At 43.0% G+C, this 144179-nt stretch overlaps 4 protein-coding genes, 3 long non-coding RNA genes and 2 pseudogenes across 17 annotated transcripts; 3 read left to right on the forward strand and 6 right to left on the reverse strand.

The window, feature by feature from the left end:
* Positions 1 to 1255: 1255 nt before the first annotated feature.
* On the reverse strand, positions 1256 to 1629 carry LOC103638059 (uncharacterized). The gene is made up of 2 exons (XR_558527.4): positions 1468 to 1629; positions 1256 to 1353 (listed from the first exon to the last, which is right to left on the reverse strand). It is a non-coding gene; the product is annotated as an uncharacterized lncRNA (long non-coding RNA).
* Positions 1630 to 4424: 2795 nt separating this feature from the next.
* On the reverse strand, positions 4425 to 5090 carry LOC103638060 (uncharacterized). Its single transcript, XR_558530.2, has 3 exons — positions 4943 to 5090; positions 4627 to 4695; positions 4425 to 4493 (listed from the first exon to the last, which is right to left on the reverse strand). It is a non-coding gene; the product is annotated as an uncharacterized lncRNA (long non-coding RNA).
* An 18298-nt stretch (positions 5091 to 23388) lies between these two features.
* Positions 23389 to 23796, forward strand: LOC103638061 (uncharacterized). Its single transcript, XR_558532.3, has 3 exons — positions 23389 to 23458; positions 23540 to 23611; positions 23718 to 23796. It is a non-coding gene; the product is annotated as an uncharacterized lncRNA (long non-coding RNA).
* Positions 23797 to 23927: 131 nt separating this feature from the next.
* LOC112340376 (squamosa binding protein pseudogene) lies at positions 23928 to 25018 on the reverse strand (annotated as a pseudogene). Its single transcript, NR_155519.1, has 6 exons — positions 24911 to 25018; positions 24704 to 24821; positions 24455 to 24590; positions 24228 to 24372; positions 24066 to 24137; positions 23928 to 23966 (listed from the first exon to the last, which is right to left on the reverse strand). The product of NR_155519.1 is annotated as a squamosa binding protein pseudogene (transcript).
* An 880-nt stretch (positions 25019 to 25898) lies between these two features.
* Positions 25899 to 37297, reverse strand: LOC103639784 (uncharacterized; annotated as a pseudogene). Its single transcript, NR_155518.1, has 5 exons — positions 37199 to 37297; positions 37036 to 37125; positions 36858 to 36914; positions 36758 to 36788; positions 25899 to 26013 (listed from the first exon to the last, which is right to left on the reverse strand). The product of NR_155518.1 is annotated as an uncharacterized protein (transcript).
* A 17291-nt stretch (positions 37298 to 54588) lies between these two features.
* Positions 54589 to 55366, reverse strand: LOC103638062 (probable tRNA N6-adenosine threonylcarbamoyltransferase). Its single transcript, XM_020544182.1, has 2 exons — positions 55214 to 55366; positions 54589 to 55121 (listed from the first exon to the last, which is right to left on the reverse strand). The coding sequence occupies exons 1-2, from the start codon at positions 55316 to 55318 to the stop codon at positions 54720 to 54722; spliced, it is 507 nt and encodes a 168-aa protein (XP_020399771.1). The 5' UTR covers positions 55319 to 55366; the 3' UTR covers positions 54589 to 54719.
* A 214-nt stretch (positions 55367 to 55580) lies between these two features.
* LOC109942479 (pentatricopeptide repeat-containing protein At1g62670, mitochondrial-like) lies at positions 55581 to 57052 on the reverse strand. Its single transcript, XM_020544536.2, has 3 exons — positions 56846 to 57052; positions 56229 to 56764; positions 55581 to 55618 (listed from the first exon to the last, which is right to left on the reverse strand). Exons 1-3 carry the CDS (start codon positions 57049 to 57051, stop codon positions 55581 to 55583), a joined length of 780 nt encoding a protein of 259 aa, XP_020400125.1. The 5' UTR covers position 57052.
* A 15108-nt stretch (positions 57053 to 72160) lies between these two features.
* LOC103639786 (aspartic proteinase oryzasin-1) lies at positions 72161 to 86172 on the forward strand (the record flags this gene model as incomplete). The annotated part of the gene is made up of 9 exons (XM_008662496.3): positions 72161 to 72307; positions 72392 to 72431; positions 84189 to 84253; positions 84777 to 84890; positions 84994 to 85058; positions 85200 to 85359; positions 85441 to 85560; positions 85678 to 85766; positions 85855 to 86172. Coding segments are annotated over 9 exons (885 nt in total), but the record flags the coding sequence as incomplete, so codon positions are not given.
* Positions 86173 to 95921: 9749 nt separating this feature from the next.
* Positions 95922 to 102871, forward strand: LOC100192103 (Protein-tyrosine sulfotransferase). Of its 9 annotated transcripts, none has more exons than XM_020543456.3 (12): positions 95922 to 96405; positions 96601 to 96775; positions 96854 to 96925; positions 97569 to 97857; positions 98441 to 98581; positions 99850 to 99954; positions 100217 to 100364; positions 101266 to 101318; positions 101418 to 101486; positions 101621 to 101740; positions 102064 to 102240; positions 102552 to 102871. In XM_020543456.3, the coding sequence occupies exons 1-12, from the start codon at positions 96345 to 96347 to the stop codon at positions 102693 to 102695; spliced, it is 1554 nt and encodes a 517-aa protein (XP_020399045.1). In that variant the 5' UTR covers positions 95922 to 96344; the 3' UTR covers positions 102696 to 102871. The 9 variants fall into 9 exon arrangements, with proteins under 9 accessions (XP_020399045.1, XP_020399047.1, XP_008658040.1 ...); XM_020543458.3 differs by having other exon boundaries at positions 102323 to 102735; XM_008659818.3 differs by having other exon boundaries at positions 102076 to 102240; positions 102323 to 102723.
* The last annotated feature ends 41308 nt before the right edge of the window (positions 102872 to 144179 follow it).

Below are 144179 nucleotides of genomic sequence, written 5' to 3' on the forward strand. Positions count from 1 at the left end.
GGTAAATGCTGAGTTTTTTTACAGTAATTTGGGCCCCAAAAATCTAGCAAAATTTCAGTGAAGGCCTTTGTTTAAATGTCTGAATTTCTGGGAAGCCTGTAGCCCTTTGGTCACATCCAATACATTTTTTACCAAACTATAGTCAACAAATCGATAATTAGAAGAAAAAAACTTAAACAAAGTTCCAGCTAGACAATCATTTAACAAGGTCAGTTGAAGGCACAAACCAAAAATATCCCAGGTCCATATAGAAAAAGGGTCAAAACCATTTAGCTTTCTTATAAAACCATTTGCAGCAATCCAAGTATGGAACATTGTGAATAACTCAAGCCATTCAATTGAAAATGCAAGCCACGAAACAAATATATGCAGAAAAGGCCATTTGAGTGGTAGGTCATGCTAAATTTTATATTACTTGAATACCAGTAAGCTACATACTAAACAGAAAAGTGCCTCCGTTCTCGAATATTTGTCGTCCGCTAGTTTATTTTTGAACTAAAACGTGACAAATAAAAAAGGGAGTAATATAAAAAGATAATACCAGTGTAAACTATGTAGCATAAGCAAACTATATGAGTAAATTGAAACTGAAACTATAAAAAGGTAATGCTACGGTAACAAGTATGGCATCTGTGGACAACTGAACATCCCTGTCATATCTTGCCTAGACCCAGTACAGTACTGCACACTTGATATGTTGCCGCAGTAGACAATCTATTTTCCCATATGCAATGTTATTAAAAGTTAGAACATCAAAAAAATTGTCCTAATGTTCATAATAAAAAAGACAGCAGGCAGGTAAGTTCAGAAAAGCAAGGCAAGGGGAAAATGCAGGACAAATAGTGCACAGAAGCTAGTTGAGACAACCTAATGTTCATAAGAATTATCTAATAAAATAGGATAAAAAGTCGAGATACAAATATTCTGGGAAAATAGATTGTTTTTTGAGAAGAGAGAAAAATCATGCCTTAAACAGCGTGCAATCAATTCTGACTAAGTTTTTTCTAGAATAGCGAAAATAAACCTGCCAAAGTTTTAGCTTACATGTGGTCATCCTCAAGCTTTCCTACATTGTCACAATTTTCACACTTGGACAATAAATGGTTTATTAAAGGATTTTTTTATAAAACGTAAAGAACAAGTACTACAATTATTAGCATCAAAGTAAAGTTACGGTTTTTAAAAATGGAGAAGAATAAAAAAGTAGAAATCTGAAAATACAGTGCTGCAGATACAACCATCAACCGTCTCTGCAAGATCAGAGACAACCATCAACCGTCTCTGCAAGATGGCTGCCATGAAGAGGAAGATAGAACACATCCCAAACATGACAGTGATAGGGAATGCATTCACCTGCAAAGACCATGTCCACAAGCAAACCGTTACTTGTGTGCTGATATTTCTATATAATTCTTGCCAGCACAACTAAAGAGAACATAGTAGTTGGGAGAGGGAATGGCTCCTTACGATGTAAAGCACCACACAAACAAATAAGTTGAGTGGTATGCGGAAGAAGTTCATGATTGTGCTTCTCGCTTCCTCAGGAATGTACTGAGATCTCATCTTCATGATTGACGGCCAGAATATGCCAACACATGCCTCAAAGGTGCAGAAACCAAGAAGCTGAAGAGAACCTCCAATTGATATGTTGCTTCCTTTCACAGAAGACGTTGGCACTAAGATCTGTTTGGACATTATAACAGCAAATAGACATTAGCAATGTTTCAATGGCAGGGACTACTATGTTCTCTTTAGTTGTGCTGAAAATACAGTGCTGTAGATACAGTGCGGCATCAAAGTAAGGATTAGCCTCTGATACTTCACTTTGCTGCAGATACAGTGGAAGGCATAAAAACTATCTACGCCATCCTTCCCTTGTTCCTTCCCCACGACAACCGCCCAGATCTTCCAATAGCCTTCACTGATTGATTGGCGTGCGACCAGAATCTAAGGTGGATCCCATCGGAGAAAGATCCGGTGCGGTGCGTGTAGAAACACCAAGATGGAAGGGTGGGAGGGAGGTCGCCGGAGTCGAACGATTCCTTGGCCCCTGTCCGGCCTATGCATGCAAAGGCAGGCGAAGACCCTGAAGACGGCGGTGGACAGGCGCGACCTGCACAAAGTTGACCAACACGAGCCAGTAGCGCCTGATGGCTCCCTCGGTCAGCGATGATCCGGATCTGGCGGCGGATGGGGGTGGGGGCGCTGCGGATCGGGCGGTCGGGCGACATCGGTGGCATGGCGTGCGACTGAATGAAGGGCGCAGATGGAGGGGGTTGCGGGCTCGGCGACGAGGATGGCGGGGCGCGGTCCCTCGGGGGCGAGGATTGCGGGCTCGGCGGCGAGGATGGCGGGCGCGAGCGTCGATGGATGACTGGTCGGGGGAGACGTGAATCATGGAGGGGAGCGCGGGATCCGCGAGGATGGAAGGTGCGCGAGGATGGAAGGTGAGTGTTGGCGGAGCGCGGCTGCGGGATGCGGGCCTGCGCGGGCGATGGAAGGAGGGCGGCTGCGGGATGCGGGGCTGCCGGCGGACGTGAGCGGGACGGCAGAACGTGCACCGCTGTGGACGCCTACAATACTCACATAATTAGTAGTAGAGATACAAACATTCAAACCAAATGAACAGGCGAATCTTGTGCAAAAATCAATGGTGAATTCCTTATAAAAGGAGCACGAACTTAGACATGAATTACTACCAACAACCAACAAGTTTCATGGTTAAAAACTTGGCATTGCACGTTGATGTTACTATTAAATAAAATCCTCAAACTTAGGCATGAAAAAGTACCATTTAATCAAGTGGATCAAGATTAATAAACCCAAAGAGAAAGGGGGTTTAGGGGTCAAAGATTTGAGAAGAATGAATATTAGTCTCCTTTGCAAGTGGTGATGGAAAATGGGAAGGGAATTTGGCAGGAAACTGTACACAATTAAAGAAGCGAGTTGTTTCTCATCTTAAGCAGAATAATAAAAAAAACTCTCCTGTGTGGAATGATCTACTGAACATTAGGCATATATATCTAAAAGGCAGAGCTACTGCAGTAGGTATTAGGTAATGGCAGAGCTACCAGTTTTTGGAAGAATAAGTGCCACCTATCAGATCATGGAGAGAGAACATGTGGCTTTATTTTTTGTCTAAGAAAATAATAAACGTATTTGGCTAAGGCATTACTATAGGTGGCACTTATATTATAGAGTAGCAGCTTAAGAGAGAAGGTTCATGAGCATAAAACTAAGGTTTATAGAGTAGAAGCACAACAGAGAAGATTCATGAGCACAAAACTAAGGTATCTAGAACTTACTGTCAAGAGAGTTTTTAGCTATATCCCTCCTTACTTCAGTCTCGACAAGGTCACACCAGTAACTTCATTCAATCCTAAATGAACTATCAAGAACACAAACTCTGTTAGTAGACATATTGTATCGCTACACCTCATATCCTAACAAAAAAGTAAAGAACTAAATAAAGGAGCATTGCAGAAATATGTTATAGAACCATATCAAGGAGCATGACAGAATTAACCAAACCTTTTTTTCTTTTTTCCTTTTCACAGCAAAATTGGTTGGTTGAAAGAAAAGGTAACATTTAATCAAGTGGATCAAGATTACTAAACCCAAAGAGAAAGGGGGTTTATGGGTCAAAGATTTGAGAAGAATGAATATTAGTCTCCTTTGCAAGTGGTGATGGAAAATGGGAAGGGAATTTGATAGGAAACTGTACACAATTAAAGAAGCGAGTTGTTTCTCATCTTAAGCAGAATAATAAAAAAAGCTCTCCTGTGTGGAATGATCTACTGAAGATAGGCATATATATCTAAAAGGCAGAGCTACCAGTTTTTGGAAGAATAAGTGCCACCTATCAGATCATGGAGAGAGAACATGTGGCTTTATTTTTTGTCTAACAAAATTCCCATGGAACTGTGATATCTGAATGTTGGCAGAATCGTTAGCTCTTTTAATTGTTGAGATCAGAGTTCAGAATATTTGAAAACCTCACAAGCTTTGTAGCTACATCACCATCAACTTGTGTGGAAATAGCAGAATATACTCATGATCGAAGAAGTAGATAAGCATGATGACATACTCATGATCGACGTAGCTGCATCACCATCACCTTGTGTCATGTCCATGCTCTGGCCTTTTATCTTAACGAACCATAAAAGATGGTTCGTTACACTTGTTATCATCCTCTAGATGTTCGACTTCAACATATTTATCAAACGATGAATAAATGTCATGACAACCTTTGACGTGAAATGAAACTAAAACCAAACCGATTTTGAGGCGGCGAGGAAGCACTGTGGCTCTGGCATCGGTGAGCGCTCTGCCACAGATTTTGGAGAAGGCTCTGAAGCCGTCGCGCCGATGGAGAAAGGTGTGGGTGGTTGAGGCGGCGAGGAACCCCTGTAGCTCTGGTGTTGGCGAGCGCTCGGCCACAAATTTTGGAGATGGTGAGAGGCAATGGAGTCGATCTGGGCGACGTCGATAAACTGCAGCATGGTCACTATTTATCTTCATTATTGCGCCCTCAACCAAGAGAAGTGGAGGTTGTGGAGCGTGCCAGAGGAATAGCAGTGCCAGAGGATAACTATGCATCAGGGCCCATGTTGAAATATTCCATACCTCAGATCGATGAATTGGCAAGGAGCAACGATCACAAGAAGAATTGTTGCAGCGACAGTTTCAGTTTACCTACAAATGAAAGATTTTAGTAAGTAATAAACAACTGAAAAAGAACAAAAGTATGCAATCGAGATTTTGTCAAAGAGCCCAACTAAGTTTCTGAAGATTAATGAGATGGTCATGACACTCATCTAAACCAATTGACTCAAACTGATTCTGCTCATCACCCAACTAAGAATATAATCAATGAGCCCACACCACAATTAATAACAGTACGAAAGAACATAGAGAAATAAGAAAAAAATAGACAGCTTACTAAATAGCTTCGATCTCGCTGTGCAAGATTATTGGATGATATCCAACAGCTCCTAATTAGAGACACCAGATATCTAAATCCACAACAAAAAACTAATGTAGCAGCATCGGGAGATCAGATGAAGATGTACACTCATCAGGATATCAGATGAAAGAGAACACACCATTAATGAATTGAAGGTAAAGGTGGTTATGCTTAAAGATTATCCCAGTTTATGCTGTTTAAAAATATGCAGGCATGGCACAAAAGTGTAACTAAATCATTTGTTGCAGAAGAAATTATTAGATGCAGTTACTATGGCACACTATTAGACAATAAAAAGAAGCAACATAATTGAAACATGACTATATAAGTACTGAGATTTGCTCAAACAAAATTGTGATTTTGTCAAAGAGCTCAACTAAGTTTCTCAAGGTAACTGAGATGGTCTAAATCGGATAATTTCTTAGGCTACTAAATCATTTTTGTGAACCTGAAGTGAACGAAGCAAGTTAAAATAGAATCGGTCAGCACAGCAGATCACATAGCTTCCAAGGTCAAACTCGATCAGCTAATTCAAAACTATTGATAAGCAGCTATAAGCCAACACAAACGTTTTGTGCACTGACCCTACTTGAGATGCAAATCTTGAATCAACACACGGAAAGCTACACACATGAGGGAGGGAGGGAAAGGAAAGGACACTTCACCTCGTGGTCGCAGTTGACGAACTGAAAGGGAAATGTGCCCTTGGGCCATTTCTAAGTATTTTGGTGATTGAGTGTCAACACAAGTGCTTAAATGTGAATCAATGCCCATGGATGAACAAAGTGCAAATCTTCAACAAAGGTATGTTTCTAAGCCTTAGTACATTGGTTTTGTGTACTAATATATTTGTCTAAGTGTTAGAAACAGAAAGAAGAAGAGAAGAGAAGACTTGGCTGTGTACAGCCAAGGGGCTGTTTCGGTCTGGGGCACCGGACTGTCCGGTGGTGCACCGGACAGTGTCGGGTGCGCCAGGCTGCCTTGGCCGAAGAGGCCGCTCTCGGGAATCGGCTGACGGCGTACGGCTAAAATTCACCGGACTGTCCGGTGTGCACCGGACTGTCCGGTGAGCCAATGGTCGGCCAGGGCCAACGGTCGGCCGCGCGATCAGCGCGGGACACGTGGCCGGGCCAACGGTCGGAAGGGGGCACCGGACATGTCCGGTGCGCCAACGGCTCCCGCATCTGCAACGGTCGGCTTCGCCAAATAAGGAAAGGAATCGGGCACCGGACACTGTCCGGTGTGCACCGGACTGTCCGGTGCGCCCGACGACAGAAGGCAAAGATGGCCTTCCAGATTTGTTCTCAACGGTTCCTAGCTGCCTTGGGGCTATAAAAGGGACCCCTTGGCGCATGGAGGAGGACACTAAGCAACTCTTGAGCATTCTTGATCATCCACACTCAGTCTTTGCGCATCCGTTTGTGATTCTAAGTGATTCGAGCTCTGTTCTTGTGAGAAACTGTGAGATAGTCTTTGAGCTCGAATCTTGGCCGTGTGTGTGCGCGTTTCGCTGTGGATTTGTGTGTGTTGCTTCCCTCCCTTACTCCGTGCTTCTTTGTGAATCTTAAGTGTAAGGGCGAGAGACTCCAATTTGTGGAGATTCCTCGCAAGTGGGATAAAGATAAGCAAGGCAAAATACTGTGGTATTCAAGTGGGTCTTTGGACCGCTTGAGAGGGGTTGATTGCAACCCTCGTCCGTTGGGACGCCACAACGTGGAGTAGGCAAGTTTTGTACTTGGCCGAACCACGGGATAAATCACCGTGTCTCCTCTGTGTTGAATTCTCTGTGATTGTTGTATTGTGCAAGATCTTCTCTTTAGCCACTTGGCAATTATTGTGCTAACCTCTAACAAGTTTTTGTGGCTATAAGTTAAGTTTTTACAGGATCACCTATTCACCCCCCCCTCTAGGTGCTCTCAATTGGTATCGGAGCCGTTCTCTTCACAAAGGGACTTACCGCCCGAAGAGATGGATCCTAAGGGGAAGGGAATAGTGATCAACGACAAGGAAAAGGAGTTCTTCGTCAACGACCCAAAAGATGACAAATCCAACGACTCCGGCTCGGGGCATAAACGGAAGGAAGGGAAGAAGAAGAAGACAAGGCGCATCAAGGAGATCATCTACTACGACGATAGTGATGAGTCTACTTCTTCCCAAAAGGATGATGACAACGACTACAAAAAGACGGTCAATTCGAACTTTTCATTTGATTATTCTCGTATTCAACATAGTTCGAATTCGCATTTACTTTCCATTCCTCTTGGCAAACCTCCACACTTCGATGGGGAGGACTACGGATTTTGGAGTCACAAAATGCGTAGTCACTTATTCTCTCTCCATCCAAGCATATGGGAGATTGTGGAGAATGGAATGAAGTTTGATAGCTCGGATAGCCCTATGCTTATAAATGAACAAATTCATAGAAATGCACAAGCTACTACTGTTCTCTTAGCATCTTTGTGCAGGGAAGAGTACAATAAGGTGAGCGGCTTGGACAATGCCAAGCAGATATGGGACACCCTCAAGATCTCTCACGAGGGGAACGACATCACCATGCTCACCAAAATGGAGTTGGTGGAGGGCGAGCTTGGACGATTCGCCATGATAAGGGGAGAGGAGCCAACTCAAACCTACAACCGGCTCAAGACCCTTATCAACAAAATAAGGAGCTACGGAAGCACGCGTTGGACGGATCACGACGTCGTCCGCCTAATGCTCAGGTCCTTTACCGTTCTTGATCCTCATCTCGTGAACAATATTCGTGAGAATCCCAGGTACACGATGATGACGCCCGAGGAAGTTCTTGGAAAATTCGTGAGCGGGCGGATGATGATCAAGGAGGCAAGATACGTCGACTACGCGTTGAACGGTCCACTCCACGAGCCTCAACCCATTGCTCTAAAGGCAACGAGGAGCAAGGAGTCGCTACCTAGCAAGGTGGCGCAAGTTGAGGCGGCCGGGCTCAATGATGAAGAGATGGCTCTCATCATCAAGAGATTCAAGACGGCGCTAAAAGGTCGAAAGGGACAGCCAAGCAAGGCCAAGACCAAGGGAAAGCGATCATGCTTCAAATGCGGTAAGCTTGGTCATTTTATTGCTAACTATCCCGAAAATGATAGTGACCAGGAGCAAGGGAAAAATGGGAAGAGAGAGAACAAGAAGGTTTACAAGAAGGCCAAAGGCGAAGCACACCTTGAAAAGGAGTGGGATTCAGATTGCTCTTCGTCCGACTCCGACGACGAAGGACTCGCCGCCACTGCCTTCAACAAATCGGCTCTCTTCCCCAACGAGCATCACACTTGCCTCATGGCAAGGGAAAAGAAGGTAATCACTCGTAATGCTAATACTTATGATTCTTCTAGTGATGATGAATCTAGTGAGGATGAAATTGATTACTCTAGTTTATTCAAGGGATTGGATAGAACTAAGATAGCTAAGATTAATGAGTTGATCGATGCCTTAAATGAAAAGGATAGAATCTTAGAGAAACAAGAAGACCTTTTATATGAAGAACATGATAAATTTGTTAGTGCACAAAATTCACTTGCTCTAGAAGTTAAAAGAAATGGAATACTTTCTTGTGAACTTTCTACTTGTAATGAAACCATTTCTTCTTTAAAAGGTGAAATTAACGATTTAACTGCTAAACTAGAAGTAGCAAGTAACTCGTATGTTGAAAATATTACAATTTGCACTAGGTGTAAGGATTTTGATGTTAATGCTTGTAGTGAACACTTAGTTTCAATTTCAAAACTAAATGATGAAGTGGCTAGTCTTAATGCTCAACTTAAGACTAGCAAGAGTGAAGTTGATAAAATAAAATTTGCAAGGGATGCCTACACAGTGGGTAGACACCCCTCAATTAAGGATGGTCTTGGCTTCAAGAGAGAAGCCAAGAACTTAACAAGCCATAAGGCTCCCATCTTTGTCAAGGAGAAAGGGAAGGCCCCTATGGCTAGTAGTGCTAAAAGGAACCATGCTTTCTTGTACTATGATAGGAGACATGCTAGAAATGCTTATAATGATTTTGATTCACATGCTTATGATTCTTATGCTATGACTGCTTCTAGTTCTCATGTTGTGCATATGCCTAGGAGAAATTTTGCTCATGTTCCTAGAAAAGTTGTGAACAAACCTTCTACCATTTATTATGCTTGCAATGCTCCCTTTGCTATTTGTAGAAAGGGTAAGAAGATAATTGCTAGGAAATTAGGGACAAAATGCAAGGGTGACAAAACTTGCATTTGGGTCCCTAAGGAAATTTGCACTAACCTTGTAGGACCCAACAAGAGTTGGGTACCTAAGTCCCAAGCCTAAATTTGCCTTGCAGGTTTATGCATCCGGGGGATCAAGCTGGATTATCGACAGCGGATGCACAAACCATATGACGGGGGAGAAGAAGATGTTCACTTCCTACGTCAAGAATAAGGATTCCCAGGATTCAATTATATTCGGTGATGGGAATCAAGGCAAGGTAAAAGGGTTAGGTAAAATTGCAATTTCTGATGAGCATTCTATATCTAATGTATTTTTAGTAGAGAGTCTTGGATATAATTTGCTATCTGTTAGTCAATTATGTCATATGGGGTATAACTGTCTATTTACAAATGTAGATGTGTCTGTCTTTAGAAGAAGTGATGGTTCACTAGCTTTTAAGGGTGTATTAGACGGCAAACTTTATTTAGTTGATTTTGCAAAAGAAGAGGCCGGTCTAGATGCATGCTTAGTAGCTAAGACTAGCATGGGCTGGCTATGGCATCGCCGCTTAGCACATGTGGGGATGAAGAACCTTCACAAGCTTCTAAAGGGAGAACACGTGATAGGTTTGACTAACGTGCATTTCGAAAAAGATAGACCTTGTGCAGCTTGTCAAGCAGGTAAACAAGTGGGAGGAGCGCATCACGGCAAGAACGTGATGACCACTTCAAGACCCCTGGAGCTGCTGCATATGGACCTCTTCGGACCTGTCGCCTATCTGAGCATAGGAGGGAGTAAGTATGGTTTAGTTATTGTTGATGACTTTTCCCGTTTCACTTGGGTATTCTTTTTGCAGGATAAGTCTGAAACCCAAGGGACCCTCAAGCGCTTCCTCAGGAGAGCTCAAAATGAATTTGAGCTCAAGGTGAAGAAGATAAGGAGCGACAACGGGTCCGAATTCAAGAACCTTCAAGTGGAGGAATTTCTTGAGGAGGAAGGGATCAAGCACGAGTTCTCCGCTCCCTACACACCACAGCAAAATGGTGTGGTAGAGAGGAAGAACAGAACGCTAATCGATATGGCGAGGACAATGCTTGGAGAATTCAAGACCCCCGAGTGTTTCTGGTCGGAAGCCGTGAACACGGCTTGCCACGCCATCAACAGGGTCTACCTTCATCGCCTCCTCAAGAAGACTTCGTATGAGCTACTAACCGGTAACAAACCAAATGTATCTTACTTTCGTGTATTTGGGAGCAAGTGCTACATTCTAGTAAAGAAAGGTAGAAATTCTAAGTTTGCTCCCAAAGCTGTAGAAGGGTTTTTGTTAGGTTATGACTCAAATACAAAGGCGTATAGAGTCTTCAACAAATCATCGGGTTTGGTTGAAGTCTCTAGCGACGTTGTGTTTGATGAGACTAATGGCTCTCCAAGAGAGCAAGTTGTTGATTGTGATGATGTAGATGAAGAAGATGTTCCAGCGGCCGCTATACGAACCATGGCAATTGGAGAAGTGCGGCCACAGGAAAAAGATGAACAACCTTCTTCCTCAACTATGGTGCATCCCCCGACCGAAGATGACGAACAGGTACCTCAAGTGGAGGCGCTTGATCAAGGGGGAACACAAGATGATCAAGTGATGGAGGAAGAAGCGCAACCGGCACCTCCAACCCAAGTTCGAGCGATGATTCAAAGGGATCATCCCGTAGACCAAATTCTGGGTGACATTAGCAAGGGAGTAACTACTCGATCTCGATTAGCTAATTTTTGTGAGCATTACTCCTTTGTCTCTTCTATTGAGCCTTTCAGGGTAGAGGAGGCCTTGCTAGATCCGGACTGGGTGTTGGCCATGCAGGAGGAGCTTAACAACTTCAAGCGCAATGAAGTTTGGACACTGGTGCCTCGTCCGAAGCAAAATGTTGTGGGAACCAAGTGGGTGTTCCGCAACAAACAGGACGAGCACGGGGTGGTGACAAGGAACAAGGCTCGACTTGTGGCAAAAGGTTATGCCCAAGTCGCAGGTTTGGACTTTGAGGAGACTTTCGCTCCTGTGGCTAGGCTAGAGTCCATTCGTATCTTGCTAGCATATGCCGCTCACCATTCTTTCAGGTTGTACCAAATGGATGTGAAGAGCGCTTTCCTCAACGGGCCAATCAAGGAGGAGGTGTACGTGGAGCAACCCCCTGGCTTCAAGGATGAACGGTACCCCGACCATGTGTGTAAGCTCTCTAAGGCGCTCTATGGACTTAAGCAAGCCCCAAGAGCATGGTATGAATGCCTTAGAAACTTTTTAATTGCTAATGCTTTCAAGGTTGGGAAAGCCGATCCAACTCTTTTCACTAAGACATGTGATGGTGATTTGTTTGTGTGCCAAATTTATGTCGATGACATAATATTTGGTTCTACTAACCAAAAGTCTTGTGAAGAGTTTAGCAGGGTGATGACGCAGAAATTCGAGATGTCGATGATGGGCGAGTTGAACTACTTCCTTGGGTTCCAAGTGAAGCAACTCAAGGACGGCACCTTCATCTCCCAAACGAAGTACACGCAAGATCTGCTAAAGCGGTTTGGGATGAAGGACGCCAAGCCCGCAAAGACTCCGATGGGGACCGACGGACACACCGACCTCAACAAAGGAGGTAAGTCCGTTGATCAAAAAGCATACCGGTCAATGATAGGTTCTTTGCTTTACTTATGTGCTAGTAGACCGGATATTATGCTTAGCGTATGCATGTGTGCTAGATTTCAATCCGATCCTAAGGAGTGTCACTTAGTGGCGGTGAAGCGAATTCTTAGATATTTGGTTGCTACGCCTTGCTTCGGGCTCTGGTATCCAAAGGGGTCTACCTTTGACTTAGTTGGATATTCAGACTCCGACTATGCTGGATGTAAGGTCGATAGGAAGAGTACATCGGGGACGTGCCAATTCTTAGGAAGGTCCCTGGTGTCATGGAATTCTAAGAAACAAACTTCCGTTGCCCTATCCACCGCTGAGGCCGAGTACGTTGCCGCAGGTCAGTGTTGCGCGCAACTACTTTGGATGAGGCAAACCCTCCGGGACTTTGGCTACAATCTGAGCAAAGTCCCACTCCTATGTGACAATGAGAGTGCTATCCGCATGGCGGAGAATCCTGTTGAACACAGCCGCACAAAGCACATAGACATCCGGCATCACTTTTTGAGAGACCACCAGCAAAAGGGAGATATCGAAGTGTTTCATGTTAGCACCGAGAACCAGCTAGCCGATATCTTCACTAAGCCTCTAGATGAGAAGACCTTTTGCAGGTTGCGTAGTGAGCTAAATGTCTTAGATTCGCGGAACCTGGATTGAATTGTAGCATACATGTACTTATGCTTTTGATCATGTTCCTTTTTGCATTTTATTGCTTATTATGGTGCTCAAGTTGTACAAACACTCCCTGGACCTTACAAGTCCGTTGCAAAGTGATGCACATGTTTAGGTGGAGATTTTTTACAACTTGACCCTTTGAGACTAACCATGTGCTTGAGTTTGATGATTTAGTCTCGAAGGAGGATTGAAAGGGAAAAGGTGGACTTGGACCATGAAAGACTTCCACTGCACTCCGATGAGAGGGTAACGTATTCCAAGTTCATCTCATGCAATCTTATTGCCTTTGTATTCTTGTTGAAGATCTTGGTGAGGCAATGGGGTTAGAAGGCCAAGATTGATCCCGTTTTGGTGCTTGATGCCAAAGGGGGAGAAAATAAAGGCCATAGTGATAAATGGATCAGCTACCACTTGAGAAATTTTTGAAAATAGTAGAATAGAGTTTTTGTTTTGTCAAAAGCTTTTATTGTCTCTTATTGTCTCTATTGTCAAAAGTTGGCTTCTTGTGGGGAGAAGTGGGAAATAGGGGGAGTTTTTGAAATCTTTGATCAATCTCTTTTGGAATGACTCTTTTTATGCCTCAACATGTGTGTTTGACATAGAAATATAGATTTGAGTTTGATTTGCAAAAACAAACCAAGTGGTGGCAAAGGATGATCCATATATGCCAAAATTGAATCAAAACCAATTTGAGCTTTTATTTGAAGTGATTTTGCACTTGTTCTATCTGCTTTATGTTGTGTTGGCATAAATCACCAAAAAGGAGGAGATTGAAAGGGAAATGTGCCCTTGGGCCATTTCTAAGTATTTTGGTGATTGAGTGTCAACACAAGTGCTTAAATGTGAATCAATGCCCATGGATGAACAAAGTGCAAATCTTCAACAAAGGTATGTTTCTAAGCCTTAGTACATTGGTTTTGTGTACTAATATATTTGTCTAAGTGTTAGAAACAGAAAGAAGAAGAGAAGAGAAGACTTGGCTGTGTACAGCCAAGGGGCTGTTTCGGTCTGGGGCACCGGACTGTCCGGTGGTGCACCGGACAGTGTCCGGTGCGCCAGGCTGCCTCGGCCGAAGAGGCCGCTCTCGGGAATCGGCTGACGGCGTACGGCTAAAATTCACCGGACTGTCCGGTGTGCACCGGACTGTCCGGTGAGCCAATGGTCGGCCAGGGCCAACGGTCGGCCGCGCGATCAGCGCGGGACACGTGGCCGGGCCAACGGTCGGAAGGGGGCACCGGACTGTCCGGTGTGCACCGGACATGTCCGGTGCGCCAACGGCTCCCGCATCTGCAACGGTCGGCTTCGCCAAATAAGGAAAGGAATCGGGCACCGGACACTGTCCGGTGTGCACCGGACTGTCCGGTGCGCCCGACGACAGAAGGCAAAGATGGCCTTCCAGATTTGTTCTCAACGGTTCCTAGCTGCCTTGGGGCTATAAAAGGGACCCCTTGGCGCATGGAGGAGGACACTAAGCAACTCTTGAGCATTCTTGATCATCCACACTCAGTCTTTGCGCATCCGTTTGTGATTCTAAGTGATTCGAGCTCTGTTCTTGTGAGAAACTGTGAGATAGTCTTTGAGCTCGAATCTTGGCCGTGTGTGTGCGCGTTTCGCTGTGGATTTGTGTGTGTTGCTTCCCTCCCTTACTCCGTGCTTCTTTGTGAATCTTAAGTGTAAGGGCGAGAGACTCCAATTTGTGGAGATTCCTCGCAAGTGGGATAAAGATAAGCAAGGCAAAATACTGTGGTATTCAAGTGGGTCTTTGGACCGCTTGAGAGGGGTTGATTGCAACCCTCGTCCGTTGGGACGCCACAACGTGGAGTAGGCAAGTTTTGTACTTGGCCGAACCACGGGATAAATCACCGTGTCTCCTCTGTGTTGAATTCTCTGTGATTGTTGTATTGTGCAAGATCTTCTCTTTAGCCACTTGGCAATTATTGTGCTAACCTCTAACAAGTTTTTGTGGCTATAAGTTAAGTTTTTACAGGATCACCTATTCACCCCCCCTCTAGGTGCTCTCACGAACTCCTGCTCCGAAAGCACCTCCAACTTGCCAGTTGTGAGGTAGTGCGCACCCTCCAGCACTCCCAACGCGCTGAACGACCAGCAGGATCCACACAAACCCTAAACAGCAGCCCTAGAAAAGAATTTCAGGAGGAAAGAGCAAATAAATCGATGTGAAAGGAACGACTCCGATCTTTGGATCCATGGTCACCAGATTTGGCAGAAAACGACCTAGTTCTTGATGGCCCGACGACGATGTGGTCCCTCCAGTCAAAGTCGTCTGGGAGGCCATCAGTGGGGAGCACGGGCGCTTCATGCGCCAACTCCGCGAGCTCTCTGAGAAGCGCGCGCTAGAACTTACGAATGCCAAGGTAGGGTGTGGGATCTGGGCGCCGAGGGAGGGGGACGGGGCTGGGCCCCAATGCAGGATTGAACTCCACCTCCCGCTACCGAGACAAACACGAGCACGGACCACATCGTGTTGGCCACAGCGAGGGGATCTGGCGGCGCCACCGACGCAACACGGTGGAGCACGGACCGAGCCATCCCTGCGCATGCATTGAGACGCGAAGGGGGCGTTACCACTGGCTGGACGGGGAAGAAGAGAGGAGCCAGGGGGCGCCACAACCGCCGGCTGGACAGGGAAGAAGAACGTGGATCCAGGGCCTGTGCAGGCGTCAGTTTCTTCTCCCAAGGACTGCTGCGACGACGGCAACTTCTCCGATACCGGCGATGATGCGTGCTACAGTGACACAAGACTCATGCGGAGGGTGGGGCAAGATCTCGAGGAGGAAGAGGGCGAGAGAGAGGAGTGGGGACTGGGGAGCGAGTGGAGAGAATGGAGGCGAGAGAGAGGTGTGGGGAGCGAGTGGAGAGAATGGAGACCGAGGCAGATGCCTAGGAAGGGGCGGTCCCTTTGGATGTACTCACGGAGTGCGTCGGCCATGCCCGTCCTGTTGAGGACGTCCATGGCGGAGCCGAAGGCGCCGACACCGGGAAAAACGAGCCGTTCCGCGAAGACGATGTCCTCCGGGCTCTGCACGTCGCGGATGTCGAAGCCGAGGTAGCGAATTGCGTAGTGGAGCTGACCGAGCGGTTGGGCGCGACGTCGTGCGGAAGAAGACTGCTGCGGTCGCTGGAGTATGGGCCGCCCCAAACGTATGGGCCGCACCAAAAATTCAGCCCAGAACGCCGGTACTGCTGTGGTGTTGTGTCTTGCAAAAAAATAGTACCATACTGGCTAGTAAAGGAGACATAGAGCGGCTTATAAGCGTTGGCTCGGACCCAACAATAAGAACTCTGATGTTGTGTGTTTAGTGGCTGAACTGTCTAGATTCAACTCGTGAGTACATGTAATTTTTTGCTGGCCCTGGGGGGGCGCATGTAGATGGCAGAACGGCAGAACATGTCAGAGGCAGAACACGTCAGAGGCAGACTACTATTGCTTACTTAATAAGTAGTAGAGATTATATGTGATATTGAATGCTCATAAAAATATCATAAATAATCTGAAGGGCAAAAGAGACTACTCCAGTTAGATCCTTTATTGATTTTTTGGGTACCAAAATATTTTATTTTTAATATATGGGAGTTGCTCCATGTTCAATCCCAAATTCACATTTATTTTATTTCCACTTTTCCTCTATTATATAAAGCACTTTTTTACGGTTGCACAGTTCCGACGTATCGTGCTCTTCCTTATTTAAATAGTAAAAAACTGAAATTGTACATAAATAAAGATTTAGACCATATTTATTGAATCTAAATCTACATTCACATCTAACTAACCAACATAACACACATATTCCTATTTTATACTATATACTCAAACATATATATATATATATATATCTACTACTTATTAAGTAAGCAATAGTAGTCTGCCTCTGACGCGTTCTGCCGTTCTGCCGTCGTTAGTCCCGCGCAACAAAATAAACAGTACATGCACAGGTTTATACACCACGTTCTGTTCCATCTCTCTCAATAAGCAACATAGAATCCACAGCTGCCCTTATAAGCCATGTTTCTTCACTCTCAATGCCCGATGTGGCACTAATAAAATAAATGGCACGCGCCTGTGGCATTTTTTCGTGCGGCCCAATGCATTTTGTGGATCTGAGGCCCATTCATTTGCAGCCGGCGTCCAGCCCACAGAGGGAGCGTGCGCGTGACCTAGCTTCCTCCACCACGGCCGCCGGCGGCTCCAGCACGCGCGCCTCCTCGACGGGAATCCTCAGCCACGGCCGCCGGCGGCTCCAGCACGCGCGTCTCCTCCGCGGCCGCGACAATGGCGTCCAGCGCACCCTCGAACTCCTCCTTCCCAATGGCGGCCTCCAGCGCAGTGGCGTCCTCCAATTCCTCCCCAACGGCTGCCTTCACCCAACCGGTCCGCGGACTCATGCGCGTTCCAACCGTCCCCAACCCCACGACCCTCCGGTCAGCGGACTCTCCATCTACCCACGACCTCCACTCTCGCATGCTCCCTCTGCACGACCTCTACTTTACCTGTGTCATGCGCAGATGCCAGATGAATATAAACCTTGAGCATGCGCGAACGCTAGAGTCCGAGGAGTTCCCTGGAGAGCGAGGATAATCTACTCAGTTCCCATCTCGCTCTGTCCTCTATGTTCCCCTGAAACCGTGAACGACCCCGAAGGGAGAAGAAGACTGCGCGCGTGCGGGAGAAATTGGAGAACGAGGACGACTGAAATCACAGAGGTAATATTGATATTTTGGATCTTAGACCCCTGAATACATGCACTTATGAACTATTCTGTAGTTGTTTGCTATAATTCAGACATAGTGATGATTTCGGTGTTTCCATCTTAATATAATTCTATGTTAGCCTAAAGTAGATATTGTACTGTACCGTGTGTAGCTGTGCTGCTTAAGGTATTGGCCATGTCTATTTCATTGTAGAAAAACACATGCTATCTATTTGATGTTTGTATCCGCGCACCCTCGAACTCCTCCTTCCCAATGGCGGCCTCCAGCGCAGTGGCGTCCTCCAATTCCTCCCCAACGGCTGCCTTCACCCAACCGGTCCACGGACTCATGCGCGTTCCAACCGTCCCCAACCCCACGACCCTCCGGTCAGCGGACTCTCCCTCTACCCACGACCTCCACTCTCGCATGCTCCCTCTGCACGACATCTACTTTACCTGTGTCATGCGCAGATGCCAGATGAATATAAACCTTGAGCATGCGCGAACGCTAGAGTCCGAGGAGTTCCCTGGAGAGCAAGGATAATCTACTCAGTTCCCATCTCGCTCTGTCCTCTATGTTCCCCTGAAACCGTGAACGACCCCGAAGGGAGAAGAAGACTGCGCGCGTGCGGGAGAAATTGGAGAACGAGGACGACTGAAATCACAGAGGTAATATTGATATTTTGGATCTTAGACCCCTGAATACATGCACTTATGAACTATTCTGTAGTTGTTTGCTATAATTCAGACATAGTGATGATTTCGGTGTTTCCATCTTAATATAATTCTATGTTAGCCTAAAGTAGATATTGTACTGTACCGTGTGTAGCTGTGCTGCTTAAGGTATTGGCCATGTCTATTTCATTGTAGAAAAACACATGCTATCTATTTGATGTTTGTAGCTGTCTTCAGTTCATCACAGACATTGACGTAAAAGCAACCTCTAAAATATAGACTTGTTGTCTAAGGAATCATATCTTAGGAGATCCAAGTTTAGCACGTTTGGTGGAAGCAGTCAGGGAACAGTCCACCTGTGGGTTTTGATCCCTGATGCCCGAAATCAGGGAGTGTAAAAGGTCCACGGCCCCTTTCTAAAAACAGAGATTATTTGCTAATTTATGGCTGTTATATACTTAGTTGTGCTGCTGCAGATAAAGTAGTAACTGAATAATGTTTTGATAATGCTCTTCCTGTGATGTCTGCTTCTGCAATCAGTTTGTTCCTCGAGTCATTTCCATGCTGTTTTATTGCCTGTTTGTTACTATCTTCACCGGGTCATGATTATCTAGATAGCTTATGCATGGTAATTCAAGTTTTCATACAACATATGACTTACTTTTCCTTATAACAGCATATGGTTTACTTGAATGTGTTTTATGGATTCTCGTACAGATTGTCTTTTACATTAGTTCTGTCTATCATTTGTCAATAAAAAGTGAAACGGATGAACGAATTGCTAACAATACCTTCCGAAATAATGTCGATAAGTATCTGCTTCATCATCATAGATGTTTATGTACTATGCTATTTTTAAAGGATGTGAATTCTGGTTCTAATTTCCTATCATCTACCATATTGTACTCAGTGCTATGAGCATATTTTAACTGGTAACTTGATTGACAATCTAGTACTCATGATATCAAATAGCATAATGCAATGAGTAGATTAACCCCTTTTCCCCCAAAAATTACACTGCATACGTGTTTACCAAAATTCTTGCTTCTTAGCTGCTTCCAATAACTTTGGGAAACAAAGAAAGTTAAAAGTATTAAACTTAACCATTTGATAGAATGACTTGATTTGATTCTGCGTGTTCTCTGTAATAATTTTATGAGACAACAGAAAGATTCACTATTCATAGTGTGAAAGTGAAACACCTAACCTGTAATGCTTGTACCAGTGACCTGTACTATACAAGGCACAAACCTGGCTGATGATGCCAATTTGTTCAGAAGAACAAACACTACCAGGAACAAAGCTATTAGTAATATTTCTGCTGAACCTTTCTTGTGTTCCATTTACATTCGAGCAAATGAAAAGAACAATCCCTATCAATGTTTATCAATGTGATGTTTGATGGTAGAAACACAGTTACATTTTAAAGTTGGTGCCATTTGACTGATTATTACTCTAAAGTTATGTAGATAGTGTTATAATAATGGTTACTTTTGCATTCATATTTCAAAGTACTTTACTATTATCATGATTTTATTGTTGTGAACAACATGGTATTTTTTTTTAAAGTTAGCTTTGGAGAACTGCATTAAACCAAGCAAGCTTAAATCATGAAACCTATGCTTGTAGTTTAAACTCCAAACATTAAAGCGCTATTCATAACATTAGAGTACATCATAGCTGTTTTTTTGAATTTCCTGCCTTCTAATCGTTGCTAGCTGCTGCATGGTTGCTAAATATTAATGTTTTCTCTATTACTTTGAACAGACGTTTGAATTTGATTTGTGTTGCTGAGTGGTGCTTGCTGGACACTACTGGATTTTTAGGTAACCACTGAAACATCAGCGCCTTCTTTCTCTAATATTATCAATGTGATGTTTGATGGTAGAAACACAGTTACATTTTAAAGTTGGTGCCATTTGACTGATTATTACTCTAAAGTTATGTAGATAGTGTTATAATAATGGTTACTTTTGCATTCATATTTCAAAGTACTTTACTATTATCATGATTTTATTGTTGTGAACAACATGGTATTTTTTTTAAAGTTAGCTTTGGAGAACTGCATTAAGCCAAGCAAGCTTAAATCATGAAACCTATGCTTGTAGTTTAAACTCCAAACATTAAAGCGCTATTCATAACATTAGAGTACATCATAGCTGTTTTTTTTTGAATTTCCTGCCTTCTAATCGTTGCTAGCTGCTGCATGGTTGCTAAATATTAATGTTTTCTCTATTACTTTGAACAGACGTTTGAATTTGATTTGTGTTGCTGAGTGGTGCTTGCTGGACATTACTGGATTTTTAGGTAACCACTGAAACATCAGCGCCTTCTTTCTCTAATAAAACTCTAATGTTCACCATATATTGCATTTTGACTTACTAGGGTATCCTAGAATTGGTTATAGATGCTTGATTCAATAGGGACAACCATAGGTTCAAATGTTCAAAAACAAAAAAAAACTTGAAAAGAAGACCACCTAGAGAACAAATTTGCAGCTGAAACTACTTATAGCCCGTTTTACTTCAGTTGCACAATAATTCACTGTAACTGTTAAGATTATCTTGATTAACTTCCTTGTGCGGTGCTTGATCGTAGCTTTAGTAATTAAAATGTTGTTCTTTTTTATTTTGTTTATATCTGGCTGCACGAGCTGCACTTTGCTTCTGAACGATCCTGTTTGCCTGCAAAGGACACTATACAATTTTCTGCCCCGTTGAAAAAGGTATGTTTCCCCTCTACTCGTTTAATCTGCAATGGTTGTATGATCCATTGTGTAATTGTCTGCCTTGGAGTAACATACACACAGGTTATAGCTTGTTAACATAAATCTGAACTTTTTTTAATACGGAACTGTTTTCTTGTCCCATTCCCTCTCTTTAAATTACTTATGTACAAATGTCATTGCCACAAATGTGATTCCCTCTCTCTAAAGCCAGCTAATCAGAACTATTGTTAATAATATCCATTAATAGAATTCATACATCTTATGGTTAGGACACTTAAACAACATATATTGTTCTAGCACTAATATTCTACAATCAGTGATAATTAAATTCTGCAATACATAACCCTTTGTATTTGTTAGCTGCTAAATTCTGAGTTCTCTAAATTGTAATTTGACATAATCAGTAAATGGTTGATAATTAAGGACATTAAATAAAATACCAGACTTGTGTGTATTTGGGGTATTCTTTGGGCTGTATAAAGTTTATAGCATGCTTCCGGTATATAGAGGTTGATGCTAATTCTTAGATAAATAAATGATAGTTGGGAGGCTTAGCTGGTAGCATGCTTTTTGTATGTTGTACTTGCACCCGCCCACAATTCTTTCTCTCAACCTCTTCTCTTCATGCTTCTTTTTTGGATCTACCATTTAGCGCAATCGAACACCCTTAAGGGAAAGTATTGTTGCTTATATCTCTGTTTTCTAAACTTCTTTAGTGCTTTCCTTTTAGTTTGCGTCCTGCTTGTTCAACCACACAAGATGAGTAAACTATGTGCCAACTCATGTTCAGGAAACTAATCTCCATCAACAACTTCCTATCCATCAACAACTTCGTATCCATCAACAACTTCCTTTTACAATGTCACTATCAAACATTGTAATGTGCAAATCATTGCGTGTTACATGACTCCTAGGCATTTAGAAGAATGTGCGAATCAACGAGTACGCCCAACACAAAGAGGTTCAGCTTATTGTTCAGTCACTGGCCATCTTCTATTTGACAACAATTTCTGGAGTATGAGAGGGCCTGTTTATTTATTAGTCAGCTGAGGATTTCGATCTAGGCATTTTGGAGGCAGAAAACATAGGCCAAATAAAAACTAGGATGTGAATTCAAATAACCTGTCCTTGTAAAGTCCTGATGAATATTGATGAAAATGTCTGTGAATTGTTGAACAATTGCAACTTGAACAGTTAAACTGTAAATATGAGACAATAAGATCAGCACCTTAACAGTATAATCACTGGAAGCTGTAATGGCACTGCAAAAAGGAGGAAGGAAAAAGTAATCCTTTAATGCTTTTCAGGATTCAGGGTATAAAACTGACTGGAACATGAACGAATGCATGAATACTGAAATTCTGAACCTAATCCAAAAGAAATAAGAAGAGATTGAAAAATGCAGCCTTCAGTGTGTTGGAGAAACCGACATAATTCATGATGGGTGCATTATATAATTTCTGGTGCTGTATGTTGCATGGGAGGACTTTTTGTACAATACACTTGTACCTGTCCCCAATTTTCTCTTTCTCACCCGCTTCGTTTTGTACAATACAATATTCTGATAGCGAGGACTAGACAAGACTCCAAGTTACATGTTTGTTGCTAAATTCTGAGACCTATAAATTGACAGAGTGATTTTGTTTGTTGCTAAATTCTGATACCTCTAAATTCAGTCATATTAATACAACGATATATTGTACATATTATTTTTAGCATTTTAATAGACAAGAGACTATATGTCATTTAGTCCTTTTAATGTTTTTTTTGTATCTTTGCAATAATGCCATGATAGATCCTATAAGAACAATGGCATTAGGTAGACGTACTCAAAATAGGACGGTGGCAGGCCTGTCTCCCTTTCCTCCGTAAGTTTATATAAGTTTATTTACTTTTTACATCTATATGTATGAAGAACTTAAACTAAAGTTCGTGTTTTATGTAGTTTCGTGCTATTTGACGATATTCAAGATGTCAATAACTTACCACAAGTAAAAAGTGTCTTTGCGAGGGTAGTTGTTAAGTTCCCTAGGCGTCGTAATAGTCAACACTACATCCTACAGGACATCACTGTGAGTCACGTCAACAAGCATTGAAATAGAGCCAATATATTCATGTTATTATAATTAAATTCTTTGACTCATACAACCTGTATTCCCAAATATCTAGGGCTCCAAAATCGAAGCAATATCTAACGACATTAATGTCCAACGGTTCGATGCCTTACTCACACAAGGATGCACATATACATTGTATAGAGTGGCATTCTGTCTAAACCGGGAGGAACTTCAATTTCGCAATATTGGTCATGGGCTAGAGTTGGGATTGATAACACATACTATTGTGGATCCATTCACGAAGCCAATCCAATTTCCTCCATTTCCAAAGTATCTTATGCCATTTCATGAGGTTTACCAACAACCGCATAAGACATTCATAGGTAATAACCCTTCTTTCCATATAGTTTATATATATATATATATCACTAACGCTTGAAGTCTAAATGATTCAAAGGTAACTAATCATATGTGAATTGTTCAGATGTTATTGGCATAGTTCTTCATTTGGAACCATTAAAGCATATCGGTGGAAGACCGTATAGAGAAGTTGTACTAATGGATTCTAGGTGGCACTAATTTTCATATATACATTCTTTTTGAACAACATTATGCATTTGTTAGGTCTTATTCAGACGATTAAGGTTTTTAATAGGTGGGATCTAATCATCGTGGGGGTATGGACTGACCTCTTGCAAAGAAATGCTTTACGATGGTCGTTAGCTAGAGTTGACAAGAACATAATTATTGGAACTTTGCTGCGTTGTAACCATAATCACAGTAATGTCTTCTGTGCCTAACATCTTTCAATATAATTTAATTCTTACTCATATTAATAATTATATACTATTATAACAATAGGGTGCTTGGAAACCTCGGACCACAGCACTATTCATTTCAACCCGGATCATCACACTATATACCGCTTGAAGAGTGAGTGGTTCTTATAATATATTTATAGATTATAGATATATATACAATTCGAATGACAATAATTTAAAAATAATCATGTTCTTACAAATCATGTTCTAAATTGCAGCAATTCGTCGTTCGTTGATTGACAATCCAAGGAGTCGTTTCATCGACAAATTTCTAGAGAACAGACGACAACATTTGGCGACTGTAACATCGGATTGAGACATGTGTTCTAGCTTGTTATAGTAGAATACTTTGTTAGTCATGTATCAGATGAAACTTATTAATAATGATTTGTGTTCTGTTTTTATTGGTCATATGTTCGATCTCAATGTTAACCGCTTTGTATAGAACTATGTGACCTCTCTATTATCTAATAAAAAAGTTCATCATCATTAGTTTGTTTGTCAGTGTTCTTATTAGTAACTACTTCCTTTACAAATTAAGATGGTTTTGGAAAGTAAGAACACACCTCTTCAAAAAAACATAGTGTACATAGTCCACCGATAACAGGGAATCTGTTACCCCTGAACCTGTTTTCTACCTGTAAATATCAAAAGTGACAGTGTTGATCATCTTACCAATGCAAACAACAAGTTTTCGTAAAAGCACATCATTTGAAATTTTTACAAACCTCAACAAAGCAGCGCCCAATAATAAGATCTGGTTTTCTTGGCAAGTCAAATGTCTCAACACCTGAATCATCATATATGGTACCTGGATATGCTGAGCACAAAACTTCTTTGGATATGTACTTCCCTATGCTTGTACAGTGGATCCTGCAATGTCCAAAGTTCAAAAATAATCATTAAGATGGTGAAATTATTGTCGTTCCAACAAGCGTTACGACTCAAAACTTACTGTGTGCCAGGAATAGATAGATTGTGGCCTTTAAGAATGAGGGAGGTCTTCTGCCCACCAACAACAGCAATTGGTGACACAAGGGTCAATTCAGGGGTATTCCATGTTCTCCACAATTTTGATAAACGGGTCATTCCTGAAATAAGATAGCAACTTTGACATCAACCAAAATGTATCAAATATGAAGCTCTGCAATGAGATGGGGCACAAAACGTTTATATGGTGCGCAATTGACTAATTTGCACATACCTGCTTTATATGATACCAACTGGGAGTTGGTTCGAACTAAAAACCTTCCTTTTCTCCAGAAATCCAAATCAGAACTTTGAAATAATGAGTTTACTCTCTGGAGGAGATTTTCTTCAAGCTGCATTTACATCACAGAAATTTCAACATTCGATATAGCAACTATAGTTGAATAATAATATCATAATCTCCAATTGGGGCTAGACTTACCTCATCCCATGCAATACCCGGCATTAATAGGTACATGGATAGTACAAGGCAACCGGGGCAAATGTAACCCTCCATTTCAGTAGGGCTGTGTTTGAGCCAATTTACTATCTGCACAAGATAAGATAGGAGAACAATTTAAATTACAGTCATGGAAAGCAGGGCAAAATAGGGCTGCAATTTGTCTTAGCAAATCCATGGTTGATGGCACAGTTTGCTTGTCGATTCCGTTGGTTGTGCTGAGGTGTCAGCACTCAGCACGAGGGTTGCACAACACCTGTTTGCGCAGCCGGGATCTGCGAGCGGACTCTCTATTGGACTGTTTCCGCTTCTGCTTCTTGAGCTCCCTTTCATCCTGAACAATTTGCACGTGATACAAACACAGTCTGTGGTGAGTAGGATGTATTTTCCTGCATTGGTGTGCATACAAAAGCACTTACATAAAATGTTTTGGTACATACAATTTTAAAGTTAGGACCGTACCCATTTGTCTCCTCGAGCTGAACCAGCTGGCGCTTTGCCGTGCGCTGCGGGGACAGCCGCAGAACCCGGAGCTGCCCAGTAGTCCACTCCGATATTCAGGTTAGCTGCCGTGGAGCTAGGAACTCCTCCGACCATTGCACCCGGTTGCATTGGAAGCATCGCCATGGTTTGGTTTACCACTCCTTGCGATGCTGAATAAGACATGCTGTTCTGAGAATCGCCTGCACATTGACAGGATATAGCCATCATCTTATTAAAACAGGCATGTGATTCTACTGGTATTTATCATTTGGAGAGAAAACAAACAGAGAAAGGTCCTCAGATACCCACCATCTTCCTTCCCATCATTGTCCTTCGAGTGTGAGTCCTGCAACAGAAAACACAATGTTAAGGAGTCTGAAAGAAGTGGTGCGACGCTAAATAGATTTGAGCACTGCAGATCAATCGCACGTTTTGAGAATTGTCGTCACTTCCTTCACTCTCACTGCAGGTAGAAAAGTACGAGGTGATTAGGTTGTGGATGAATTACAGAAAATCTGTAACTTGCACACCAAGAAATAAAAACCTGTGCGAGGTAATCCCGTTGGCGGATGGAGCAGACGTTCTGCCAGGCTCGCTTTTCCCTGAAATTGTTACTAGAAGTATAATTTAACTAGGTATATGCCCGTGCGTTGCTACGGAACCAATATAATAAAATACAATTATATGCAAAAGCACTAAAGACCTGCTTGGTTGGGTTTATTTTGATCCATAACCGTTCCCACCACAACCCAACATTGTAGGTACCAGATTTAGAAAAAGGGTGTCCCGTTCCATGGAATTGTTCTCTTCAAAACCACGTTGCAAGAATTGAGTTTTTTCCATGTTCACTCCCATAGCAGCAAACATAATAGCAAAGTTATCATCTTCACCACCCTGCAGGTAATAAAATCAGAACTAATGATTAAGCCTTTTTTAGACATGTAAAGCATATATTAATACATAATCCTTCATATCAATGTTGACCTCACATGAAATAAAAAATAAGTACATGTACATGTGTACCAAAAGAAACTGTAGCTTACTTGGTCACTTGTTGGGGACTTGTTCTCAAATGCTATGAGTTAAGAACAAGGCAACACAGAAAATGTTAAACATTAAGGTCCTTCGTCCTTTGAAGCATTATTTCCCTTAGGATATAACGATCTCCGGACGAAGGTCATGAAGGACTAACCTTCATCATTACAGCATACATTAGTAAAAGACGAAGCATATGAAACATAAAAGATAGCATAAATAATCATATAACATTATTCGTTTAACTTTATTAACTCATCATAGAGAAATAGAGACAATATTGAATTATAAATGTACCTTCGGCTTGGAAGGAGATGAAAATACAAGTGTGACGCAAAAGCAAATGCCAAGTCAACGTGAACAGTACGGGGGTACTGTTCACCTATTTATAGGCACAGGACGCAGCCTGTGAGGAATTACAAGTATGCCCCTTATAAAAACTTACAATATTGACTCAGACCTTTATGGACTAAAAGGTCATTCTATCTTTAAGTCGGTTCGCAATGCCGAAGCTTTACGAAGAGGGACCTTCGGCTATTTTATACAAACAGCTTCATCCGAGGATCGCTTCTCTCTATAAGACCTTCGGCGACGAAGCATGGTCCCAACAGTAGCCCCTTTCGCGGTGCTAGATTGTTTTTCGTAACGAGCTTGATCCGTGAAAAAAAAAGTTTCTTAAGCTTCGGAGCGCCGAAGGTCTCAAAAAACACCTTCCCTGAGCTCGTTGTCGAGAAACGATTCAATTTCCCTGCGCGTGGCGGCCCCACCGTGCAGAATTACTGTTCAGTCTTTGCGGCCCACCGTACAGCGAGTGCGAGCGGGTGTCCGCCTGGTGTAAAACTTCTGCCGCTTCGCCTTCTTACCTGCGGCACTATATAAACAGACGAGTAGGTGTGAAGTTACCACAGCATTTACTGCTATTTGCACTGTTTTGGTGCCAAAATTTGTAACCATCGCCGAAGCTTGTTTGTCAGAATTGAACGAAGCTCCATCTTGAAACCTGCTTCGGAGAAAAAAGTATTAAAGTTTCACAAGTTCTTAGCTAAATGGCAAGAGTCCGTTCTACCGCTAGGGTTGAACGCGAGGGGGAGGAAACTGAAGCTTCGGAGACCGTCCCTATCTCCGAAGCCATGCAACGGTCCGGGCTAGTGATTTCGGAAAAGATTCCTATTGATGATGCAGAACAAGCAATCGCTGAAGCAGAAGGAGAAGAAGCAGAGGAAACAGACTCCGAAGATGATTATCACCTTGCCACACCAAGCAAACCCAGCCATTTGGACTTCGGAAAATCTACTGTTTCGAAGGCTGATTTGTCCAAGATGGTAAAGTCAGGCTATTTTACTGAAAATCAAAAGAAGCTACTACGCTTCGGAGGAGAAGAGACTACCCCAAAGCCGGAGAAAGATGAAATTGTTATTTTTAAAAGCTTCTTAAAGGCTGGGTTGAGATTCCCCCTTCATGGGATTATTGCAGAGATATTGAAGAATTTTGGAATCTACTTTCACCAGCTAACCCCTAACGCTATCGTTAGGCTTAGTGTTTACATTTGGGCACTCCGAAGCCAGGCGATGGAACCATTTGCTGACAGCTTCTGCCGAGTTCACGAACTGCACTATCAGACAAAGGCTAGAAAGGATGGTTTACATGAGAACTTTGGTTGTTATAATTTTGCTTATCGGAAAACTATGAAGTATCCTGTGATCAGCTACCGAAGCAAATGGGCAGCTGGGTGGAAATCGGAATGGTTCTATGTTAAGGTTGATGATGATAAAGAAAAACTTGTGCAAAGCCCACTGGAACTGACCTTCGGAGAAACCCGCCCCCAGTGCCACATGTTGCCAGAGGGTCCAACTCAAAAAGCAATGTATGAATTCAAAATAATTGCAGAAAATATCAGTACAAGAGACCTGGTCCAGGAATTCTTGGCTTTCAAAGTTTTCCCTAGTGTAAAAGAGTGGGAAATGCCGAAGCTGGAGGGGGAAAAGAAAAAGGGTGAACTTGTACGCTTGCCTTACTACTTCAAATTTAAGAAATTCTTTAAAACTCCTTGCCAAGAGTGGCTAGATACGATTGAAGTGATGTGCAACGAAATACTTGGTAATTATTCCAAGAAAGAAGATCAATTGATGACTGCAGCCTTCGGCAGCCGTCCAAAACGAAGGCTGAATCGAGTATTGGACGCCCTGGGCTTCGAATACCCAGACTACGAAGATCTGAACAAAGGTGCCAGGGGCCAAAAAAGGAAAAGGGCAACTGAAGCCTTAGATGAAGGTGAAAAAGAACCAATAAAGAAGAAAATTCAAAAGAAAAAGAAAACTTCTTCTCCAAAGCAACAAATATCCGAAGCAGAAGAAACTCCCGCATCGCCTTCTGCTGCTGTTGTTGAGGAAATTCTGAAGGTAATGACTGAATCCTTACCTGCGAAGCTAAGTCCACTGGATCCTCAACTGACAAAGTTTTTTCAGAAGGACAAGGAGCCCGAGAAATCAAGGAAAACAATCAAAGCAAAGAAACAAAGAATCATTACCGTGACAGAGGTAATTGACAAAACGCCGCCAAGAGCTTCGGCCCAAAAAACACGAGCGGCTGCAGAGGGAGCAGATATTGAAATTGCACCTTCGGAGGCCGCAGCCGCCGAAGTTACTTCAGCTGAAGATTTTAATTTAGAGAGCACAATTGAACATATTGACCAAATGCTACTAGACATGGCTGCAGAAGAAGCTGCTACTGCTGCCGGAGAAACTGTGACCGTAGCGTCAAAGAAAGGAAAAGAAATTGCTGACGAAGCTTCAAAAAACGAAACCTTCGCGTTCCAAAACTTAGTTGGAGAACATCTAACAAAAGCTGAAATAGAAGAGCTTAAAGAGTATGCCCAATCCTGCGGATACAAACCTGGGGCACTCCTCTTCGGAGGTGTTGATGATGAGAAATTAGAGTGTATTCGGGACCAAACAGGGGCCAGAGTTATTAGTACTCTGTCCAAGAGTATTGGATTTCCGAAGCTAGAAGCAGATATCAGCCACTACCGACGACAGCATGTCGTTGGTAGTTTGTTTTACTCCAACTTCAAGGTAAATGACTTGTCCCCTAACTTTTATTGCTTCTAATAAAAACATGTCTGACGAAGGTTGTGTTTGTGTAGAGTATGCTATTGAGCAAAGCCTTGCAAATGCAGCAAGATCTTGAAGATAAAAAGCATGAAGTTATAATTGGAAATTTGGAAAACAAAATAAAGGAGCAATCAGATGCTTTTGAGAAAAAGAACTTTGAACTCCAGGCAACCGAAGGTTTACTGGCGGAAGCTGAAGCAAAAATATCAGAACTGAACACGAAGCTTCTCCGCCAGTCTGAGCAGTTCGAACAAGAAAAACAAGATCTCAATGCAAAACTTGAAGCCGAAGCTCAGCAAAATTCGGATTTGAGAAAACTACTGACAAATCTTCAAGAAAAATGCCTAGAATTTAGCAACAAGTGCATTCAGCGACTAAGAAAGATTTTTCATTCAGTTGGAGCTAGTAGCGAAAAGTTTACCCCCTCAGCTGAAGACCTACCAAAAACCTTCGAACACATTGAGGGGGAAATTGACGAGCTCGACGAAGTCATAGCTGGGCATGGTGACTTCTGTGCCTGGGTGGCTTCTCGAGGGACCGCTGCAGCCTTCATGAAAGCTGGCTGTGATCATGGGAAAATTGTCAATAGGCCAAATTTTACTTTGTCACCATCAATCCTGGATGACATCCCTGATCTCGCCCGAAGCATCTCGAATCGATTTGTAAAGATGATATGGACAAAAGGTGGTCGAGAGAAAGCTGGAGACGAAGCTCGTAGCCACCTTGATCCAGTAAGAAATCATACCTTGTGCTTACCTTTTCCTATGAACTTGATTCTGACTTCCAATGACCCTATTCATGTAGGATGACGAAGCCGAAGCTGATGATCAAAAATAACGTCGAAACCGAAGCTCCTTGGTGGTTTAGATAGTAGACTGCAGACAGTACTTGAAAAACTTTTGAGAACTTTTGTAAATGTAAACAAAACTTCCATGTATACTATCCATACCTTGTAATATATCCTTAACCTTTTGACTGATGTATGAGAAATGCTTTGATGTGGACGAAATCTCCTTTTTTGAGCCGAAGGCGAAAAAAACACCTTCCCTTCTTTTCGTACGCAACGAAGCATAGAAAACAACATTTTCCTTTTTGCCGAAGCTCTCCTTCATAAAAACAACAGTTTCCCTTCTTTTTTGTGTACGAAGCTCTTTTTTCCCTTTCTTTTTCCTTTTCTTGCCGAAGCAACCATTTTATGTGATGAAGATGATTATCCTACATATGCTTAGATGAATGTTTATGAATGCAAATGCTATGATGTAATGTGTTGTGCAAATGAATGGCCAAACACGTATCCGAAGCCATATTCATAGCCATTATTTTCTTAAAAACATTCACACCTCAGCTCTGCATTCCCTTAGGAACGACTTTGGAGCTTCTTCGCCTTTACTTTTGGCGGAATCAGCGTTGACTTTTCGCTGTAAGCTCTGCATTCCCTTAGGAACGTCTTTGGAGCTTCTTCGCCTTTTACTTAGGCGGTATAAGCTCTGCATTCCCTTAGGAACGTCTTTGGAGCTTCTTCGCCTTTTACTTAGGCGGTATAAGCTCTGCATTCCCTTAGGAACGTCTTTGGAGCTTCTTCGCCTTTTACTTTTCGGCACTCGATGGTGCGCTCTCAGCTTTTACATTTACATTCTTTGGGGGATTTTGCTCTTATAAGACTAAAAAAGGAAATTACATATGCTGGCCCCATTAAAAACCTTTCTCCCCCTTTGGAAAGGAAAAGGGTGCCATGAAAGGAAAAATAAAAATGTGAAAAATTACATCGAATTATACATAATATCGCCGAAGCTCATCCGCATTCCAAGATCTAGGAATGTCGTTGCCGTCCATGTCTTTCAATCTGTATGAACCGGGCCTTGACGAAGATGCTACTAAGAAAGGCCCGTCCCATTTCAGCTGCAATTTGCCCACTGTTTCCGGGTTGGCCACCCTCCGAAGCACTAAGTGCCCTGGCTCAATATTTTTTAGCCGAACCTTTCTATCCCGCCATTTGACTGTTTCAGCTTGATATTTATTAATATTCTCCACGGCTTGCAGTCTGATCCCTTCTAAAGCATCTTTTTCTATAGAATAAGCAGCTTCGGAATCTGATTCTGCCGAAGCTACTATCCTTATTGATCCGGCTTTAGCTTCTTCTGGAGTTATTGCTTCGTCACCGAATAACAACTTGAATGGAGTGAAGCCTGTAGATCTTGATGTTGTCGTGTTGTGGCTCCACACCACTTTGGTTAGCTGATCTGGCCATTTTCCTCTAGGTTGATTGAAGATTAGCTTCATTATTCCTGTCATTATAATGCCGTTGGCTCTTTCAACGAGTCCATTTGACTCCGGGTGCCTGACTGATGCGAAATGGATCTTCGTACCAATTTGGTCACAGAAATCCCTGAAAGCTTCGGAGTCAAACTGTGTTCCATTGTCCACAGTGATAGCCTTTGGCACCCCAAAACGACAAACAATATTCTGCCAGAAAAATTTTTGGATGGTAGCCGAAGTTATTGTGGCTAAAGGCTTCGCCTCAATCCATTTAGAAAAATATTCCACAGCTACCACAACATATCTCAGGTTCCCTTGGGCTGGTGGTAACGGACCTAACAAGTCAAGGCCCCACCTTTGCAATGGCCAAGTGGGTTGTATGAGCTGTGTCAAGGACGAAGGTTGTTTTTGATCTCTTGCACATTTCTGACAACCTTCGCACTTTTGAACCAATTCTGCTGCATCCGAAGCTGCCTTCGGCCAATAAAACCCTTGACGGAAAATTTTTCCGAGTAACGGCCTAGATCCAATGTGAGATCCACACAGGCATGCATGTATTTCTTTCATTAACTCTATACCTTCGGTTCTAGATAAGCATTTAAGCAGCGGAGCACAAACTCCATGTTTATACAACTCCCCTTCTATCATGACATATGGGCGAGCTCTTGCTTCTATCCTCTTGTTATAAGCTTCGTCATCTGAAAGAAACTTACCCTGGAGGTAAGAGATAATCTCGGTTCTCCAATCTTCGCTAAAAACAGGAGATATATTAAGAACTGCTCTTTCAAGAAGTTCCACCGAAGGTGCTTTTATTGTTTCGAAAAATACATCCGAAGGTAAAGGCAGCCCCTGTGCTGCTGACTTAGCTAGCAAATCAGCATGCTCATTTTGTCCTCTAGGGATATTTTTGACAGAAAACCCTTCGAAGGAAGCTTCAACTCTTCGAACCATATCCAGATATTTTTCAAGCTTCGGATCCTTAACCTTGCAACTTTTGTCAATATGACCCGAAACAACCTGGGAATCAGTTTTAAGTATGGCTCTTCTGATTCCCATTGCTTTTAACTTTCGAAGACCTAGAATCAATGCTTCGTACTCAGCAATGTTGTTTGTGCAATTAAAATCAAGCTTTGCTGCATAACAAGTTTTGACTTTGGAAGGTGAAACCAACACAGCAGCCGCTCCTGCTCCGAAGGTTCCCCAAGATCCATCACAAAACACTGTCCAGGCTTCGTTGTCTTTATTTGTTTCCTCCTCCTGAGCCCCTGGCGTCCAATCAGCAATAAAGTCTGCCAGTGCCTGTGACTGAATCGAAGATCTATGAACATATTCAATACAAAATTCATTGAGCTCAGCAGCCCATTTTCCAATCCTTCCAGTAGCTTCTCGGTTCCTCATAATATCCTTCAGAGGTTGCGAAGAAGGAACAATTATGTTGTAAGCTTGGAAATAGTGCCGAAGCTTCCTGGAGGCCATCAAGACAGCATACAGTATCTTCTCCAGCTCTGTATAATTTTTCTTTGACAAACTAAGAACTTCGGATACAAAATATATTGGGGCCTGCCTCTTGACTTGACCATCAAGCTTCTCCTGGACAAGCGCTGCACTTACCGCTGAGTGCGAAGCTGCCACATATAATAACAAAGGAGCCCCTGGCATTGGTGGGGTCAATGTTGTTAGATCTATTAAATACTGTTTTAATTCTTCAAAAGCCTTCTGTTGGATTGATCCCCATTGAAAGACTTCGGCTGACTTCAGCACTTCGAAGAATGGTAAATTTCTCTCTGCTGATCTGGATATGAATCTATTGAGAGATGCCAATCTTCCTGTCAATCTTTGAGCTCCCTTCTTCGTAGTTGGTGGCTCCATCCGAAGTATAGCTTCAATTTTACTTGGATTAGCTTCAATCCCCTTTGTTGAAACCAAGCATCCAAGAAATTTCCCCTTCTTCACTCCGAAGACACATTTTTCTGGATTTAACTTTAAGCCAGCTTGCCTGAAACTGGCGAAGGTCTCCTGCAGATCAGCAATATGATTCTCCTGCTTCGTGCTTTTGACAATGATGTCATCAACATAAGTTAATACATTTCTGCCTATTTGGGATTGAAGAACCTTCGCAGTCATTCGGCTGAAACTTCCTCCAGCGTTTTTGAGCCCCTCAGGCATCCGAAGATAGCAATATGTGCCACTTGGAGTGATGAAGCTAGTCTTCGGCTCATCTTCCTTCTTCATCCAAATTTGGTGATAGCCTGAATAGCAGTCTAATAGACTCATGAGCTCTGACGAAGCTGCTGCATCAACTAAAGAGTCTATCCTTGGTAACGGGAATTCATCCTTCGGACAAGCCTTGTTAAGATCTGTGAAATCGATGCACATTCGCCACTTGCCATTGGCCTTTTTTACCATAACAGTGTTAGCCAGCCATTCTGGGTACTTTACTTCTCTGATAACTCCTGCACTGAGGAGTCTTTTGACTTTGTTGCGAGCACCTTCGGCCTTATCATCTGACATTTTCCGAAGCCTTTGCTTTCTGGGTCTGAAAGATGGATCGACATTGAGCGAGTGCTCAATGACATCCCTATTAACTCCGCATAGATCATTGGCTGACCATGCAAAAACATCTTTGTTATTGAACAAAAACCTTATCAAGGTTTTTTCCTGCTCTTCGGATAGTTGAGAGCCTAACAGTACCTTCTGCTCTGCTATGTCCTCACATAAGAGCATGGGCTTCGGCTGATCTGCTGAAGCTGCTTTCTCCCTTCTGAATTTGTACTGTTCACAAGCTTCGGCTCCATCTATATTATGGATTGCTTTGGAGTCAGTCCAGTTACCTTCGGCCCTTCTTGCGGCTTCCTGACTTCCATGGATAGCAATGGGTCCCTGATCCGAAGGTATCTTCATGCAAAGATAAGCAGGATGAAGGATTGCTTCGAAGGCATTAAGAGTACCACGACCAATAATTGCATTGTAAGGATATTCTATGTCAACAATGTCAAACACAACTTGCTCAGTTCTAGTGTTGTTGATGAATCCGAAGGTCACTGACATGGTGATCTTGCCCAGTGCTACAATCTGTCTTCCTCCGAAGCCACAGAGAGGATGTGTAGCATCATAAATCTTATCTTCTAGCTCTTGCATTTGTCTGAAGGCTTTAGCAAATATGATGTCAGCTGCACTGCCTGTGTCAACCAAGACATTGTGGACCAGAAATCCTTTGATAACACAAGAGATAACCATGGCATCGTTGTGTGGGTAATCTTTGAGCTGAAGGTCCTCTTGGGAGAAGGTAATAGGAATGTGAGACCATCTTGTCTTGATGAAGGGTCCTTGCACCCCAACATGCTGTACCCTTCTCTGTGCTTCCTTCTTCTGTTTCTTGTTAGCTGGCTCTGAGGACGAACCACCTGTGATTGGTAGTACCAGCTTCGGGTCCGAAGCAGCTCCAGCTTGGTCGTTGAACGAAGCCATCAGCTCAAAAAGTGGAAGTGAGTTCACCGGAGGTGGGCGCCAATGTTGGGGACTTGTTCTCAAATGCTATGAGTTAAGAACAAGGCAACACAGAAAATGTTAAACATTAAGGTCCTTCGTCCTTTGAAGCATTATTTCCCTTAGGATATAACGATCTCCGGACGAAGGTCATGAAGGACTAACCTTCATCATTACAGCATACATTAGTAAAAGACGAAGCATATGAAACATAAAAGATAGCATAAATAATCATATAACATTATTCGTTTAACTTTATTAACTCATCATAGAGAAATAGAGACAATATTGAATTATAAATGTACCTTCGGCTTGGAAGGAGATGAAAATACAAGTGTGACGCAAAAGCAAATGCCAAGTCAACGTGAACAGTACGGGGGTACTGTTCACCTATTTATAGGCACAGGACGCAGCCTGTGAGGAATTACAAGTATGCCCCTTATAAAAACTTACAATATTGACTCAGACCTTTATGGACTAAAAGGTCATTCTATCTTTAAGTCGGTTCGCAATGCCGAAGCTTTACGAAGAGGGACCTTCGGCTATTTTATACAAACAGCTTCATCCGAGGATCGCTTCTCTCTATAAGACCTTCGGCGACGAAGCATGGTCCCAACATCACTGGCGATTGACAGAGCACATGTTAGCACAAATTTGAAGTGCCATGGCTGAGACATGAGACTTTGATCAGACAACAGGTTCAGTTCTTATAACTCACTTCTGCCAGCATTCGAATATGATCCTTGCTACCAGAGGATCAACTTCCTTGGGAATATCAAGCCGTCTATCCTGGAAACCAACTGCCCCCACAACCTGCATTGGATTCATCCCACTCCATGGCATTCTAAGCATTGCCAGCTCCCATAATATGACACCAAAGCTGTAAACGTCGCACCTGCACAAAATTCAGGTAGTGGCAGCATCAAGATATGTTCTATAATATGACATCACTTACAAACATGCACTTCACAATGAGTAGTGTAGAGCAGCATGCCAGGGACGGAAATTACTTATCAGCGATCCAAGTAGGCTTCAGGAATATTAGGGAATAAAACACATGCAAACTATGTGTTAGTTTTACATGTGTTCTTGGCATGAATACATGCTGAATCATTCTAAACGCTACATGAAAAAATATGTAAAATTGCCATTTTCTGTCAAATTGTTTACTGCCATAGGTTATCTCTGTTTTCAGTGGAACTACAGAGTCTGACACTAAAGTTCAACACTAACCAAGTGCTAAGATGGGCATGTCATCAGATTGGATATAATAGTAATGAGTAGAAGAAGCTTCTAGCTTCAATTGAGCATCTGCGTGCTGAAAGCTTATAATTTCAATTGGTTGGCACATTTAATTGGCCAGGCTCGCTTTTCCCTGAAATTGTTACCAGAAGTATAATTTAATTTCCTTGCTCCAACTGACTTTGATAATGAGCTGTTCACCTTGAAAAAGACGCACCATTCATTTCCGGAGCGCTTGGCGCAGCTCCCTGAAAGGTATATTTCAGGATTACATGAAACGGTGATGGCCAAAAGGGAATAGCACAGTTAGTACTTACATGAGTTTCAGCATGCCCATTTGTTGGCATAGGATAATGGCCAAATGGATGCATGGCCTGCCAGTAATTTACTCACTATGCAAAAAAAATGTCAACCAAACAAGGATAAAAGGGTGTGTGTGTGTGTGTACATTAGCTAGCATGTAGGTCAAATTTGTTAGGCATACAAAGTGCATACAGGAGGTGTAGAGGGGTGGGCATATACTGTTCCAGGTGGATACATCACATAAGGTGGTGGCGGCGGTGTCCCGTAAGGTGGCACTATGGGCTGCAATCAAAGGACAACAACATAATTCACATAAATAAATATGAAGGATTATTGGTCCAACTCAATATATTACCTTGTCTGTATGTCGACTTCGGAGTAGTGGCCTTTGGGGATGGACAACATGGATGATTGCATGACAAGGAAGTGAGATGACCTTGCCCTTGTTCACCATTGCCAACCTCGCCCTCACATTGTCGATCTAACCAACCGATCTGCTATCATGAAGACAATAGTTTGAAGATGGATTGAAAACTTGACTTTAATCTACATCGGCGTCGGCCGAAACCGCAGCATGAATCCGTGCTACAGGAACATGTCTCTGGCCCAGCAAGCACACACTCCATACGAACCGATCATATCACAAAAACAGACTCCTAGCACTGTATAGGCAGTAGCAAAGGTCTACTACTACACATTGTTCAAGGGTAGCAGGTGGGTTTGGGAGAGATGTAGTAGATGTGTTTCCTGTCCAGAATTGCAATAATCTAAGTATGAATATGACTAATCTTTTTCTACACAGGTCTGTTGGTAGAATAAAAGACGTAGATGGATCCGTTCAACAATAACGATGTTCAACCTCCATTAAGAGAATTGTCTAGCAACACCCTTGAAGGTATATCTACTAATAAAATTCAATATTTGATCTCTCACCAAGGTTTTAAAAAGGAAAATATTAAATGGTTTAGGAGGACATGTTGATGCAAGGCAACGTAAGCGGGAAAGAGAAAGAGGACGATATGCAGCGATGAGTGATGAAAAAAAGAATGAACTGAAGAAGCGTCGTGAGTCACGCAAAAACGAAAACATTGAGTACTCAAAGGGTATGTTACCTATTTCCATGAATCATTCATCAATAAGGGTAACACATATGTGTTGTCGGGTTACTTTAATGATGCAAATGTTAACTAAAATGATGTTCATATTATTGTGTAGATGAATGTCCAGAGGTACCTGTCAGTGACGGAAGCATAATTGATTTAACTAAATCGTGTGATAACACTCAAGGTGAATATGTTTGTTTAACATGTATTGACAATGGAGATTATTGATGGGTAATATATGATGGTTCAGGAGGTCGAACTGATGCGAGACAATGTAAGAGAGAAAGAGAAAGAGCACGATATGCGGCGATGAGTGTTGAAAAAAAAAACGAATTGAAGAACCGTCGTTAGTCACGCAAAAAAGAGAACGTTGTTCACCATGAGTATTCAAAAGGTAAATTAAGGCTGCTTGTGCGTCACTCATCTTTAAAATAATGCTTTTCTTATGTGTTATCGGGTTACTTTGTTTAGATGATTGTCCAGATGTGGCTATAGGCGACGGAAGCATCATTGATTGTACTATACCGTGTGGTATCACTCTAGGTAATTACATTTCTTTGTTATGTTAATTAACAACAACGATTAATAATGGAAAAGGATATAACTGGTTAGGTGGATGTGATGATGCGATACAACGTAAGAGGGAAAGAGAAAGAGCACGATATGCCACGATGAGTGATGAAAAGAAAAATGAATTGAAGAGGCGTCGTCAGTCAAGCAAAAATGAAAATGTTGTGCACCATGAGCGTTCAAAAGGTATGTTAACTATGCTCGTGTGTCACTCATCTTTAAAGTAATGCTTTTCTTATGTGCTCTTGGGTTAGTTTGTAGATTGCAGCATACCTGCACACAAAGAGAATAATAATCATCAAAGCATTGACACTCTAGGTTATTATGTTTCTGTGTTATGTTATTGAAAGACAAAAATTATAACAAATGTGCCCCAATAGTGAGTTGAGCTCTCATCATTCAACCTATAATATATACACCTAAGAGCTTTGTTACTTTCAACTTTAAGGCGCATCAGCTCAGACGGGTCATCAACATGATTCCAATCCAAGTTCAGAAGTTTTAGATGCAAGGGAACGTAAGAGAATTCGAGAACAGATTTGATTTGCAACTCTAACAAGGGAACAAAGGGCATTGCGTAATACTACACCATGTCAAAAGAGTGCAAGGGAAAACTATAGTAGAAGACAACAAGCAATGCTAGCTCAAGACTCGATCGCAATTGAGAATCCGAAGTTTACGCCGGAGCTTGTGTGGAGTTCAGCAGATTCTCAACCTCCTACTGTGTCTCTATCTAGCTCCAAGGACATGGTTATCTCTGAGTTGAGTGCAACACCTTTTGTTTATGCTTCATTGCAGACTAAGGATGTTGACATGGACAAAATGACACAGTCTCCTAGAAGACAACGGCATGAGCATCATGTGTCGTCTCGCGAAAGACAGAGCCTGATATCTCGTCAAAACCAGAAATTTCAATCTGCCATTAGAAGAAACTTTGCTACTGCAACTAGGGATCACGACATGGAAGGCGGTGAGCACAATGAAATTGATCACGCGATTGCTTCAGAGATCGAAAACAACAGTAATTACTAATTCGTCCTTAATTGATATGATACTTAACTTATAGTGGCCAATTGATTTAACACAACTTTCCGTCAATAGAAAGTACAAGCCCATGTCCAGTCACTGCTCCACATAGTGACATAATGACTGAAGGAGCAGACGTTGGGATGCAACGACAGATAACCCCGAATGTCACCACCAATGGTAATTACAAGCTCCTTCCACAATTAGTTCCCTAATTATTCTTAGTGGTTAAAACCATGTGAATCAATAGATGCCGATGAAGGTGTGCTCTTTGTAGAGAATCATGACGAGGATGTACTTTTTGAAGATGATGACGAAGAAGATGGATACCTATTCGCTGGGCAAGGTACTTACATAATGTTTGTAATAGTATATATATAGGATATAGGATTTGAAAGTTTCTAAAGTTATTCGTCTTACCCGTTGTTCCTCGAAAACAAATTTAGATGGTGAATCTATTGAGGATATCGAGATTGATGAAACCCAAGATGCCTTTACTGTCAACCCTGACGTACCTGACTTGTACGACAAGGTGTATAGTAACATACCTGAAGAAACACATTTGCTGAGCACTGTTGCTGACTGCGATTACTGCAAAGCGAAGAAGTTTCAGTATGAACCACCTGGATTTTGTTGTCGTAATGGACAGATTGATCTAGCCCCGTTCGAGACACCACCCCAACTTAGGAGGCTGTGGGAGTGTTCAGATGCTGATGCGAGGCACTTCCGTGATAACATTCGATTTTTTAACGGCCATTTCTCATTCACTTCTCTGTATTGTTGCCTTGATAGTATGACTACAAACATGGATTGTGGTATCTACACGTTCCGTGCACATGGCATGATGTACCACAACGTAAGGTCGTTCGGCAGGGAAGTTGGGGCGGAACATAAACACCTTGAACTCTACTTCTACGATGATGATCCCAGCCTCGAGCATAGATATCGTAAATGTCGTCAAGAGCAATTTGAGAAAGACAAGGCAGTTATTAAACAGTTGGTTGAAATACTTAAGGGAAACCCATACTCTGAGCACCTTAGGAGTATGGGGAACGTTGATAACATTGAAGACTACCATATCGCCTTGAACCTTGACCAAACGCTGAACCAGAAGTTATATAATGTACCCATCACTTCGGAGGTCGCTGCAGTTTGGATTGAGGGGAGTGAACGTCGAGGTCAATTCAGTAATAGTGTTACGCTGCATGGGAAGGATAGGTCAAGCCACGGCATCCGTTCATATCATGGATGCTATGATGCACTATCATATCCATTGTTCTTCCCTAAAGGTGAACTTGGATGGCATGCCAATATTCCTAAGTCCAATGTTTCCATGGACGAAGTAGACGCGTACCGCGATCAACATAGGAGAAGTGATGCAAACAATGATGATACAGGTTAGTTATTTCTTTGTGATTCTTATATAATCCTTTGTTAAATATGTTTTTAGCAACACTAATTAATAAACCTTGCGGTTGCAGAACGACCTAGCCATCTATGCGTGTCTGTACGTGACTATTACTGCTACAGATTCCAAATTCGTCCAAGTATATTCAATCCAATACTTCATGGGAAGCGGCTTTTCCAACAGTTCGCGGTTGACACCTACATCAAGATTGAGAGCTCTCGTTTGGATTTCATACGTAAAAACCAAGACAGATTAAGGGCAGATCTATACAAGGGTTTGGTAGATAGCTTGCATGAAGGCGAGAACAGAGCAGACAAAATTGGAAAGCGAACCGTGATGTCTACATCATTTATCGGTGGTCCTCGTGACATGAGACGTCGGTATATGGATGCTATGGCCCTTGTGCGGAAGTTTGGGAAGCCAGACATATTCCTCACTATGACGTGCAACCCCAATTGGGATGAAATAACCAGAGAGCTTCTCCCTATGCAGTCACCACAGGATCGTCCGGACCTTGTTGTTCGCATATTCCGTGCAAAACTAGAGGAACTGAAGAAGAGATTGACTAAGCATCATATTCTTGGAAAAATCCGAGCTTATGTCTATGTTGTGGAGTTCCAGAAGCGAGGTTTGCCTCATGTCCATTTCCTACTCATCATGCAGAGAAAGTACAAGCTAACTTGTCCTGATCAGTATGATCACCTTATCTCCGCTGAGATCCCTGACAAGAAGAAGTACCCTGAACTATACAAGATGGTTATCAAGCATATGATGCATGGACCGTGCGGGTTGCTAAATCCTAAATGCCCATGCACTAAGGGTCGTGCTTCATGCAAAAACCATTATCCTAGAGCTTTTAGCAATGCAACGTCTCAAGGAAAGGATTCATATCCTATTTATAGGCGTCGTGATGATGGGCGTAAGGAAACAGTTCGAGGTTGTGAATTGGACAACAGATGGGTCGTCCCTTACAACCCTTACCTCCTCCGGCTCTTCAACTGTCACATCAATGTTGAGGCATGCGGGAGCATCAAGGCTGTCAAATACTTGTTCAAATACATATACAAAGGCCACGATCGTGCGTCTGTGGCTGTGACAGACGCAAACAAGGCTGATGGTGACGTTGATGAGATCAAGCAGTATAGAGATGCTAGGTGGGTGACCCCTCCAGAAGCCCTTTGGAGGATATTCAACTTTGATCTAAGTCAAAACTCTCCTCCAGTGATGCAACTGCAGCTCCATCTTGAAAACATGCATATGGTGTCATTTCACGAGCGTGCTAAAGTAAATCATGTTGTCCAACGTCCAGGTGCCGATAGGTCAATGCTTACGGCATATTTTGAGGCAAATAGGCTACACGAGGAGGCTCGGGGCATCCTTTACCGTGATTTTCCTGAGTGGTACACTTTGCAGCAAGGCAAAGTGTGGCAAAGGAGGAAACGAAACACGGGTGGACAGGTTGGTAGAATAGTCTCTGCTCATCCAGCTGAGGGGGAGCGCTTTTATCTTCGACTTCTCTTAAACCATGTGACGGGTGCTACCTCCTATGCGGATCTAAGGACAGTAGATGGTGACACACTACCATCTTTTCGTGAGGCAGCACAAAGGAGGGGACTGCTTGAAGCAGACGACACAATAGATGAGTGTCTCAACGAAGCCGCTATTTACCAAATGCCGTCAGCACTACGAAGGTTGTTTGCAACAATACTGGTATACTGCGAGCCGAACGATGTGGCAGAATTATGGCAGAGACACCTTGACTCAATGTCAGAGGACTATCACCGTAGTACTCAAAGCAAAACCCATGTGCAACAGATGGTCTTGATTGACATTAGAAACATTTTGCAGTCAATGGGTAAAGACATAAAGACATTCCCTCTCCCTGCTATCATCGACAAATATGACGATTCACATGGTACTGATAGAGAGATTTACGAGGAGGAAAGTATCGAGCCGACAGCAGAAGACGTTGCTATGAAAGAAACCCTAAATGAGGAGCAGAGGTTTGCCTATGATAAGATCCTATCTGTAGTTGACACCAATAACGGTGGAGTGTTCTTTGTGGATGGGCCTGGTGGGACTGGAAAGACCTATCTGTATAAGGCATTGCTTGCGGCACTACGCAGTCAGGACAAGATTGCAGTTGCAACAGCTACATCTGGTGTTGCGGCTTCCATATTGCCTGGGGGGAGGACTGCCCATTCACGCTTCAAGATACCACTTACTATTGATGATGGTGCTGTATGTAGCTTCACGAAACAAAGCGGGACAACAAAGTTGCTACAAAAAGCATCGCTCATTATCTGGGACGAGGCATCAATGACTAAGAGACAAGCAATTGAGGCGCTAGACAATAGCATGCGTGATATAATGGGACGGCCTAGGCTACCCTTTGGTGGGAGGACTGTTGTGTTCGGGGGTGATTTCAGACAAGTACTCCCTGTTGTACGCAAGGGGTCAAGGGCTCAGATAGTTGCTGCCTCTCTACGGAGTTCTTACCTCTGGGAATCCATGTGCCACCTAAAGCTTGTTCAAAACATGAGGGCACAGAGCGACCCATGGTTTGCAGAATATTTGTTGCGCGTCGGTGGTGGAACTGAGGAAGCGAACAATGATGGTGATGTTCGTCTTCCAGATGAGGTATGTGTGCCATATACTGGTAATGACCGCGACCTTGATAGACTGATAGATGACATTTACCCCAATCTAAATGAAAACATGTCTAACACAAGCTACATCACTTCAAGAGCAATATTGTCTACACGGAATGACTGGGTGGATATGATAAATATGAGGATGATCGATCGTTTCCAAGGGGAGCAGATGATGTACCATAGTTTTGACACCACGGTGGATGATCCTAATAACTATTACCCATCGGAGTTTCTAAACACGCTGACTCCTAATGGACTACCCCCGCACGTTCTGAAGCTCAAAGTTGGATGCCCAATCATGTTGCTTAGGAATATAGACCCTGCTAATGGACTTTGCAATGGCACGAGGTTGGTGGTTCGTGGTTTCCAAAAAAACAGTATTGATGCTGAAATTGTCCTTGGCCAACATGCAGGAATGCGAATTTTCTTGCCTCGTATACCCCTGTGCCCCTCTGATGATGAGATGTTCCCTTTCCAGTTTAAAAGGAAGCAGTTTCCGATAAGACTAAGTTTTGCCATGACAGTTAACAAGGCCCAGGGCCAGACGATTCCTAATGTTGGTGTGTACTTGCCGGAACCAGTGTTCTCTCATGGTCAACTTTATGTTGCTCTATCAAGGGCCACCACTCGATCAAAAGTGAAGATACTTGCCATTCCAGTCCACGATGAGAAGAAGAAGAAGAAGGGGGTTGAAAGGAACTCAGCGATAAATGGCGCAACATACACAAAGAATATCGTTTATAAGGAGGTCCTTACGCCGTAACTGACATTGATGAATGAATGGCAATTAACAACTTGTAATGCACTTAATTATTTTGGTTTTTAGGTGAAGATGTATTTTTGCCTTTTATTTCTCTATTTTGGCTCCTTTTTAGCTTCCTATTGTTTAGTGGTCATTTGGTTGATACAACAAAGAAAGCAGATGAGCATTGAATATATGTTATTGAATACACACATTTGAATTTGAAAATGCACATTTGAATTTGAAATGATCTGACAAGCAAGTTGTGATTTCCATCTATCTTAATGATCACCTAAATAACATATTATAAAACTCAGACTGAATTACATCTTCCTTTTCTCCCCAGTTTCCAGGTGTAACCTTGAGCTATTGTTACGGTCGGGAACATTTATAGGCGCTCGTAACAGGGGTAGTTGGGGACCTTCGGCATCCGAAGGTCCTCAAAAACAGGATTTAACAGTATTTCTGGAAGTATAATGTGTGAGCAGGTACCTTCGAACTCAAGTCGTTATCACGCCAGGAGAAGACCAGGATAATACGAAGGTCTTGATACAATGCCGAAGATGTCAGCAGGAAAGCTTCGGCGTGGTTGCAGAAAACGAAACCGACTTAAAGATGAAAAGGCTATTCAGACCTCGATAGATTACCATAGAATTATTATCAAATGTAAAGGGCATGAATGTAATTTTATATGGGCTATGTCCCGTGCCTATAAATAGGTGAACAGTACTCCCGTACTGTTCACGCTGACTTGGCATTCGCTTTTTGCGTCACGCTCGTACCTTCATTCTGATTAAAGGTACACTTGTAATTCAACGATATTTCTGTTTATACCTAATGATAATATATAATTGTCCATGTTGTCTCTTATATTCTTTATATTTCATTTCTTGTCATTATCTAATGAATCTAAGAAGGTACGTTCTTCATAACCTTCGTCCGTAAACCATTATATCCTAAGGGAAATAATGCTTCGGAGGACGAAGGACCTTAACGATTAACATTTTCTATGTTGCCTTGTTCTTAATTCATAGCATTTGAGAACAAGTCCCCAACATTGGCGCCCACCTCCGGTGAACTCACTTCCACTCTGAGTTTTTTGAACACCTTCGGCGATCATAAACCTTGGTTATGGCGCCGAAGAAGATTTCAGCGACTGGGGCTGCAGCTCTGCAACCTCTGGACCACAATCAGGAGACAGTCTCCTTGCGGGAGGCCCGAAGCCAGAAAAGGAAGGCTGTCAGTCCAACACCACCAGACGACGAGATAGATCAAGAGATCAGAGATATGGAGATGCTTCATCAACAAGTACAGAGGAAGAAGGAAAAGATGGCCAGGCTAGCTGAACTGCAGAGGCAGATAGACGAAGCCTCTGAAGAAGTTCGTCATCTTGTCCAGGATGAGCAGCACCGAAGGCCTCAACATCAAGATCTTCATCAGGAGGGTTTCCCTAACGAAGATGACTGGTATGACAATTTCCATCATGGGAATTTTGTTTTTGATGACGCTTCTCCTCTGTCCGCCGAGTTGCAGGCTACACCGTGGCCTCCGTCTTACAAGCCGCCTCAGCTTCCTATATTCGATGGTCACTCAGACCCGAAGCAGTTTTTGATGAGCTACGAAGCAACAGTATCTTCGTATGGTGGCAATGCTTCAGTCATGGCCAAATCTTTCGTTATGGCTGTCAGGAGTGTGGCTCAAACCTGGTATTCCTCCCTTCGACCAGGAACGATCACTTCATGGCAGAAGCTGAAGGACTTGTTGTTAACTAGCTTCCAAGGATTTCAAACGAAGCCGGTCACTGCTCAGGCTCTGTTCCAGTGCACCCAAGATCACGAAGAATACCTTCAGGCATATGTCCGAAGGTTCTTGCGTTTGAGGGCACAGGCACCAACGGTGCCCAATGAAATTGTCATTGAGGCCATGATCAAGGGGCTTCGGCCAGGACCGTCAGCTCAGTACTTCGCTCGGAAGCCTCCTCAAACTTTGGAGAAGCTGCTCCAGAAGATGGATGAGTACATTCGGGCCGATAATGATTTTCGCCAAAGAAGGGAGGAGGCTTTCAGGTTTTCTGAAATGACCAGGGGCTTCGGAGGGAGGTTCTACCCGAGACACGTCAGGTCAATTCATAACTCTACACAAAATGATGACAGAGGAAGCCAACAGCAAAGGCCACAATGTTCCTCACAGGCTTCGGGGCAACAGCAAAGCTCCTTCCGACCACCAGCTCCAAGAGGCAGAGGCGCCAGGGGCTTTGGAGGAAGATTTGGCGATCAACCAAGAAGAATCTTTTGCTTATTCTGCGGTGAGAACAAAGGCCATACTACCAGGATGTGCCATGTCACTATTCAGAAACAAAAGGAAATAGCTGAGGCAGCAGCGCAACAAGCTCAGCCGAAGCAGGTCATGCATACAGCTTCGTATCATTCGCCCTACATTCCAGAATATGTGGGCAATCATCCTGCAGTTTCTGTTGCTTCGGCGAGTCAGCCTCAAGCTTCCTGGCAACAGCCTCCGCCTCCACCTCCGTTGCAACAAGGCCAGCAGCCAGAAGGGAGCCAGTATGCTCCACACCAGAGGGACTTCAGAGAGCAATCCGAAGCTCGTACAGTCAATAGCACTGTGCCAGAATCAAAGCACATCTATTGACGAATATCCTACCTTAATAGCAATCTTTTTCATTCAGTTTTATTTTATGTAATAAAGGACATTGTTTAGGTTTCATGTAATTAGTTTCGTTGATTCCTACAAGGAAAATATACTTTCTTCACAGGCATATATTGGTTAAAATATCGAAAATTCCAAAGACGACCTTCGAACTATCGAAAATTCTTCGAAGCAACAAAAAGTCGTTCTAAGGAACGCAGAGTAAGTTTACCGAAGTCACAAAAAAGTCGTTCCAAAGGGAGCGCAGTGTAAGTTTTCTGCTCCAAAGTCGTTCCAAAGGGAATGCAGAGCATACAGCGAAAAGTCAACGCTGATACCGCCTAAGTAAAAGGCGAAGCGCGAAAAGTCAACGCGAATACCGCTGAAAGTAAAAGGCGAAGAAGCTCCTAAGGGAGGCTTACAGCGAAAAATAAACGCTGATTCCGCTGAAGTAAAAGGCGAAGAAGCTCCTAAGGGAGGCTTATAAAAGATTGTGTTTTATTGCAGGGATGCGTGTATATCTTTGGAGTAAACATCATCTCACATAACATAACATCATCGCATCATTTCGCATAGCATAAGCATCATACATCATCTTGCACATGGCACAAGAGGTGGACACATTATCAATCTACGGAAGAATGTTTTGAAAACAAAAAGAGAGACAGAAATCAGTCACCAAAAGATACATCATTGATCTTCGGAAGGGTAGCTTCGGAAAATATTTTTACGAAGCCTGGATATTATTCATCAGAACATTGGATATTGTTGTGACAATGAAAAATTCTTCTTCACGAAGCATGAAAAGAAGGGAAGGTGTTTTTTCGTCAAAGACTCAAAAGCGGTACGTGTAAAGTTTCATGCATCGTAAAGAATTGACTAACAAAAATAGGTATATTACATTTGTGGTTACCAAATGTTAGTATATTATATTTCCGAAGTTTTTGTTTTACAAGAATACTTAATCTTCTCTCAAAACGACTTCGGCAGCCTCGTTCAGGAGCCGATTGACGACTTCGTCCATAATATCTTCAGCCATCTTTTTAATTTCGTCGTCTCCTTTCGGCTGAGGGCCCGAAGACGCTTTAGCAGGATCTGAAGTAACAGAGGATACGGATACATTGCTATTACAAATTGCAAACAAACCTTAAAATCTAAGATTACAACACGATAAAAGCTATTAGTTAATACCTAATTGACCTTCGGCCTCTGCGTTCTTCTCAGCGGCCTCAGCTACTTCTCTAGCATCGTGAATGCCCTTTTCACTTCTTCGAATAATTTCTCCGGCCATTTCTCGGCCACCATTATCCCAGATATCAGTAAAAAATTTTCCACCAACTATACTAGCTTCAGCCGAAGGATCTTTTGCATCTTCAAAGGGCAAAGCAGCTTCGGATTGAGCTAAAATCTTTACATGTTCGCAGCCCTTCTTCTCTAAGATGGTGGCAATCCCTCTGGCGCCAGAGAAGGCACATATATCTCCTCGGCTATTTAAAATTTCTTCGAAGGCTTCAGCTTCGTGGTCAATCCATTCGATGACACCTTCGGGATTGCCCCTCGAAAAGTTTTCCTCACTTGAGAATGCGCCGACCTTGGCGAAGCTAGCCTTTAACTTCTTAACACATTCTATAGATTTGTTGTAACATCGCTTTTTGGACGAACGAAGCTCTTCAACAGTTATTTCTAGGTGATCGGCCCATTGGTCGCTGAGTTCTCGCTTTGTTTCTTCAAGTATGCGTTCTTCTTTGGCTCTCGCCAGTTGTTTCCGAAGGTCTTCAATTTCGCGCTTCTGAGCTTCTGCTTGACTTTTAAAAGCAGCTTCGTCCTCCTTTATTTTATTTATCAACGAGTACAACATTTTATCTTTTTCGAGACCTTCGTTCCTCAGTTCAATAACTTCGGAACGAAGGTTGCTCAGGGCTATAGAACACCCTTCGTCTTCAACATCCTTCTGTGCCCTAAGGGCATTGCTAAGTATCAAGCCCTGCAAAGAAAAATATGTGTGCGTCAATAGGTTTAAACAAACGAAAAATTTTGGAGTCAACAAAAGATACAAGGATTTCATTTGTCGCACCTTTAAGCTATTGTAAGCTAGGCTGTCGGCCAGATCGTTCTTCGACAGCACCGAGAGCCCGTCTTCTAAAGTTGGGAATCCGAAGCTCCTGCTAATCTCCCGGTAGACAGAAATTTCCTTGCTGTCGGGAAGACAATACAAGAAGTCTTCTTCTCCACTGCCATTGAATATTAACGCCCCTTTTGGATATTTCAGTTTTTGGGCATAGTGCTGGGCCTCTTGCTCTTCTTTTTCTGATAGTTTTTTCCCCGAAGCATGACGAACAATATAATCACGAACTTTGGAGGATGCTTCGGGGGCAATGACACTGGTTTCTTCAACTAAAGTTGGCTTTGTTAATTTTTCTGCCTCACTTTCCAAGGATTTTATCTTTACAGGCTCTGGGGGCCCAGCTTCGGCTTCGGTCTCTTGCCCTGGAACTTTAGAACCAGAAATTTCAGTTGTTTCAGGACTAACAGCAGCCCTTTGCGGAGGTGTGCTTGAAGATTTGATCGTTTCCAGTACATCTAGCACATTTGCCATTCTCTTTCTTTTTGGAGTCACTGCTGGCACTTTTGGATTTTTTGCTGTCTCAATGTTTGCCGCATGACTCAAAACTTCTGATGTTTTGGATCCCTCAGTTGCTGTTTTTACCTCTTCCATTTTTTCTGAGAACGGCGCTTTGGCTTTCTCCTTCGTTTCTGATAACAAAATTTTTGATTGCTCTAATTCTATCTTTGTTGGCACTTCGGCCGTTTCTGTGACTTCTGGCAGCAAGGTTGGCTCGATTGGTTCTTTAGCTTCGGTGGCCGAAGAGGTTTCTCCGGTAAACTCAGGCACCGAAGCTGGTTCAATATACCGCGGCCGATGTGTAAGGACCTTTAACTTCTTTCTTTTCGGTTCTGGCTCCCTAGGAGCAGTTGCAGCTTCTTCTTTTGCAGAGATTGTGTTTTTCCTCTTCTGCCTTCGAATGGGATAGCAATAGTCAGGGTAGACAAACCGGATTGCATCAAATACCCGATTCAGCCTCTTCTTTTTTCGGCCTCCGAAGGCTGCTGACATTGCAGTGTCTTCGGCCTTCGAATAAGCCCCAAGCAGTTCATCACTTAAATTTTCAATACTTTTTAACCAGTCATCATCTGGTTCAACGAATTTATCTCCAAATTTAAAAGTGTACTTCAACCTGATAAGTCCACCTTCGTCGGCCTCTTTTACTGTTTCTTGTGGCATTTCCCATTTCTCCGCAAGTGGCCATACCCTGAAGGCAATATGCTCTTGTACTAAGTCTCTCGTTCCAATGAAAGAGCAGACTGCGCCGAAGGCCCTCTGGCATTCTTCGGCAGCTTCATTCATTTCAACCTTCGGCCTCCGAAGGCCGAAGCTTTGCCAAATAGGGCGCATGATTATACCTTTGATATCTTCTCGTACTGTCAGATCATTTTTAACATAAAACCATTCTGTCATCCAATCTCCGGGCCATCTCTTCCGAAAGGTTGGCACTGGACAGCTTGACCCGGACCGGGAAACGAAGCTGTAGCAGCCAAAATTATTGTGATACTGTTCTTTGCCCCAAGGTTTTGTTTCGTATGATAATTCGTGTATGTTGCAGAAGCTTTTTGCATCAGGCTGCAAGCCTTGGCTTCTCACGGCCCACATGAAGATATTTAGCTTTATGATTGCTTCGGGGGTAAGTTGGTGAAGATAGACTTCGAAGATTTTCAGCACCTCCACGACGAAGCTGCTCAAAGGAAATCGTAGTCCAGCTTTCAAAAAGCTTCGGAACACCACGACTTCATTTTCTTCAGGGTGTGGGCACGTTTTTTCCCCTTCGTCGGCCCTCACAATGGATAAATCCCGGAAATACCTTCCTCTCATGTTGGCAAGATGGTTCTCTTTGATAGTTGATTTACCATAAACTGAATGGCTTGGTCGCCAGGGACGATCTTCGGAGTCCTCACCACCACTGTCCACATCATAGCTGTCACTATCACCAGTATCTTCAGACAAACCTTCCAGAATCTCCTTGGTGATTTTTTCTGTATTGGTCTTTGACATCGCTATAAGAAATCCCAAGTTTTTCTCTTCGTCCAGGCTCAGCTTCATCTCAGCAGCAGTCTTCTTATCTTCAGACATCTTCGGAGACACTAAAAACTATTTTCAAAGCCGAAGCTTCAAAACTAAAGGCTTAACAAATCTTAGTGCACAAGAGCTAAAAATTGAGTGAACAGGAGCAATTGGCCAGAGAGCGTGTCAAATGAGTTTGCGGTATGACTGTATTTATACGCCAAGAGCGTTGAAAATTGAAAGACCCTGCTTGTCAGTGAATGTTGCTATTCTAGCAAAGGGAAGGTGTTTTTTTCGGACCTTCGGCGTAAAGCCTTCGTCCATGTCGCAATCTAAATTTTTTATTTCAAACAAATTAATATTGCGAGGGGCTACTGTTGGGGACCTTCGGCATCCGAAGGTCCTCAAAAACAGGATTTAACAGTATTTCTGGAAGTATAATGTGTGAGCAGGTACCTTCGAACTCAAGTCGTTATCACGCCAGGAGAAGACCAGGATAATACGAAGGTCTTGATACAATGCCGAAGATGTCAGCAGGAAAGCTTCGGCGTGGTTGCAGAAAACGAAACCGACTTAAAGATGAAAAGGCTATTCAGACCTCGATAGATTACCATAGAATTATTATCAAATGTAAAGGGCATGAATGTAATTTTATATGGGCTGTGTCCCGTGCCTATAAATAGGTGAACAGTACTCCCGTACTGTTCACGCTGACTTGGCATTCGCTTTTTGCGTCACGCTCGTACCTTCATTCTGATTAAAGGTACACTTGTAATTCAACGATATTTCTGTTTATACCTAATGATAATATATAATTGTCCATGTTGTCTCTTATATTCTTTATATTTCATTTCTTGTCATTATCTAATGAATCTAAGAAGGTACGTTCTTCATAACCTTCGTCCGTAAACCATTATATCCTAAGGGAAATAATGCTTCGGAGGACGAAGGACCTTAACGATTAACATTTTCTATGTTGCCTTGTTCTTAATTCATAGCATTTGAGAACAAGTCCCCAACAGGGGTTAATTAGGCAAAAGGAGGGGTATTTGGGATCAATCAGGAAGGTTTGGTTCAGCAATAAACAAGCAATTACAGTCAATCCCATTTTCACCTCCTTTCTAATCATGCTGCTGCTAGCAGGATCAAAACCTTTTTCTGTAAGCATATGTGTAGCCTTTGAGGATCTGCTGTTGAGCATAGCCTCATATGTCATGAACATTAAGAACTCAAGAAACATGCATCTTCCTATGTCCTCGTTGTTAGCCTGGGGGTCATCCTCCATTTCCCTTCGTGCCCAGTCAATTATATTTCTTGTAGCACCATCAAAAACAAAAGCATCTTCTCTGAGCTTCTCAGCCCACATGAGGGCTCTATTCCCAAATCCTTGCTTGCAGAAATGAGAAAGGAAAACGTTGAGTGTGATAGTGTTTGGCTTAAAAGCCATTTTAATAAGCCTGCCAGTAAGTATCATAGCTCGATCAAGAACATTACTGCAAATGCCATCCATTAATGTGTTGTACGTAACAGAATTTGTTTGAATATGTCTGGGAAGGCGAGCACATGTGCAGTGTGAAGAGCCATTTCAATGTTTGGAAGGCAAACTCATGTTCTCGAGTCCACTGAAACACTAAGCCCTGTTTGGCAACTCAGTTTTTTCATAGTTCCAAAAAATACCACGGTATTTACGAATACTGTAGTTTTTCAGTCAAAAGGTGTTTGATAGCTCATCTAAAAACTTTGTAACTTAAACCATAATATTGCTAATACTATAATATTTTTAGAGTATATAAAATCTGGGTCTGCATCCAAGTTTTACATTGTGCGCGCGAAGTCGCTGGCCCTGCCCAGCTACGGTGATGCTGCCTGCTGATGTGTGTGCCAGGCCAAATCCACCACCGCTGCTTCACCACGCCCGTAGCATGACCCACTTTCTTTCCAAATCAGATCTGCATCTTCTACCAGAATGTCACAAAATATTGACGGCCCGTTACCAGTCGCATGTCTGTCTTACATGAATGACACCCGATCCGTAGACAACGTACAACACACCTACGAACAAGATCTACTATCCTTGCCGAATCAGATTTGCATCAAGAAGCGTATCCAGTGTCCATGATCTGCGTAGCGTCACGAAAGGTAATAAGACCATAACAAAACCATTGTCCACATTCCAAGGACATTCGCTTCTGGATAATGCAATCTATACACGTTAGTTGGGGGTGGGGTTTATAAGACAACATATCTTGTGCATCAACCTGTGCACCCAGACATTTAGAGACATTCAATTCGCATCCAACACATAAGCGTAGTAGTTTTTTCTTGCAAAACAAAACACCCACATAATAATCCAATGTATATATTTTACAGAAAACCACCACCTCAGCTGATGTCCATTGGATGTGAATCGAAATAACTTCCCACGTTCCCAAGAATCAAATGTCGATCCAAAAGAGGCTGCTTTAGAACCTTAACAGATTATCATAACAAGAGTAACTTAAGAGTTAAGCTAGCTTTGCAGAAATGTGTCTATTAGTTTACAACAATAATAAGTTCACTCGATGAAGTAACTAACTAGAATGTTAAGGTGATTGGTGAGGTTTGATACATGTCAGCTATCTTCAAGTATGTCAGGCATACGACATATTCATTTTACCTGCTGCAGTTCATACAACAACACAACTATTCTGAGCCCCTGCCATGTGCCTGGAGAAGGCTTTTCCCAAACAGAGCAAAGATATCACATTTAGATGTGGAACTATAGATGATATTGTTTGACACTGTTTGTAGAGTGGAGTTTGAGATAGGGGATGGGATAGGAGATCAGTTGGTAATAGCCTTAGGAGTGGTTCTAGGCTTTACCATACAAGCATTTACTCTTTACTGTCTGACAGAAAAGAAACAACCTCATCAGATTGCGACTGCTCAGAAGTAAAACACATGAGGATATGCAGTGAAGCATAAAAAATATATAATGGTTCCTTCTGTTTCGTATTGTCCAAAAAAAGATGCATAGTTTTGCATCTAACAGCATGGTTTGTACACTAGGTAAAACTCATGCACTAGAAAACTTCATTTGTAGAGCATATTCATCATGTAGAAAAATCAAACGCACGAAAAGTGGGATCACACCCACCATCGTATCATCCACAACTCCACATGAATTGCCAAGTACTCCTTCCATTTCAAATTATGACACGTTTTTGGGTTTTCTAGATACATCGCCTTAACTATATATATCCAGACATAGTGTACACCTAAGTACATAGGTTCCTGTTTGGAACCCCTAGAGATATTAGTTAGCTAGCTAACAAATTGTTAGCTGGGTTGAGTCAGCTAATGAACTAATTGTTAGCTGTGAGTTAGCTAACAAATAATTGGGATATTAGTTGTGGGTGTTTGAAACCTATACAACTAATTTTAGCAGTATTAGCTCTAGAGGTTCCAAACAGGGCCATAGCAAACACTATGCATCTAGAAAAGCAAAATGTCTTAGAGTTTGGAATAGAGGGAGAGTAATTGGTAGCGATTGTCTCCAGCAATCCAAATTGCATTAGCTATCATGCAAAAACATTAGCAGCAAGACAAAATTGTAAAGGCCAATTATACCTCAGTAATCTATAACGATTGGTGTCGCCATGGAGGCTTCATCTATAGAAACTTCAGCAATTGCATCTGAATGGGTGTTATTTAGCACCGGCATCTCCTTCTCTCTCCAAATTGCATGAACTTCATCAGTTTGGAATCTTTGTGTAAATGTCGACTCCTCAAGGGGAGTGGTCATGCCATGTGCATACGCCAGTAAACCAGTATATGCAATCATTGCCCCATTGTCTATACAATAGCGGTCATCAGTTGCAAACAGCCTACCCCCTCTTTCTGAGCACATAATCTTCATCATCTCCTGTAAACGTTCGTTGCAACCGACGCCACCAACAATAAGAATGTCCTTTGAATCACAGTGTGCCATGGCACGTTCAGTAATTTCGACAAGCATGGCAAAGATAGTTTCCTGAGAAATTAGGACTGTCATCAGTGTCACTGTCAAGAAAGCATAACCAATTATTATCCACAAGGGGGAAAAGTTTAAGAGCATGCAAGTACCTGCAATGAGTAGCATAGGTCCGCAGGTGTGCACTCATTATTTTTAAGCTTTTCAATCGCCGCAGCTTCAATAAAGCTCAATATGCCACTAAATGACACATCCATACCCTTCACAACATAAGGGACATCAATGAATTGTTCTCCCTTCTTTGCAAGCTGGACAAGGAAAATAAATATGGTAAATTAAGAAACCAAACTCAAGGATGAGAAAAGAATGTGCCATATTGTACAAAAACATAAATCTGTTCAAGCTTCAAAGTGAAAATGTCTTCAAAGATAAAACAAAAATGAAAGAAAAATGCTAATGGTGACAGCTAATACAATGATGAAGGTAGAATGGTAGATAACAATACCATGTGGAACTACTTCAGAAGTAGTCTCTTGAAAGATTCACACAGACATAATCTATAGTGTCAACAATGTTAATAATAGTATCGAAGTTCAATCTTAACATAGGCCAATCAAATGGGGACTTCCTGGGATTATCCTATAAGCTCAAGCCCTATGTATCCAGGGATAAAATGTGAAGGCTTCCAGGGCTCAAAAGCTTATTGTCCATCCATCTACACGACCACTCAAATAATTTAGCACATACAGCCAACCAAACACCATTCAACACATGCAGCCCTACTTCAGACAGTCAGCTAAATTTAGTCTCAATTTATTCGAATAAAGGTTTGAGAAAAAGGAACATATATAGAATGAAGCTAATTATGACCCCATACTGGTCAAAGTGCTTAAACGACCAAACAACCCATTGGATACATTTGACATGGCCGTGATACAATAAATGTTCATCAGCTGTATGTAAAAAGATAAGTTCTGTTGGCTGATTGTATGAGTTGGCAAAATAAGAGTAAGATAGTGTTTAGCTACCTACATGTGTTAGTTTAAAAGAAAACAAGGAAACATAAGTGATTGCATAGACTGAATAAATCTATGGTGAACTTCATTATGCAAGCAATGCCACTCTGCCTCATATTCTGCTCTAACTTAAAGGCTTCAGTCATATTGCCTGCCTTACAAAGTGTAGATATGATGGAGTTGTAAGTAATATTGTTTGGTACAATTCCTCTGCTCGTCATCTCAGCAAATTCCTGATAAGCCTCATTCACGTAATCTAATCGGCTTAGGTCATTAATATATGCTGAGAAGGCAATAAAATCAGTCTGCAAACCAATTTTGCTCATATCATCCCAGCATTTCAGTGCGCCAACTGCATTACCGTCTCTGAAGTATGCATCCAAGCTGATAGTAAATGATGTACTTAGACAATATCCTTTGCTAACCATGTGCTCTAAAAGAAGCTGTGCCTCATCAAGTCTTACTTGATTGCAGAGTCCCATTATCAAGTAATTAAAAGTAGACGAGGATGGTGCCAGTCCTAACTTGTTCATAATTCTATACAGTTCAGAAGCTTCTTCGTGGAGTCCCTCCTTACTATAAGCAGCGATCAATGCATTAAATCCAGTAACACGCAATGGAACACCCTGCTCAATAGCACCAAGCAGAAGCTCCCAGGCATCATCCAATCGATGATCCCAACAAAGCCTACAGACCAACATATCCAACCCATCAGCCGACATATGTGAACTAAACATGTCATGGTCATGGACTAACTGGGCAGCATACCCGAACTTGTGAGCTCTAGCAGCAATAATGTTGAAGGTGCAGGAGTCTGGCACTAATCCCCTCGCTTGCATCTCCCTATAGGTTGCACTGGCCTGATCCATCTGTCCACTCTTTGCATATCCATCAATCAAAACATTGAACGTGATTGTATTTACTTGGATCCCCACCTGGGCCATTTGATCGAACAACCTCCTTGCTTCTGGCATCCTCCCCTCATAGCATTTTTATAAGGAGCAATGTTGTATCTTTGCAATAATGCCATGATATACATCCTATAAGATCAATGGCATCGGGTATACTTAATCAAAATAGGATGGTGGCAGGCCTGTGTCCCTTTCCTCCGTAAGTTTATACAAGTTCACTTGTCACATCTATATGAATGAAGAACTTAAGCTAAAGTTCGTTTTTATTTAGTTTCGTGCTATTTGACGATGTACTTTATATACTTAAAATACTTTTGTCAATAAAATTATGTTTGACACTTTTAATCTGATGGGTAGTTGGTACAGACCAAATCACAATGGATATAGTGGTGGAGAAAGGAAATGTCGATGTTGGCAATTGTTGGGCCCATGCTTCGTTGCGCCGAAGGTCTTGCGTGAAGAAGCAGCTTCGGCTGAAATCGTCCCCAGGAAATGGCCGAAGGTTCCTTTTTATAGAGCTTCGGCGTTGCAAACCGACATAAAGATAGAATGACCTTTTTATCCATAGAGGTCTAAGATAATGTTGTAAACTTTTGTAAAGGGCATAATTGTAATTCGTCACAGGCTGCGTCCTGTGTCTATAAATAGATGAACAGTACCCTCGTACTGTTCACGCTGACTTGGCATTTGCTTTTGCGTCACGCTTGTACTTTTACCTTCTCTCAGGACCGAAGGTACATTTGTAATTTGAAATCATTTCTATTTTTCCATGTTAATAAAATAGAAATGATTCTATGATGATGCTTATATTATATTTCATGCTTTATATGAGTCCTTCGTCATTACTTGTTATGTTTACGAAGGTATGTCTTTTATGACCTTCGTCCGAAACTCATTATTTCCCGAAGGGACATAATGCTTCGAAGGACGAAGGACTTTAACACTTAACACTTTTTATGTTGCCTTGTTCTTAACTCTTAGCATTTGAGAACAAGTCCCCAACATTGGCGCCCACCTCCGGTGAACTCACTTCCACTTTTCTGAGCTGATGGCTTCGTTCAACAATCAAGCTGGAGTTGCTTCGGACCCGAAGCTGGTGCTCCCGATCACAGGTGGCTCGTCCTCAGAGCCAGCTAACAAGAAGCAGAAGAAGGAAGCGCAGAGAAGAGTACAGCATGTTGGGGTGCAAGGACCCTTCATCAAATCAAGATGGTCTCACATTCCTATTACCTTCTCTCAAGAGGACCTTCAGCTCAAAGATTACCCACACAACGATGCCATGGTTATCTCTTGTGTTATCAAAGGATTTCTGGTTCACAATGTCTTGGTCGATACAGGCAGTGCAGCTGACATCATATTTGCTAAAGCCTTCAGACAAATGCAAGAGCCAGAAGATAAGATTCATGATGCTACACATCCTCTTTGTGGCTTCGGAGGAAGACAGATTGTAGCACTGGGCAAGATCACCATGTCAGTAACCTTCGGATTCATCAACAACACTAGAACTGAGCAAGTTGTGTTTGACATTGTTGACATGGAATATCCTTACAATGCAATTATTGGTCGTGGTACTCTTAATGCCTTCGAAGCAATCCTTCATCCTGCTTATCTTTGCATGAAGATACCTTCGGAACAGGGACCCATTGCTATCCATGGAAGTCAGGAAGCCGCAAGAAGGGCCGAAGGTAACTGGACTGACTCCAAAGCAATTCATAATATAGATGGAGCCGAAGCTTGTGAACAGTACAAATTCAGAAGGGAGAAGGCAGCTTCAGCAGATCAGCCGAAGCCCATGCTATTGTGTGAGGACATAGCAGAGCAGAAGGTGCTGTTGGGCTCGCAATTATCTGAAGACCAGGAGAAAACCTTGATAAGGTTTTTATTCAACAACAAAGATGTTTTTGCATGGTCGGCTAATGATCTCTGTGGAGTAAATCGGGATGTTATTGAACATTCGCTCAATGTTGACCCATCCTTCAGACCCCGAAAGCAGAGGCTTCGGAAAATGTCTGATGACAAGGCCGAAGGGGCTCGCAATGAAGTAAAAAGACTCCTCAGTGCAGGAGTTATCAGAGAAGTGAAGTATCCAGAGTGGCTAGCTAACACTGTTATGGTGAAGAAGGCCAATGGCAAGTGGAGAATGTGTATCGATTTCACAGATCTCAACAAGGCTTGTCCGAAGGACGAATTCCCGTTGCCAAGGATAGACTCTCTAGTCGATGCAGCAGCTTCTTCAGAGCTCATGAGTCTCTTGGACTGTTACTCAGGATATCATCAAATCTGGATGAAAAAGGAAGATGAGCCGAAAACTAGCTTCATAACTCCAAGTGGCACGTATTGCTATCTTCGGATGCCTGAGGGGCTCAAAAACGCTGGAGGAAGTTTCAGCAGAATGACTGCGAAGGTTCTTCAGTCTCAAATAGGCAGAAATGTGTTGACCTATGTTGATGACATTATCGTCAAAAGCACGAAGCAGGAAAATCATATTGTTGATCTGCAGGAGACCTTCGCCAGCTTCAGACAAGCTGGTTTGAAGCTGAATCCAGAGAAATGTGTCTTCGGAGTAAAGAAGGGTAAATTTCTTGGATGCTTGGTTTCAACAAAGGGAATCGAAGCTAATCCAAATAAAATCGAAGCTATACTTCGAATGGAGCCACCAACTACAAGAAAAGGGGCCCAAAGATTGACAGGAAGGCTGGCATCTCTCAACAGATTTATATCCAGATCAGCAGAAAGAAACTTACCATTTTTCGAGGTGCTGAAGTCAGCCGAAGTCTTTCAATGGGGCCCAAGTCAACAAAAAGCCTTCGAAGAGTTGAAGCAATACTTGATAGATCTCACAACATTAACTCCGCCAACGCCAGGGGCTCCTCTGTTGTTATATGTGGCAGCTTCGCACTCAGCAGTAAGTGCGGCGCTTGTCCAGGAGAAGCTTTATGGCCAGCTCAAGAAGCAAGTTCCAGTGTATTTTGTATCTGAGGTCCTTAGTGTCTCAAAGAAAAATTATACAGAGCTGGAGAAGGTATTATATGCCGTTTTAATGGCATCCAGGAAGCTTCGGCATTATTTTCAGGCATACAATATCATTGTTCCTTCTTCGCAGCCGTTGAAGGATATAATGAGAAATAGAGAAGCTACTGGACGGATTGGGAAATGGGCTGCAGAGCTCAACGAATTTTACATTGATTATGTGCATAGATCTTCGATCCAGTCTCAAGCATTGGTAGATTTCATTGCCGACTGGACGCCAGGGGCTCAGGATGAAGAAGCAAATAAAGATGCCGAAGTGTGGACAGTGTTTTGTGATGGCTCTTGGGGAATCTTCGGAGCAGGTGCAGCTGCTGTGTTGGTTTCACCATCCAAGGTCAAAACTTGTTATGCAGCAAGACTTGATTTCAGCTGCACGAACAATATTGCTGAGTACGAAGCCCTGCTTCTGGGCCTTCGGAAATTAAAGGCAATGGGAATCAGAAGGGCAATTCTTAAAACTGATTCCCAGGTGGTTTCGGGTCATGTTGACAAAAGTTGCAAGGCTAAAGATCCGAAGCTTGAAAAATATCTAGATACGGTCCGAAGGATCGAAGCATCCTTCGAAGGATTCTCTGTCAAGAATATTCCTCGAGGACAAAATGAGCATGCTGATTTGCTAGCTAAGTCTGCGGCACAGGGGCTGCCGTTACCTTCGGATGTGTTCTTCGAAACAATAAAGGCACCTTCAGTGGAGCTCCTTGAAAGAGCAGTCCTCAACATATCTCCTGTTTACAGCGAAGATTGGAGAACTGAAATAATCTCTTACCTTCAGGGTAAGTTCCTTTCAGATGACGAAGCTTACAATAAAAGAATAGAGGCAAGAGCTCGTCCGTATGTCATGATAGAAGGGGAATTATACAAACATGGAGTTTGCGCTCCGCTGCTCAAGTGCTTATCTAGAGCCGAAGGTATAGAGTTGATGAAAGAGATACATGCAGGCCTGTGTGGATCCCACATCGGATCCAGGCCATTACTTGGGAAAGTCCTCCGCCAAGGGTTTTATTGGCCGAAGGCAGCTTCGGATGCGGCGGAGTTAGTGCAAAAGTGCGAAGGTTGTCAGAAATGTGCAAGAGATCAAAAACAACCTTCGTCTTTGACACAGCTGATACAACCCATCTGGCCATTGCAAAGGTGGGGCCTTGACTTGTTGGGTCCATTACCACCGGCTCAAGGGAATCTAAAATATGTTATAGTGGCTGTGGAGTATTTTTCCAAGTGGATTGAGGCGAAGCCATTGGCCACAATAACTTCGGCCACTGTCCAAAAGTTTTTCTGGCAGAACATTGTCTGTCGCTTCGGAGTACCGAAGGCCATCACTGTAGACAATGGAACGCAGTTTGACTCCGAAGCTTTCAGAAACTTTTGTGATCAAATTGGAACGAAGATCCATTTTGCATCAGTCAGGCATCCGGAGTCGAATGGGCTTGTTGAAAGGGCCAACGGCATTATAATGACAGGAATAATGAAGCTAATCTTCAATCAACCCAGGGGAAAGTGGCCAGACCAGTTAACCAAAGTGGTGTGGAGCCACAATACAACAGCATCAAGATCTACAGGCTTTACCCCATTCAAGTTATTATTCGGAGACGAAGCAATAACCCCGGAAGAAGCCAAAGCTGGATCAATAAGAGTAGTAGCTTCGGCAGAATCAGGTCCCGAAGATGCTTGCCTTGTGGAAAAGGATGCTTTAGAAGGGATCAGGCTTCAGGCCGTGGAGAATATCAATAAATATCAGGCTGAAACAGTTAAATGGCGAGATAGAAAAGTCCGGTTAAAAAATATTGAGCCGGGACACTTGGTGCTTCGGAGAGTGGCTAACCCAGATACAGTGGGTAAGCTACAGTTGAAATGGGAAGGACCATTCTTAGTAGTATCTTCGTCAAGGCCTGGATCGTACAGATTAAAGGACATGGATGGCAACGAAATTCCAAGGTCTTGGAATGCGGATGAGCTTCGGCGATACTATGTATAACATGATGTAATTTTTTATGTTTTTTCTTTTCTTTTTCATGGCACCCTTTTCCTTTCCGAAGGGGGAGAAAGGTTTTTAATGGGGCCATCATGTGTAATTTCCTTTTTTAGTCTTATAAGAGCAAAATCCCCCAAAAAATGTAAATGTAACAGCTGAGAACGCACCATCGAGTGCAGAAACTGAAAAAGAAAAAAGAGAAGAAGCTCCAAAGACGTTCCTAAGGGAATGCAGAGCTTATACCGCCTAAGTAAAAGGCGAAGAAACTCCAAAGACGTTCCTAAGGGAATGCAGAGTTTATACCGTCTAAGTAAAAGACGAAGAAGCTCCAAAGACGTTCCTAAGGGAATGCAGAGCTTATACCGCCTAAGTAAAAGGCGAAGAAACTCCAAAGACGTTCCTAAGGGAATGCAGAGTTTATACCGTCTAAGTAAAAGACGAGGAAGCTCCAAAGTCGTTCCTAAGGGAATGCAGAGCTGATGTGTGGTTGATTCCAAGGAAATAATGGTTGAGTGTGGCTTCGGTTATATGCTTTGGACATTCATTCGCACATTACATCATAGCATTTGCATTCATAAGCATTCATTCATAGCATTTGTGTTCCTAAGTGGTTGCTTCGGCAAAAGGAAGAAGTGGTCTTTTATGTTTCGTCATGTACAAAAAAGAAAAAGCTTCGGCAAGAGGAAGAAGCGGTCTTTTATGTTTCGTCATGTACAAAAAAGAAAAGCTTTGGCAAAAAGAAGAAATGGTCTTTTATGCTTCGTTGTGTCCGAAAAGAAGGGAAGGTGTTTTTTCGCCTTCGGCTCAAAATACTGATTTCGTCCACATCAAAGCGTCTCAATAAAAGGGTAAGAATATATTACAAGGTATGAACAAAGTTCCTTGAGAATAGATTAATTGTATTTACAAAAAGTTGTTACAAATTCTCCTGAGTTTTTTCTAGTCTACTCCTATTAATCTTCGTCAGGTTTCTGCTTCGGCGGCATATCCTTTAAGTATCACCTTCAGCTTCGTCATCCTACATGAATCAAGGTATCCCGAGTAAAAATCAAGTGTGAAGGAGAAGGTAAGTACAAAGTATGATTTCTTACTGGTTCAAGATGACTTCGAGCTTCGTCCCCAGCCTTCTCTCGCCCGCCTTTTGTCCATATCATTTTTATGAATCTATTTGAGATGCTCCGGGCGAGGTCAGGAATGTCGTCGAGAATTGATGGAGACAGGGCGAAGTTGGGCCTGTTGACAATCTTTCCATGCTCGCAGCCAGCCTTCAGGAATGCTGCAGCAGTACCCCGAGAAGCTACCCAGGCACAGAAGTCACCGTGCCCAGCTATAACTTCGTCAAGTTCTTCAATTTCAGCTTCGATATAATCGAAGGCTTTTGGTAAATCTTCATCCGAAGGGGTAAATTTCCCGCTGCTGGCTCCAACTGAGTAAAAGATCTTCTTTAGTTGTTGGATACAATTGTTGCTAAAATTCAAACATTTATCCTGAAGGCTTGTTAATGATTTCTTCAAATTTGAGTTGGCTTGGACTTCGGCTTCAAGTTTCGAATCAAGTTTTAGCTTCTCTTGTTCAAATTGTTTTGATTGGCAGAGAAGCTTCGAATTCAATTCTGCTACTTTGGCTTCAGTCTCTGCCAGCAAGCCTTCGGTTGATTGAAGTTCGAAGTCTTTCTTTTCAATAATAGCTGATTGTTCTTTTATCTTGCTCTCTAAATTTTCAATTATAGCTTCGTGCTTCTTATCTTCTAGATCTTGCTGCATCCTCAAAGCTTTGCTTAGAAGCATGCTCTGCAAATAAACAACCTTCGTTAAAGAATATTGCCATTATTAAAAAACAATAGAAGTTAGAGAGAAGGATGTTTACCTTGAAATTTGAATAAAATAAGCTGCCGACGATATGTTGTCGTCGGTAGCGGCTGATGTTTGTCTCTAGTTTCGGAAAACTGATACTCTTTGATAGAGTACCGATGACCTTAGCCCCAGCTGAGTCCCGGATGCAGCCCAGTTTTTCATCATCAATGCCTCCAAATAGAAGAGCTCCTGGCTTGTATCCGCAAGATTTGGCGTATTCCTTAAGCTCTTCTTTTTCGGCCTTCGACAGTTTTTGCCCGACTAAATTTTGAAATGAGTAGGCTTCGTCGTCCGAAGTGTCTTCGGCTATTTCTTTCCCTTTCCCAGGCACTGTGGCCATGGTTTCTTCAGCAGTGGTGGCAGCTTCTTCTGCAGCCATGTCTGTTAAAATTTTGTTGATGTCTTCAATAGTAGATTCTAAGTTTACATCTTCGGCTGTAGCGGCTTCGGTAGCCGCGACCTCCGAAGGTGCGACTTCGACATTTTCTGTGCCCTCAACAGCTGGTGTTTTCTGAATTGACGCCCTCGGTGGCGTCTTGTCAATAACTTCTGTTACGGCAATAATTCTTTGCCTTTTCGCTTTGGCTATCTTCGTTTTTTCCGGCTCCGCCACCTTTTGAAAAAGCTTCGTCAGTCGAGGCCCTAATGGACTTAGCTTCGTGGGCATGGGTTCAGTCATTACCTTTAGAATTTCCTCCACGTCGCTAGTAGAAGGTGGTGTGGGGGTCCCCTCTTCTTCGGATAGTTTTCGCTTTGGAGTTGATATTTTTCTCTTGACAATTTTCTTCTTTTTTGGTGGTTGTTCTTCATCCTTGTTTAAAGCTTCGGCCGCTCTTTTTCTTCTCTGGCCCTCAGCACCCTTGTTCAGCTGCGCATAATCAGGATATTCGAAACCCAGTGCATCAAGCACTCGGTTCAGCCTTCGCTTCGGACGGGTGCCGAAGGCTGCTGTCATCAGTTGATCTTCTTTTTTCGAATAATTTCCAAGAATTTCATTACACATCACCTCAACTGTATCCAGCCACTCTTGGCAGGGCTTCTTAAAATATTTCTTGAATTTGAAGTGGTAAGGAAGCCGGACAAGATCCCCTTCCTTCTTCTCCCCCTTTAACTTTGGCATTTCCCATTTTTTTCAGAGTAGGGAAAACTTTGAATGCTAAGAATTCTTGAACCAGATCCCTGGTACCAATATGCTCTGCAATGATTCTGAATTCATCCATTGCCCGTTGAGTTTGACCCTCTGGTGTCATGTTGCAGTGGGGTCGGGTTTCTCCGAAAGTTAGCTCGAGTGGACTTTGCACAAGCTTCTCCTTGTCCTCATCAACCTTGACATAGAACCATTCTGATTTCCAGCCTGCCGGCCATTTGCTTCGGTAGCTAATTACAGGAAACTTTGCGGTTTTCCGGTAGGCAAAATTGTAGCAACCGAAGTTTTCATGAAGCCCATCTTTTCTGGCCTTTGTTTGATAATGCAATTCATGAACTCGACAGAAACTGTCAGCAAAAGGCTCCACTGCTTGGCTTCGGAGGGCCCAAATATAAACGCTAAGCCTAACGATAGCGTTAGGAGTTAACTGATGAAGGTAGATGCCAAACCTCTTCAATATCTCCGCAACAATCTCGTGAACAGGGAATCTTAGCCCAGCCTTTAAAAAGCTTTTGAAGATGACAACCTCGTCCTTCTCTGGCTTCGGGGTGGTCTCTTCTCCCCCGAAGCGAAGTAGCTTCTTCTGATCTTCACTGAAAAAACCTGCTTTCACCATCTTGGCGAGATCAACCTTTGACACAGTCGATTTTCCGAAGTCTAGGTGGCTGGGTTTGCTGGGCATGGCAATACGGTAGTCATCTTCGGAGTCGGTTTCTTCAATGTTCCCTTCTCCTTCGGCAGCTGTCGGGTTTGCTTCGGCAGCAGGCATTTCTTCCGCAGTCACCAGTCCGGAGCGCTGCATCGCTTCGGAGATGGGCACAGTCTCCGAAGCTTCAGTTTCGTCCCCCTCACGCTCAACCCTAGCTGTAGAGCGAACTCTGGCCATTTAATTATGAACTTGTGAAACTTTAATACTTTTTTCTCCGAAGCAGGCTTCAAGATGGAGCTTCGTTCAAACCTGACAAACAAGCTTCGGTGATGGTTAAAAATTTTGGCAGCAAAACAGTGCAAATAGCAGTAAATGCTGTGGTAACTTCACACCTACTCGTCTGTTTATATAGTGCTGCAGGTAAGAAGGCGAAGCGGCAGGGTTTTTACACCAGGTGGGCAGTAACTTGTACTCGCTGCGCAGTGGACCGCAAAGACCAAACAGTGACTCTGCAAGGTGGGACCGACACGATCTCGGGAAATGGATCGTTTCTCGGCAACGAGCTCAGGGAAGGTGTTTTTTGGACCTTCGGCTTCCCGAAGCTTGAGAGGATTTTTTCACGGTTCAAGCTCGTTACGAAAAACGATCTAGCGCCGCGAAAGGGGCTACTGTTGGGCCCATGCTTTGTTGCGCCGAAGGTCTTGCGTGAAGAAGCAGCTTCGGCTGAAATCGTCCCCAGGAAATGGCCGAAGGTTCCTTTTTATAGAGCTTCGGCGTTGCAAACCGACATAAAGATAGAATGACCTTTTTATCCATAGAGGTCTAAGATAATGTTGTAAACTTTTGTAAAGGGCATAATTGTAATTCGTCACAGGCTGCGTCCTGTGTCTATAAATAGATGAACAGTACCCCCGTACTGTTCACGCTGACTTGGCATTTGCTTTTGCGTCACGCTTGTACTTTTACCTTCTCTCAGGACCGAAGGTACATTTGTAATTTGAAATCATTTCTATTTTTCCATGTTAATAAAATAGAAATGATTCTATGATGATGCTTATATTATATTTCATGCTTTATATGAGTCCTTCGTCATTACTTGTTATGTTTACGAAGGTATGTCTTTTATGACCTTCGTCCGAAACTCATTATTTCCCGAAGGGACATAATGCTTCGAAGGACGAAGGACTTTAACACTTAACACTTTTTATGTTGCCTTGTTCTTAACTCTTAGCATTTGAGAACAAGTCCCCAACAGCAATACTGATGAACTATCGTATGAGGTTGTGGCTAGAAGTGGTTGTTCAGCACAATTGTCAACTAATGACACTGATGAACATGAATTGGGTAAGTGCTATTATCAATTACAAAAAACTAAGGTCTGCATAATAAATATTTGTTTGACACTTAATTCTTCTCTTGTGCGCCATATATATAGAGAGCGAGGATAGTAAGGTCAGTGTTGGTAATGCTGCAAAACAATCACACGATGTTGTGGGAGTAGGCATTGACTGTATTTTCAATCATGTAAAAGTGTCAACTGAAGCCGATCTTGGGCCACAACCGGGTAGGCTCTCTTATCTACACTCCTAAATGTAAATATTGTCTTATGAGTACTCCTAAAAATGCTTTTGTCAAGAGACTTATGTTTCATTCACTCCTCATACAGATGTGATACACCTGACATCTTTGGATGTTCCAAATGAATCAAGTCAAATAAGTTCTGATGCGGATATGGTAAAGCAGAACAAACAAGATGCTTTGGACACACTTATTAGAATATCACAACATAAGAAACCAAAGAAATTGAATGTAGCTCGAGTTGTCTCTGAAGGTAATTTTTTTGTTCTTGCCTTATTGCATCTTATTGGTTTTCGCATATATCATTTGCTTATTAAGTATAATATTTTTCATTGTATATATTATAAGTGCACCCCAGAAGATGTTCAGCTTATTGAATACATTAAAACATTACCGGGGAAACAAGTTGTGGTGAACATCGACAGCGCATGGTTAAATAGAAATGATATGGAATGTCTTTTTCATGGTGACATGCAATTGTCTGACAAAGTAAGTACATTTGTATGTCCATATTATATACAGTAATAAAGTATATATATTTATAATTATCATATTATACAGTATGGTATACATATTAAAAGCTAGCATGTATATTTGATCTGTTAATTGTATTCTTTTGGTGTACAGGCCCTCAATGCATATATACACTGTATTAGGGGTGAAGAGCATTTACTTCATAGAGAAGGTGGAAAGGTCTTCTTGGAGAACACATTCATTTCCAGTCTGCTTAAGCGTGATGGCGACCCTAAGGTGCTCTTAAATTGTAAGGAAGACACAATTGAACAAAGGGTGGACAACTATTTACAGTCTGACATGGTTGACCTAAAACTCATCTCATTTTTAATATATGTAATATGTAATATATTGGTGCACAATACTTACAAATTAATGTTAATGTATGTTCTATAAAGGTGTTCCTTCCAATGAATATAGAAGATTTTCACTGGTACCTGGCAGTTCTGAATGCAAAAAAAAGTGAGGTACATGTACTCGATTCTATGGGACAACAAATAACGGATCGCCGAGACCTTTATACTACAGTGAGTAATCATTTCTTTTATATTATGATTATTTCATCATTACATTATTTGTTATCTATAAATCTTGATATGTTTTATATATACACATAGTTAAAAGGTCTAGAAAGACAGATTAAACTTGCAGCAAAACATAAAGAGCTTTACCAAGGCAAGTGGTCGAACCTTGATGTTGCATCATGGCCAGTTATAGAGAAGATCACAACACAAATGCAAACCGATGGGTAAAATTCATGTGACCACAACTCTACAAAATTGGTTTTATTTATTTTCATATATACATAGAAACTCACCTGATCTGTTAAATTTCATATTAGGGTATCTTGCGGGCTATGGATGATAAACTATATGGAATACTGGACAGGATCCTCCCTATCTGATAACGTAACTCAGGTAGAGGACGTATATTTATTTATAGGAACAATGTTTCTTTTGTTTTAATTTATATTTATATACTTGCAGGATGATATAACAATGTTTAGGTTTAAGCTACCTGCAATATTATGGGACTCGAGATTAAACACAAAGAAAGGACATCAAAATCTTGACCACAATATGGATGAAGATGGAGAGAGTTCAAGTGATGTTCAAATAATCGATACTCCATGTGAGTTATCTAAATCGTCAAATACATCACATCAGATTGAACCATATATATCTCCATATGTTCTGCCTGCTAAAGTAACATCAACAAACACGCAAGAACTGATGTTTGTATTATGCACATATATCATGGGGATAGACAACGACAAATATTTAAAGTAAGTTAATTCTCATTTAATATAGTATATGCATGGTAAATATTCAACACATATGTTCTTGATTTAACTATAAAAACAATTGTTCATTTAATAGGAAACATTGGATTCAGAGCACTAAACCTTATCCAATTTCTTTAAGTCTTCAAAAACTTAAAGATATATTGGATGTAAATAAGCCGATGGATACCGATTGTTTTAACATGGTTGTTCGGATGATCGCATGCAATGATGTCTTGTTCTTGTTGGAAGACAAATTCCACTACATGGATCTACAGTTTTGTGTAAGTTCAAGTAATTAGTCTTTATTCATATAAGTGTGTTCATTATATTATTATTTTACTAACAAAAAGTAGTCCATAACTAAATTTGGTCGAGACCCTCGCCTTCGTGCAAAGCCAGATATCAACATGTTGGCAAAATTATTAGAATGTTGGCCTGACATGGAGTACGATGTTTCAGATTGCAAACAAGTAAGCTATACTCTTCATCATTTTTTTAATCTTGTCTTTTCTCTTACTTGAACTATTTTTTTAACTTGCAGATTCTATTGCCCTTTTCTTTCATGGGTCACTTCACCTTATATGTACTTAACATGGACACTAGAAGCATCTATATAATGGACTCAATGCCTATACCATCATGGTTTAAGGGTGATCATCCTAGCATGCATTATATCCATAATATACATTATATTGCCAACAATATGAATGCTGCCATGGAATTGGCCAATCCTACATGGAAAGACGATATTTATATGTGGCGTCGTTTAGTACCAACATGGGTTCCAAGAATATTAAACTGGTAATTTTTTTAACCCGAACAACTTATTAATTTTGTCTACATATATGTAACAACGTATTATTTTTATTTGTAGGGATTTATCTGGCTTTCTTGTTATCAACTTTATGCACGATTGGAATGGTATAAGGTTACCCTGCATTTGCACTGTGAGTACCCTATTTGTTCTAATACTTTGTCAATATTGTTCTTCTATAATTGATTATTAATCGAGTTCAATGATATGTAATAATGAATGTGCAGAATGGGAATGACCTGAGGACCAAATTCTTAGTAGAATTATTGAAGTACAAGGACAATGAATCCAAAGACAACATTCCAGAAGAAATACAAGAAATTATTAGGCACATTAGATAGATATGATTTTATTTGTAATGGTACTCAACTTATTATCCTAATTAATTTTATTGCATTTTAGGTTCGTAGTATCGTTAGGAACATGTGCCAACATATATTTTAGTTATATGTTGCAAATATGAAGGCAGTTCAGATTTCTGTACTTTCAACGATGCATTGGTGTTTTAGAAGATTCAGCTTATCCTACTATAGTACTGTGCTTAAAAGACTCCTATGGGTTTCCATCTTTTTATTGGAAACGAAGTACCATACTATTGTACTGTACAGTGACTTACAGGTATGGAGGGATAGGGCTCATAGCACCTTCTAGCTTCGTGAGTCAAATTTGAAGACTGGTGAAATCATTGTAAGCCTTTTGAAATAACATACCATGTGTTTTTATTCTTTAAAGCTTTCATGTGATAATGTTTCCTCCAAGTTATTGCAATCATTATCAATTCTCATCTTGGTGTTGAACATTAATAGTATCTTTATCATCTGTGTTTTTCTCAGCACTGTAGTCTGTCACCACTGCCAGCATATGAGCCTGCATTTGATTGGGAGAATGAGAGGTCTTTGATATTTGGCCAAAGGGTGCCAGAAAGTATACCAGCAATAAGCAACAGGTTGCTTCAGCCCATAGACTAAACCAATGCATCCATCATTTCTCTCTCCCCACCCCTTCTTCTGGTGATCAATGCTTATTAATTAATCCTGTTTTGAATTGTTTTGTACTGATTACAGTGGCTTGAAGATAACTGTCAAGGTACTGTCTTTGTCATTCCAAGCTGGATTAGTTGGTGAGCAAAACTAGAATATTTTGTGATTGCTTCTTAACTTCTTTACTGTGCTAAAAAACTACCATTTTGCACTTAGGCAAACATGCTATGCATAAAACATGTATGTAAAATTGTAAATCATGAGTAGCAAGTCAAAGTTTTTGATTCGCATCTTAATAACTATGATTTGGTTCACAACACTCTATTAGCTAAACTACTATACTCATGAGATATACCATGTATGTGCTGTCATTATGTTCCTCAGTAATGATGATGTGAACGTTGGCCAGTGACCCATACCACCTTGTTTCTTCTGGAACAGAACTGTCAGTGTTTGTTCAATGTCCTGTGCTAATGGTTCTACGTTTGTAGAGTGTTTGCGTGAAAATGATTGCTGCCGGTGCCGAACATACTGCTGCAGTAACTGAAGACGGTGACCTCTACGGATGGGGTTGGGGTCGATATGGAAACTTAGGTCTTGGTGACCGTAATGACGGTTTGCTTCCTGAAAAAGTATCTTCTGTGGAGGTAAATTATCTAATTTGGCCCGGCCTGTCTTTTTTTCCAGTTTAGAATCAACAGATCCAAGTATTTGAATGTCTACTAACACCTACATCACTTGATACTGCATGAGAATCGGTCACATATTACAAAAACTGAATGAGCTCTTTATTCCTCACTTGGTTTCTGAGCAACAGTCAGGTGTACTCATAAGAGAACCATCAGCTGTGTTTAGTTCTGTAGGCGTGGTGCTTGAGCCGCCAAACATGCTCGTGTTCCTTTCTTTCCAGATCATCCACCTGACAAGCAAAAGCAGGGAGTCAAAATCACGCTGGATGTTGTCGTCTTGAAACATCCCTCAGTTGAAAACAGTATCAGGGGTAAGTTCTTTTTCCCCTGATAGAAACCATCAAATGCATAAAATTCTTTCAGTTGATTAGCGATTTGGTTTACCAACACATGATTACTGGTCTTCCAGTAACTGGTAGGTAGGTATGCAGCTCCTGTGCTGTGAAGTTGTTGAGAAGACTGACGCAGTGGTCTATCGTTGAAAGGTAAACAGCAGCGCACCTTCCTGTAACTGGTAGATAGGTATTCAGGTGTGGTCGTTTTTCTAAGGTAAGCAATTTTATAAGTTATTACTATCTGGCAGTTCATGATTACTGGTCTTTCTTTTTTCACTGCCTTGGGTTTTCTGATCTAAGGAGGAAGGCAAGATCATGAATACTACTCAATGCTTCAGCGACCCTGTTTTCTCTTTCTGGTTTAACCGACATGCTGATGAAGGAGAAGGTGGTGAAATTGTATTTGGTGGAATGGATTCTAGCCACTACAAGGGTGATCACACGTTTGTCCCAGTCACTCGGAAGGGATACTGGCAGGTTGGTTTTTGTTTCTTGTATTCTCTAATAACTTTGTTTTTCGAATGTATATATCGGTTTAAAGTGTACAATTTGTTGATGCAGTTCAACATGGGTGATGTACTGGTTGATGGAAAGTCCACTGGTACTGTGTAACACCCGGTTTTAAAGGGACAAAACCGGGTGCATCTCATACATGCGCCAAGAAGACAACATATATAATAACAGAGTGTATAGAGATAAATGTCATAAATCATCAGAGTATTTATTACATAGCGGAAGACTTATTACAAAATAAGAGATAAATATAAAACGAACTAAGGATCGTCGGCGCCAATGTCGACTGGGAAACGCCACCTAGATCAGATCGAACTCCTCAGTGTTAGGCGGCTCCTCCTGAACCACCTGATCATCTCCTGTGGGGGGGGTGTGAGACAGCAAGGGTGAGCTCACACATGATCATCGCTCAACAAGTTGTGGGGAATAATGTGACACGAACTCACCAAAGGTGGGAGCTCATGTGAAGTGTAAGGCTGATCAATGATAGGGGTTAAAGCTGAGCATTGCTTTTAAGTAGTTGGTCAAAATTTTATTAGCAGTTACTAAGTGTAAGTAAATACCAAACCATAAGTAAAGTAATAGAACAAAATTAATAACAAACCCATGCAATGCAAATGACAAAATTGAATTTAAGTTCCATAATTTAAACATCAGAGAGTCCTGAGCTGCTCATGACCGCGAGCACGGCTAGTATACCAGTTTTACACTCTGCAGAGGTTGTACCCTTTACCCACAAGTCATGCTACCCATCTGCCAAGGGGTCATGAATCCCATACACCTCTACCTAGGAAGCGCGGCAGGGCAACACTACGAGGCCTTTACAAAGTTCCACTAGCTTCCGAAAACCCGCTACAGTTTATGGGAAGATCCAGTACAGGGTTCCTGGCTGACCGCCATCGCAGCAAAATCAACCAGGGACCTCCCCGCACTGACCTCTCCCCTACTGCCCTTGCCCCTTTCGGGTAAGGTAGTCTTCCACTAGCTTTCCTAGTTAATCAGCCAAGGGCGTCCCATTAAACCCTTGTGGTGGCACGTGGTTCTCAAGTTAAGCTCTATGTTCCAATTAACATTAATGATAACAACATGAACATAAACAGAATAACAACAAGAATTGGAACATAGAGGTGATAAATGATTATCCCAAAACCATATAAAGCAATAGCCAACTACCCAAGTGATTCAGGGGTAAACAAGGTAATGAGATAAACAATCTAGGGTGACCTATTGGGTCCCATCAAAATTAACCTATGCATGGATAAGTGATATTAAAGAACATTATTGGGTAAAAAGTGGTCAATGGCACAACTTGCCTGGCACTTGAGAATCCAGGTACCAACTTGCTTTTCAGATGACACACGTCCTCGCGCTAGTCGTAGCAATACAAGCAAACATGATATAGATAAAATTAACATCACACCAAACATAAGAACATACTGCATAATAATGATATACTCGGTGCTACGAGACTAACGCAACTCGAACGGATCAAATCGGAGTTAAAACGGAGGAGTTATGATTTTCTGAAGATTCTTATGTGTTTTGTACAAGATTAAATGGGATATAAATTCTAATGTGACTTTCATATCAAAACAGTGGTATTAGATGATATACAATAATATTACAAAATTATAGGAATTGGAACGAATTAATTTGGGCTTAATATGAATTTTCTATGAATTACCCAAGTTTTATAATTATTTTTATACTCAAAATCAATTTCTAAATCTATTTTCTGTTTTCATTTAATTCCTGGACTGGGCCTCATTTATCGAAAAGCGCAGGGGCTAGCTCGCAAGTTTTCCCGAGACTCAGAATAACCCCAAGGTGGACGGCGGGTTGATTTCAGTAAAGTAGAGGGGCTCTTTAGCAATATGAACTAGCGAAAGGGTACGGGTGATTCTAGACCGTTGGATCCCAGTCTACGGTCTGGATTTAAAATACCCCGGCACGCTCTCACCCGTCGAAGCACAGATCTACGGTCACGGTTCCATTGAACGAAGGGGTAAACTACCATTTATCTAGACCGCCCACCAACAGATCAACGGCCAGTGGCCCTTCTTCCTTCTCCCCCAAACTCCGATCGACGGCACGCTAGCACCCGGCGGCGCGCATGGCCAGCCGAAGGGTAGGATAGCATTCGAGTGCTCCAAATTCAAAATTGACAGGCGCTACACCGATCTGTGGTTGCGACGAACTAATGAGGGACCAAACTTACCGGATTTGGTGGTGGAGAGACCCCAGCTACGGCGAGATGCAGTCCACGGTGTTCCTGGAACTCCGGTAAGCGATTCCCCGCGCTCTGGTCAAGGATTCGCCGAGGCGAGCCCGAATTCACCACCGCCATGGTCCGATGATGCTCCCGGTCCAACACCCGAGGTTTGAGAGGTTGCCTAGCGTGACTCCCGCGGCGGCTTGCCTTTTTTTTCCGCCCGCACTGGTGAGCGCGGCCAGAAGCTCCAGGGGTGCCCACGAAGCTTGATTCGGCGATGAAGACGCGCGTCTGGGTCCACCGCTCCTGCCCACCCTCACGAATCCGCCCAACAGCCGACCGTAGTCGCGGAGGAAGCCTGACGGCGGCGGTCCTCACACGGCGGCCCGATGTTCTCGAACGGCACCAGGCGGAAGACGAGAGTAAAAGGGGGAAAGGGTAGCGGCTAGGTTTCCTTTATAACAGCCTAGGCGAGGCAGGCGAGGTGGTTGAGGGTCCGGTCCACGGGTGCGCGGCAATGGCGGCATGGCCGCGGCTTTGGCGGAGGTGAGGGACGACCCGGACACAGCAGAGGGGAAAGAGACTGACGCGCGGGGCCCACCCGTCGGCGCCATACCGCGCGAGCACCAGCTGGGCCACCCGAGTGCAATGGCTAAGTGGGCCAAAAATTGGTTCTGCGGCCCAAAGCAAGCTTCTTTTCCTTTTCTTTTATCTCTTCTTTTCTTTTTACTCCTATTTGAATTTTCCCCTTTTTATTTGAGTCTCCAAATTTGAATTTGCATATGAGTTTCACCCTTGAGTCAAATGTACACATTCAAATCCTAGTATAGAAATAATATTTTTTTTATGTATATTTTTTTATACTTATTTTTTTATCCTCATAATATTTTCTTTCTCTTTCCTTAATTTCTAGGGTTTCCTTTGGAACTTAAATTCTAATTTGAGCATTACATTATTTTTGTACTATCACACAAAATGCACACAAAATAAAATCCAGCCTGAATGCCTGATGCACGGTTTAGTGGCATGTCTTTTATTAATTATTTGTTTTTGAATATGGTGTTCACATGTGATGATGTCTAAAGGTCAAACTCACATAAGAAGAAAATGTTTCTCTATTTATATTATTCCTAACAAATTACAAATTGGGTATTACAAATCCCACCCCCCTTAAAAATAATCTCGTCCTCGAGATTTAAGATGAACTAGAGAAAAGGTGGGGAAAATCTATACGAAGCTCTTCTTCTCTTTCCCAAGTTGCTTCATCTTCACTGTGGTGACTCCATTGGACTTTGCACATCTTTATCACCTTATTTCTCGTAACCCGAGTCAATGTATCCAAAATCTTGATCGGGTACTCCGTGTAAGTCAAATCACCTTGAACACTGAGCTCTTCCATTGGTAACTGTTCCTCAGGGACACGGAGACACTTCTTAAGTTGTGACACGTGGAACACATTATGCACATCCGATAGAGTAGCAGGTAACTCGAGTTGGTATGCCATCTCCCCAACTCTTCTAAAGATCAAGAATGGTCCAATATAGCGAGGGGACAATTTGCCCTTAACTTTAAATCTCCTCATTCCACGCGGTGGTGACACCTTGAGGTACACATAATCTCCTTCTTCAAATTCCAGTGGCCTTCTTCTATTATCAGCATAACTCTTTTGCCTGGTTTGAGCCACCCTCAAATTCTCTCGAATTATACGGACTTGTTCTTCTGCTTCTTGAATCAATTCAGGCCCAAAGAACTGTCTCTCTCCAGTCTGATCCCAATATAAAGGAGTCCTGCACTTTCTCCCATATAAAGCTTCAAAAGGTGACATCTTCAGACTGGCTTGATAGCTATTGTTATATGAGAATTCAGCATAAGGTAGACTTTTATCCCAACTTCCTCCATGCTGAAGGGCACATGCTCTCAACATATCTTCCAATACTTGATTAGTCCTTTCAGTCTGTCCATCAGTCTGAGGGTGATAAGCTGTACTGAAATTCAACTTTGTACTCATGTTCTCATGAAAGCTTCTCCAAAATCTTGAGGTAAACTGCGAACCTCGATCAGATACGATCTTCTTTGGTACTCCATGTAAACACACAATCCGAGCCATATATAACTCTGCTAGCTGAGAACCTTTATATGTAGTCTTCACAGGAATGAAGTGAGCCACTTTAGTCAATCTATCCACAATTACCCATATTGCTTCATATCCTTTCTGGGTGCGAGGCAATCCAGTAATGAAATCCATACCAATCTCTTCCCATTTCCACTCGGGTATCTTAAGTGGGTGCAATAGTCCAGCTGGCCTCTGGTGTTCAGCCTTAACTCTTTGACATACATCACACATAGCCACATGTGCAGCCACATCTCTTTTCAATCCATACCACCAATACTTTCGCTTCAAATCCTGGTACATCTTGGTACTACCAGGATGAATAGAATAATCCGAGTCATGGGCCTCTTTCAATATAGTCTCTCGAAGGCTTTTAATATCAGGAACACACATTCTGTCCTTGAACCATACGGTGCCTTGCTCATCTTCCGTGAACTCCGGAACTCGACCTTCAGTAATCAGATCCTTAATCTCTTTTATTTTAGCATCACCAATTTGTCCTTTGCGGATCTCTTGCTCCAAAGTAGGTTCCACATCAATAGTAACTCCTTCAGTATGAGCAACTATCCCCAGGTTAAGTCTCCTGAAATCCTCAACAATCTCATTGGGTAGCTGGGCAACAATAGCTGAATGAACATGCTCCTTGCGACTCAAGGCATCTGCAACCAAATTAGCCTTGCCCGGGTGATAGTGAATCTCCAAATCATAATCCTTTATAAGCTCCAACCAACGACGTTGCCTAAGGTTGAGATCCTTCTGAGTGAATATATACTTCAAACTCTTATGATCCGTATATACTTGGCACTTAGTCCCCATAATGTAATGTCTCCAAATCTTAAGAGCATGCACAACGGCTGCCAGTTCTAAGTCATGAGTGGGGTAGTTCAACTCTTGTTTCCGCAATTGATGAGAAGCATAGGCAATCACATGTCCTTCTTGCATGAGCACACATCCTAAGCCTTGGCCACATGCGTCGCAATAGATGTCAAATCCTTTCTGTAGGTCTGGCATAACCAATACTGGTGGCGACATTAATCTTTTCTTCAATTGCTCAAAGCTGTCTTGGCACTTCTCGTCCCACTTAAATTCTTTTCCCTTCTCCAAAAGTGAAGTCATAGGCTTAGCAATCTTAGAAAATCCTTCAATAAATCTCCGATAATAGCCTGCTAATCCCAAGAAACTCCGAATCTCAGTAACTGTAGTGGGTGCTCTCCACTCCATTATCTCCTTAACTTTAGCAGGATCCACTGAAATTCCTCCATTAGAAATAATATGTCCAAGAAATGGCACCTCGCCAATCCAAAACTCGCACTTGCTGAACTTGGCATATAGTTGATTATCTCGTAGCTTCTGTAGCACCATCCTCAGATGTTCCTCGTGATCACTATCACTCTGAGAATAAATAAGAATATCGTCGATGAATACCACGACGAATCTGTCCAAATACTCCATAAACACCTTGTTCATCAAGTTCATAAAATAAGCTGGTGCATTGGTTAATCCAAATGACATAACAGTAAACTCATATAATCCATATCTCGTCGAGAAAGCTGTCTTAGGAATATCCGATGGTCTAATCCTCATCTGATGGTAACCCGATCGGAGATCAATCTTCGAAAATACTCTAGCACCTCGCATCTGATCAAATAAATCCTCAATACGGGGCAACGGATACTTGTTCTTCACTGTAACATCATTAAGAGATCTATAATCCACACACATCCGCTGCGATCCATCCTTCTTCTGTACAAACAAGACCGGTGCTCCCCAAGGTGAGGAACTCGGACGAATGTACCCAGCCTCTTGTAACTCAGTTAACTGCTTCTTAAGTTCCTTTAGTTCTTCTACGGACATCCTATATGGCCGTTTAGAAATAGGGGCGGTTCCAGGTAAGAGGTCAATAACAAACTCAACTTCTCTCTCAGGTGGCATCCCTGGTAACTCCTCTGGAAAGACATCCGGAAAATCTCTAACCACCCGGATGTTGTCACCAGCAAACTCCTCAGGTATAAAGAACATTGCACGCATGGGTGAGGAGGTTACTGCAATATTAACTTGAAACCTTTCTCCTTTAGTGGTAGTGAGTTCTACGGTACCTCTACCACATGCTATAACGGCCTTTGCCTTCCTTAACCATGACATACCAAGGATCAAATCTATACCGCTTGACTCCAATATTATAGCAGTGGCTCCAAATTCTCTACCCATAATGGTTAATGTCAATCTACGTGTCATTTGATTCGCCTCAACATGCCCTTTAGGTGTAATTACTATCATGGGTTTTCTCATATTTAGCAGTGGTATTTCATTTGCGTTGGCATATCTAGCAGACATGAATGAATGTGTAGCACCAGAATCAAATAATATTGTTGCAGGAATTGCATTAACATAAAACATACCAATTACGAGGTCCCCTCCATCCGGAGTAGCATCAACGCTGACTTGATTAACCTTGGCGATAGAATATCCCTTGCTAGAACCTGGTGTTTGCTGCCTGTTCTGAACTGGTGTAGTAGCAATCCTCTGTGGGCAGACATTTGCATAATGACCAATCTTCCCACACTTGAAACATTGAGTGCCCGGACTCTGTCCTGAAAACTTCGTCGGGGTGCCAGTGGGAGTAGCCTGTCGAGGGGGTGTCCTCAGTGGTGACTGCTGAACTGGGCGTGGTCCTCCGGGTCGAGTCGGTGTACCCTGTGGTGAGCTATAGCGAGGACGAACAATGCTGCTTCCTTGTCCTTGAGATATTGCCTTTCTCTTCAAATCTCCCAGCTGAACACGCTTGTGTTCAATAGCAAGTGCCTTATCCAACAGTCTCTAAAATGATGGAAATGTGTGTGCCACTAGAGCATACTGCAGGGGTCCATTAAGTCCTTCAATAAAATGCTCTTGCTTCCTCTCGTCTTCAGCAACTTCTTCAGGGGCATATCTGGATAACTGAATAAACTTGTCGCGGTACTCGCTGACTGACATACTTCCTTGCTTCAGCGACAGAAATTCCTTCTTCTTGATCTTTATCATCCCAGCTGGAATATGGTAGTTCCTGAATTGTGTACAGAACTCTGCCCAGGTAATAGTATCCGCAGCATCATGGGCAGCAGTATAAGAATCCCACCAGTCAGCAGCAGGACCAGTCAGACGTCCAGAAGCATATAAAACCTTCTCCCGGTCCGTGCAATGTGCAATATTCAGCATCTTTTCAACGGATTTCAGCCAATCATCCGCGTCCAGTGGATCAGGTGAGCTTGCAAATGTAGGTGGCTTATGACTCATGAATTCCCGATGCTTATCACGGGGTGGAACTGGTGGTGGTGGTGGAGGCAATGGCACTTGTTGCTGTTGTTGCTGTTGCATTTGTTGTTGCAGTTGCTGTTGTTGCGCCCTCCTTTCTTGGCGTATCTCATCTCTCTCCTGGCGCAGCTCCTGGCGTATATCTTCTCTTTCCTGACGCATCTCTTGGCGTTCTTGCTGCATCTGGGCACGCATATCAGCCATGGTATCCGCCATTTGCTGCATCACCGCCATCTGAGCAGCAACCAGTGGGTCAACTCCGCCTGGTGGAGGATTGGGGGGATTCATCTCTGCAGGCTGTGGCTGGGGTTGTCTGTATATCCTCCGAGTATGTCGATTAGGAGGCAAATCAATTCCACCACCCCGCCTGGTATTGACCATCTGAGTTAGATACTTATGGTAAGAAAATAGTAGCCAAGGCAGTAATTACAATCATGTTTATTTGGGGGATTTATTAGCTAAGTAGATTAGTGTGTCACCTACTAAAGCTAATACAATACCTTATAGTGGTACATGCTAAGATGTCCATCTATACTATTTCAATCAATCAAAGAAGCGAATCAGGCATTGATCATCAGAACAATCAACCAACATTTTTAATAGAGAAAATAGTTTTAATTTTGTCTTAGGCTTCCTATCTCTTAAAAATGTCATAGGGGTAGGGATTCCAAGGTGTGAAATCCGTCGTGTCTTGGAGTAGAAAAGGTAAGAATGATCAGAGTAGAACAGTAGAAGGTGAGACAGGATCAAGATAAGTGTAGAAAGAATCAGAGTAAGGTGAGTGTAGAATGAATCAGAATGAGATAAGTAGGTAAGGGTTTGTCCAGTCTATCTAGGTTTCGTCCTACAGTCAACATTTCCTCTGATACCACTTCTGTAACACCCGGTTTTAAAGGGACAAAACCGGGTGCATCTCATACATGCGCCAAGAAGACAACATATATAATAACAGAGTGTATAGAGATAAATGTCATAAATCATCAGAGTATTTATTACATAGCGGAAGACTTATTACAAAATAAGAGATAAATATAAAACGAACTAAGGATCGTCGGCGCCAATGTCGACTGGGAAACGCCACCTAGATCAGATCGAACTCCTCAGTGTTAGGCGGCTCCTCCTGAACCACCTGATCATCTCCTGTGGGGGGGGGTGTGAGACAGCAAGGGTGAGCTCACACATGATCATCGCTCAACAAGTTGTGGGGAATAATGTGACACGAACTCACCAAAGGTGGGAGCTCATGTGAAGTGTAAGGCTGATCAATGATAGGGGTTAAAGCTGAGCATTGCTTTTAAGTAGTTGGTCAAAATTTTATTAGCAGTTACTAAGTGTAAGTAAATACCAAACCATAAGTAAAGTAATAGAACAAAATTAATAACAAACCCATGCAATGCAAATGACAAAATTGAATTTAAGTTCCATAATTTAAACATCAGAGAGTCCTGAGCTGCTCATGACCGCGAGCACGGCTAGTATACCAGTTTTACACTCTGCAGAGGTTGTACCCTTTACCCACAAGTCATGCTACCCATCTGCCAAGGGGTCATGAATCCCATACACCTCTACCTAGGAAGCGCGGCAGGGCAACACTACGAGGCCTTTACAAAGTTCCACTAGCTTTCGAAAACCCGCTACAGTTTATGGGAAGATCCAGTACAGGGTTCCTGGCTGACCGCCATCGCAGCAAAATCAACCAGGGACCTCCCCGCACTGACCTCTCCCCTACTGCCCTTGCCCCTTTCGGGTAAGGTAGTCTTCCACTAGCTTTCCTAGTTAATCAGCCAAGGGCGTCCCATTAAACCCTTGTGGTGGCACGTGGTTCTCAAGTTAAGCTCTATGTTCCAATTAACATTAATGATAACAACATGAACATAAACAGAATAACAACAAGAATTGGAACATAGAGGTGATAAATGATTATCCCAAAACCATATAAAGCAATAGCCAACTACCCAAGTGATTCAGGGGTAAACAAGGTAATGAGATAAACAATCTAGGGTGACCTATTGGGTCCCATCAAAATTAACCTATGCATGGATAAGTGATATTAAAGAACATTATTGGGTAAAAAGTGGTCAAGGGCACAACTTGCCTGGCACTTGAGAATCCAGGTACCAACTTGCTTTTCAGATGACACACGTCCTCGCGCTAGTCGTAGCAATACAAGCAAACATGATATAGATAAAATTAACATCACACCAAACATAAGAACATACTGCATAATAATGATATACTCGGTGCTACGAGACTAACGCAACTCGAACGGATCAAATCGGAGTTAAAACGGAGGAGTTATGATTTTCTGAAGATTCTTATGTGTTTTGTACAAGATTAAATGGGATATAAATTCTAATGTGACTTTCATATCAAAACAGTGGTATTAGATGATATACAATAATATTACAAAATTATAGGAATTGGAACGAATTAATTTGGGCTTAATATGAATTTTCTATGAATTACCCAAGTTTTATAATTATTTTTATACTCAAAATCAATTTCTAAATCTATTTTCTGTTTTCATTTAATTCCTGGACTGGGCCTCATTTATCGAAAAGCGCAGGGGCTAGCTCGCAAGTTTTCCCGAGACTCAGAATAACCCCAAGGTGGACGGCGGGTTGATTTCAGTAAAGTAGAGGGGCTCTTTAGCAATATGAACTAGCGAAAGGGTACGGGTGATTCTAGACCGTTGGATCCCAGTCTACGGTCTGGATTTAAAATACCCCGGCACGCTCTCACCCGTCGAAGCACAGATCTACGGTCACGGTTCCATTGAACGAAGGGGTAAACTACCATTTATCTAGACCGCCCACCAACAGATCAACGGCCAGTGGCCCTTCTTCCTTCTCCCCCAAACTCCGATCGACGGCACGCTAGCACCCGGCGGCGCGCATGGCCAGCCGAAGGGTAGGATAGCATTCGAGTGCTCCAAATTCAAAATTGACAGGCGCTACACCGATCTGTGGTTGCGACGAACTAATGAGGGACCAAACTTACCGGATTTGGTGGTGGAGAGACCCCAGCTACGGCGAGATGCAGTCCACGGTGTTCCTGGAACTCCGGTAAGCGATTCCCCGCGCTCTGGTCAAGGATTCGCCGAGGCGAGCCCGAATTCACCACCGCCATGGTCCGATGATGCTCCCGGTCCAACACCCGAGGTTTGAGAGGTTGCCTAGCGTGACTCCCGCGGCGGCTTGCCTTTTTTTTTCCGCCCGCACTGGTGAGCGCGGCCAGAAGCTCCAGGGGTGCCCACGAAGCTTGATTCGGCGATGAAGACGCGCGTCTGGGTCCACCGCTCCTGCCCACCCTCACGAATCCGCCCAACAGCCGACCGTAGTCGCGGAGGAAGCCTGACGGCGGCGGTCCTCACACGGCGGCCCGATGTTCTCGAACGGCACCAGGCGGAAGACGAGAGTAAAAGGGGGAAAGGGTAGCGGCTAGGTTTCCTTTATAACAGCCTAGGCGAGGCAGGCGAGGTGGTTGAGGGTCCGGTCCACGGGTGCGCGGCAATGGCGGCATGGCCGCGGCTTTGGCGGAGGTGAGGGACGACCCGGACACAGCAGAGGGGAAAGAGACTGACGCGCGGGGCCCACCCGTCGGCGCCATACCGCGCGAGCACCAGCTGGGCCACCCGAGTGCAATGGCTAAGTGGGCCAAAAATTGGTTCTGCGGCCCAAAGCAAGCTTCTTTTCCTTTTCTTTTATCTCTTCTTTTCTTTTTACTCCTATTTGAATTTTCCCCTTTTTATTTGAGTCTCCAAATTTGAATTTGCATATGAGTTTCACCCTTGAGTCAAATGTACACATTCAAATCCTAGTATAGAAATAATATTTTTTTTATGTATATTTTTTTATACTTATTTTTTTATCCTCATAATATTTTCTTTCTCTTTCCTTAATTTCTAGGGTTTCCTTTGGAACTTAAATTCTAATTTGAGCATTACATTATTTTTGTACTATCACACAAAATGCACACAAAATAAAATCCAGCCTGAATGCCTGATGCACGGTTTAGTGGCATGTCTTTTATTAATTATTTGTTTTTGAATATGGTGTTCACATGTGATGATGTCTAAAGGTCAAACTCACATAAGAAGAAAATGTTTCTCTATTTATATTATTCCTAACAAATTACAAATTGGGTATTACATACTGCAATGTTTATATCTTTTGTTATCTAATCTCATGTCAATGAGAAATATAACTAAATGTGGCATCTATCATTATCAGGGTTTTGTGCCGGCGGCTGTGCAGCCATGGCAGATTCTGGAACTTCCTTGCTTGCTGGCCCCACAGTAAGTTTTGAGCTCTGTTTTTATCGGCATTTGAGATTGAAGCATGTGCTTAGTTTTTTTGTGTCTTTGGTGATATTTTACGTATATAATAAAACCTTTTCCGAATGACCCTTATCTTCGTTGAATGAAAAATGTAGTTGATGCTATCGTGTCTGCCTAAAAATGCCCCCTTGCTACTTCTATTACTGTATCATCATATCATGCCCTTGTGTTGACAAATCGATTGTCAGGTGCTTAAGACCTTGATAGACAGTTTGGAAATTAGACCCAGTTAGATATACTGGGTTGCCTCCTGGACACTTTACCCTACTTTTGATATTTGCCTAGATGGTGTGTGGTGGTCTGAACATATATGATCATCACTCTCCTTTTTCTGTATTTTGTGTTCAATCCTGTGGTGCTCACATAAAAATATCTAGGTGGTGACCTAAGTCTGATTACCATTCCCTGCTTTGCATTGCTTTGCATTTTGTGTTGCACCCTGTTTTGCTCTGATGCTTACAAGTTAATATGTTCAATGCAGGCCATAATTACTGAAATCAATGAAAAGATTGGTGTTGCTGGTGTAGTCAGCCAGGAGTGCAAGACTGTTGTTTCTCAATATGGACAACAGATCCTAGATCTTTTGCTAGCTGAGGTTTGTATATTCCAAACCATGGATTTGTTTTTCTGATTGCTGGTTTGATCAATTGCTCTTGAAGCTCTGCGGTAACTCAACTTGCTATTGGGTTATTTTGCAGACACAACCAGCGAAGATCTGTTCTCAGGTTGGTCTGTGCACTTTTGATGGCACTCATGGTGTCAGGTGAGTATTGTAAACAATGTCTGTAGTGTGACATAGCCTGCCATGAACTCATGATAACGATAACCATCTGGGCAATCCTGTCTTATATTATGGTGTCCCTGTACCTCATTTGTTTCTTTGCTATATGTTATACAAAAACAGTGCTGGAATTCGGAGCGTAGTGGATGATGAAGCTGGGAAATCAAATGGTGGTCTCAAGAGTGATCCAATGTGCAATGCCTGTGAGATGGCTGTGGTATGGATGCAGAACCAACTTGCCCAGAACAAGACGCAGGAGCTCATTCTGAACTACATTAATCAGGCGAGCTTAACTGACCCAGAGCACAGAGGCGTTTCTGTACCATTTAGCATGCTGCTTTGCTTAACTATTTCACTATGATAGCTTTGCGAGCGTCTTCCGAGTCCGATGGGAGAATCAGCCGTGGACTGTGGCAGTCTTGCGTCCATGCCTGACATTGCGTTCACCATTGGAGGCAAGAAGTTCAAGCTGAAACCAGAGCAGGTGTGATCCCCTCTCCACTATCACACTCTTGGCCCTTGATCCTTATTAGCCCAACCACACCCCCACACGCTATCTTGTTGCAGTATCTGAACTTGATTCTCTCTTTTGGTTATGCAGTACATTCTGAAGGTTGGTGAAGGACAGGCTGCCCAGTGCATCAGCGGATTCAAAGCTATGGATATCCCACCACCCCGTGGCCCTCTCTGGTAAAACCGTGCACCGCTAAGCTCCTGGTCCTGGCTCGCACGAATCTAAAATCTTTGCGCATAACGTTTGGACTAATTGCAATTCCAGGATCTTGGGTGATGTTTTCATGGGAGTCTACCACACCGTCTTCGATTATGGCAAGCTGAGGGTTGGCTTCGCAGAGTCGGCCTAGGGATATGGTCTGGCAGCTACCCGTCCAGAGGCAAACGCGTAATTTGTGTGTTTATGCGGCCGGCGATGTGTGTATATATGCTACTACATGTTTAGTGATGCATTCCGAGACCTGAGACAACGCCCGTCTGTTTTAACGTGGCGCAAGAATAATTCTGGTTCTGCATGTATTCTCCGTACACAAAGGCGTGTCTGATGCAATGGTGACCATCTTGCGGTTGCGTGTTTGAAATAGCCTTTTCGCATTCGTGGGCATTTGCGGTTGCGGGTTCGGAAAAGATTTTTTTTGTATTTGTGGGATATGCGGGAGGCTTTGTCTTGGTTTTATCTTTTGTTTAGTTTAAGCTACGTAGGATTTGTTTAGTTTTTAAACTCAGGCAACCTTGTCTCGTACTGCGCGTGCTCCCAGCGTCAGATTTCGGGCATTTGGTTGGGCTGGGCTGGCCTTTGAAGCAGACAACATATCCGTAGTCGTCTCATGCTCCGCGTGGCTCTAGAGATGTCAACGAGTGGTTGTAGTGCGGGTGAATAAATACCTGTCTATGTTTATATTAAGTTATTCTGTATTTATAAAGATGGTATCTTATGTACATGTACATGTGTATATATATAGAATACTACCTTCTCAAATCAGATCTAACGGTGCACGATATCGGGGGGGGGGGGGGTCTATTAAACGAACCAACCAAGGATGTAAGGTCAAGATTCTACACGTGCACAAACTTTTTACGTGCACTGAATATTGTCCCCACTCATAATGCCTAACGCGTGGACTTTTAAATCCGCGCTTGCTGGATTAGGCACCCGTTTGATGATAAAAAAATAACTAAACAAAAACATCACAAATAGCATACCACATATCTCTACTAATCCTTAAGACGATAGTGTAGACCAGGCACAACCGTGCCTGTTGGGGGCCTTCGTCCTCCGAAGGTCCTCAAAAACATGATTTGACAATGTTTTCCAAGTGAATTATATGAACAGGTATTTTCGGATTCAGAATTATGGATATGAAGCACGACCAGGACGAAGGCTGAGCCAGACGAAGGTCGGGGGCAGCCGAAGCTGTACGCAGGGAAGCTTCGGCGCGATGGCACAAGGGGGAACCGACCTTAAGATGAAAAGACTTCGGGGTCCTCAATAGATTTCCATAAACCGTTAACAAATGTAATGGACATGAATGTAATTTTACGTGGGCTGCGTCCTGCGTCTATAAATAGATGAACAGTACTCCCGTACTGGGGACGCTGACTTTGCATTTGCCTTTGCGTCACGCCTGTACTTTTTACCTTCTCTCAGGACCGAAGGTACATCTGTAACTTGAAATCATTTCTATTTTCACATGTTAATAAAATAGAAATGATTCCATGATGATGCTTGTATTATATCTCATGCTTTATATGAGTCTTTCGTTTTTACCTTTTATACTTACGAAGGTATGTCTCTTATGACCTTCGTCCGAAACTCATTATTTCCCGAAGGGACATAATGCTTCGAAGGACGAAGGACTTTAACATTTAACACTTTTCATGTTGCCTTGTTCTTAACTCTTAGCATTTGAGAACAAGTCACCAACATTGGCGCCCACCTCCGGTGAACTCACTTCCACTTCTTGAGTTTTTCGGCACCTTCGGCAAGCATCAGCTTCGTCATGCCGCCGAAGAAGGCTCCAGCACCAGGGGCTGGCACGCTGCAGCCGCTGGATCCTAATCAAGATGTCCTTTCTCTCAGAGAGGCACGAAGCCAGAAGAGGAAGGCTACCAGTCCAACACATCCAGAGGATGATCTAGATCAGGAAATTCAGAATCTGGAAATCCTTCAGCAACAGGTTCAACGCAGAAAGGAGAAGATGGCCAGGCTAGCTGAACTGCAGAGGCAGATAGATGAAGCCTCTGAAGAAGTTCGTCATCTTGCTCAGGATGAGCAACTCCGAAGGCCTCAGCATCAAGACCTTCATCAGGAGGGCTTTCACAACGAAGATGACTGGTATGACAATTTCCATCATGGGAATTTTGTTTTTGATGATGCTTCTCCCTTGTCCGCTGAGTTGCAGGCTACGCCTTGGCCTCCGTCCTACAAGCCGCCTCAGCTCCCCGTATTTGATGGCCATTCTGATCCGAAGCAGTTTTTGATGAGCTACGAAGCAACAGTGTCTTCGTACGGTGGCAATGCTTCAGTCATGGCCAAGTCTTTCGTTATGGCTGTCAGAAGTGTTGCTCAAACCTGGTATTCCTCCCTTCGACCAGGAACAATCACTTCATGGCAGAAGCTGAAGGACTTGTTGTTAACCAGCTTTCAAGGATTTCAGACGAAGCCGGTCACTGCTCAGGCTCTGTTCCAGTGCACTCAGGACCCCGAAGAATACCTTCAGGCATATGTCCGAAGGTTTTTGCGTTTGAGGGCACAGGCACCAACGGTGCCCAATGAAATTGTCATTGAGGCCATGATCAAGGGGCTTCGGCCAGGTCCGTCAGCTCAGTACTTCGCCAGGAAGCCTCCTCAAACGCTGGAGAAGCTGCTCCAGAAGATGGATGAATATATTCGAGCTGACAATGATTTTCGCCAAAGAAGGGAGGAGGCCTTCAGATTTTCTGAGATGACCAGGGGCTTCGGAGGAAGATTTTATCCGAGGCATGTCAGATCGATTCATAATTCCAATCAAAATGATGATAAAGGGAGCCAGCAGCAAAGGCCACAGTACTCCTCACAGGCTTCGGGGCAACAGCAAAGCTCCTTCCGACCACCAGCTCCAAGAGGCAGAGGTGCCAGGGGCTTCGGAGGAAGATTTGGCGATCAACCAAGAAGAATCTTTTGCTTATTCTGTGGTGAGAACAAAGGCCATACTACCAGGATGTGCCATGTTACTATACAGAAGCAAAAGGAAATAGCTGAAGCAGCAGCACAACAAGCCCAGCCGAAGCAGGTCATGCATACAGCTTCGTATCATTCGCCCTACATCCCAGAATATGTGGGCAATCATCCTGTAGTCTCTGCTGCTTCGGCAAGTCAGCCTTCAGCTTCCTGGCAACAGCCTCCGCCTCCACCTCCGTTGCAACAAGGTCAGCAGCCAGAAGGGAGCCAATATGCTCCACATCAAAGGGACTTCAGAGAACAGTCCGAAGCTCGCACGGTCAACAGCACCGTGCCAGAATCAAAGCACATCTATTGACAAATATCCTACCTTAATGGCAATCTTTTTCATTCAGTTTTATTCTCTGTAATAAAGGACATTGTTTTCATGTAATTAGTTTCGCTGATTCCTACAAGAAAAATATGTTTTCTTCACAGGTTTGCGACAATAAAAAGGACCTTCGGACTATCGAAAATCCTTTGGAGCAACGAAAAGTCGTTCTAAGAAACGCAGAGTAAGTCTGACGAAGTCACAAAAAGTCGTTCCGAAGGGAGCGCAGCGTAAGTTTTCTGCTCCAAAGTCGTTCCAAAAGGAATGCAGAGCATACAGCGAAAAGTCAACGCTGATACCGCCTAAGTAAAAGGCGAAGAAGCTCCAAAGACGTTCCTAAGGGAATGCAGAGCTTATACCGCCTAAGTAAAAGGCGAAGAAGCTCCAAAGACGTTCCTAAGGGAATGCAGAGCTTATGCCGCCTAAGTAAGAGGCGAAGAAGCTCCAAAGACGTTCCTAAGGGAATGCAGAGCTTACAGCGAAGAATCAGTGCTGATACAAAAATATTGTGTGGGGATATGTGTGTATCTTTCGAAACAAATGTCGTCTACGTAGCATAACATCATTACATCATTTTGCATAGCATAAGCATCATACATCATGTTGCATATGGCCCAAGAAGGGGACACGATATTGATCTTCGGAAGTATGATTTGAAAGAGTGAAAATCGTGGTCCCAAGAAGGGGACACAATATTGATCTTCGGAAGTATGATTTGAAAGAATGGAAATCGTGGTCCCAAGAAGGGGACACAATATTGATTTGCGAAAGTATGATTTGAAAGAGTGAAAATCATGGCCGTAAAGAGAATCAATATTGATCTTCGGAAGTATAGCTTCGGAGAATTTTTTCACGAAGTTTGGATATTCTTCACGAAGCATGAAAAGAAGGGAAGGTGTTTTTTTCGCCAAACTCAAAAACGGTACGTGTGTAAAGTTTCATGCATCGTAAAGAATTGAGTAGCAAAAATAGATATATTACATTCGGGGTTACAAAAATGTTACATTATATTACATTTCCGAAGTTTTTTACAAAAATGTTTAATCCTCTCTCAAAACAACTCCTGCAGCTTCATTCAGAAGCCGATTGACGACTTCGTCCATAATATCTTCGGCCATCTTTTTAATTTCGTCGTCCCCCTTCGGCTGAGGGCCCGAAGGCGCTTTAGTCGGATCTGAAGCAGGACACGACTACATTACTATTACAAATCGCAAGCAGATCTTAAAAGTCTAAAGATTACAACACGATAGAAGCTATTATTTAGTACCTAATTGACCTTCGGGCTCTGTGCTCTTTTCAGCAGCCTTAGCCACTTCTCTAGCATCATGAATGCCCTTTTCACTTCTCTGAATAATTTCTCTTGCCATTTCTCGGCCCCCGTTGTCCCAGATGTTGGTGAAAAATTTTCCCCCAACCGCGCTAGCTTCGGCTGAAGGATCTTTTATATCTTCAGTTGACAAGGTGGCTTCGGACTGTGCTAAAATTTTCACATGTTCACAGCCTTTCTTCTCTAAAATAGTGGCAATCCCTCTGGCGCCAGAGAAGGCACATATATCTCCTCGGCTATTTAAAACTTCTTCGAAGGCTTCAGCTTCGTGGTCAATCCATTCAATGACACCTTCGGGATTGCCCCTCGAAAAATTTTCTTCACTTGAGAATGCGCCGACCTTCGCGAAGCTAGCCTTTAATTTTTTAACACAGTCTATAGATTTATTGTAGCATCTCTTTTTGGATGAACGAAGCTCTTCAACAGTCACTTCTAGGTGATCTGCCCATTGATCGCTGAGTTCACGCTTTGTTTCTTCAAGTATACGTTCTTCTTTAGCTCTGGCCAGTTGTTTCCGAAGGTCTTCAATTTCGCGTTTCTGAGCTTCAGCCTGACTTTTGAAAGCAGCTTCGTCCTCCTTTATTTTATCTATCAATGAGTATAACATTTTGTCTTTTTCGAGACCTTCGTTCCTCAGTTCGATTACTTCGGAACGAAGGTTGCTCAGGGCTATAGTATACCCTTCGTCTTCAGTATCTTTCTGGGCTCTGAGAGCATTGCTAAGAATCAAGCCCTGCAAGGAGGAATATGTGTGTGTGTCAGAGGGTTTAAATGAACGGAAAAATACAAGGATTTCATTTATCATACCTTTAAACTGTTATAAGCTAGGCTGTCAGCCAGATCGTTTTTTGATAGCACCGAAAGTCCGTCTTCTAAAGTTGGGAATCCGAAGCTTCTGCCTATCTCCCGACAGACAGAAATTTCCTTGTTGTCGGGAAGACAGTACAAGAAGTCTTCTTCTCCACTACCATTAAATATTAATGCTCCCTTCGGATATTTCAGTTTTTGGGCATAATGCTGGGCCTCTTGTTCTTCTTTTTCTGATAATTTTTTCCCCGAAGCATGACGAAAAATATAATCACGAATTTTGGGGGATGCTTCGGGGGCAGCAACACTAGATTCTTCAATAGTTAGCTTTGTTATTTTCTCTGCCTCGCTTTTCAAAGTTTTTGCGGACTCTGAAGGTCCAGCTTCGGCTTCAATCTCTTGCTCTGGAGCTGTAGAACCAGAGATTTCAGCTTTTGTTTCAGGAGTAACAGCAGCTTTCTTCGGAGGTGTGCTCGAAGACGTGATCGTTTCCAATACGTCTAGCACATTAGCCATTCTCTTTCTCTTCGGAGTTGCAGCTGGCACTTTTTCATTTTTTGCTGTCCCAATGATTGCTGTAGGACTCAAAACTTCTGATGTTTTGAAGCCCTCAGTTGCTTCTCTTACTTTCTCAATTTTTTCTGTGTGCGGCGCTTCGGTTTTCTCTTTTGTTTCTGACAACAAAATGTTTGATTGTTCTGATTCTATCTTTGGTGGCACTTCGGCCATTTCTGCGATCTCTGGCAACAAGGCCGGCTCGATTAGTTTTTCAGCTTCGGTGGCTGAAGAAGTTTTCCCGGTAAACTCTGGCACCGAAGCTGGTTCAATATGGCGTGGTCGGTGTGTGAAGACCTTCAACCTTTTTCCTTTTGGTTCTGGCTCGCTAGGAGCGGTTCCAGCTTCTTCTTTTTCAGAGGTTATGTTTTTCCTTTTTTGCCTTCGGATGGGATAACAATAATCAGGGTAGAAGAACCCGATTGCATCAAACACTCGGTTCAGTCTCTTCTTTTTTCGGCCTCCGAAGGCTGCTGATAGTGCAGTATTTTCAGCCTTCGAGAATGCCCCAAGTAATTCATCACTTAATATTTCAATGCTTTTCAGCCAGTCATCATCAGGTTCAATAAATTTATCTGCATATTTGAATGTGTATTTTAATCTGACTAGTCCGCCTTCGTCGGACTCTTTGATGGTTTCTTTCGGCATTTCCCACTTTTCTGCAAGTGGCCATATCCTGAAGGCAATGTGCTCCTGGACCAAGTCCCTTGTCCCAATGAAGGAGCAGACTGCGCCGAAGGCTCTTTGGCATTCTTCGGCTGCCTCATCCATTTCAACCTTCGGCCTTCGAAGTCCGAAGCGTTGCCAAATTGGGTACATAATGATACTTTGGACATTATTTTGCGCTGTTAGATCATTTTTCACATAAAACCATTCAGACATCCAGGCTCCGGGCCACCTCTTCCGAAAGGTTGGCACAGGGTAGCTTGACCCGGAGCGGGCGCCGAAGCTGTAGCACCCAAAGTTGTTGTGGTATTGCTCCTTTCCCCAGGGCTTCGTCTCGTACAATAACTCGTGTATGTTGCAGAAGCTTTTAGCGTTTGGTTCCAAACCTTGGCTTCTCGCAGCCCAGACAAAAATCCCCATTCTTATAATAGCTTCGGGAATCAGTTGATGAAGGTAGATTTGGAATGTTTTCAGTACCTCAACAACAAAATTGCTCAGGGGGAATCGAAGCCCAGCTTTGAGGAGGCTTCGGAAAATTACAACTTCATCCTCTTCAGGGGTGGGAGAAGTCTTTTCCCCGGCATCAGCTCTCACAATAGATATGTCTCGGAAGTATCGCCCCCTCATATTATCAATGTGACTCTGCTTGATGGTTGTTTTCCCAAAAACTGAGTGACTTGGTCGCCACGGTCGATCTTCGGCCTCTTCCCCACTACTTTCCACATCATAGCTGTCGCTGTCATCAGTATCTTCGGACAAACCTTCGAGAATCTCCTTCGTGATTTTCTCTGTATTAGTCTCTGCCATCGCTATCAGGAACCCCAGATTCTTCTCCTCCTCGAGACTCAGCTTCGTCTCACCAGGGATCTTCTTGTCTTCAGACATCTTCGGAAACACTAAAAATTTGTTCCCAAGGCCGAAGCTTCGAAATCAAAAAGACCAGCAAATCTCAATGAGCAAGAGCTAAAAATTTTTTAGTGGGCCGAAGCAAAAGGCAAGCGTGTGAACCAAATGAATTCACGATGTGTTCTTATTTATACGCCTAGGGCGTTGAAAGTTAAAAGGCCCCGCTTGTCAGTGAATGTTGCTATTCTAGCAAAGGGAAGGTGTTTTTTCGGACCTTCGGCTCAAGGCCTTCGTCCATATCGCAATCTGAATTTATTATTTACAAATTAATATTGCGAGGGGCTACTGTTGGGGGCCTTCGTCCTCCGAAGGTCCTCAAAAACATGATTTGACAATGTTTTCCAAGTGAATTATATGAACAGGTATTTTCGGATTCAGAATTATGGATATGAAGCACGACCAGGACGAAGGCTGAGCCAGACGAAGGTCGGGGGCAGCCGAAGCTGTACGCAGGGAAGCTTCGGCGCGATGGCACAAGGGGGAACCGACCTTAAGATGAAAAGACTTCGGGGTCCTCAATAGATTTCCATAAACCGTTAACAAATGTAATGGACATGAATGTAATTTTACGTGGGCTGCGTCCTGCGTCTATAAATAGATGAACAGTACTCCCGTACTGGGGACGCTGACTTTGCATTTGCCTTTGCGTCACGCCTGTACTTTTTACCTTCTCTCAGGACCGAAGGTACATCTGTAACTTGAAATCATTTCTATTTTCACATGTTAATAAAATAGAAATGATTCCATGATGATGCTTGTATTATATCTCATGCTTTATATGAGTCTTTCGTTTTTACCTTTTATACTTACGAAGGTATGTCTCTTATGACCTTCGTCCGAAACTCATTATTTCCCGAAGGGACATAATGCTTCGAAGGACGAAGGACTTTAACATTTAACACTTTTCATGTTGCCTTGTTCTTAACTCTTAGCATTTGAGAACAAGTCACCAACAGTGCCCCCGCCTCTATCCCGACCGTCCGATTGCGTCCATCCCCACCGTCCGATCCCGCTACCGCAGCCGCCCCCGCGCAGCGTGCATCCGCATCCTTCCCCGCGCAGCCGCCCGCCCCGGACCCCGGCGCCCCCTCACCTCGCGTTGCCCCAGCCCCCGCCGCGATACCCGCCGTCCTCCCCATGCTCCGCTTCTTTCCCATGAGAGACAGACGGCGCTCGGCGCGATTACCGTCCCACCGCGGCAGCCCTCCTACCTGCTCAGTCTCCCTCCTTCCCCTACCATTACCAAGCCGGTCGTCGCCTCGTCGCATGCATAGAGTCTATTTATATGATATATAAAAACCGTAGCAAAGACATATATTGTGGTATATACACGTTCCAGGCTCAAGGCATGATGTACTACAATATATGTCTTATGTGTAGGATGTAAAGATTCTTCGAAGGAACTTTATTATCGAACTGTTAAGTTACGAGAAAAATTCGTGCAAATATGCCATCCCGGCAAATGTACAACAGAGAGTTAACAATATTGTTAAAAAAGATTAGATTAGTGTACAAGGTGTCAACATATTTACTTATGATTAAGCATTATATATTTACTCTTTAGAAATTAATTGTGTGATTCTATTTCAATCTATTTGGGTAGACATATTTATATCGTTCTGTATCTATGTTTAATAATCACATATTTTGCCGTCACTATTGTACTCACGCCGCCCGTCGCTAAGGCCCTAAGTCCATTGAAGGATCACAATTTGTGTTCCGTGGCATCGCACGGGCACATTCCTAGTATATATATATATATATATATATATATATATATATATATATATATATATATATATATATATATATATATATATATATATATATATATATATATATATATATATATATATATAGAAAACGGTAGTATTGTATGAGCATACTCTTGGCCTTAGGGGAGGGGTTTGTTTCGAGTAACCATTTTTTTGGATCGGGTACTTTGGGTAAATCAAATTTCGAGTCCTGAGAATTGTTACTCAAAATTATGGTGGATTTTATATTACTCGAATTTTTGGGTACTTGAAATTTTGAATTCGAGTACTCCCGAACTATCTGAGCTGTTATGTCAATTTCATAAAAACACATGCACTATATTAAAAATAGTATAAAAACAGTCTAAATAATGATATACATGCACGTAAAAACATTGGTAATTTGCAATCACAAGTTCACAAGTTTATACATATTTAGGGTGTTTGAATACACGATAGCTAATAGTTAGTGACTAAAATTAGCTAGAGACATTCAAACACTCTACCTATTATTTCAGGTATTAGCTATTCTTAGTAAATTCGCTAGCTAGCTAATTCTACTAGCAAATTTTTAGTCAATTAACTACTAGCTTTAGTGCATTCAAACACTTCCTTATACATAATTATAAATGCAAAAAGTGATGAATATATACCGCATGAAAATTTGGGTATTTCAGGTATCTAGTTGTGGTCCTAAATTACTCGAAATAAGTACATATTTTATAAGTTGGTGGAAATTTTGGGTTACGTTTTGTTTTCGCCTAGCCCTCCCGCCCCGAGAGCGACCGGCACTACCGCACTAGCGCTGAGTTGTGCTGAACAGCCGCGCGTGCAAGCGAATAAACAACGCCGCGACGAGAAGAGAGAAGAGGGCGGGCATCGGCCAGTGGGGGCTCTGAGGCCGAGGGAGGCGAGGAAAGCGGCGGGTGCCGGGCCGCCCGCGCCGGTGCCGAGCCGCCCGCGCCGGTGCCGAGGCCCTCACCAGTCACCACCCCCTCCCCTCTTCCGTCTGTCCCCCGCTTGCCGCCACCGCCGCTGCCCGCTCGCGATCCTTCCCCTTTTTAACGCTCCCGCGGCCCCGCGTCGTGCTCCCTTTTGTCGCCGCTGCCTTCGTGCCCGTACTCGCGGGTTCTCCTCGCTCCTCAATCTCCGCGCCTGGGCGCGGCGTTCGCCGCCGGATCTGGGCGCGGGACGGTGCCCCGGACGGTCGATGGCGCGGGCGGCGCTCCGGTTGGGCGACCGCGCGCTCGCGCTCCTCGTCCTCGTGTCAGGTGCGCCCGCCTCCCTCTCGGCTCTCGCCTGTCTCCTCGGCACGTCTGAAATTATGCTCTGCGGCTGCGCTCGCCGTGTTGATCGAGCGATTCATACGCTGGGACTGTTTCGGTGCGGTGCGCTCGTTGAGCTGGGAAACATACCTGCATCGGATTTTGCGATGGACTAATCACTCGTTCGTTCGGGTGATGTAGTGGCTCTGCTTCCACTTGTCAGTTCCGACGATGGACACAAACACTGCGAGGGTGTTGTCAGGGGCTGGGCGGATTCCTCCACGGGGCGCGTGAAGGACGGGGACAAACTGAGCCTCAAGGATTTGCTCTTCTTCCTCCACATTCCTAGGACTGGAGGCCGCACCTACTTTCACTGGTACATTCGCTGGACCGGGCATCAGTTTGGTTCACAGTAATCTAAGGTGTATCCCGCTGATGTTTCATGCCTTGGCAGCTTCCTAAAAAAGCTGTATACAAATGCGCAGGAATGCCCGCGTTCTTATGACAAACTACGGTTCGACCCAAGGTGAGGAAAGTTAGCTCCCTACTTTGCTCAACTGCATCATCGTGTCAGTTGGGCAATTCCACAAGCCATCTGTTTGATGGGCACTTCATCAGAGTTCTTAATCATAGCACTGTTCTGATGAACTGTCTGAATTAGTTAAGAAATGCATGTTTTCTTCATATTCAGGGTGCCATCTGCCCCGCTGTTTTAATCAATTAATTTTGTGGCCTTGATGGAAAAAAATCTTTGGAAAATATTCCCTGTAAGAAAAGCATCTTCTATTTTGCAAATTTGGATCACGAAACAAACAATTGAAATGTAAGCTGTGGTTTACTGTCTATCTGTCTAGTGAAATAATGTTTTTAGTGCTTACCTGACCAGGAATGTGAAAGTAGTTAACATGGACACCATCCCAGCATGCTAATTACTGCATTCTAGTATAGGCATGGCAACTACATCTTCAAATGATAACTGACATTTTACATGGATGTCGTAACCTGTCTATGGGTCATGCCAACAGATATGTAGGTAGTGAAGGAGCACTTCTTAATTGTTATTCCTTATGAAGTAACTGTCAATGTTTGTCCCATGAGTTCAGTTTCAATATTTTTTTCTTAAGATAATTTGCTTACAATTTCTAATGACATTTTGGTATTCTTGTCAGCCATCCTGATTGCAAGCTGGTTGTTAGTCATGATGACTATAGCTTAACTTCCAAGCTGCCAAGGGAGAGAACATCTGTTGTAACAATACTAAGGAACCCAGTTGACCGTGTATTTAGCACATATGAGTTTTCAGTTGAAGTTGCAGCTAGATTCCTTGTTCACCCAAACTTAACTTCTGCAAAGTTAATGACTACCCGTGTGTTAAAAAAGTCTCGTGCTGTCAGTACTTTGGACATCTGGCCTTGGAAGTACTTGGTTCCTTGGATGAGAGAAGATCTGTTTTCCAGGGTATGCCTATCCTATCCACTTCATTACTGTTCAATTCTTGGTTTAGGTTCACACTTTATTGTGGCAGACAGAAAGTACTCAGTAACATATGGTGGATATGATTGTGGGCTCAAAGCGGACAAAATGCTTTCAAGATACTTAATTTTCTAAAATATGGACCTTATATTTTGGGACCCTGTGCTTTAGATAATTAGATTCGACATTCAATTGGATCTTTGATAGATATCTACCAAACCAAACACCAATTGTAATAGAGATAAATCAGCTAATGCACTTTGCATTTTCCTTAAATTGGTAGAGAGCTCTGTATATTACAGTTTACGTACCATCCATTTACTTTTTTAGGTGTTACAACACAGTGATTCAACATCCTAGTTTTGTCAGAGGAAGGTTCCAAAGTGTGCTTCCTTGAGCTTCAATAGTAGTTACACTTCTCATACTTTTTCTGGGCACATTTAATTTGAACAACCAGGAGCGTAGATTCCAAATTATCTTGGAACTAATGAACTTATAAGCTACAACTATGATTCTTCCATTGCCCGTATTAGAATATTCCTTCATTGACTATACTGCAACTTTTCAGAGAGATGCCAGGGGTATCGACAAAGTTCATAGTAGTAAGAAGGTTAATGCATATGATGTGGAGGATATGGTTATGCCGTTACATCAGTACATCAATGATCCAGTTGCCCATGAGATCATTCATAATGGGGCTACCTTTCAGGTATGGTAACATACTAACATATCAGTTTTGTATATATCAACTTCTGTAGTACCACGACTACCCTGTGTAGTTTATTTGTTTACTCTCTGTGTTCTACCTGTCTATTGGGAACTCTAATTGCCCTCCACCCATTTTCTCTGGCCTCCCTCAACATTGATAGTTTCCATTGTTGCAAATCATGTCAATTTTCCATATTTTGATAATTTTCTAAAGATGATCTATATTTTAGATCTGTAATGAAGTACATATATTGCTACTATTTTTCATGAAATATGTCATCATTTCCTACTTGAACAACCTGGATAGCTCATGCGATACAGCTGGACAACTGAAAACAGATGCATGCATGCTTATTATGACTTCTTCACTGTATAAGATATTACTACCACAGTTAAACCTCTACTTCATCACCATATGCTCTCTAGAGGTGTCAATGGGGAATTCCCCACTGGGTTTGGACACCCCATCCCCATCCCCATGAAGCTATACTCATTCCCGTCCCCATACCCATCTTGGGTATAAGATTCATCTCATACCCATTCCCATTCGGGTATCGGGTCCCCGATGGGTCCCCATCCCCAACAAAAAAGCATTATCATATTATATTTTATGACATTAACAGCCACATGACACCTAGGTTGGGTGGATGGTCATGGGTGCTTAAAACGGTTGGAAGAGGTTGGGTTAGTAATTAGTTGTTGCGCTTATTGCCTATTAGGCTCCACTGGGTGAATATTACCCATGGGTAATAGGGTCGGATGTTTGATACCCATATCTGCTTACCCAATTGGTGAAATTTTTGTCCCATATTTATACCCTTGGGGACAATTTTTATCCCATACCCTAACCCTAATAGGGGAAATCCTCACGGGTTAGCCTGTACCGGGTCCCCATTGACATCTCTAATGCTCTCAAACAATAGGGGTGGTGTTTCATACAGCTAGCAGCCGCTGCGGCTGCAGCTCTTGGCTGCCATTTCCTATCTGCACAGCATTGTATCAAACAATAACAACACTTGCAGCTGGAGCCTGGAGCTAACACCTTAAATGACAAGTTCAGCAGTTGTACACGCATATTCATTTTCCTACATACTTCAGGAACTTTTCAAGAATAAGTGGGACAAAATCCTTTGTGGAAAGACAGCAGAATAGTGCTACTGTTATTGCACAAGCAAAACTATAGTAAACATCTGCCTGCAGATGATTTTCAGCCAGCTTTAGCTATCTGTTTTTTTAATTTGTTTATGTGTACTCATGTTACCTTGGCAGATTACTGGGTTAACGAACAATTCATACTTTGATGGAGCACATGAGGTTCGACATTGTGCCAGAAAGCATCCAGATCTTGGTCGTATTGTGCTTGAAGTTGCTAAGGTATATACCAAAGATGGATATCGTGAAAGACTGTTTCGGTGTGCACATTATTTATTGATTAGATATCCTCCTACATGCAAAACAGTAAAAGACCACTGTATTGACTACACTGTCATGCAAAAAGGAATTTAAACAGTAGGTAAATGCATTATGACAATAACATTTACTAAAACAAATATATTCATGCACTATACAAAGGATCTGGAGTTTTTTTTTGTATACTTCCCTCCCAAAAGTAATGTCTCCATTTTTTTTATTACAGAATAGGCTGGACCAGATGCTGTATGTAGGACTTACAGAGGATCATGAAGAGTCAGCGAGGTTGTTTGCTCATATGGTAGGAGCACAGGTGCTTTTACAATCTGGGACATTGAGTTTGGATCTCAAGGAAGATCTGCACAGTGAGACTGGTAATACACATTGCAATCTGGTGGACCTATAACTTATAATTGTGTCTTCAGTAGTTGTATTCATATTATTTTAAACCAACGGGCAACAGCTCAACTTCATCCTTTATTGAAACTGAAAGATAGTACTGCAAGGTTTTGATTATACATTCCCTAACAAATTAACAATGTGTTTATGTGTTGCTGCAATTGTTGAAACTACAGCATAGATTCATACACCAATACAGAGGCATGGTACTCCCTCTCCCTGAATAAATAGATTCCTAGAGTTGTCTTAAATCAAACTTTTTAAACTTTCACCGAATTTCTAAAAAAAACCTTTGACTCTAGGTCTAGGATGCATTTATGACATTAAATTAGTACCATTAGATATACCATAGAATATTTTTTCATAATCTGCTCATTTTATGTCATAGATGCTTACTCTTTTCTATAAAGTTAGTCAAATGTACAATTGGTTGACTTGCACGGATTCTAGGATTTGATTTATTTGGTGATGGAGTATGTGCACTCCCTGATCAAAATGAATGTGAGTTTGAACCAGCATAGCATTCAGCAAAGTTCAAACTAGTGGAACAGAGCTGCTCATCAACCACTAAACACATAAGCAGCACTCTAATCATGGCTGGTGTAGCAGTTCAAGTAGCAACTAACAACCTGTGGTTTTGTCCAAGATTTGCTGCTCACTAAAAACATTAGGGCAAGTATGAAAAAGGTAACTTCAAGAAATAACTTAACGTTAGGCCAGGAAGGCGATATGTATGGAAAAGTGACTTGAAGAAAGTGTCACAAAGAAATCTTATGCTTGTTCTTGGTATATGGTTCTCCATATTCTTTTGATAGTTTGATACAGTTTTGACAACACAAAGATGATAAATGACAACCTAATCTCTACTGTTCACAGACTCACACCCATCCATGGTGGAGCCCGGGGATGAAGAAGCAAGCGAACATCTGGTATTATGGTGGTTAAACCTTATAATTGCGCTGTTTAGTTTTGTGTGATTAGATGGTAGAATCTGTATACTCCATCTCATATTTATGTTCTCTTGATAGAATAACACACATGGTTGGCAAAATAATGAAGCCCTGAACTCTACCAGCGACGAACAAGGAAAAGGAAATGTAATACACTACTTGAAGGGCTCAATTATATGCGTAGAGTTTTCTTTCTCTGCTTTCTTTTTTTGTGAACCTTGTGCAGAGTTTTATGTTATTATCCTGTGATCACAATGTTAATTTTTTATTCCTGATGCCAGATGACTGTGGGTAAACTGATGGAAGCTTATGAAACTTGCATCGCTAAACTGCGGAAGTCCCAATCTAGCCGTCGTAAAATATCACTAAAGAAAGTGGAGGAAGCAAACTTCTCAAAAGAGGTAACAACCAAATGGCAATGAAGTTTACTCACATTGAAGATTGTTATTTTATGGTTATTCAAATTTGCACCATATGTGGATACCTGATTCCTTTGTCACTATAAATATCGGGCACAAATTGAGGCTGAGAAAAAGGAAATAGGGATCCAAATGCTAGGGCTAATGTGCTCAAAAGCTTCACAATTATTCGTGTGCTTATCTTTTTTGTTACTGTGAGGCGGACGAAAAAAATTGGTGAAGAGAAATTTTGCCTCTTTAATATTAGGTATAGATATAGGTATAGGAGTGCTTTCATATCAGAATGTTTCATCAATGACATGTAGTTCTGTTTGCAGGCACGGAAGCTGGTCCCCGAGGCAATTTTGAAACAAATTATCTCGCTGAACAGCCTTGACATGGAACTTTATGACCATGCTAAGAAAATCTTTACCCAGGAACATCTGATGCTGAAAGCTCAGCAATCCATGGCGGGGCAGCACAGACAGTTGGCGGAACAAGAGGTTTGTTCAAACTCAAAGAGCACTACTTCGTTATGTGGTTTGTTTATTTTAGTTTGACAAAGCTTTTCCTGCAAGAATTTAGGATCCCAGTGATGTCCAGAGCGCGTCCCATGGCTAACCATACTAACTGTTGAAGTACAATTTAGATAAACGAAGAACTGTACTCATTGCCATTGCCAGGGAGGAGGAAGGAAACACGATAGGATATGAGACGAACCGTTCTCGTACTGCGGTGGAACTGTGGAAATGAAGAACTGTACTCATTGCCAGTAGCAAGCCTCATGTCATGTGCTTTGCGTTGTCTCTTTCAGGAGGGCTGGATCGGCACGATGTGCAGCGACGGGACTTGCTCTCCCTGGGTGGTGGTCTTGCTGGGTCTAGGGATCACCACGATCCTAGTTTTGGCCACATTAGCTGTAACGACGAGAAAAAGAACGTCTAAACTTAAGGTTTAACCAGAACTTTTCATGAGACAGGTCTCTAGATTTTGGTGTACAGTCTGATGAATGCCCCTTAGCAATCTTTCGGGGCAGAGGTGCTAGCGTGCGCAGAATCATCATGTACTAACTCGTGCGGTCGTACTGGTATCTTCACACAATTTGAGATGCCGCGGTGGTAGTGTGGACGTGTAGTCTAAATTGCCACTCCATAAGAAAAAAGCAGCGACGTTGTGCAAGCCAAAGGAAACGACGAGTCTCGTGGGACACCTACGCTTCAACTTACACATGTTCTTCCTGCCTGATGAGAAGGTAGGAAGGCGTGGTATGTCGTTGTCGTCGAGTTGCAGATACGCATCCTGGCTGGCGAGGAACGCGACACAAAGCCTTCCTGAGGCTATGGCAGTGATGATGCGTGGCGTGGCCGCCAGAGCTAGCGTGGTATCGATCTCCTTATACCGTCTCCAATAACGTCCTTTATATACATCCTCTATATCCGTCTTTTACAGTCTTCTCTAAAAGATTCTATCCCCTATATTTTCTCTCCAACAACGTCCTCTAAATCACGTTCTCTGTAGGTAAATATCTATATTAAAGATATTTTTAATTTTTGTACATACGTGTTTTTCATACTCTCAAATATATTGTACATATTTTAGTTTTACTAAACCAGTTGTTTAAAGTATTCAAATAGAGGATGTATATAAAGGACGTATATCCATCTCCGTCGTGCTGCGCCAAACTCCTTCCTCTGTTTCTTCCCTTCGGTGGAAGTGGCTGAACAGATTATTCAAAATGGGCAATCGATTTTCGCGCCACCTTTCCGTCTGCATGTTAGGAGATGGTCTCGCCATGCTTTCGCTTCTGGTGGAGGTGCCTTGCCTGTGCTCGTCGACATTGAATTGCAAGGGATTCCTGCGCACCTTTGGGATTTGGAGACAGCAGAACTTTTGCTTGGGGCTCACGGATTGGTTCAAGGTCTATCCACAGTTTCTTCAGAGGGAGTGGATTATGCAGATATGACTGTTTTCAGTGTGAGTTTTTGGTGCTTCTCACCTGAGGCTTTGCCGGATGTTCTGTTTCTCCACGCCGTTGAGCCGCGCGTTAATGTGGAGGTCGAGTCCTGGTTTCCGCGTACCATGGTGTTCAAGATTGCAGTGAAGGTTATTCGTTCTGGCGACATGATTGGTGCTGACCAGCCCCCTCCTTTGTTGCCGGATTTGGGTGGGGATGATGGTGATCGGGATAATCACAGGCGGAGGCCACATATGCACTATCACCCATCTCCTTCCGCTAGGGTCTCTGCGCTCTCTCGGCTTGGTCCGCGCGTCTCCTCGGCGGTGCCGGGTGGTGGTCCAGTCGATGCCATCTCTCCCCTGATGGTCGGGGTGGAGAGGATGGCGCCTGGGTCCACCCTGTCCTCTGGCTCGGTGATTTCCTTCCCAGTTGATGCCCATTCTTTCCCGGTTTTGGCGGTTGATGAGGTGGTTGCTCCTGGATCTCCTGACTCCACTGCCCAGGACGTGGAATGGGATCCAGTTGACGCCCATTCTCTCCCCTTGATCTCGGTTGATGGGATGGTGGCTCCTGGGGTTCTTGTTGGCACTGTTGATTGTGGGCCTGCTGTTCAGCTGGGGTCTTCGGTTCTATCTATGCCAGCTGCACCGTCTGGTTCTGATATTCAGGTGAATGATGTCCTTGCAGGCAGTGTGACTGTGAATGCTCAGTTTGGGATTTCTGTGCAAAGAAATATTTGGACTGTTGATCCCTTGAACAGAATGTCTTCGTTTTTGCTCAGTAAGATGATTCATGGCTGGAAAGATGCTTCTCCCTGCCTCAAGGTTTATTCCAGGAGAAAGAAGCTTGTTATAGAGCCAGTTCAGGATGAGGAGTGTGTGCTTTCTTCACAACTGCTGGAGTTCAAGAATGATGTCACTGGTCTGATTAATAGTTTGCTGCCTCCTCCTCGAACTACCAATAGAAGGAGGAGGACTGTGCCTGCTAATTTCATTCCCAGGCGTAGCAGGAGGTGTGGCCAAGTTTCCTCCAGAATTGGGTTCTAGTTCTACTGCCCAGGTCTGTAGACAATTGGGTTTTTGTGATGAGATGGAGAACATCTCTCTTGAAGATGCCAACGGTTATGCAAGGTTATTCAAAAATGGACTCTCTGGTAGCCATGTTGCTGCAGTTGCTGCGCTTTTTGGATGGCAGGTGTCTCTTGTGGGGCAGTGTTAGGGCCTGTTGCTGGTTTATCTCATTAGGTGGATTTCTTTATGTCAATGATAGATCGCTGTTTTTTGTGTTGGAATGTGAGAGGCCTTAATGATCGAGCAAAGAGGGATTCTGTTGAATCTGTGGTGGTTGACCTTAGGCCTTCAATCATTTGTTTGCAGGAAACCAAATTAAGTATCGTTTCAGATTATGATATACTCTCCATCCTTGGGGCTGGTTTCAGTAACTTTGTTTTTAAACCAGCTCAGGGATCTAGGGGGGAGTGCTGATTGCTTGGCGTGATGGTTCTTTCTCCTCGGTTGCGTCTATTATAAAAAATTATTCGATCTCAGTTCAATTCCAGGATGAGTCTGGTGCTGCTTGGTGGTTTACAGGAGTGTATGGGCCTCATCAGGACAGTTTCAAGCTTTCTTTCCTGCAAGAATTACGAGAAATCAGAGATGTTTGTATTGGACCATGGCTTTTATGTGGTGATTTTAATTTGATCTTCAAGCCCGAGGATAAGAATAATTCCAACATCAATAGGACTTTGATGGGTAATTTCAGGAGCCTAATTAACTCCATGGAGCTGAAAGAAATTCCTTTGATTGGCAGAAAATTTACTTGGTCGAACCAGAGACAGGATCCCACCCTTGTGAAGCTTGATCATGTTTTTTGCACTTCTAGTTGGGAGGATTTTTTCCCTGATTGTCTGCTGTATAGCAACGCCTCTGTTTGCTCTGATCATTGCCCTTTAATTCTCAAATTTCGAGAGGATTGTAGAGGGAAGCGCAGATTTCATTTTGAAGGTTTCTGGCCCAAGCTCCCTGGTTTCAATGAGGTGGTGGCTGATTCATGGAATCAGCCAATGTTGGCAACCTGCCCTTTGGAAAGGCTGTCCCAAAAGCTCAGAAGGCTTGCTAAACAGCTGCAGTCCTGGGGGCATAGAGAGGTGGGAAATGTGAGTAACCAGTTGGGTCTTGCTAGAGAGGTGATGCATAGGTTGGAATCAGCACAGGACTTTAGAGTTTTGTCAGGAGATGAGTTTTGGCTGCTTGGAAAGCTGAAGCAACATTGTTTTGTTTATGCTTCTATAGAAAGAACAATTGCACGATTGAGGTCCAGGATTAAGTACCTAAAAGAGGGGGATGCAAATACTAAATTCTTTCATATACAGGCTCGTTTCAGGAAGAAAAGAAATTTCATTTCATATCTAGAAGATGAAGGAAGAGTGGTCTCTAACCATGAGGATATGCAGGAGGTGCTAGATGGATTTTTTCTGGTCTTTTGGGTGCTGATTTTCAGAGGCAAAGCACTATTAATTTGTCGAGTTGTCACAGAGAGGCCGTGGATCTCAGCGATCTTGAGTGCCCCTTCTCAGAGAAAGAAGTGTTAGACACAATTGCGTGCCTTCCGTCTGATAAGGCTCCTGGGCCTGATGGGTTTACAGGGAGGTTCTATAAATCTTGTTGGAGTATCATTAAGGTGGACCTGCTGGCGGCTCTGTCTATCATACACCAGGGCAATGGTCAGAGATTGGGACAACTGAATTCCTCCTACATTATTTTGATTCCTAAAAAGATGGATGCTTCGTCGGCTGGTGATTTCAGGCCAATTAGCCTAATTCATAGTGTTGCTAAATTGGTCACAAAATTACTCGCTAATCATTTGGGCCCTCGTCTGCATGAATTGGTAGAATCTAATCAAAGTGCTTTTATCAGAGGTAGATCGATTCATGATAATTTTATGTTGGTCCAACAATCGATCAAATCCCTTCATAAGAGAAAGGTTGACAGCCTGTTTCTGAAGCTTGACATTTCCAAGGCCTTTGACTCGGTATCGTGGGCTTTTCTTCTTGAAGTTTTATCTCACCTGGGTTTCAGTCCTATTTGGCGCAATTTGATTTCAAATCTGCTGGCTTCAGCTTCTACGCAAGTGTTATTGAATGGGTCTCCTGGAATCCATATAAAGCATCAGAGAGGTCTTCGTCAGGGAGACCCTCTCTCCCCTATGTTGTTTGTGCTGATCATGGACGTGCTTAGCAGTCTATTTAGGGCTGCTGAATGTAGGGGATTGCTGCATAGTTTGGAAAGGGCAGGAGTCCGTAATAGGCTTTCTATCTATGCTGATGATGTGGTCCTGTTTGTTAAACCTATTGAGGAAGATCTGAAATGTGTTAGATTAATTCTGAATTGTTTTGGGTCAGCCTCTGGATTGGTTACCAATATGAATAAGAGTTATGCTATTCCTATCAGATGTGAGGAGCATGTGGTTCAAGAGGGCTGCAATGTGCTGAGGTGCAGTTTGGCCTCATTTCCTTGCTCTTACTTGGGGCTGCCAATCTCAGACAGGAAGCTGAAGCGAAATGATCTTAAGATGTGGATAGATAAAATTGCAGACAGACTCCCTAACTGGAAGGCTCGTTTATTGAACCTGGCCGGGAGGACAACATTGGTGCGGTTTGTCTTATCAGCCATCCCAATTTATCTCCTTATTGCCATTAAAATTCCCAAATGGGTTATTAAATCAATTGACAAGATTCGAAGAGGGTTTCTTTGGAAAGGGCGAAAGGAGGTGAATGGTGGAAGTTGTATTGTTCCCTGGGAAAGTGTGACAAGGCCACTAAGTTTAGGGGGTCTTGGTGTTCCTAATTTGCAATTGATGAGTTGGGCACTGCAGGCTAAGTGGCTCTGGCTAGAGAAGACTGATCCAACTCGGCCGTGGCTTGGTTTGAGTATCCCTGTGCAGCAGCAAGTTAGACAATTTTTTAATGCTTCGGTGATCTCTGTTGTTGGGAATGGGACCAATACTTTTTTCTGGTCAGACAGATGGCTGAATGGGCAGAGGATACAGGATTTTGCACCTGAAGTTGTTAATATGGTGAGCAGCAGGCCATTTAGTTCGAGAACTGTTGCTCAGGCGTTGCATAATTGGCAATGGGTTCGTGATATCACGAATCCTTTATCTTTGATTGGCCTACATCAGTATTTGCAGCTGTGGGATGCTTTAAGTGGAGTGGTGCTTAATCAGGAGGAGGACAGACATGTGTGGGTGCACTCGAGCTCTGGTGTTTTCTCTTCCAAATCTTGTTATTCGGTGTTGTTTATGGGAGCTATTACTTTCCAGCCATGGAATTGGGTGTGGAAGTCGTGGGCACCCCCCAAATGCAAATTTTTTGTTTGGCTGGCGATAAGGAATAAATGTTGGACTGCGGATAGACTTCAGAGGAAAGGATTACCTCACCCGGTGGTCTGTCCACTATGTGATCAAGAGCAGGAAACTATCTTGCACCTCTTGTGCTCTTGCAGTTTCGCTAGACAATTTTGGCATGTTATATTTTCAGCTTTGAGGATGGGACATCTTACGCCTACTAGGGAGGCGGGCTCTTTTGTGGATTGGTGGGGCAAGGTGCATAGGAGGGTCCCCAAACATATCAGAAAAGGTTTCCATAGTCTCATTATCCTGGGGGCCTGGTGTTTATGGCTGCATCGCAATAAGGCGGTATTTGATGGTGTCAACCCGTCATTAAGCACCATTCAGAGGCTTTTCTTGGATGAGGTGGAGTGCTGGTGTATGGCTGGTGCGAAGCAGCTCGAGAGTCTTGGGCTTCTGGCTGCATTTGCTAGGGGGCTAGGGCTTTTCCTAGTGCATGAGGCTGCACTGTTTTATTTTCTATTTATTTTTGCCTGTTATGGCTTTGTACTTTGGTCCATTTCGGACCTTTCTCTCTTTCAATATAATGATGCGCAGTTCTCCTGCGTGTTCGAGAAAAAAAAAGTATTCAAATAGATAGAGAACCGTTTAGAGAAACTCTATATATAGAGGATCCAGCAGCGTCCTCTAAATCTAGAGAACCGTTTAGAGGACGCTGCTGGAGGGAGTAGAGGACGTCATCGTCCTCTAAATTTAGGGTACAAAACCCTTTAGAGCTCTTTGTTGGAGCTAGTCTTAGCCATAAGGCACTTGCAGAGAACGCATTGGCACATCAGCTCCGTCCAACTAACCGTTCCATGATGAAGGTGGTGGACCGGATGATTGCGGATTGTCACACCCGGCTTTAAGGGACAAAGCCGGGTGCATCTCATACATGCGCTAAAGAAGACAATATATATAATAACAGAGTGTATAGAGATAAATGTCACATAACATCAGAGTACTTATTACATAGCGGAAGTCTTACAAAATAAAAGATAAATATAACAGGATCTAAAATCCATCCTTGGCGCCAGAAAGTCAACTGAGAGACGCCACCTAGATTGAAACGGACTCCTCGATACTTGGCTCCACTTGAACCACCTGTTCTTCTCCTGTGGGGGGGTGTGAGACAGCAAGGGTGAGCTCACACATGTTCATCGCTCAACAAGTTGTGGGGAATAATGTGGCATGAACTCACCAAAGGTGGGAGCTCATGTTATGTGTAAGGCTGATCAACAATAGGGGTTTAAAGCTGAGCATTGCTTTTAAAGTTGGTCAAAGTTTTATTAGCAATTACTAAATGTAAGTAGATACCAAACCTTAATAAAAATAATAGAACAAAATTAATAAATAATCCCATGCAGATGCAAATGACAAATTGAGTTTAGGTTCCATAATTTAATCATCAGAGAGTCCTGAGCTGCTCATGACCGTGAGCTCAGCTAGTATACCAGTTTTACACTCTGCAGAGGTTGTACCCTGTACCCACAAGTCGTGTATCCCATGTCGCCAGGGTTAGCTAGACCCTTAGACACTACCGAGGTGAATGGCTAGGGATCCACTACTGTAGGATCTAGGACACCGACTAGAGGGGGGGGGGTGCATAGACGGTTTTGACTAAAATAAAAAACACTAGGTAAATTTAATCAATATAACAAGAGGAATAAATTCTCTAGTGATAATAAGTAAACAATCTATAAGAATCAACTAAGGTGATTGAATACTTGAAGAACAATATGCAAAACACTAATCACTTGCACGACAATAAGTAATGCAAGAAAGTAAAGACACCGAATTTTATCCCGTGGTATCGGTGATTTGCCGATCACCCCTAATCCACGTTGAGGTGGACTTCAAGCTCTCACTTACTCCTCTATCAAGACACGACTTGATCTTTGAGCCAAGTGGACAAGCAATCACTCAATACCTCGATTCCACTAATGTCACCTTTGCCGCTCCGGCGAGGTAGGCGCGAACCCCTCACAATCAACACCGCGACTTCTCCACAATCTTTTTGGAGAGCTCGACGGAGACAATCACCCGAGCCGTCTAGGAGGCGGCAACCTCCAAGAGTAACAAGCCGATGACGCTTGCTCGGTGTACCACCTAGGTACCGTTTGGTTCACAAATTTGTAACGTAATGAGTAAGTGATAACGTTAAATCATGTTTGTTTTAGTTCAACCGTAATCAGATACCACACTAAAAATTGATACCAGCCTATTCAAATTTGTTACCGCCAGTAATCGAACGTAAACCATTACCATTACCATTTGCGTTACATTTCTTGAACCAAACAACACCCTAGTGCCTTAAGAATCACCGAAGGATGCAAATGCACTAGGAACCCTCAATCTCTCACTAGAATGCAATCTCAAGCAAAGAGTGTGAGAGAGTGAGTTAGAGGATCACAAATGAGCTCAATGTGTGCAAGGAATGGCCAAGAGAGGTCACACACACGAGCTACCCTTCTATTTATAGCCCCCCACCAAATTCCAACCGTTATGAGCAAAAAGCACCAGTTCTGCGCACACACGGACGGTCCGCGCCCTAGGACCGGACGGTCCGCCGTACGCATAACGGCTATAATTCCTGTTTAAAAACTGTCAGAGTTGTCAGAAAAGGTAGGTCCGGATAGTCCGCCCACCATGGCCGAACCGTCCGCGACCTGGCAACTTGAAGCACCCGGACCTCTGACCAAGAGCAATTAACATGGGCGGACCGTCCACCTAAAATGCCGGACGGTCCGAGACCTGAGACAGTACTGTCCGGACTTATCCTCCGGACGGTCCGTAGTACAAATCGTAAAAATCACACAGTCCCTGTCCAAACCATATTTGGCACCTGCGGACTGTCCGCCCATCAAAGCCGGACGGTCCGCACTATATATCAGGGACTGTCCCGAAAGCAGCCTTCTCTGGTCAGGACTGCGGACGGTCTGGCCCTAAGGCCCGGACGGTCCGCAGTGCAAAGGAACAAGATAGGTCCGAAGTGGTCAGACTTCGGACCCCTCTGGTGGATCGCGGATGGTCCGCCCTCAAGACCCGGACGGTCCGCGCATCCAAGACTTTGCACTTTTCAAACAAGCTTTTGAAAGAATTTTTAACTCATGAAATTTGAAGCGTTGTTAGTCCTCATGCAAATGCAACCACTAGATGCTCTATGAGGCACTAAGTTTTACAAAGATCAAAGTCATTGACCCCTCTTAATAGTACGACTATCTAGCCTACTAATCCGGTCAAGTATCTTCTCTAAACTCCTCAAGACCGGCAAAAACGAAACCTATGTTATACCTTTGCCTTCACTTGATCCACAACCAATGCGTATGAATCTCCAATATTTCCTGTTCTATGTGGTCCAACCCTGCATTCTTATTTCTCCAAGAATCGTTAGCCCACAAGCAGTTGTCATTAATTATCAAAACATCACCAAGGGGCCTAGATGATTCACAATCTCCCCCTTTTTGGTAATTGATGTCAACACTACATAATATATTAAAGAGAAGTTTAGTTTTTCCAAATCTCCCTCATACCTTAGATATAAGATGGATTTTAGAGATGAGTTTCGTAGGACTTATCTTGATTTGAAGTTCTGTCCGAGAGATAGATAAATCCCAATTAAAACTCAGAATGTAAGAAAGGCTCCCCCTATGTGTGTGCAAGATTATTTGAAGCTGAAGATATAACACACATAATAGATCGGAGTTTTGATGGAGACCTTCCTACAGTCATGGTTATCGAGGCGAACAAGAGATGATATGTAGAGTAAGCGCAACAATTATAATCACTCCTCGATTAACCATACATAGAGTAATTTGAACTAAACATAGTTCAATCCACATAATATTACAAATAATTGTCCACAGGCACGAGACATAGAGTTCAAAGTTCAAATGGTAGTAGCTAGTACCAAGTGCATAAGACATAAAATAAAGCATGCGACATAAAATGGTAAACATGCACATGCACGGTCTCAATGTCCACATAGACCAACTCCCCCTGAATACCCTGAATGTGACAACTGCTCTTCTCTTTCTTCACTTCTCTCCCCCTTTGGCATCAATTGCCACAAAGGAGAGGCTTCACTGATCACTCGGTGGAGGATGCATGTTGTAGTAGTGAGTGCTGAAGGTGTCAAAAAGAGAGGAGAACTGGCCAAAGTCTTGCTGGAGTTGTTGCTACCTCTGACTGATCTCATGCATCCTGTCATTGGTAGAGAGGTTGTCAAATTGACTAGACAGAGCTCCCATGTTATCCTGAAAACTCTGCTACATATTGTTAAGTCTGGTCATGATAGGATCAGTGACATTAGTTTGAATGTGATCACGAAATTCAGAATACTCAGCATTGAGCGCATCCCAGTTACTGTCAAAACTGGATTGCATGACATCCAGACGTTGATCCATATGTGTCATCATTCCCTCAAAGCGAGTATCAAGATGGGTCTGAAGCCCTTGCTGCATATTTTGAAAATATGGGTCAAAGTAGCCTGGACCAGGCTGCCAATACTGCTAAGGCTGAGGAGGAGGTGGAGGAGGAGGCATCTGCTCTGCCTCAGCATCATGAGCTGCTGCTGCATCATAACTAGGGTCTTCCTCATCATCTGGGAAGGGAGTGAGTGGCCTGGTGAGGAACCCAATTTCATTCTTAAAGGGTCTGAACGGTGTATGAACTATCTCGCAGGGCCCCTCAAATCTTGTCTTTGCTTTGATGAGAGCCATAATATAAGGCGCATAGGCTAGGTTCTAGTTTTTATCCATTTTCAGATCATTGAGCTGTCTCATCATGAAGAGCACAATATTCATTACCTCATCATTCATGACATGGTGGATAATGTTCCAAAATTTGTCTCGAATTTTGCTCTTATCCCCACTCTTGGGAAGAATAGTGACTCTTGCAATCTTGTTGATCACAGCAGGATGATGCCTCAGTCCTGCTGTCTCTCCAAACCTCCTAGGTATGCCCAGCCTTGCTGGCTCATAGAATTGCACAAAGTCCTCAAAATTGTCTTTAGTGTAGAGATCTAGCCCAGCTAAAATGATGCCATAATTCAGACTGTTGGTAGCAGCAAAATCAGCAAAAGTTGCAGAGTACCTCTTGAATCCAGTCATCCAAGTGATAGATTCCTCTTCTATATCAATCTCTACTATGACCAGGAATTGCTTAACTGCCATCTCACCGAAGTCAGTTCTCTACCCCATAAACTGATACAGAGCACATGTCTCAAACTTAGGAATCAGATCATCCATGACTGATTGTCCCAGCATGAAGGACCAATCAATCACCTGATGTTTATGAAAATTTGTATCCATCAATGTGCCCCAAAAAACATCAAATTGGAGTTGAGTGTGGAAAACTTGAACATTGGTGTCAGATGGCAGAGTGTATTGATTCACAGTGCGCCTTGAGCAGTATTCAGCCATAGAAAACCTCCTCTTTGGAAATGTCCATCCTGTGGTGTCAATTGGGTAGTCAGGATGTATGTGAGGAAAGTCTTCTGTGTCCATAGATTCAGTGCCCCCAGCTGAAGATTGGGCCTCTAAATCAGTAGTTGGAGCGTAGTCAGCATCATCTGCACGAGGGCGCTTTGATTTGAAGCGACCTGCAAGCTTCTTGCGGAGACTACCCAAACCACTGCAATAAATGTGACAGACATCCAGAGATGAATAGTTGATACCAATCACCACAATCAAAGAGAAAAGAAGTGCATTGCTCTGTCAGGGTCCGGACTGTCCGCACTAGGGGGCCGGACTGTCCGCGCCACAGGTCCGGACGGTTCGCGCCCTCCAGGCGGACGGTTCGCGACCGGCCAGGGGCGACTCTCTAGAACCCTAATCGCCTCAATCGTTGAAGTGATGAATCCGCAGAGAATATCCATCCAAATGCGTTCAAATTTTTGCACAACATTCATGGAGAGTAGCACTAACAATCCCACCAATCAGATTTGTAAAACTATTGCTCAATTCTAGATCAGAGGGGAAATCCGAATAATCCCAAAAATTGAATAGATTTGATGAAATCCATAAGATTATGAAATACCGTGATGACGACATGTCGGTTGAACTTTTCACAAGCTGTCGGACTGTCCGTGCGTAACTTCCCTTCTCCGTCCGCGCACAATCGATAAAGGAGACCTTTTTGGCGAGTGGAGAGCGAGAGAGGAGTTGCAAAGAGTGGAAATAACAAGTCTGCTGCCTCTGCCCGACTTTTACTGCCTGTCGCGGACGGTCCGTGGCCTGATGAATTCAGACTGTCTGCATTCCTAACCGGACTGTCCAGTTCCTGATACGGCGGACGGACCGTGGTCCATGGGCGGACGGTCCGCGGCCTGATACTCAGTTTTCCAATGTTTGTCCATTTTCTGATTTTGAATTTCAAAACCGAATTGGTGCTCATATATGGACATTTCGACCAATCCAAGGGTTAGTATGCATGCATATACACATTATGTAATTGAGTGATGCAATTTTTTATATCAAACTACTTAGATCAATTTAAGATGAAAAATGCATCAAAAATACCAAATAAATAGCATAGAGAGCATATTTAGAACCGAAATGCAATACTACACATGTGGGATCAACTTCAAGCCACATTTGAGAGATCGATCACATTCATTTCACTTCTTAGAGAACAAAATCTCGTTTCATCCAATGGCTTTGTAAAAATGTCGGCTAATTGATCATCCGTACCAATGGAATAAATAGAGATATCTCCCTTTCCAACATGATCCCTTAAGAAGTGATGTCGTATATCAATATGCTTAGTTCTTGAGTGTCGGACCAGATTTGTAGCCAATTTTACCGCACTCTCATTGTCACACATGAGAGGCACAATACCATAATCCAATAGAGTTTGTTTCATCCATAATAGTTGAGCACAACAATTTCCGACCGATATATATTCTGTCTCGGCGGTAGAGAGAGCAACCGAATTTTGTTTTTTAGAAGACCATAAAACAAGAGATCTACCAAGAAATTGACAACAACCGGAGGTGCTTTTTCTATCAACTTTGCACCCTGCATAGTCTGAGTCCGAATATCCAATTAATTCAAATTGAGCACATTTGGGATACCATAGACCAATATTGGGAGTATACTTCAAATATCTTAGAATTCTTTTTGCGGCCTTCAAGTGAATCTCTCTAGGTGAAGCTCGAAATTGAGCACACATGCACACACTAAACATAACATCGGGCCGAGATGCGGTAATTGAAAGGGAATTAGGCTTACACCTATTTCCTAAATGATTTTGGTGGTTGAATTGCCCAACACAAATAATTGGACTAACTAGTTTGCTCTAGTCTATAAGTTCTACAGGTGCCAAAGGTTCACAATAAGCCAATAAAAAGACCAAAAAAAGGGTTCAAACAAGAGAGCAAGGGACAACCGAAGTGTGCCCTGGTCTGGCGCACCGGACTGTCCGGTGTGCCACCGGACAGTGTCCGGTGCACCACGTCCAGTGCACCACCGGACAGTGTCCGGTGCACCAGGGGACTTCAAGCTGAACTCCACACCTTCGGGAATTTTCAGAGGCATTCCACTATAATTCACCGGACTGTCCGGTGCACCACCGGACAGTGTCCGGTGCTCCAAGGGAGAGCGACTCTGAACTCGCCAGCTTCGGGAATCCGCTCCGCTATAATTCACCGGACATGTCCGGTGCACACCGGACTGTCCGGTGAGCCAGCGGAGCAACTGCTACTTCGCGCGCAACGGTCGACTGCAACGCAATAAATGCGCGCCTGCGCGCGCAGAGGAGCAGTGCACGCGCGGGTGGCACACCGGACAGTCTACAGGACTTGTCCGGTGCGCCACCGGACAGCCAGGCGGGCCCACAAGACAGAGCTCCAACGGTCGGAACCCAACGGCCAGGTGACATGGCTGGCGCACCGGACACTGTCCGGTGCGCCCGTCGACAGCAGCCTTCACTAAACGGCTAGTTTGGTGGTTGGGGTTATAAATACCCCCAACCACCCCCCATTCAAGTCATCAATGTTTTTCACCTTCCAACTACTTACAAGAGCTCTAGCATTCAATTCTAGACACACCCAAGTGATCAAATCCTCTCCCAATTCCACACAAAGCTTTAGTGATTAGTGAGAGAGATTTGTTGTGTTCTTTTGAGCTCTTGCGCTTGGATTGCTTCTTTCTTTCATTCTTTCTTGCGAACAACTCAATTGTAACCAAGGCAAGAGACACCAATTGTGTGGTGGTCCTTGCGGGGAAGTTTGTTCCCGTTTGATTAAGAAGAAGAAGCTCACTCGGTCCGAGGGACCGTTTGAAAGAGGGAAAGGGTTGAAAGAGACCCGGTCTTTGTGACCACCTCAACGGGGAGTAGGTTTGAGAGAACCGAACCTCGGTAAAACAAATCCGCGTGTCACACTCTTTATTCGCTTACGATTTGTTTTGCACCCTCTCTCTCGGACTCGATTATATTTCTAACGCTAACCCGGCTTGTAGTTGTGATTAAGTTTGTAAATTTCAGTTTCGCCCTATTCGCCCCTCCCTCTAAGCGACTTTCAATTGGTATCAGAGCCCGATGCTTCATTAGAGCTTAACCGCTTGAAGTGATGTCGGGAGATCACGCCAAGAAGGAGATGGAGACCGGCGACAAGCCCACTACAAGCCACGGGAAAGCTTCATCGGAAGAGTCCCGCAACAAGGGGAAGGGGAAGGAGAAGAAATCATCTTCCCACTAGTCGCATCGGAGTGGCGACAAGAAAAAGAAGATGAGGAAGGTGGTCTACTACGAGACCGATACTTCATCACCTTCCACCTCCGGCTCTGACGCGCCATCCATTACTTCTAAGCGCCATGAGCGCAAGAAGTTCAGTAAGATCCCCCTACGCTATCCTCGCATTCCTAAACATACGCCTTTACTTTCCGTCCCATTAGGCAAACCACCAACGTTTGATGGTGAAGATTATGCTTGGTGGAGTGATTTAATGCGATTTCACCTAACCTCACTCCACAAAAGTATATGGGATGTTGTTGAGTTTGGTGTACAGGTACCATCCGTAGGGGATGAAGATTATGATGAGGACGAAGTGGCCCAAATCCAACACTTCAACTCCCAAGCCACAACTATACTCCTCGCCTCTCTAAGTCGAGAGGAGTATAACAAGGTACAAGGGTTGAAAAGTGCTAATGAGATTTGGGACACTCTAAAGACCGCGCACGAAGGAGACAAGGTGACCAAGATCACCAAGCGGGAAACGATCGAGGGGGAGCTCGGTCGCTTCCGACTTCTCCAAGGGGAGGAGCCACAAGACATGTACAACCGGCTCAAGACCTTGGTGAACCAAGTGCGCAACCTCGGGAGCAAAAAATGGGATGACCACGAAATGGTTAAGGTTATTCTAAGATCACTTGTTTTCCTTAACCCTACTCAAGTTCAATTAATTTGTGGCAATCCTAGATATACACTAATGACTCCCGAGGAAGTAATCGGGAATTTTGTGAGCTTTGAATTAATGATCAAAGGCTCAAAGAAGATCAACGAGCTTGACGGCCCCTCCACGTCCGAAGCACAACCGGTCGCATTCAAGGCGACGGAAGAAAAGAAGGAGGAATCTACTCCAAGTCGAACACCCATTGACACCTCCAAGCTCGACAACGAGGAGATGGCGCTCATCATCAAGAGCTTCCGCCAAATCCTCAAGCAAAGGAGAGGGAAGGATTACAAGCCCCGCTCCAAGAAAGTGTGCTACAAATGTGGTAAGCCCGATCACTTTATAGCAAAATGTCCTATTTCTAGTGACAGTGACAGGGGCAACGACAAGAAGGGGAGAAGAAAGGAGAAGAAGAGATACTACAAGAAGAAGGGCGGCGATGCCCATGTTTGCCGGGAATGGGACTCCGACGAGAGCTCCACCGACTCCTCCTTCGACGAGGACGCCGCAAACATCGCCGTCACCAAGGGACTTCTCTTCCCCAACGTCGGCCACAAGTGCCTCATGGCAAAGGACGGCAAAAGGAAGAAGGTAAAATCAAGATCCTCCACCAAATATGAAACCTCTAGCGATGAGGATAATGCTAGTAATGAGGAGGATAACTTGCGCATTCTTTTTGCCAACCTAAACATACAACAAAAGGAAAAATTAAATGAATTGATTAGTGTTATTCATGAAAAGGATGATCTTTTGGACACCCAAGAGGACTTATTAAAGAAAATAAGAAGCATGTTGAGGTTAAAAATGCTTACGCTCTAGAAGTAGAGAAATGTGAAAAACTATCTAGTGAGCCAAGCACTTGCCATGAGATTATTGACAACCTTAGAAATGAGAATGCTAGTTTAATTGCTAAGGTTGATTCAAATGCTTGTGATGTTTCAATTCCCAATCCTAGAAATGATAATGTTGATTTGCTTGCTAAGATTGAAGAATTAAACATTTCTCTTGCTAGCCTTAGGAATGAAAATGAAAAATTGCTTGATAAGGCTAAAGAATTAGATGTTTGCAATGGTTCCATTTCCGACCTTAGAAGTAAAAATAATATATTGCATGCTAAGGTTGTAGAATTAAAATCTAGCAAACCCTCTACATCTACCGTTGAACATACTTCTATTTGCACTAGATGTAGAGATGTTGATATTGATTCTATTCATGATCATATGGTATTAATTAAGAAACAAAATGATCATATAGCAAAATTAGATGCTAAAATTGCCGAGCATGAACTTGAAAATGAAAAATTTAAATTTGCTCGTAGTATGCTTTATAGTGGGAGACGCCCTGGCATCAAGGATGGCATTGGTTTCCAAAAGGGGGACAATGTCAAAATTAATGCCCCTCCTAAAAGATTGTCTAATTTTGTTAAGGGCAAGGCTCCCATGCCTCAAGATAAAGAGGGTTACATTTTGTACCCTGCTGGTTATCCTGAGAGCAAAATTAGGAAAATTCACTCTAGGAAGTCTCACTCTGGCCCTAATCATGCTTTTATGTATAAGGGTGAGACATCTAGCTATAAGCAACCAACCCGTGCTAAGTTGCCTAAGAAGAAAACTCCTAGTGCATCAAATGACCATAGCATTTCATTTAAAACTTTTGATGCATCTTATGTGTTAACTAACAAATCCGGCAAAATAGTTGCCAAGTATGTTGGGGGCAAGCACAAGGGGTCAAAGACTTGTGTTTGGGTACCCAAAGTTCTTGTGTCTAATGCCAAAGGACCCAAAACCATTTGGGTACCTAAAGTCAAGAACTAAAATTGTTTTGTAGGTTTATGCATCCGGGGGCTCAAGTTGGATACTCGACAGCGGGTGCACAAATCACATGACAGGGGAGAAGAATATGTTCTCCTCATATGAGAAAAACAAAGATCCCCAACGAGCTATCACATTCGGGGATGGAAATCAAGGTTTGGTCAGAGGTTTGGGTAAAATTGCTATTTCACCCGACCATTCCATTTCCAATGTTTTTCTTGTTGATTCATTAGATTACAACTTGCTTTCTGTTTCCCAATTATGTCAAATGGGCTACAACTGTCTATTTACTGATGTAGGTGTCACTGTCTTTAGAAGAAGTGATGATTCAATAGCATTTAAGGGAGTGTTAGAGGGTCAGCTATACTTGGTAGATTTTGATAGAGCTGAACTCGACACTTGCTTAATTGCTAAGACTAACATGGGTTGGCTCTGGCATCGCCGACTAGCCCATGTTGGGATGAAGAATCTTCATAAGCTTCTAAAGGGAGAACACATTTTAGGATTAACAAATGTTCATTTTGAGAAAGACAGGATTTGTAGCGCATGCGAGGCAGGGAAGCAAGTTGGAGCCAATCATCCACACAAGAACATCATGACGACCGACAGGCCGCTTGAGCTACTCCACATGGATTTATTCGGCCCGATTGCTTACATAAGCATCGGCGGGAGTAAGTATTGTCTTGTAATAGTGGATGATTATTCTCGCTTCACTTGGGTATTCTTTTTGCAGGATCATCGATAGCGGGTGCACAAACCATATGACTGGGGAGAAGAAAATGTTCTCCTCCTACGAGAAAAACCAAGATCCTCAACGAGCTATCACATTTGGGGATGGAAATCAAGGTTTGGTCAAAGGATTGGGTAAAATTGCTATATCTCCTGACCATTCTATTTCCAATGTTTTTCTTGTAGATTCCTTAGATTACAATTTGCTTTCCGTTTCACAATTATGTCAAATGGGCTACAACTGTCTTTTTACTGATGTAGGTGTCACTGTCTTTAGAAGAAGTGATGATTCAATAGCATTTAAGGGAGTGTTAGAGGGTCAGTTGTACTTAGTAGATTTTGATAGAGCTGAACTCGACACTTGCTTAATTGCTAAGACTAACATGGGTTGGCTCTGGCACCGCCGACTAGCACATGTTGGAATGAAGAATCTTCATAAGCTTCTAAAGGGAGAGCACATTTTAGGATTAACAAATGTTCATTTTGAGAAAGACAGGATTTGTAGCGCATGCTAAGCAGGAAAGCAAGTTGGTGTTCATCATCCACATAAGAACATCATGACGACTGACAGGCCACTGGAGCTTCTACACATGGACCTATTCGGCCCGATAGCTTACATAAGCATCGGCGGGAGTAAGTACTGTCTAGTTATTGTGGATGATTATTCTCGCTTCACTTGGGTATTCTTTTTGTAGGAAAATCTCATACCCAAGAGACCTTAAAGGGATTCTTGAGACGGGCTCAAAATGAGTTCAGCTTAAGAATCAAGAAAATTAGAAGCGACAACGGGACGGAGTTCAAGAACTCACAAATCGAAGGCTTCCTTGAGGAGGAGGGCATCAAGCATGAGTTCTCTTCTCTCTACACGCCACAACAAAATGGTGTAGTGGAGAGGAAGAATAGAACTCTATTGGACATGGCAAGAACCATGCTTGATGAATACAAGACTTCGGATCGGTTTTGGGCCGAGGCGGTCAACACCGCCTGCTACGCCATCAACCGGTTGTATCTACACCGAATCCTCAAGAAGACATCATACGAACTCCTAACCGGTAAAAAGCCAAATATTTCATATTTTAGAGTCTTTGGTAGCAAATGCTTTATTCTTGTTAAAAGAGGTAGAAAATCTAAATTTGCTCCTAAGACTGTAGAAGGCTTTTTACTAGGATATGATTCAAACACAAGGGCATATAGAGTCTTTAACAAGTCCTCTGGACAAGTTGAAGTTTCTTGTGACGTTGTGTTTGATGAGACTAACGGCTCTCAAGTAGAGCAAGTTGATCTTGATGAGATAGGTGATGAAGAGGCTCCGTGCATCGCGCTAAGGAACATGTCCATTGGGGATGTGTGTCCTAAGGAATCCGAAGAGCCTCCAAATGCACAAGATCAACCATCCTCCTCCACGCAAGCATCTCCACCAACTCAAAATGAGGATGAGGCTCAAGTTGATGAAGGAGAAGATCAAGAAGATGAGCCACCTCAAGATGACGGCAATGATCAAGGGGAGATGCGAATGATCAAGACAAGGAGGATAAAGAACCAAGACCGCCACACCCAAGAGTCCACCAAGCAATCCAACGAGATCACCCCGTCGACACCATCTTCGGCGATATTCATAAGGGGGTAATGCACATTTTTGTGAGCATTACTCTTTTGTTTCCTCTATTGAGCCACATAGGGTAGAGGAAGCACTACAAGATTCGGATTGGGTGGTGGCGATGCAAGAGGAGCTCAACAACTTCACTAGGAATGAGGTATGACATTTGGTTCCACGTCCTAATCAAAATGTTGTAGGAACCAAGTGGGTTTTCCGCAACAAGCAAGACGAGCATGGTGTGGTGACAAGGAACAAAGCTCGACTTGTGGCCAAGGGATACTCCCAAGTCGAAGGTTTGATTTCGGTGAAACCTATGCACCCGTAGCTAGGCTTGAGTCAATTCGTATATTATTAGCCTATGCTACTTACCATGGCTTCAAGCTTTACCAAATGGACGTGAAGAGTGCCTTCTTCAATGGACCAATCAAGGAAGAGGTCTATGTTGAGCAACCTCCCGGCTTTGAAGATAATGAGTACCCTAACTATGTTTATAAACTCTCTAAGGCGCTTTATGGGCTCAAGCAAGCACCAAGAGCATGGTATGAATGCCTTAGAGATTTCCTTATCACTAATGGTTTCAAAGTCGGAAAAGCCGATCCTACTCTATTCACTAAAACTCTTGACAATGATTTGTTTGTATGCCAAATTTATGTTGATGATATTATATTTGGGTCTACTAACGAATCTACATGTGAGGAATTTAGTAGGATATGACAAAGAAATTCGAGATGTCGATGATGGGGGAGTTGAAGTATTTCTTGGGATTTCAAGTAAAGCACCTCCAAGAGGGCACCTTCATTAGCCAAACTAAGTATATTCAAGGCATTCTAAACAAGTTTGGGATGAAGGATGCCAAGCCCATCAAAACACCCATGGGAACCAATGGGCATCTCGACCTCGACACGGAAGGTAAATCCGTCGATCAAAAGGTATACCGGTCGATGATAGGTTCTTTACTCTATTTATGTGCATCTCGACCGGACATAATGCTTTCCGTATGCATGTGTGCAAGATTCCAAGCCGACCCTAAGGAAGCTCACCTTACGGCCGTAAAACGAATCTTGAGATATTAAGTTTATACTCTTAAGTTTGGGCTTTGGTATCCTAGGGGATCCACCTTTGATTTAATTGGTTATTCGGATGCCGATTGGGCGGGGTGTAAAATTAATAGAAAGAGCACATCAGGGACTTGCCAGTTCTTGGGAAGATCCTTGGTGTCTTGGGCCTCAAAGAAGCAAAATTCCGTCGCTCTTTCTACCGCCGAAGCCGAGTACATTGCCGCAGGACATTGTTGCGCGCAATTTCTTTGGATGAGGCAAACCCTTAGGGACTATGGCTACAAATTAACCAAAGTTCCTCTTCTATGTGATAATGAGAGTGTAATCCGCATGGCGGATAATCCCGTTGAGCATAGCCGCACTAAACACATAGCCATTCGGTATCATTTTCTAAGGGATCATCAACAAAAGGGAGATATCGAGATTGCCTATATTAACACTAAAGATCAATTAGCCGATATCTTTACCAAGCCACTAGATGAACAAACTTTTAACAAACTTAGGCATGAGCTAAATATCCTTGATTCTAGGAATTTCTTTTGATGTCTTGCATGCATAGCTTATGAATATACCTTTGATCATGTCTCTTTCATATGCTATGACTAATGTGTTTTCAAGTAAATTTCAAACCAAGTCATAGGTGTATTGAAAGGGAATTGGAGTCTTCGACGAAGACAAAGGCTTCCACTCCACTCCATAACTCATCCTTCACCGTCGCTCCGAGCAACTCTCCATCTTTGGTATAATCTTCACTCATGTTTTATTTGCCAAAGGGGAGAAAGTAGTTAGGAAAGGGCTTATATTTCACTCAAAGTATCCATTTTTGGCGATTCATGCCAAAGGGGGAGAAAGTATTAGCTCAAAGCAAAAGGACCGCACCACCACCTACTTTTTTAAAAAAACTAATGATTTTCAAATTGGTATCTTATTGTGTTCAAAAAGGGGGAGAAAGTAGTATTTTCAAAAATTGATATCTTAAAACCCTCTTGAACACTAAGAGGAGAATTTCATTGAGGGGGGGGGGTTTGTTTAGTCAAAGGAAAAGCATTTGAAACAAGGGGAGAAAATTTCAAATCTTGAAAATGCTTCTCAAAATCTTATTCATTTATCTTTGACTATTTGCAAAAGGATTTTGAAAAGAATTTGCAAAAACAAAACATGTGGTGCAAGCGTGGTCCAAAATGTTGAAAATGAAAGAAACAATCCACGCATATCTTATGAATTTCTATTGGCTCAATGCTAAGTAACCTTTGCACTTACAATTATGCAAACTAGTTCAATTATTCACTTCTATATTTGCTTTGGTTTGTGTTGGCATCAATCACCAAAAAGGGGGAGATTGAAAGGGAATTAGGCTTACACCTATTTCCTAAATGATTTTGGTGGTTGAATTGCCCAACACAAATAATTGGACTAACTAGTTTGCTCTAGTCTATAAGTTCTACAGGTGCCAAAGGTTCACAATAAGCCAATAAAAAGACCAAGAAAAGGGTTCAAACAAGAGAGCAAGGGACAACCGAAGTGTGCCCTGGTCTGGCGCACCGGACTGTCCGGTGTGCCACCGGACAGTGTCCGGTGCACCAGGGGACTTCAAGCTGAACTCCACACCTTCGGGAATTTTCAGAGGCACTCCACTATAATTCACCGGACTGTCCGGTGCACCACCGAACAGTGTCCGGTGCCCCAAGGGAGAGCGACTCTGAACTCGCCAGCTTCGGGAATCCGCTCCGCTATAATTCACCGGACATGTCCGGTGCACACCGGACTGTCCGGTGAGCCAGCGGAGCAACGACTACTTCGCGCGCAACGATCGACTGCAACGCAATAAATGCGCGCCTGCGCGCGCAGAGGAGCAGTGCACGCGCGGGTGGCACACCGGACAGTCTACAGGACTTGTCCGGTGCGCCACCGGACAGCCAGGCAGGCCCACAAGACAGAGCTCCAACGGTCGGAACCCAACGACCAGGTGACATGGTTGGCGCACCGGACACTGTCCGGTGCGCCCGTCGACAGCAGCCTTCACCAAACGGCTAGTTTGGTGGTTGGGGTTATAAATACCCCCAACCACCCCCCATTCAAGCCATCAAAGTTTTTCACCTTCCAACTACTTACAAGAGCTCTAGCATTCAATTCTAGACACACCCAAGTGATCAAATCCTCTCCCAATTCCACACAAAGCTTTAGTGATTAGTGAGAGAGATTTGTTGTGTTCTTTTGAGCTCTTGTGCTTGGATTGAATGTTTCAAACACATTAGATTTGTCTCGAAGAAAATAAACCCAAGTAAATCTTGAATAATCATCCACAATCACAAGACAATAAGAATTACCACCTGAAAGTCGCCTAGAGGGGGGTGAATAGGGCGAAACTGAAATTCACAAAGTTAATCACAACTACAAGCCGGGTTAGCGTTAGAAATATAATCAAGTCCGCGAGAGAGGGTGCAAAACAAATCGCAACCAAATAAAGAGTGTGACACACGGATTTGTTTTACCGAGGTTCGGTTCTCGCAAACCTACTCCCCGTTGAGGTGGTCACAAAGACCGGGTCTCTTTCAACCCTTTCCCTCTCTCAAACGGTCCCTCGGACCGAGTGAGCTTTTCTTCTCAATCACTTGGAACACGAAGTTCCCACAAGGATCACCACACGATTGGTGTCTCTTGCCTTAATTACAAGTGAGTTTGATCTCAAGAAAGAATGAGAAAGAAGAAAGCAATCCAAGCGCAAGAGCTCAAAAGAACACAACAAATCACTCTCACTTAACACTAAAGCTTTTGTGGAATTGGGAGAGGATTTGATCACTTGGGTGTGTCTTGTATTGAATGCCTAGCCCTTGTAAGTGGTTGGAAGTTGAGAAACTTGGATAACTTGAATGTGGGGTGGTTGGGGGTATTTATAACCCCAACCACTAAACTAGCCGTTTGGTGGAGGCTGCTGTCGCATGGCGCACCGGACAGTCCGGTGCGCCACCGGACAGTGTCCGGTGCGCCAGCCACGTCACCAGGCCGTTGGGTTCCGACCGTTGGAGCTCTAACGTGTGGGCCCGCCTGGCTGTCCGGTGGTGCACCGGACAGGTCCTGTAGACTGTCCGGTGTGCCACCCGCGCGTGCTCTGCTCCTCTACTCACGCTGGCGCGCATTTAATGCGTTGCAGTCGACCGTTGGCGCGAAGTAGCCGTTGCTCCGCTGGCTCACCGGACAGTCCGGTGTGCACTGGACATGTCCGGTGAATTATAGCGGAGGGGAAATCCGAAGCTGGCGAGTTCAGAGCCGCTCTTCTCTAGAGCACCGGACACTGTCCGGTGTGCATCGGACATGTCCGGTGAATTATAGCGAAGCGCCTCTGAAAATTCCCGAAGGTGCGAAGTTTGGCTTGGAGTCCCCTGGTGCACCGGACACTGTCCGGTGGCACACCGGACAGTCCGGTGCGCCAGACCAGGGCAGCCTTCAGTTGTCCCTTGCTCTTTTTGTTGAACCCATTTCTTGGTATGTTTATTGGCTAAGTGTGAACCTTTGGCACCTGTATAACTTATACACTAGAGCAAACTAGTTAGTCCAATTATTTGTGTTGGACAATTCAACCACCAAAATCATTTAGGAAATAGGTGTAAGCCTAATTCCCTTTCAATCTCCCTCTTTTTGGTGATTGATGCCAACACAAACCAAAGCAAATATAGAAGTGCATAATTGAACTAGTTTGCATAATGTAAGTGCAAAGGTTACTTGGAATTCAGCCAATATGAATACTTATAAGATACACATGGATTGTTTCTTTAATTTTAACATTTTGGACCACGCTTGCACCACATGTTTTGTTTTTGCAAAGGTTTTGGAAATTCTTTTCAAAGTCTTTTGCAAAGAGTCAAAGGTAAATGAATAAGACTCTTGAGAAGCATTTACAAGATTTGAAATTTTCTCCCCCTGTTTCAAATGCTTTTCCTTTGACTTAAACAAAACTCCCCCTTAATGAAATTTCTCCTCTTAGTGTTCAAGAGGGTTTTAAGATATTGATTTTGAGAATACTACTTTCTCCCCCTTTTGAACACAATGAGATACCAATTTGAAAATCATACCAATTGAGAAATTCTTTTTTTTTAATTAGGTGGTGGTGCGGTCCTTTTGCTTTGGGCTCATGCTCTCTCCCCCTTTGGCATAAATCGCCAAAAACGGAATCATTAGAGCCCTTTTATAACTACTTTCTCCCCTTTGGCAAATAGAACATATGAGTGAAGATTATACCAAAGCCGGAGAGATGCTCGGAGCGACGACGAAGGATGAGTTACGGAGTGGAAGCCTTTGTCTTTGCCGAAGACTCCAATTCCCTTTCAATATACCTATGACTTGTTTTGAAATATACTTGAAAACACATTAGTCATAGCACATGAAAGAGACATGATCAAAGGTATATGAATGAGCTATGTGTGCAAATCAACAAAAGAAGTTCCTAGAATCAAGAATATTTAGCTCATGCCTAAGTTTGTTAAAAGTTTGTTCATCAAGAGGCTTGGTAAAGATATCGGCTAGTTGATCTTTAGTATTGATGTATGCAATCTCGATATCTCCCTTTTGTTGGTGATCCCTTAAGAAGTGATACCGAATGGCTATGTGTTTAGTGCGGCTATGCTCAACGGGATTATCCGCCATGCGGATTGCACTCTCATTATCACATAGAAGAGGAACTTTGGTTAGTTTGTAACCGTAGTCCCTAAGGGTTTGCCTCATCCAAAGTAGTTGCGCGCAACAATGGCCTGCGGCAATGTACTCGGCTTCGGCGGTAGAAAGAGCTACGGAATTTTGCTTCTTTGAAGCCCAAGACACCAAGGATCTTCCCAAGAACTGGCAAGTCCCCGATGTGCTCTTCCTATTAATCTTACACCCCGCCCAATCGGCATCCGAATAACCAATCAAATCAAATGTGGATCCCCTAGGATACCAAAGCCCAAACTTAGGAGTATAAACTAAATATCTCAAGATTCGTTTTACAGCCGTAAGGTGAGCTTCCTTAGGGTCGGCTTGGAATCTTGCACACATGCATACGGAAAGCATAATATCCGGTCGAGATGCACATAAATAGAGTAGAGAGCCTATCATCGACCGATATACCTTTTGATCCACGAACCTACCTTCCGTGTCGAGGTCGAGATGCCCATTGGTTCCCATGGGTGTCTTGATGGGTTTGGCATCCTTCATCCCAAACTTGTTTAGAATGTCTTGAGTATACTTCGCTTGGCTAATGAAGGTGCCCTCTTGGAGTTGTCTTACTTGAAATCCTAAGAAATACTTCAACTCCCCCATCATAGACATCTCGAATTTTTGTGTCAGGATCCTACTAAATTCTTCACATGTAGATTCGTTAGTAGACCCAAATATAATATCATCAACATAAATTTGGCATACAAACAAGTCATTTTCAAGAGTTTTAGTGAAGAGTGTAGGATCGGCTTTTCCGACTTTGAATCCATTAGTGATAAGGAAATCTCTAAGGCATTCATACCATGCTCTTGGGGCTTGCTTGAGCCCATAAAGCGCCTTAGAGAGCTTATATACATGGTTAGGGTACTCACTATCTTCAAAGCCGGGAGGTTGCTCAACATAGACCTCTTCCTTGATTGGTCCATTGAGGAAGGCACTCTTCACGTCCATTTGATAAAGCTTGAAGCCATGGTAAGTAGCATAGGCTAATAATATACAAATTGATTCAAGCCTAGCTACGGGTGCATAGGTTTCACCGAAATCCAAACCTTTGACTTGGGAGTATCCTTTGGCCACAAGTCGGGCTTTGTTCCTTGTCACCACACCATGCTCGTCTTGCTTGTTGCGGAACACCCATTTGGTTCCTACAACATTTTGATTAGGACGTGGAACCAAATGCCATACCTCGTTCCTAGTGAAGTTGTTGAGCTCCTCTTGCATCGCCACCACCCAATCCGAATCTTGAAGTGCTTCCTCTACCTTGTGTGGCTCAATAGAGGAAACAAAAGAGTAATGCTCACAAAAATGTGCAACACGAGATCTAGTGGTTACCCTCTTATGAATGTCACCGAGGATGGTGTCGACGGGGTGATCTCGTTGGATTGCTTGGTGGACTCTTGGGTGCGGCGGTCTTGGTTCTTCATCCTCCTTGTCTTGATCATTTGTATCTCCCCCTTGGTCATTGCCGTCATCTTGAGGTGGCTCATTTGCTTGATCTTCTCCTTCATCAACTTGAGCCTCATCCTCATTTTGAGTGGGTGGAGATGCTTGCGTGGAGGAGGATGGTTGATCTTGTGCATTTGGAGGCTCTTCGGATTCTTTAGGACACACATCCCCAATGGACATGTTCCTTAGCGCGATGCACGGAGCCTCTTCATCACCTATCTCATCAAGATCAACTTGCTCTACTTGAGAGCCGTTAGTCTCATCAAACACAACATCACAAGAAACTTCAACTTGTCCAGAGGACTTGTTAAAGACTCTATATGCCCTTGTGTTTGAATCATATCCTAGTAAAAAGCCTTCTACAGTCTTAGGAGCAAATTTAGATTTTCTACCTCTTTTAACAAGAATAAAGCATTTGCTACCAAAGACTCTAAAATATGAAATATTGGGCTTTTTACTGGTTAGGAGTTCGTATGATGTCTTCTTGAGGATTCGGTGTAGATATAACCGATTGATGGCGTAGCAAGCGGTGTTGACCGCCTCGGCCCAAAACCGATCCGAAGTCTTGTACTCATCAAGCATGGTTCTTGCCATGTCCAATAGAGTTCGATTCTTCCTCTCCACTACACCATTTTGTTGTGGTGTGTAGGGAGAATAAAACTCATGCTTGATGCCCTCCTCCTCAAGGAAGCCTTCGATTTGTGAGTTCTTGAACTCCGTCCCGTTGTCGCTTCTAACCTTTTTGATCCTTAAGCCGAACTCATTTTGAGCCCGTCTCAAGAATCCCTTTAATGTCTCTTGGGTATGAGATTTTTCTTGTAAAAAGAATACCCAAGTGAAGCGAGAATAATCATCCACAATAACTAGACAGTACTTACTCCCGCCGATGCTTATGTAAGCTATCGGGCCGAATAGATCCATGTGTAGGAGCTCCAGTGGCCTGTCAGTCGTCATGATGTTCTTATGTGGATGATGGGCACCAACTTGCTTCCCTGCTTGGCATGCGCTACAAATCCTGTCTTTCTCAAAATGAACATTTGTTAATCCTAAAATGTGCTCTTCCTTTAGAAGCTTATGAAGATTCTTCATCCCAACATGGGCTAGTCGGCGGTGCCAGAGCCAACCCATGTTAGTCTTAGCAATTAAGCATGTGTCGAGTTCAGCTCTATCAAAATCTACCAAGTATAGCTGACCCTCTAACACACCCTTAAATGCTATTGAATCATCACTTCTTCTAAAGACAGTGACACCTACATCAGTAAAAAGACAGTTGTAGCCCATTTTGCATAATTGAGAAACGGAAAGCAAATTGTAATCTAATGAATCTACAAGAAAACATTGGAAATAGAATGGTCAGGAGATATAGCAATTTTACCCAATCCTTTGACCAAACCTTGATTTCCATCCCCGAATGTGATTGCTCTTTGGGGATCTTGATTTTTCTCATAGGAGGAGAACATCTTCTTCTCCCCTGTCATGTGGTTTGTGCACCCGCTATCGATGATCCAACTTGAGCCCCCGGATGCATAAACCTACAAAACATGTTTAGTTCTTGACTTTAGGTACCCAAATGGTTTTGGGTCCTTTGGCATTAGACACAAGAACTTTGGGTACCCAAACACAAGTCTTTGACCCCTTGTGCTTGCCCCCAACATATTTGGCAACTACCTTGCCGGATTTGTTAGTTAACACATATGATGCATCAAAATTTTTAAATGAAATGTCATGATCATTTGATGCACTAGGAGTTTTCTTCTTAGGCAACTTAGCACAGGTTGGTTGCCTAGAACTAGATGTCTCACCCTTATACATAAATGCATGGTTAGGGCCAGAGTGAGACTTCCTAGAATGAATTCTCCTAATTTTGCTCTCAGGATAGCCGACAGGGTACAAAATGTAACCCTCATTATCCTGAGGCATGGGAGCCTTGCCCTTAACAAAATTAGACAATTTCTTAGGAGGGGCATTAAGTTTGACATTGTCCCCCTTTTGGAAGCCAATGCCATCCTTAATGCCAGGGCGTCTCCCATTATAAAGCATACTACGAGCAAATTTAAATTTTTCATTTTCAATTTCATGCTCGGCAATTTTAGCATCTAATTTTGCTATATGATCATTTTGTTGTTTAATTAATACCATATGATCATGAATAGCATCAATATCAACATCTCTACATCTAGTACAAATAGACGCGTGCTCAACGGAAGATGTAGAGGGTTTGCAAGATTTTAATTCTACAACCTTAGCATGCAATATATCATTTTTACTTCTAAGGTCGGAAATGGTAGCATTGCAAACATCAAAATCTTTAGCCTTAGCAAGCAATTTTTCATCTTCATCTCTAAGGCTAGCAAGAGTAATATTTAATTCTTCAATCTTAGCAAGCAAGTTATCATTATCATTTCTAAGATTGGGAATTGAAACATCACAAACATTTAAATCAACCTTAGCTAACAAATTAGCATTTTCATTTCTAAGGTTGTCAATTGTTTCATGGCAAGTGCTTAGCTCACTAGATAATTTTTCGCACTTTTCTACTTCTAGAGCATAAGCATTTTTTTACCTTAACATGCTTTTTGTTTTCTTTAATAAGGAAGTCCTCTTGGGAGTCCAAGAGATCATCCTTCTCATGTATAGCACTAATCAATTCATTTAATTTTTGTTGCATGTTTAAGTTGGCAAAAAGTGTACGTAAATTGTCTTCCTCATCACTAGCATTATCATCGCTAGAAGACTCATATCTAGTGGAGGATTTGGATTTAACCTTCTTCTTTTTGCCGTCCTTTGCCATGAGGCACTTGTGGCCGACGTTGGGGAAGAGAAGTCCCTTGGTGACGGCGATGTTGGCGGCGTCCTCGTCGTCGGAGGAGTCGCTAGAGCTTTTGTCGGAGTCCCACTCGCGACAAACATGGGCATCGCCGCCCTTGTTCTTGTAGTACCTCTTCTTTTCCTTTCTTCTCCCCTTCTTGTCGTCGCCCCTGTCACTGTCACTAGATAGAGGACATTTTGCAATAAAATGACCGGGCTTACCACATTTGTAGCAAACCTTCTTGGAGCGGGGCTTGTAATCTTTCCCCCTCCTTTGCTTGAGGATTTGGCGGAAGCTCTTGATGACGAGCGCCATTTCCTCGTTGTCGAGCTTTGAGGCGTCGATTGGTTGTCTACTTGGTGTAGACTCCTCCTTCTTCTCCTCCGTCGCCTTAAATGCCACCGGTTGTGCTTCGGACGTGGAGGGATCATCTAGCTCATTGATTTTCTTTGAGCCCTTGATCATATACTCAAAGCTCACAAAATTCCCGATTACTTCCTCGGGAGACATTAGTGTATATCTAGGATTACCACGAATTAATTGAACTTGAGTAGGGTTAAGGAAAATGAGTGATCTAAGAATAACCTTAACCATCTCGTGGTCATCTCACTTTTTGCTCCCGAGGTTGCGCACTTGGTTCACCAAGGTTTTGAGCCGGTTGTACATGTCTTGTGGCTCTTCCCCTTTGCGAAGCCGGAAGCGACCGAGCTCCCCCTCGATCGTCTCCCGCTTGGTGATCTTGGTTAGCTCATCTCCCTCGTGCGCGGTCTTGAGCACGTCCCAAACTTCCTTGGCGCTCTTTAATCCTTGCACCTTGTTGTACTCCTCCCTACTTAGAGAGGCGAGGAGTATGGTTGTGGCTTGGGAGTTGAAGTGCTTGATTTGGGCCACCTCGTCCTCATCATAATCCTCATCCCCTACAGATGGTACCTATGCTCCAAACTCAACAACATTCCATATACTTTTGTGGAGTGAGGTTAGATGAAATTTCATTAAATCACTCCACCTAGCATAATCTTCACCGTCAAAGGTTGGCGGTTTGCCTAATGGAATGGAGAGTAATGGAGTATGTCTAGAAGTGCGAGGGTAGTGTAAGGGGATCTTACTAAACTTCTTACGCTCATGGCGCTTAGAAGTTATAGAGGGCGCGTCAGAGCCGGAGGTGGAAGGTGATGAAGTGTCGGTCTCGTAGTAGACCACCTTCCTCATCTTCTTTTTCTTGTCGCCACTCCGATGCGACTTGTGGGAAGAGGCTTTCTTCTCCTTCCCCTTCCCCTTGTTGCGGGACTCTTCCGATGTAGCCTTCCTGTGGCTTGTAGTGGGCTTTTCGCCGGTTTCCATCTCCTTCTTGGCATGATCTCCCGACATCACTTCGAGCAGTTAGGCTCTAATGAAGCACCGGGCTCTGATACCAATTGAAAGTCGCCTAGAGGGGGGTGAATAGGGCGAAACTGAAATTCACAAAGTTAATCACAACTACAAGCCGGGTTAGCGTTAGAAATATAATCAAGTCCGCGAGAGAGAGTGCAAAACAAATCGCAACCAAATAAAGAGTGTGACACACGGATTTGTTTTACCGAGGTTCGGTTCTCGCAAACCTACTCCCCGCTGAGGTGGTCACAAAGACTGGGTCTCTTTCAACCCTTTCCCTCTCTCAAACGGTCCCTCGAACCGAGTGAGCTTTTCTTCTCAATCACTTGGAACACGAAGTTCCCACAAGGATCACCACATGATTGGTGTCTCTTGCCTTAATTACAAGTGAGTTTGATCTCAAAAAAGAATGAGAAAGAAGAAAGCAATCCAAGCGCAAGAGCTCAAAAGAACACAACAAATCACTCTCACTTAACACTAAAGCTTTTGTGGAATTGGGAGAGGATTTGATCACTTGGGTGTGTCTTGTATTGAATGCCTAGCTCTTGTAAGTGGTTGGAAGTTGAGAAACTTGGATAACTTGAATGTGGGGTGGTTGGGGGTATTTATAACCCCAACCACCAAACTAGCCGTTTGGTGGAGGCTGCTGTCGCATGGCGCACCGGACAGTGTCCGGTGCGCCAGCCACGTCACCAGGCCGTTGGGTTCCGACCGTTGGAGCTCTGACGTGTGGGCCCGCCTGGCTGTCCGGTGGTGCACCGGACAGGTCCTGTAGACTGTCGGGTGTGCCACCCGCGCGTGCTCTACTCCTCTGCTCGCGCTGGCGCGCATTTAATGCGTTGCAGTCGACCGTTGGCGCGAAGTAGTCGTTGCTCCGCTGGCTCACCGGACAGTCCAGTGTGCACCGAACATGTCCGGTGAATTATAGCGGAGCGGAAATCCGAAGCTGGCGAGTTTAGAGCCGCTCTTCTCTGGAGCACCGGACATGTCCGGTGAATTATAGCGAAGCGCCTCTAAAAATTCCCGAAGGTGCGAAGTTTGGCTTGGAGTCCCTGGTGCACCGGACAGTCCGGTGCGCCAGACCAGGGCAGCCTTCGGTTGTCCCTTGCTCTTTTTGTTGAACCCATTTCTTGGTCTTTTTATTGGCTAAGTGTGAACCTTTGGCACCTGTATAACTTATACACTAGAGCAAACTAGTTAGTCCAATTATTTGTGTTGGGCAATTCAACCACCAAAATCATTTAGGAAATAGGTGTAAGCCTAATTCCCTTTCACCACCAATACTCACAAAAGATGTGGGCCCAAATAAATCCATGTGAAGTAATTCCAAAGGTCGATGAGTGGACATTTGACTTTTATTTGGATGAGTATTTGCCACTTGCTTCCCGGCTTGACAAGAGCTACACAATTTGTTCTTCTCAAACTTCACATCTTTTAAGCCACGAACTAAGTCATGCTTGGTTAACTGATTGAGTTGCTTCATTCCAACATGACCAAGTCTTCTATGCCATAACCAACCTAGTGAAACTCTCGAGAATAAGCAAGTTGTGAGCTTTGACTCATTAGATGAGAAATCAACAAGATAAAGATTTTCATGTCTAAAACCTTTAAACTTAAGATTGCTACCATCAACACTAGAGATAATAACATCTTCAACCGTGAAATTGCAACTAAATCCTAAATCACATAATTGAGCTACGGATAGTAAATTAAAATTCAAAGACTCAACCAAGAGCACATTTGATATGGAATGATCATTTGAAATAGCAATTTTACCCAATCCTTTAACCTTTCCTTTGCGATTATCTCCAAATGTGATACTATCATAATTTGAGCAATCTTCCTCACTCATTTGGGTGAACATTTTCATATCTCCTGTCATGTGTTGAGTGCATCCACTATCTAACACCCAATGATTCCCTCCCGCCTTGTAGTTCACCTACAAAAGGAAATCAATCTCTTTTAGGTACCCAAACTTGCTTGGGTCCTTGGATGTTAGTGACCAAGGTCTTTGGCACCCAAATAGCTTTCTTTTTGTTTCCAACAATTGAAGTACCAACAAATTTAGCATGAACACCTTTTGCATTATGAGAAAGAACATAACAATGCTCAAAACAAGTGGAGGATACATTTTTGAGCTTAGGACAATTTTTCTTAACATGTCCCTTCTTGTGACACTTGTGACACACTTTGTCACATTCTTTCACAAACAATGTCTTTTGTTTTATAAAAGCATTCTTTCCTTTCTTGGGAACATATCCAAGACCTTCACGGTTAAGTGAGCACCGTTGACTTCCCAATATGAAATCCAATTTAGCCTTTCCACCATATGCCTTTTCTAGGTCATGAGTTAGAGTATTTACTCTATCTACTAACACTTCATTCTCAACAATGTTTTTTGATTCATCAAGAGCAATATTATCATTGAGAGAAATTTTGCATTTATCACAAATAGAGTTAGTAGGTAGTGGTTCACTTGTAAGACTATCAAGTAAGTCACAAGTGACTCCAACATCCTTAGTGACCACCACAACTTCATGCACAATAGATGATTTTTGAGCATCCGCAAGCTTCTCACAATTTTCTTTTAGGTCATTGTGAGAGGTCTTGAGCCCCTCAAAAGACACTTGGAGGTTTTTATACAATTCCTTCAAGGTCTTAATTTTTTTTCTTTGTGCATGTAGTCATCGGCCTCACCCAACATTATAACAAGATCATCATATGAATAGCCATCATCATCATCATTTATATCATTTAAATCGTTGATGATTTTTACCTTAGCATCTCCCTTTGCCATGAGACAATGGGGGGATGAGAAGAGTGAGGGAGCTTCCTTGATGGCAATTCCGGCATTAAGCTTGGATGAGGTGTCATCATCATCATCATCCGAGCTATCATCCGAGTCCCATTCAACTAGGTAGGCTTTGCCATCTTTCTTCTTGTTGTAGAATTTCTTTTTCTTCTTGTCACTTTCATCTTTGCCCTTCTTCTTCTTGCTTGGGCAATTCATGGCAATGTGACCGGTTCCCCACACTCAAAACACTTTCTATCATTGAAAGCATTTCTTCTTGATGTTTGACCTCTTCTAGGTTGACCTCTCTTCATCTTCATGAATTTATTGAATTTCCTTACAAATAGAGCCATATCACCATCACTCTCACTTTCATTTTCTTCATCATTACTATCTTCTTTTTCAATTGCCTTTGAGGCCTTAGCTTTGAGAGCAATTGATTCATTTTTCACTTTCTTTGCCAAACTTAAAGCATCAGCTTGAGACTTCTTAAATATATCTTGAGTAAGAATTTCTCCCAATACTTCGGTTGGAGAAGTTGTAGATAGATCACTCCTTACTAACATTGTCACAATGGTCTCATATTTCTCCGGAAGTGATCTAAGGAACTTGTGAGTGAAATCCACATCCGGTACATTAAAACCAAGTCCCTTGAGTTCATTCACTATCTCATTTAACCGGTTGAACATATCGGATACACTCTCATCTTCTTTCATAATAAATTGCTCAAACTTCCCTTTGCACACATATAGTTTGGCACTCTTCACAATTGTAGTTCCTTCATGAATTTCCATTAGCTTAATCCAAATCTCATGAGCGGTTGTGAGATTCTTGATGCGATTGAACTCATTTATATCAAGAGCATCATAGAAGACATTCATGGCTTGATCATTTGTAAGGATATTCTCATTGTCACTAACGGATGGTTCATCTTCTTTCAACACAACAAATCCATCCCTGACAATTGGCCAAATTTTTCCACCCATTGCTCTAAGATGCATTGACATTCTTATTTTCCAATAGTCATAGTTATTCCCATCAAAATGCGGTGGCTTCCCAATGTGCACATTGTTGTTACTAGCCATTTTGTCCCACTCCGGGATGATTAGATCCACAAACAATGGAGTCCTCGGCTCCGATACCACTTGTAGGATCTAGGACACCGGCTAGAGGGGGGTGAATAGACGGTTTTGACTAAAATTAAAAACACTAGGTAAATTTAATCAATATAACAAGAGGAATAAATTCTCTAGTGATAACAAGTAAACAATCTATGAGAATCAACTAAGGTGATTGAATACTTGAAGAACAATATGCAAAACACTAATCACTTGCACGACAATAAGTAATGCAAGAAAGTAAAGACACCGAATTTTATCCCGTGGTATCGGTGATTTGCCGATCACCCCTAATCCACATTGAGGTGGACTTCAAGCTCTCACTTGCTCCTCTATCAAGACACGACTTGATCTTTGAGCCAAGTGGACAAGAAATCACTCAATACCTCGATTCCACTAATGTCACCTTTGCCGCTCCGGCGAGGTAGGCGTGAACCCCTCACAATCAACACTGCGGCTTCTCCACAATCTTCTTGGAGAGCTCGACGGAGACAATCACTCGAGCCGTCTAGGAGGCGGCTACCTCCAAGAGTAACAAGCCGATGACGCTTGCTCGGTGTACCACCTAGTGCCTCAAGAATCACTGAAGGATGCAAATGCACTAGGAACCCTCAATCTCTCACTAGAATGCAATCTCAAGCAAAGAGTGTGAGAGAGCGAGTTAGAGGATCACAAATGAGCTCAATGTGTGCAAGGAATGGCCAAGAGAGGTCTCACACACGAGCTACCCTTCTATTTATAGTCCCCCACCAAATTCCAACCGTTATGAGCAAAAAGCACAAGTTCTGCGCACACGCGGACGGTCCGCGCCCTAGGGCCGGACGGTCCGCCGTACGCATAACGGCCATAATTCCCGTTTGAAAATTGTCAGAGTTGTCAGAAAAGGTAGGTCCGGACAGTCCGCCCACCATGGCTGGAACGTCCGTGACCTGACAACTTGAAGCACCCGGACCTCTGACAAAGAGCAGTTAACATGGGCGGACCGTCCGCCTAAAATGTCGGATGGTCCGAGACCTGAGACAGTACTGTCCGGACTTATCCTCCAGACAGTCCGTAGTATAAATCGTAAAAATCACACAGTCTCTGTCCAAACCATATTTGGCACCTGCGGACTGTCCGCCCATCAAAGTCGGACGACCCGCACTATAATTCAGGGACTGTCCCAAAAGCAGCCTTCTCTGGTCAGGACTGCGGACGGTCAGGCCCTAAGGCCCGGACGGTCCACAGTGCAAAGGAACAAGATAGGTCCGAAGTGGTCAGACTTTGGACCCCTCTGGTGGATCACGGACAGTCCGCCCTCAAGACCCGGACGGTCCGCACATCCAAGACTTTGCACTTTTCAAACAAACTTTTGAAAGAATTTTTAACTCATGAAATTTGAAGCGCTGTTAGTCCTCACACAAATGCAACCACTAGATGCTCTATGAGGCACTAAGTTTTACACAGATCAAAGTCATTGACACCTCTTAATAGTACGACTATCTAGCCTACTAATCCGGTCAAGTATCTTCTCTAAACTCCTCAAGACCAGCAAAAACGAAACCTATGTTATACCTTTGCCTGCACTTGATCCACAACCAATGCGTATGAATCTCCAATATTTCCTGTTCTATGTGGTCCAACCCTGCATTCTTATTTCTCCAAGAATCGTTAGCCCACAAGCAGTTGTCATTAATTACCAAAAGATCACCAAGGGGCCTAGATGATTCACAACTATGATGCCTTTACAAAGTTCAACTAGCTTCCGAAAACCTGCTACAGTTTATGAGAAGAGCACTTGCAAGAATCCCCCGTCTGACCGCCATCGCAGCAAAATCAACCCGAGAACCTCCTTGCATACAATCCCCTACTGCCCTTGCCCCTTTCGGGTAAGGTAGTCTTCCACTAGCTTTCCTAGTTAGTTGGCCAAGGGTGTCCCATTAAACCCTTATTGTGGCACGTGTTTCTCAAGTTAAGCTTCATGTTCCAATTAACATTAATGATCTTGACATGAACATAAATATAATAACAAAATAACTGGAACATGGATATAATAAAATATTATCCCAAAAACATGTAAAGCAATAGCAAAACTACCAAGTGATTCAGGAGTAAACAAGGTAACCAGGATAAACAGACTAGGGTGACCTATTGGGTCCCATCAAAATTAAACCTATGCATTGAATAGTGATAATAAAGAGTATTATTGGGTAAACAAAGTGAATAAAGGGCACAACTTTCCTTCAATGAGCTCCTGCTCAGCTACTTCTATCTGCTGGTCACCAGGATCCTCAATCACAGGCTCTTCTACTCGCCACAATACAAACAAGCACAGTATATAGTAGAAAATTAACATCACACCAAACATGTAAACAAAATACATAATAAATTCTACACATTAAAATAAAATCCTAGGAACATGAATCATATTTTTTGGAGTTATAGATTTTAAGATATGAATTTCCAAAGGTTTTATGTGCTTAAAATAGGATTAAGTGAGAAATAAATTTTAATTTTGTTTTCATGATAAAACAGAGACTCTAAATGATGGAGAATAATATTACAAAAATTTAGAAACTGGAATGGGTAATTTTGGATATCATATGAATTTTATAAGTTTTAGTAATTATTTTCCATATTAAAAATCCATTTTCCAATTTATTTACTCAATTTCAAACAGCTCTGGACTGCGCCTCAAATCCAGAGAAACCCAGGGGTCTCGGGCTAATATTTCTAAGACACAGGGAACACTGCTAGTTGGACTACGGGTTGATTTCCTGTTTACCCGAGGGCTTTTTTTATAAAGTTGCCATAGTGAAGGATTATCGGGTGCTTCGGTCCGCCCGATCCATAATCTACGGCCACGATTAGATTTTATTCCCAGCACCATCGGACCACGCCCTGATCCGATGGATCAAGGATCAATGGCACAAAGTGGCCCGCGTCTACTCCTAACTCAAGCCCACGGATCCCGATCGGACGGTACCACGCTTACGAGATCTGACGCTTGCCTAGAACCGCACGATTATCATCCGACCGCTCTGATTTCCCAAACCGAATCGTTGCGCGATACCTAATCCAAGGCGTTGGCTAATCAATCAACGGTCCAGGACATTTTCCCCAACTCCCCAGCTCGGGACGGTGGCGCCGCCCAAGAACCACAGCGGCCATCACCGGAGTTCAGTCAATACTCGAGCTCTGGTTTCCAATTCCCAAATCCCATCGATCCTATGTGAAAGGGAATTAGGCTTACACCTATTTCCTAAATGATATTGGTGGTTTAATTGCCCCAACACAAATAATTGGACTAACTAGTTTGCTCTAGTCTATAAGTTATACAGGTGCCAAAGGTTCACACTTAGCCAATAAAAAGACCAGGAAATGGGTTCGCACTTACCCAAGTGATCAAATCCTCTCCCAATTCCACAAAAGCTTTAGTGTTAAGTGAGAGTGATTTGTTGTGTTCTTTTGAGCTCTTGCGCTTGGATTGCTTTCTTTCTCATTCTTTCTTGAGATCAAACTCACTTGTAATTGAGGTAAGAGACACCAATCGTGTGGTGATCCTTGTGGGAACTTTGTGTTCCAAGTGATTGAGAAGAAAAGCTCACTCGGTCCGAGGGACCGTTTGAGAGAGGGAAAGGGTTGAAAAAGACTCGGTCTTTGTGACCACCTCAACAGGGAGTAGGTTTGCGAGAACCGAACCTCGGTAAAACAAATCCGCGTGTCACACTCTTTATTCGCTTGCGATTTGTTTTGCACCCTCTCTTGCGGACTCGATTATATTTCTAACGCTAACCCGACTTGTAGTTGTGATTAATTTTGTAAATTTCAGTTTCGCCCTATTCACCCCCCTCTAGGCGACTTTCAATTGGTATCAAAGCCCGGTGCTTCATTAGAGCCTAACCGCTCGAAGTGATGTCGGGAGATCACGCCAAGAAGGAGATGGAGACCGGCGACAAGCCCATCGGCGACAAGCCCACTACAAGCCACGGGAAAGCTTCATCAGGAGAGTCCCGCAACAAAGGGAAGGAAAAGGAGAAGAAACCCTCTTCCCACAAGTCGCATCGGAGTGGGGACAAGAAAAAGAAGATGAGGAAGGTGGTCTACTACGAGACTGATACTTCATCACCTTCCACCTCCGGCTCCGACGCGCCCTCCGTAACTTCTAAGCGCCATGAGCGCAAGAAGTTTAGTAAGATTCCCTTACGCTATCCTCGCATTCCTAAACATACGCCTTTACTTTCCGTCCCATTAGGCAAACCACCAACTTTTGATGGTGAAGATTATGCAAGGTGGAGTGATTTAATGCGATTTCATCTAACCTCACTCCACAAAAGTATATGGGATGTCATTGAGTTTGGTGTACAGGTACCATCCGTAAGGGATGAAGATTATGATGAGGACGAGGTGGCCCAAATTGAGCACTTCAACTCCCAAGCCACAACAATACTCCTCGCCTCTCTAAGTAGAGAGGAGTACAACAAGGTGCAAGGATTAAAGAGCGCCAAGGAAGTTTGGGACGTGCTCAAAACTGCACACGAGGGAGATGAGCTAACCAAGATCACCAAGCGGGAGTCGATCGAGGGGGAGCTCGGTCGCTTCCGGCTTCGCAAAGGGGAAGAGCCACAAGACATGTACAACCGGCTCAAAACCTTGGTGAACCAAGTGCGCAACCTCGGGAGCAAAAAGTGGGATTACCACGAGATGGTTAAGGTTATTCTTAGATCACTTATTTTCCTTAACCCTACTCAAGTTCAATTAATTCGTGGTAATCCTAGATATATACTAATGACTCCCGAGGAAGTAATCGGGAATTTTGTGAGCTTTGAGTATATGATCAAGGGCTCAAAGAAAATCAATGAGCTAGATGATCCCTCCACATCCGAAGCACAACCGGTCGCATTTAAGGCGACGGAGGAGAAGAAGGAGGAATCTAAACCGAGTAGACAACCAATCGACGCCTCAAAGCTCGACAACGAGGAAATGGCACTCGTCATTAAGAGCTTCCGCCAAATCCTCAAGCAAAGGAGGGGAAAGACTACAAACCCTGCTCCAAAAAAGTGTGCTACAAATATGGTAAGCCCGGTCATTTTATCGCAAAATGTCCATTGTCTAGTGATAGTGACAGGGGCGACGACAAGAAGGGGAGAAGAAAGGAGAAGAAGAAATACTACAAGAAGAAGGGTGGCGACGCCCATGTATGTCGCGAGTGGGACTCGGACAAGAGCTCCTCCGACTCCTCCTCCGACGAGGACGCCGCCAACATCGCCATCAACAAGGGCCTTCTCTTCCCCAACGTCGGCCACAAGTGCCTCATGGCAAAAGACGGCAAAAATAAGAAGGTTAAATCCAAATCCTCCACTAGATATGAGTCCTCTAGCGATGATAATGCTAGTGATGAGGAAGATAATTTGCATACACTTTTTGCCAACCCAAACATGCAACAAAAGGAAAAATTAAATGAATTGATTAGTGCTATCCATGAGAAGGATGATCTCTTGGACTCTCAAGAGGACTTCCTTATTAAAGAAAATAAGAAGCATGTTAAGGTTTAAAATGCTTATGCTCTAGAAGTTGAAAAGTGCGAAAAATTATCTAGTGAGCTAAGCACTTGCCATGAGACTATTGACAACCTTAGAAATGAAAATGCTAATTTGCTAGCTAAGGTTGATTCAAATGGTTGTAATGTTTCAATTCCCAATCCTAGAAATGATAATGATGATTTGCTTGCTAAGATTGAAGAATTGAACATTTCTCTTGCTAGTCTTAGAGATGAAAATGAAAAATTGCTTGCTATGGCTAAAGATTTTGATGTTTGTAATGCTACCATCTCCGACCTTAGGAGTAAAAATGATATATTGCATGCTAAGGTTGTAGAATTAAAATCTTGCAAACCCTCTACATCTACCGTTGAACATACTTCTATTTGCACTAGATGTAGAGATATTGATATTAATGCTATACATGATCACATGGCTTTAATTAAACAACAAAATGATCATATAGCTAAACTAGATGCTAAAATTGCCGAGCATGAACTTGAAAATGAAAAATTTAAATTTGCTCGTAGTATGCTTTATAATGGGAGACGCCCAGGCCTCAAGGATGGCATTGGCTTCCAAAAGGGGGACAATGTCAAACTTAATGCCCCTCCTAAGAAATTGTCCAACTTTGTTAAGGGCTAGGCTTCCATGCCTCAGGATAACGAGGGTTACATTTTGTACCCTGCCGGTTATCTTGAGAGCAAAATTAGGAGAATTCATTCTAGGAAGTCTCACTCTGGCCCTAACCATGCTTTTATGTATAAGGGTGAGACATCTAGTTCTAGGCAACCAACCCGTGCTAAGTTGCCTAAGAAGAAAACTCCTAGTGCATCAAATGACCATAGCATTTCATTTAAAACTTTTGATGCATCTTATGTGTTAACTAACAAATCCGGCAAAATAGTTGCCAAATATGTTGGGGGCAAGCACAAGGGGTCAAAGACTTGTGTTTGGGTACCCAAAGTTCTTGTGTCTAATGCCAAAGGACCCAAAACCATTTGGGTACCTAAAGTCAAGAACTAAACTTGTTTTGTAGGTTTATGCATCCGGGGGCTCAAGTTGGATCATCGATAGCGGGTGCACAAACCACATGACAGGGGAGAAAAAGATGTTCTCCTCCTATGAGAAAAACCAAGATCCCCAACGAGCTATCACATTCGGGGATGGAAACCAAGGTTTGATCAAAGGATTGGGTAAAATTGATATATCACCTGACCATTCCATTTCCAATGTTTTTCTTGTAGATTCTTTAGATTACAATTTGCTTTCCGTTTCGCAATTATGTCAAATGGGCTACAACTGTCTTTTTACTGATATAGGTGTCACTGTCTTTAGGAGAAGTGATGATTCAATAGCATTTAAGGGAGTGTTAGAGGGTCAGCTATACTTGGTAGATTTTGATAGAGCTGAACTCGACACTTGCTTAATTGCTAAGTCTAACATGGGTTGGCTCTGGCACCGCCGACTAGCCCATGTTGGGATGAAAAATCTTCATAAGCTTCTAAAGGGAGAGCACATTTTAGGATTAACAAATGTTCATTTTGAGAAAGACAGGATTTGTAGCGCATGCCAAGCAGGGAAGCAAGTTGGTGCTCATCATCCACATAAGAACATCATGACGACTGACAGGCCACTGGAACTTCTACACATGGATCTATTCGGCCCGATAGCTTACATAAGCATCGGCGGGAGTAAGTACTGTCTAGTTATTGTGGATGATTATTCTCGCTTCACTTGGGTATTCTTTTTGCAGGAAAAATCCCA

The sequence above is a fragment of the Zea mays genome, chromosome 9 (genome assembly GCF_902167145.1).
Source record: "Zea mays cultivar B73 chromosome 9, Zm-B73-REFERENCE-NAM-5.0, whole genome shotgun sequence".
Lineage (NCBI taxonomy): Eukaryota > Viridiplantae > Streptophyta > Magnoliopsida > Poales > Poaceae > Zea > Zea mays.

Excerpts from the sequence above, each read along its gene's own strand:
- LOC109942479 (XM_020544536.2), bottom strand. The coding sequence starts at position 57,051 with ATGCCAGAAGCAAGGAGGTTGTTCGATCAAATGGCCCAGGTGGGGATC. Across the intron at positions 56,765-56,845 it reads GCTAGAGCTCACAAGTTCGG|GCTTTGTTGGGATCATCGAT; the intron begins GTATGCTGCCCA and ends GTTGGTCTGTAG. Across the intron at positions 55,619-56,228 it reads ATCTACACTTTGTAAGGCAG|ATTATGTCTGTGTGAATCTT; the intron begins GCAATATGACTG and ends TTGACACTATAG.
- LOC103638062 (XM_020544182.1), bottom strand. The coding sequence starts at position 55,318 with ATGGATGTGTCATTTAGTGGCATATTGAGCTTTATTGAAGCTGCGGCG. Across the intron at positions 55,122-55,213 it reads ACCTATGCTACTCATTGCAG|GAAACTATCTTTGCCATGCT; the intron begins GTACTTGCATGC and ends CTAATTTCTCAG.
- LOC100192103 (XM_020543456.3), top strand. The coding sequence starts at position 96,345 with ATGGCGCGGGCGGCGCTCCGGTTGGGCGACCGCGCGCTCGCGCTCCTC. Across the intron at positions 96,406-96,600 it reads GCTCCTCGTCCTCGTGTCAG|TGGCTCTGCTTCCACTTGTC; the intron begins GTGCGCCCGCCT and ends CGGGTGATGTAG. Across the intron at positions 101,319-101,417 it reads AAGAAGCAAGCGAACATCTG|AATAACACACATGGTTGGCA; the intron begins GTATTATGGTGG and ends TTCTCTTGATAG.